This window comes from Sciurus vulgaris (genome assembly GCF_902686455.1).
Source record: "Sciurus vulgaris genome assembly, chromosome: 2".
Lineage (NCBI taxonomy): Eukaryota > Metazoa > Chordata > Mammalia > Rodentia > Sciuridae > Sciurus > Sciurus vulgaris.
The window spans coordinates 150300131-150444309 of NC_136462.1; the positions used below are offsets into that span (position 1 = coordinate 150300131).

At 37.4% G+C, this 144179-nt stretch overlaps 2 protein-coding genes and 1 long non-coding RNA gene across 7 annotated transcripts; 1 reads left to right on the forward strand and 2 right to left on the reverse strand.

Moving 5' to 3' along the window:
- Positions 1 to 16890: 16890 nt before the first annotated feature.
- Positions 16891 to 39527, reverse strand: LOC306654668. The gene is made up of 5 exons (XR_013762023.1): positions 39260 to 39527; positions 30719 to 31602; positions 27616 to 27742; positions 23127 to 23176; positions 16891 to 17784 (listed from the first exon to the last, which is right to left on the reverse strand). It is a non-coding gene; the product is annotated as an uncharacterized lncRNA (long non-coding RNA).
- TM6SF1 (transmembrane 6 superfamily member 1) lies at positions 24840 to 51367 on the forward strand. Of its 4 annotated transcripts, XM_079128477.1 has the most exons (11): positions 24845 to 25504; positions 28066 to 28152; positions 29293 to 29396; positions 31706 to 31803; positions 35062 to 35165; positions 36839 to 36921; positions 37820 to 37941; positions 39523 to 39627; positions 41581 to 41673; positions 41860 to 41979; positions 49798 to 51367. In XM_079128477.1, exons 4-11 carry the CDS (start codon positions 31783 to 31785, stop codon positions 49987 to 49989), a joined length of 840 nt encoding a protein of 279 aa, XP_078984603.1. In that variant the 5' UTR covers positions 24845 to 25504; positions 28066 to 28152; positions 29293 to 29396; positions 31706 to 31782; the 3' UTR covers positions 49990 to 51367. The 4 variants fall into 4 exon arrangements, with proteins under 4 accessions (XP_078984601.1, XP_078984602.1, XP_078984603.1 ...); XM_079128475.1 differs by lacking the exon at positions 28066 to 28152 and having other exon boundaries at positions 24840 to 25504; XM_079128478.1 differs by lacking the exon at positions 35062 to 35165 and having other exon boundaries at positions 24846 to 25504.
- Positions 51368 to 51522: 155 nt separating this feature from the next.
- Positions 51523 to 111093, reverse strand: HDGFL3 (HDGF like 3). Of its 2 annotated transcripts, none has more exons than XM_079128480.1 (6): positions 110964 to 111093; positions 70670 to 70746; positions 66489 to 66627; positions 65940 to 66098; positions 61960 to 62106; positions 51523 to 52614 (listed from the first exon to the last, which is right to left on the reverse strand). In XM_079128480.1, the coding sequence occupies exons 1-6, from the start codon at positions 111045 to 111047 to the stop codon at positions 52609 to 52611; spliced, it is 612 nt and encodes a 203-aa protein (XP_078984606.1). In that variant the 5' UTR covers positions 111048 to 111093; the 3' UTR covers positions 51523 to 52608. The 2 variants fall into 2 exon arrangements, with proteins under 2 accessions (XP_078984606.1, XP_078984605.1); XM_079128479.1 differs by lacking the exon at positions 51523 to 52614 and adding an exon at positions 57856 to 58247.
- Positions 111094 to 144179: the final 33086 nt, after the last annotated feature.

Here is a 144179-nt window from a genome sequence, read left to right on the forward strand (position 1 = left end):
CTCTATCTCATCATACAAAAATGTACTCAAAATGGATCATAGTGTTAAATGTAGGTGCTAAAACTACTAAATGCACATACACATCTAAATATGATCTTTTTAAAAATAAAAATGATATCATAGTACACATTTTTCTGAAACTTGCTTTTTCCCACTTAATATGTTGTGGAAATTCTTCTATGCCAAGCAGTTTGGTGTGGAATGCTTCCAGAGTATTCAAAGAAGAGACTCTAAAAAATCTGTTGCAAGCTTAGGTGATGAACTTCCAAATTCATATTCTGATGCTAACTCTAATATCAAAACCTGACCAAGATAGTTGACAGAAAGTAAACTATCAGCTAATCTTGCATATGAATATAATATGAAAATATCAAAATAACAGAGAGCCAAATTTAGTTCTAATTAAAAATACAATTAACCACAATTAAGTACAATTTATTCAAGTGAGTCAAAGTAGTTCAGTGCAAAAGAAATGGCAATGGCAATTATCTCAAATATAGACATCTTGACTCAGTTATCTAAAAGATATCTCCATATATTCTTTGACACAATAGTTTCCTTCTTAAGCATGTAGTCTATTCAAATATATTCATGTATTTGTGAAAATGACTAAGTACATGGATATCATTGCATTTCATTTTATTTACTTGTGATAATAAAATATTGGAATATCCATTAGGAGAGAACCGGTTAAATTGTGGTATTTTCACATAGTAGAACACTATTTGGCCAATAAAAGAATGAGGCAGTATTGTATGTACTGGTACGGATAACTCCTTAAGATGTGTTGTTTAGTGAAAAAGGCAGATTAAAGAAAACCAAATTAACAGTACCACAAAAAATTAAAATGAACTGTAAAGCTGAAATAATACAAAATATAATAGGGTATTATAGTTTATAGACTGTTTAGATTCAGCACTTCCTAACTATATGACAAGGTATTAACCAACATTGCCTTGCCCTTTATTTAATTTTCTCATCTGTAAAGTTAGTATTTTATAATAATAATAACTATATCCAGATTTTATGGGTCTGATGCTTACACAATGGGGTGCGGAGACTATCAAGAAAAAGAATGTGGGGCTGAGTATGTAACTCAGAGGTGGAGTGCTTTCTTAGCAAATGGTAAGGCTCTGGGTTCAATCCCCAGTAGCACAAAAACAGGAGAAAAAAGAAAAGAGAAGAGAAAGAATGCAAAATTAGAAAATTGAGGCATATGGGTTTTCATTGCACAATTCTTTTAGACTTTTCTGAATATTTGAAATGATTAGAAAAATTAGGAGATTATTTATAATTAGAAAACATCATAACAAATCACACCTTTTTCCAAAGTTGAAAAATAACACAGCACAAATTCAGAAAACAAAATCTATTTTTATTAAGTTACTGCCTAGAAGTATTAATTATCTTTTCATAGATAAACAATTTTGGAATGTTTTCTAGTGAAAGAATAGAAGAATTACTTATGTTTTCTCTATCATGATCAAAAAATTACTATTTATTATTTAGAGAAGTCTCTTCAGCTTTAGAACTTGATACTGATAATATTCTATTTTGTATGATTCCTGTCACAAAAGGGTGTGGATATCTATAATTATAAACAATTAATTATCAAGAATATTCCTGACAGTAGAATACTTCTTTTTGACCAAGTGTTAATAAGAACCAAATTTTCTGCTTATAAGTTTACACTGATGAATTGGAAGAATTTTCCACAGACTAGTTTCTGGTGCAATATATTTTTAACCTTGCTTTTCTCTACCACTCTCATACTCTGGGGGTGGGTCCCAAAAGATCATTTATATTATAATAAGAGTTCTGGCCCTGTATCTTCCTGTCAGGATACTATCTAAATTGACATGGTAGGTAATAGGCCATAATAATGATGCAGAAAAATTGCTATGGGAGACTTGTCAGAAACAGCAGTCTTGACCAACTGATGTTAAAATATCTTCTTTTACAAATCTTATAAAACATAACATTGTGTGAAGGTATGGTTAGGGCCCCTCTCAGAAACTTGGAAGTCTGTGCAAGTAAAAGGCCTTGAGTTTTAACTTCATTAGTTTCAACATAAATCTGCCTCTGCCTAGAGTTCATGTGAGAACTAATTGAAGTAATATATAGAAAGCATTTAGAACAACCTGGCAACACAGCATCACATGGTCAGCAAATGTCATCTATTATATATTACTAATATAGGAATAGATAGATAATCTAGGAAATCCAGAAACAGATCCCATTGTAGATAGACAGAGATAGGTATTGATAAACAAGGTGAAGATAACATTTCATAGTAATGGGGGAAATATGCAATTCTTCAGTAAAGGTACTGGTATAAAAATATTTTATTTACTAGCGTTAGATTATATTTCACTCCCTATATGCCTGAAAGAATAGGTATGTATTTTAAAAATAATGAACAAACAACAACAATAAAAGGAAACTTATGAGAACTAAAATGTGATTCAAGTGAAAATGATCTGGTTTTGAGGTAGGAAATGCTTTCTTAAATGCTACACCGAAGACTAGCATATTAAATAAAAATACTGGCAGATTTGACTACATAAAACTGTTTAAACCTCTGTCCCCTAACAACTAACAACAAAATTAAAAATAAAATAGACAAATGGGAAGAATATTAAGAATATTTGCATGATTTATGACAAAGGCATGGTATCTGTAATACATTAGAAGCCTTTGCAAATCAATAAGACAAATAAGACAAATACCCCAAAATATCCTGCCCTGCCCACTCTCAGAAACTTTGCAGTCTAAGCAAGTAAAAGGTCCACCGGCCGGCTTATTTTTCCATACCCTGAATTGAAAACATGACCTTGCACATACTTTACCACTGAGATACATTGCCAGCCCTTTTTTATTTTATTTTGAGACAGGGTCTGGCTAAGTTGCCTAGGTTTGCTATCCTTCTGCCTGTCTCTGGAGCACTCTATAATAGGTGTGTTGCCATCCAGATCCACCCCCTTTTTAATGGACAAAGGATACAAACAGAATGCACAGAAGTATTTCTGAAAATCAATTCAGAAATGCGTGTTCACAGTTTAAAACCTAATGTATCTCTTAGTTAAGCAATTCTACCTGATAATTTATCCTAAAGAAATAAGAACTGGGTGTAGAGTTTAAAACAATAAGGGCCTGATGCCATAGTAAACACCTATAATCCCAACAACTCGGGAGCCTGAAACAGGAGGATGTCAAAGTCAGCCTCAGCAACACAGTAAAGCCCAAAGCAACTTAACCAAGACCCTGTCTCAAAATAATTTTTAAAAATGTTGGGCTGGGGATATAGCTCAGGTGGTAGAGAGCCTGCCTCACATGTACAAGGCCCTGGGTTCAATCCCCAGCACCACAAAAAAAAAAAAAAAAAAAAAAAAAAAAATTATAAAGGGGATGGGAATGTAGCTGAATGCTAAAGTGCCCTGATTAAAACCCCAGTCCCTCCCAAAAGGGAAATAACTTAGACATAGCATTTATTAAATTATGTTACAATCACTCATATGATGAAGGGTTAGGGCTTAGTGGTAAAGCACTTGACTAGCATGCAGAAGTTCCCTGGGTTTGATCCCAAACATTATAAAAAAAAATAATAATAATAATATAATGGAGCAATAATCATCTATTGAAAGGAGATTCATTTACATGACAAAATGTTCTCAACCCATAATGCTCAATGAAAAGAGCAGTCTACCAAAAAGGATGATTAGCATATCATTTTGTCCTGGGGACTCAGAGTTTACCATTTTGTATTAAAGACCTGTGACTTTCCGTACATATATAACTGAAAGAATATAACCACTGTTATTTTATATATATATATATATATATCTGAGGAGTCTACAAAAAATTTGAATTACCTACCTGGTAAGCTCTAGCAGGGACATTAGACATGTCTATGCCATAAGATGCAATTTATTTATTTGACCTTCTCTGAAATGCTGTTAGGTATCACTTTTCTTTTGACTAAAAGCAGTTTAATTCAATTCAGAACTCATTGCAAGGTACTAGAGGTGAGACTACAAAGATGGCTAGAATATAGTACTTGCACTGAAGAAGTTTATAGTTCAGCAGGAGAGGGAAGCCTATTGAGGCCTGCTCAGCTAGAAATAAAACTTGTTTTGCTATCTGCTGGATTTCTTTAAAAAAATTCAGCAATTTTCCATACCCTAGACTAAATTCAGCTTTCTTATTGAGCTCTTCTTTCTGTGCTTGTCATTGCTTCCTGGAATCCAGCCTAGGAAAGTAATATATGTCACCATGTGTGCTAGTTTATAATTAGAACAAATGTGAGGACTTATAAGAAAAAGATCTATTGGCAAAAAAAAAAAAAAATTAGTAAAACTCTAGAAAAGGAAGTTAGGAGAAAGGAGGAAGAGAATATCTATTTCGAAAAATAATTTAGTGCCAAAAAAGAGAAGACATTTCAAAAGCAATTTTTAAGCCCTTATGATTTTTATATTTCAGGGAGTGCCTCAAAATATAGCCGCTATTGGATTACCCTCTCTTTGAAAGGATGAGTATTGTAGGTATAAATAGAAGCTAAGGTCAAGAAGCTAAAGGCAGAAAAAGACTCACGTGTCCTGCAGAGACAGATAAGCTTGTGAAATAATACCCTCTACTCTTAAGGCTGCACTTTTGCCTGTGACCCCAGTTGAAGCTCTGGAGAAGAAGGGAGAGGTAAAAGTGACAAGGGCCCAAGATTGCTCTTCCTTATAGATTTTAAACCAGTCCTACCCTACACCAAACTTCACCATGATAACAGAGGAGTCTTACTTCTAAGATCTTTGAGCCCATAGGGTCATTTTCTCCCACACTTCACCGTTTTCTGACAAGTAACACTTTGACCTAAGTCCTGAAAATCCACATTCCTCCATCTCCAGGGTCAAGAGTTTCTGAGAAGTCTTTCCCAGAGGCATAGCCTTGGAAATTAAAAACTCCCTGCCTCCACTACACTGACCTTCCCCATCTTGCACTCTGCTTCAGTGCTCAAAACTGAGCTGCTCCATTTCCTCTTTACCTTCCTTTCAGTTTTCACATCCCCTCAGGCCACAGACAGTTTCCCTGAGAACCTCTCAGCCACTCCTGCCTGGACCATCCCCTGGACCATACCTGGATGCTCAGTGAGTCGAGTGCTTCTTCTTTGTCCTTATCTGAGGGAGTCTCTTCTCTTCATGTAACTCCCATCATTAGATAGTCAGAAGTTTCTTCAAGAAGAGGAGAAAGAAGGACTTCTTAGTTGACCATGTCCAGTGGAATTCTCTCAGCCCATTAGCTCTTCTGAAATGTGCCTCATTTTCCTGTTAGAATCTCTCTTCTGGCTCACCTAGGAGCCACTCTTCTGGGGTTGAATGATAATTTATTTAACAACTAATAAATAATTTTTGTCTGTCACCCATCTAAGTGTTGCAAACAGATTCCTGGAACCTTTTCCCCTACACATTTAACTAGTGGGCAGGAACAGGAGGTTCAGTCTCTCTGTGCCTTTTATTTTTTTGGACTGAGGGAGCAGAAAATTCCTATCTCATAGGTTCTTTCAGGCAAAAATATTCCATCTGATCCCACTTTCTAGGGATAAATGGAGGAAGCTTCCAAACAGCCTTGGTTTCTTAACCCAAGTATCTGTTGCACTGTCTGGCTCCAAGGCCCTGGTCATGGTTTACCTTTATTTCCTTCCCACTGTTTTTCTTGCAAACTCCAGATGCTATAAAATTATCATGGGTTCCCCCAAATCTCCAACTTTCTTCTGACTCCATAAGAGTATAGATTCTTTTGGGCCAATGGAACTGAACTAAATGTTAGAATACTTAACTAGATTCAAGTATGTCCAGGGGCTTATCTAACAAACAGAAGTGTGGAGGGGAGTCAGATTTGTTAATTAAATAGAAATTAATTAGTCAGGGCACTCTGAGGACAGCTGATGATTCAGATGCCAGAATGATACCAATAAGCATAATTACTGAAGTATTGAGGTTATTATCTTTGTCTATCACTTTTCTGCTCCTTCATTCTCTTTCCTCCTCCTCCTCCTGCTCCTCCTCCTCCTCCTGCTCCCATTAACTTATTTATTTTTAACAACTTTCTCATTCAAAAATTTCATTTTAATTCACCTTCTTTTTATCCGTCAAATTGTAGAGGCAGAATAACACACAGCCCAGGATCACATGCTGTGGAGCCATTTAATTAGGTTTGCATCTTGATTCCACTCCTTATTAGTTGTGTGACTTTTGGCAAGTTGCTTGGCCTCTTAATGCCTTACTTTTCTTATCTGTAAAATACAGATTATGATATCTACTTTATGGTGCTGTTATGAAAATTAAATAAGATAATATCATAAAACCCCTAAATTAGAACAGTGTCTGCCACACAGTAAGAACTTTATCAAGGTGTTTGGTTTTTTTTTTTTAAATAGAGTATATGACTCAGAGATGTTAAAATGGGAACAAATTTACAGTTAGAATTGATGAACTATTCTACATGCAAAGCATCATCCTTACGGTAGGAGTTAAGGGATTTTTCATGTTTCACTGTATTTTTAGTTTTGCCAGGCACACAATATAATAATATAATTTGAAGGCAAATTAGAAATTTTATTGAGTAAGTTTTCTTGACTTTGCAGACCGAAAATCATCTTGGTGTGACCTTGTTCTATGGATGTCAACTTTGCTGAGACAATAGCCCTTTGCTATCAACCTCACTCTATCCCTCTTCTGCCACAAACCTTGTAGATGTTGTCCCATTGCCCCTGGGCTTCAATGGGTCCTGAGAAGAAGTAAGGGCAATTCTGATTTGAATTCTTAAGAGTAATCTGCTCTTCCTGATGGGAAACTGCAAAATGTTTGCAATTTGAAAAGACCAAGGTAATCTCTGACTTAACATTTTTTGTTTTGCTTTTGTTTGCTTTTTTTGAGACAGGGTCTCCCTATGTTGCCCAGGCTGGTCTTGGATTCCTGAACTCAAGAGGTCCTCCTGCCTCAGCCTCCTGAGTAGCTGGAATTATAGGCATGTGCCACCACTACTGGCTTGTTTATACTTTTTTTTTTTTTTTTGGCCAAAATTTAAAACTTATTTTAAGTAGGGGACGATTCCCTTTCTTAAAATTAATATAGTCTCTGTTTATAGAATCCCCCCTCAACTTTTTCATAGGGACTGTTGAAAGTTGGGATATCCTGAGACCGAGAGTTCAGAGGCAACACATATTGTATAGGATCTCTGTCTTAATGTGGTAAATGTGAAGAAGGCTGGGTTTGGATTCTAGCTTGATTATATTTTGATTATGATTTTATTCATTTCTCTTAACCTGTTTCTTCATTCTTCAAAGACAGTAATGTTCTTATTTTTAGATAATTGCGTAAGTTAAATCATTAATAGAGCTGGGGTGTGGGTCAGCAGCAGAGTGCTTGCCTCGAATATGTGAGGCACTTGGTTGGATTCTCAGCACTGCATATAAATAAAAAATATAAATATAGGTCAATCGACAACTAAATTTAAAAAAAAAATCCCAGTTAATATTGATTTCACAAAATTTAGGACACCATAATAAGATGTATCAATATTTTATGTACCTGAGTGGTATGGAACAAAAATAGACTTCCAAGTAAACTAATATACAATGCTTTTTAAAAGTGACCTAGGATTTTAATTTTATACTTACTGAAAGGATACTTTCAGATTTCTTTGTCTGTACACATTTTTTTTTTTTTTTTTTTTTTTTTTTTTTTTTTGCAGTACTGGCAGTTTAACTCAGGGACACTCTACTACTGAGCTATATGACTGGCCTTTTTATTTTTTATATTGAGATAGGATCTTGCTAAATTGCCAAGGCTGGCCTTGATTTTGGAATCCCCCTACCTCAGCCTTCCACACAGCTGGGATTACAAGCCTGTGCCACCATACCTGGCTAGAAATATATTTTCATCATCTATCATTCTTGTAGAATTTCATTATTATTTTCCATCTTACTAAACCTATAGTTTTGCTTCGTCCCCACTGAATCACACATATCAATTTTAAGATGCATTCTGACTTCAGAGATGTTAAAATGGGAACAAATACATAGTTAGAATTGATTAAATATACTATATGTAAAGCAAGTCCTTACAGTAGAAGTTACAGGATTTTTCTCCTATTTTTCTTGTTTTACCATGCATTTTTGGTAGGATTTTCTCATGTTCAGCATGTTTCTTGAGTTGAATCTGTTTTGCTGATTGATTTTCTACCATGTCAATTTTGATTTTCACTTCTTCTAGTGATGACTTTAGTTTCTTATGGAATTTTTATAATAAAATTTAAAAATCTTAAAGGCCTATTGTCCTTGTATATATGTTTCCTTTTATCTTTTTATAAGTGGTGAGCCTCACAGGAAAGAAATTCATTCCAAATATAAATGTGAAAGGTATTTTTAAAAATCTTAGAACATATTGGAGTAGGCAAAATTTTCCTTAAGAGAAAATATAAGTTTTAACTATGAAAGAAAAAATATATTTTATATATTAGGCTGTATTAAAATGAATAACCTCTGTTTATTAAAAGATGCCAACTAAGAAAAGGAAAAGGAAAACCATAGATTGGGCAAAGATAGTTGCAATACATACTTAGGACAAAGGTCTAGCAGCCAGCACTTGAAAACTGATAAAAAAGAAGCCAACCGAATAGAAAATAGACAAGACACCTTGAACAGGCACTTCATTAAAGAGATTGTGCAAATGGCCAATAAGTGCACAAAAAGAAGTTTAATGTAAAGAGTCAACAAGAAAATGCAAATTAAAACCAGAATTAGATAATACTATGCCAGAATCACAATGACTACAAATTAAATAGCTAACAATTACAAGTGCTGGCAAGGATGCAGAACAAAAAGAATGCTCATACTCTCTTGGTGGGAATGTAAATTGATGCAATCCTTTTGGAAAATTATTGTCTAAAGATGAACATACACATAATCCATGACTTGTAGATTCTACTACTAAGGATATTCCCAACAGGAATATGTACAAGTTTTCACCAAAACACATGTCTGGGAATGTTCATAGTAATACTATTTATAATAAACCAAAAAGTAGAAACGATTGAAGTGTTCATCCTCAGTAGAATAGGAATAGAAATCATTATAGATTCACTCAATGGAATATCACTCAGCCATGAAAAAGAAACTACTACTTGGAACAGCATAGTTAAATCTCACAAACATAATATTGAATAAAAGGAGCCAAATTTAAAAGAATATGCACTATATAATTCCACATATTTAAAGGTCAAAAACAGAGCTAGGAGTGTAGCTCAGTGGTACAGTGCATGTTCAGCATGGTTTCAATCCCCAGCACCAAAACAACTAACCAATCTAAACTATGTTAGAAATCAAGGCATGGAAATAATAAGAGGTGGGCATCTGAACACAGTTAATGTTCTGTTTCTGGATCTGGGTTTTGCTGCTGGGGTGATGCCTCTCTATGTTGAGCATCTCTTTGTCATACTTTCAAAAGCTACCCACTTTTTAAAAAGTTCAATGAACTATGTACTTAGGATCCATTCACCTTTCTGTGTGTATTTTAGACTATAATATAGTTCAAAATAATGTTGGAGATTTGTTCCCCAAATTCTTGCATTTCTTCTGAATGATTTAGTTAAGAGGTTTTCCTTATTGCTTTTTTACCATCATTGTCCTTAGATTACTTTTTGCTTGTTTGGGTAATGATGATAATAATTTTGTACACAATAAACTAATGAATTTTATTTCCTTCTTAATGTTCCCTTGCAGGCATCCCTCTTTAATTTAGGAGGTTTATCTTCCCAGAGCAAAAGAGAGTGGACATTGAGACTTCTTCTCAAGGTGATTGGTTTAAAATCATGGTGACCAGAGTGGCACTCACTCCTGAACCTCTTTTAGCTCCCAAGAATGCAGTTCTTGGATTCTGTTGGGTGGAGGTAAGGTGATCCCATTGCCTGAGCCCTATAGTTAGGGGCCAGATGGACAACGTGGCAATGATTCAGTGGAGCTCCTGGGGTTAGTGAAAACCAAAGTGAGGACGAGCCAGCTGGAGAGAAGCCCTCAGGCTCTGACTGAGAGAAATAAAACTGGGCTGTAGGTTAGACCAAAAACCGAGGTCATCTGTGGACATCAGAGCACTAGGAACAGGAACAGTTGCACCTCAGCCATCACCAACCTGTACATATCATGGGGCTAGTATGAGGCCAAGGGAGCCATCTATCTCCCATAATTCCTGAGGTCACATGGGCCCCTTCCAGCATACCCAGCTGCCACCTGAGAAACTTGAGAAGAAAGGTGGACTCTGAGAGATTGAGAATTTTGTCCATGTAATAGCCTTGTTCAAAGGGACCTTCCTACCTCACATTTATTGTACTAGAACAGACTAAAATACATTTTTTTTCATGTTACCTAATGAATGGGATCTGGTAGGATCCAATCACTTTAAGAAAAATAAGGGAGCTATATTTCTTCAGTATTTCTGAACATTTTGTGACTACATTTGTAGTTCTCTTTTGCTCTTTTTTTTTTTTTAACCCCTTGATTTTACCAAATGGTAGACCTTTGTTGCTGCTGAAAGTAGTTCACTTAAGGAATTTTTCTAGATATTCTAATGGAATTTGAGGAGAAAGCTCCTGGCATTGCCACTGTCCATGCTACCCTTTAATTATTAATAAAGCAATCTGATCATTTCTCTGACCTTTTCACTCTATTTCTCATCCAATCATCACCCACCCAAACAATAGCCATTTAGTTGAAACCATGTGTTAAGTATTGAGATAGAATATCAAGACATTCCTTGGCATTGTGTTTCTAATACCAAAAAAACCTGCAGGTAACAAACACTGCTCCATATTCACTATTTCACACATCCGCACAGGCTTGTTTTCACTTTCAGTGTCTAGGCATTTTAATTGTTAGACATTATTCTAGGCCCTAGGTTTTTGAGTCTTTTGACACATGACTGTGTTTGTCAGATTTCTGTCATTATAACAAATACCTGAGATAATCAACTTATAAAGAAGAAAAGTTTAATTTAGCTCACAGTTTTAAAGGTTCCAGTTCATGATCAATTAGCCCTGTTGCTTTGGGACTATGACGAAGCAGCACATCACGGCAGAAATGTGTGGTGGAACAAATTGATCACCTCACGGTTGGGAAGATAAAGAGAGGAAGAGGAAAGGGCCACAGTCCCACAATCCTCTTCAAGGATAATCCCCACCATGATCTAACCTTTTAAATCTCACCTTTTAAGTTATCCATCACCTCCCAATCACATCTCTCTGGGGAGCAATCCTGTAGCACATGGACATTTGGGAGACACTTAAGACCCAAACAATAGCATTTCTAGTCTTTGAGAGCTTCCTTGTTTTGTTCAAGAGGTACACCTTTTGTTCCAGACTTAGAATAAGCCCTTTTTCTAAGAAGCTTAGTTTCCTTATTGAGAAACGTATTTAGAATCCAGAAACTGGTCTTTAGAGAAGTAAATTTCTTCATCATTCACTATTGTTTCTAGGACTTTCCAATGGATAGAACAGATGTGAAGGACATTAGGAGAGCATATTTTTAGAAGCAAAGGAAAAACTAATTTTTCACAATCATTTTTCTACTACAACCAGTAGCAGGGTCCCTTTCTTTTCAGCATTCTGACCATTGCATCTGGTTGAGGGCAGGGAAGGTGAGTCAGGGATTCCCTTAGGCTCGCTGCTCAAGCCATGATGATGGTTGAATCGCCAAAATATTGCAACCTTCATGCCAGCACATGGTAAGTACCTAGACTGCATTTGATGGGAGGTTTGTGTCAAGAGTTATCTGCTGAATTGCAGCCATGGCACTGCCAATGTGGGGTGTGTGCCTTTGCCTCAGTTACTACAGGGATATGTATACCCAGTTCTGACCCTTCCCATGCCTATGCAAAGGCCCACACCAAGAATGGAGGGTGACAGTGATTACTGACTTTGAGCAAGATGGGAAAGGCGAGGTGAGACCCAAGGCATTGGGGTAGGCGGGCAGTAAATGGCTTGAGTTTGTCCCCGGGAGATAGGAAACAGCAGGAGTGGGATAGTTCCTGCCTTCTTGTCCCACTGGATTTTCTTACAAAACATACATTCAACGATAAAATTATTAAGAATTTCAAGATGGCAACCACGGAGCATTAAACCCCAAATATGGCTCCTCAGAGCATTGGGCCCTATGTGATCACATTTGCCACAGGTTCATGGAGCAGTTTCTGCTATATGTAGATATTTATTTATTTTATTAATGTTTTGTAGTTTTTTAAAAATGCTTTTATTAATTCATTAAAGTTATACATAATAGTGGGGTTCATTTTGACATAATCATACATTCATGGAATTTAATTTGCTTCATTTCAGGCCCCAGTGCTTCCTCTTTCTTTTCTGATTTGTAGTTTTTCAGTGTATAAATCTTATGCCTCCTTCCCTAAATTTATTCCTAAGTATTTTATTCTTTTGATGCTATTAATAAATGGAATTTTTAAAAATTTAGTTTCGGATTGCTCATTGCTAGTATAGAGAAATACAATACAATACGTTTCTGTACGTTGATCTTGTATCTTCCAATTTTGTGGAATTCATTAATTAGCTCTAATAGTTTCTTTATGTGCATTCTTTGGGATTTTTCTATATGTCGAATCATACCATCTGCCAATAAAGATAATTTTACTTCCTTCTTTTCAATTTAGATGACTGATTTTCTTTTCCTCTTTTTTTCTTTCTTTTCTTTTTCCCTCTAATTACTCTGGTCAGGAGTCCTTGCTAAGCGGTGGTGAAAGGTTTGTTTGGAGGCTTTTGCAGGGGAGTGCAGGACTCATATGTACTTGATGGAAGAATGGTCCTCTCCCTGGGAAGTCCTCTCCAGCTGAGCCTGCAGACTCCGGAGGGACCAACATGGAATGCTGAGGGAGGAAGGGGACACCAGCCTACCCAGTCATATCCTCTGAATCAATCCTGGTGATGCATGGGACCACAGATGCTGTAGCCATATCACCATGTATCTTATATTGCGTATTTCACCCTTATGTTAGCTGTGTATTTAAAAAAAATGTTCTTTTTCATGTTGAGGATAATTCCTTTCTATTTCTAGTTTGTTGAGTATTTTTATCATGAAAACACTCGGTAATTTTTAAGAATGTAAAGAATGCTAAGACCAAGCATGTTGAGGGGCCCTGAGACCAATTTGGGAACTGTCGGTAGAGTACTAGTTAAGAGAAAGGGCTTTGAAATCAGTCAGCCTGGTTTTGAATTACAACTGGGATATTAATTTGCTTCATGACCTTGACCAATTGACTTAACCTTTTCATGCTCTAGTTTCCTTATTTGGAAAATGAGGACGAGAATAATAACATGATCTATCTCAAAGGTTAAATAAAAATTAGATTAATATACTCATAAATGTAGAACAAATGCTCAATAACTATTAGCAATTACTCAAAGAACTGAACCAATTTAAATATTAACTGGCAATTTTGTACTACCATTTTCCTAAGTTCTACCATATGTGGATTTAATGTTTGATTTTGCTTTTGATTATTTCATACAGTGTCTCATTTTTCAAATTAAACACTTCTGCAATTTCTGTTGTTCAAATTTTTGTCATAATTGTGATTTTTCCTTTTTAATTTAATTTTTTCCTTTTTAAAATTTTAATTATCCAGTTGTACTTTTATTATTAGCTGTTTCATGATCTTGATGCAGTCAAAACTAAGATAATAGTTTAGTTAATTAGTTCAATTTATATCATAAGGCTGTTTTGTGTTAGTAAAAATAATATTAGGGCTCCAAGGACATTGAGGAGCTGGAATTATCTGTCCCACATGTTCTGAATCTTTTAAATAAGCCATGCAGACTGAGCACAGTTGCTGGGATTCTGCTGCAGTGATATAAATATGACCTTCCACGAAAAACATGTCATGGCCAGAAATGAAATTCAAAGCATCAGATTAGGTTTCAGAAACTACATCATTAGAATATGCAGCCTCTCTGGTTACAGGGAAGTAAATATAGACCAGGTCTGATTATGTGAACTCATTTAATTTAACTTTGTCCATCTCTACTCATTAACTAGCCAACAGGATCTATATCAGCCCAGCTATAAGTAGGTCTGCTTATCCTTTTACCGCCAGCCTAAGAAACTCCCTTTCTTTTCAAGGCTAGTTTTTCCACCTTTGCTCTGAGTTTGGTTCCCTTGTTGTCTATTTTCCTTCTAGTAATTTGTGTGTGTGTGTGTGTGTGTGGTGGTTTTGGGAATTAAATCTGGGGGTGCTCTATCACTGAGCTACAACCCAGCCCTTTTCATTTTTAAATTTTGAGACAGGGTCTCTTCAAGCTGTTTAGGGCCTAGCTAAGTTGCTAAGGCTGGCCTCCAACTTGCGATCTTCCTGCCTTAGCAGCCCAAGTCTCTGAGTTACAGGCATGTTCCACCGTACCCAGCAACATAGGAGTACAGTGATGCATGCAGGACATCACTTCCACAAAGAGATCAGGAAATACCTTTACATTACACTCCAGTAATGACTAGCTGACATTAATGCTTTCCAATGTGCTAGGTCCCTTAAATGCATACATTCCAGGTATGTTTACATTAATTATTCAAACAGACCAACTTGGTAAATGCTGTGCTTAGGTAAGGCCTGTTGGATATTTTTCTGATTATAAACACCATTAAGAATTATTTAGAAGACTGACCTGGGTCATTTCTTTTTTTCTTTTTGTCCCCCTCCTTGGATGTTCTAGAGTTTGGAAATATGACTGATAACTATCACCTGACAGTTATTTCTTCTCCTTTCTTAGTGCTTGGAACCTAATTTTATTTGGGAAGCAACATGCATAGGAAGGAGAACCTCTCCCCATTTTCAGAGGAAAGCCATGATTGGTTGCTCTTTCCTGTTTCTCTGCTAGTGATCATTTGTGGTCAATGAGATCTAAGAGTCTGGGAGTTGGCTTTAGGAAAGATTTTGTAGTCCAGTTAAAGATAAAAGCCCAGATAGGGAAAAACTTTGTGTTAACAAATTTAAGGGTGAAAAACTAACATACTGAAGTTGGGGATTAGGAAGACATAAAGAGGCTATGTTCTAATGATATCCTTGAATCACTGCAGCTAAAAAGGAAACCCTTCTCTAGGCATGTTCCTAGACAAAAATCTCTAGGATTTTTGTTATGTCAGATTTTAAAATGTCTTCTTGCTTAAACCAGCATGAGTTATGCATTTGGCTACTTGTAACTCCATGTGTTCCCAATGATGCAGCCATTACTCGACTCTGTGTGATCCCAATTGAAAAAGAACCTTGTAAAGTTGTTTGAGGATCAAGATAAACATGGAATGTAATGTGTTACGCATACAATAGATCTTTATCTTACAACTATCTCCCAACAGTTTTTTTCTCCTTTCCTTCCTAGTTTATAAAACTTGATTTTATTTGGGCAGCAGCAAGCACAAGGAAGGAGGTCCCTATCTCCAGGTCTCAGAGAAAAACCCTAATAGACTTCCATTTATCTCAGGTCTTGATCCCCTTAGTTCTGTTTCCTTTTCCTTCTCTCAACTGTCATTCCTGAATTCTCTGGTCCATGCCTTTCACATTCATTTAATAACCAAACTCTTGAATTCTGTTTCCTAACTGCCTTCTTCCACTGTCACTTAGCTGCACCAGTTCAAGAGCCCTTTGTGTTTTTGCTTAGATGACTGTTCTTCTCATCTCTGTTGTCTACTTCATACCTGCTCACTCATTTTCTGCTTATCTGCCAGAGTAAGCTACTAAAATGGCCAAGATGAGCATGACCCTCCTCTGCTTAAAATTTTTACTAGTCTCCATTCCTCAGGTGTACAGTTTGGAAGTTCCTAGCTTACATGGTATTTTAACATCTCTGCCATTTCACATGGCCCTCTGTTCTGGTCCTTCAGGGATCACCTCTGACTTGCTTGCCTCCCCAAGGGTTTAGGACATGCTATCTCCCAAATATAACATCTTGGCATTTGAGAAAACAACAGAAGCAGGAAAGTCATTCTCATCTCCCCCTCCCCCTGCGCCCCTGAAACAGGTCATAAAACCTTCATTCTAGAGGTGCCCTCCCTATAATAAGAGAAAATGAATATCCTTGTCTTTAAAGACACAGAACCACTGAGAAGAATCTGAGCAAGCAGGTCCTGTTAAGTTCCTGTCAGCTGGTTACCACTAGATCATACTCCCTTTGTCCATTCATATTTTTCCATAACTGTCCACTTAAAAAATCAAATTTAGCATAAAAATACATGGATTCCCCCCGCCTTTCTTTTTGAGTCTTCGTTTCTAAAGACTCCCGTGCCATGTAAAACCTCTATTGAATAAATCCATATGCTTTTCTCTTGTTACTCTGTCTTTTGTTTTAGATGCCTTGGCCATGAACTTAATAATGGGTGAGGATAGGTATTCCCTCCCCTGCACTCTCCTGTACACATTGAAACATATTCACACTAGTTTGTACTTTTCAAGTACAACTGTGATTGTGATCATTTATCTACATGTCTGACTCACTCCCCTGTAGATTATGAATGAGTTTGTAACTTATTCACCCTTTCCTTTTTTATATCCATCCTTCTTAGTAGAGGAGGAAGAATACTGTATTTTCTCAATAAGTAAATGTCTATGGAATGAATGAATTTTAAATTTGATAATTTGGGTGTGGATTCAGTTAGCTCTCCAGCACTTGGAGGCTGGTTAGGGTACACAGCTTATTTAATCCTCATCCTATGTCTCCTTTCCCACTTCTCTTTTCTACTTCCTACCTTTATGCTGTATTTTGCCCACACTAGAGCCAAGGAAGTGGTGAACCAGTGAGAGAGGCATGGAGGTGATAGTCAATATTCTTATATACAAAACTTTTTTTGTCCATATTTTTATTGGCACAGTATAGTTATACATAATGCTGGGTTTTGTTGTTATGTATTCATACATGCACACAATATAACAGTATAATTTGACCAACATTATTCCCCAGTATTTCCCTTTTCTCTTCCTGTCCCCATCCCCTGGTCTACTCTACTGATCTCCCTTCTATTTTCATGAGATCTCCCCACCATTCTTTTCCTTTTTCCTTTTTAGCTTCCACAAATGAAAGAAAACATACAACCATTGTCCTTCTGAGTTTGGCTCATTTCACTTCACATAATGTTCTCCAGTTCCATCCATTTTCCTGAAAATGACATAATTTCATTTCCTTATGGATGAATAAAATTCCATTGTCATACACAGAATTCTTATTTTCTGATTATTCATTATTCAAGATCTCACAGTTTACAGAAAAGTAAACTGCTAAAATATAAGCTAATAAACTGGTCATTGATGAAATTAGTCCCCTTGGATCAGGCCCAAGTCCATCCTGGCCCATGGATATTTTGATATTCAAATCTTACTCTTTGAAGCACTTATCATAACTATGTTTTCATCACTTTGCTCTTTGTTAACTAGTTTGACAATCAAATTTTTATTTTGTAAATAAGGCATTCTCTGACATCACTTTAGTCAACTTATGAAATTCTGCAATTCAACAATATAGGAAAGGCTGACAGTGAAGAAAAGAAGTCATTGACTCAATGGGGAGAGTGATTGGATCCAGAAAATATTAATAAATGTAAATGTTTATGTCATTTAAGTTGTTGGACCAATAAGATCCTTCCAGCATCTTAATAAAATGAATTCTCCTAATTTCTCATTGGCTTCTTTCACTTTGCAAGAAGGGTTGCAGTGTCTTGTATCCCATGTTGTCTTTGTTGTCCCTTTTAAAAAAGTTTTGCTGGAAAATAAATTTGAACACTTTTATTTTCTGCTGAAGAGCATGGATAATTAACATCCTGAGTTCTTGTATATCTCAAATGCCCTATTATTATAGTCACAAAAACCTGATAGTTTGGCAAGATTTAGAATTCTAGTTCCAAGATTTGTTTCCTTGCTAACTATGAAGATGTTTCTCTTAGTTTTCCAGGATCCAATGTTGGGAAACTATTCTGTTTCTTGTTTTCTTTAATAGGAAATTGGAAATATTTGAGGATTTCCTGTTTAAGACTGGAGTTACGAAATTTTGCCAGGAGTGTTTAAGTCTTAAATCAATTTGACAAATTTTTACTGATGATTACTGGGTACCAGGCACTGTTCAAAGTACTGGTTTCAGCTGGGTGCAGAGGTGAACACCTGTAATCTCAGAGACATGGGAGGCTGAGGCAGGAGAATCATAAGTTCAAGGCCAGCTTCAGCAATTTAGCAAGGCTCTAAGAAACTTAGTGAAACCCTATCTCAAAATAAAAAATAAAAGGCCTGGGGATGTAGTTCAAAGGTAAACTGCCCCTAGGTTCAATTTCAGTACCGAAAACAAAAAAAATGTACTGGGCTTCATCAGTGAACAAATGAGACAAAGATTCTTGCCCTTGTCGAGCTTACAGCACAACAGGGGTGACAGGTTATAATTCATATGCATAACACATAAGAAAGTTATTAGTATGCTAGCAGGAGAAAAATGCTATGAAATAAATTAGTAGACTAGGGCAAGGGGAACTAGGAATGCTAGGGGGCAAAGTTTGTATTTTTTTCTTTAATTTTGTTCATTGGACCCTTTCAGTCTTAAAGTTTCAAATTTCTCCAAGCTAACAAAAATATTCTATTGCTGGGCACAGTGGCACATGCCTGTAATCTCAGCAGTTTGGGAGGCTGAGGCAGGAGGATCATGAATTCAAAGCCAGGCTCAGCAATTTACTGATGCCCTAAGCAATTCAGTGAGACCTTTTTCCTAAGTATAATACAAAAAATGGCTGGAGATTTGGTTAAGTGGTTGAGTGCCCTGAGTTCAATCCCCAGTACCAAAAAAAAGATATTATTTCATTTGGTATTTTCTGTTTTTCCTAATGAGACAGATGCCAGATTTCTGAGTCTTTTATTCCCTGCTCTTTTATACTTTCTGCCTATTTATTTATTTATTTTTGTGGTACTGGGGATTGAACCCAGGGGCACTCCACCGACTGAGCTACATCCCCAGCCCTTTTTATTTTTTGAGATAGGTTCTTGCTAAGTTGCCCAGCCTGACCTCAAACTTGTGATGGTCCTGCCTCAGCCTTCTGAGTCTGTGATTACAAGGGTATGACATCAAGAAGGTGTTTATTTATTTATTTTACTTCATGTGGTGTTAAGTGTTGGGATAACTGGGAGGTTCAAAATAACCTTCTATCATGGTTGATTATTGAGCCTGGTGAATAGCTGGGAACTTCACTGAGGCTCTCAGCGAGGCTGTTCTCCATGTTTCTCTCTCTCATGGCTGCTTGAGCTTCCTCAAAGCATGGTAACTGGAATAAATCTTTATCTATGGAGCATTCCAAGAGAACAAAATGTGAGTGCACACTTACAAGCTTCTGTTTAAATTTGGTAATATCTCATTGGTAACAACACATTATATGCCAAGTCTAAAGTCAAGTTCTTGGGGGAAGTATGGCTCCTTTGTGGTCCCCAAAGTAAAACAGTTATTACAAATTCTGAGTATCCTTCAAACTTTCTGGTCTACTAAGAGTACCATTTTCTTTTCTTTTCATTTTTTTAAATTTTGCGGTGCTGGGGATTGAACCCAGGGCCTTGTGCTTGAAGCAATCTACCAAGTGAGCTATATCCCCAGCCCAACCACTTTCTTTTTCAAGAATCATATTGTTTCTTCTTTAAAAAAAAATGTGTGTGTATGTATGTGTGTAGGAAGCCCTTAATCTGTCTCCAATTCTTCTAACCAAATCTGAATATATGAAATCCCTTTTTGTAGCCTCAGGGGCAGTTTGAACATTATGGCAACCTTGGATTTTGATTTAATCCTCGTCCTTGCTCACACTTTTCATACAGAATGTCAAATTATTCTCCATCTGTCTGCTTCTCACATCATAATGTTCTGTCCTTACTTATCAACATAGAACATTTCTTCTTTCTTGTCATCTGTCATAACTTCAAATTATCTCATTTGTATTAAAACTTTCTTTCATGAAATAATATGCATAGAGCATTGCTTGAAGGATATTCATCAATTTCCTTTTATCAGAGTGGGCAGATAGGTTTAAGTTGGCATGTGAGAAGAATATTTTTAGTGTGCCCTGTTGGGAAGGACTAGAAGATGATGCCTCAACAGGAGAAGATCAGAATCGCTTGGTGATGCTGCCCTGGACTGGAAGTGATGGTATCTTCCATTCCTGTCTAGATTTAATAAAATCACTGAATAAAGCCAAATCTTCAGAGAGTTCTTTTTTCCATGAAATTGTTTTGAGCACTTGAGTTTACTGAGTGGCACTTGGCAATATGCCAGTCACCTGCATTGAGGATATACTGGAGGACAACTGTTCAGAATTTGATTCTATATTTACGTAGGAATGTTGCTGAGGAAAGACTATAGGACACAGTGTTCCCTTTAAGAGGAGCCAGAAGAGAGTTTTTCTGAGCAACTGCTCTGTTTTTAATCTTATGGACACTATAAATGTTATAACTGATTTTGTTTCCCTTCTTGCTTTGGTTGCTAGGTAACCCAGGACAAAATTGCAGACCTCCTCTGGCAACTGGACAGGACCTTTGAAAAATATTTTACACACTAACTTTACCTTTTCTTTTGTTTTATTCTCTTATTACTCTATTCCTACTGTACTCCTTCCTTCCCACTCCCTATTTTTCTTTCCCTCCTTTCTCCCTCTACATGGTTTCCTCCTCTCTCCTTTCCCCCACTGCAGTTAACATTAATTACACATATCTTCTATGCCTGGCATTGTTAGGAGCTGCACACACGCACCTTTACCCTACCTAAAATCTATGTTAATGATTGCAGCCCATTCATGGTTAGTGAAAGGAGTCAGGAAGACCCATGCATGGAGAGATTCTTCCAGTAGCATTATTATTAATTTTTTTTTGGTGGGGTGGGCTGGCCCTTCCTTGTTCCCTTCTCCAGACATGATCCTAGTGACACACCCACTAAAACATAACATCCTTGGCCTGATCACTCTCAGGTCATTTGCTTTGTCCCTATACACCCCAAAGAACAATGTGATTACCTCTTACACATTTGTCCACACCATGTAGGCTTTCATAAGAACACAGAACTTTGATCAGAAGGATAAAAAGTGGAAACAAATTATGTGAAGAGAGGAAGAGAGAAGGCCTTAGGGCTGAGGGTATTAAAGAGGAAAAAGTGGGTTGACTTCTACTTTCAGAAGAACATTCATCTGAGCTACTCTGTCCATATCCAGCAACACACTGTTAGTTCCTACTTCTCATGTGACCAAGTTTTTCAAAGTTCTGCTTTCACTTTTTTCTCCATGGCAGAAACGGGCATAGTGAGGGGGGCCTTCAATTTAATTCCTCACTAACCAGTTATTTTGAATTGATGCTACAAAAATGGTGATGGGCAGTATATAGCTCCCTATGTTTCTGATTTTGCTTTCAGGAAGCTTTAAGTTAAATTTGGTGATTGGTTATGTTACAATATTAGACTTAGTGGCTTGTGAGATAGCTATACAAAAAAAAAAAAAAAAAAAACAAAAAAAAACCAAAAAAAACAAAAAAAAAAAAAAAAGAAAAGAAAAAAACCCCAAGATCAAAAACCAAACATCTTCATTGTCTGAATACCTTTTTAAAAAAGCCACATATAAGCAGACCTGCAGACCTCCTGAGCAATGGGTTAACTAGGCGAATCTAGGACATGAACCCATGGACTTGCACACGCAAGGCAAGCTCTCTACCATCAAGCCACATCCCCAGCCCCCAACCATCATTTCCTAAAGTGCCAAGCACAGCAGCTGCTGGTCACTTTGGTACCATGAGTACAAGTGGCTCCAAGTCAGGAGACTTGGAATCAAGTTTTCCTTTCTTTTCTTAGCTCCTTGACCTTGAGCAAGTCAGTCAACTTCTTTGAGTACCAATTTCTTCATTTATTAATGGGTCAATATTCCTCAGGTGTTGTGAGGATTACAGGAGATAATGCTAATGGAATTGCTGTTTAATCTATAGAGTACTATACTGTTGCAGAAGGAGTTTATATTCACTGGATTTATGACCTACCCACACCAAGGCTTGTTCCTATGAAACACTCTTCCCAATAACTACAAGAATTCTGGCCACTTACATTTTTGGCACTAAGGGAAGCCATCCAAAACGAAAGTCATATAGCTCCAATATGTATGTCACAATATATGAAAACTTTGAGTCCCTGATGGGTTCTAAGGAAGCAAGTCTCAGTGCTGGGATGCTGGATGTTTCTGTCAGATACCCAGGGGCTACTCTGCTGATGGCAATGCTCACCGCCCCCTCTCAAGTGACTCCTGTTCTCTTTGATCTACCCATTTCTTTGACTTAAAGTCCTGCCTCTATGTTGATGACCCCAAACCCTGTATCTGCAGCCTGTGCCTCTCTTAGGACCACAGATTGACACTCCCAATTGCTTATGGAATAGCTTCTCCTTGAAAGCTTCAGGGGTACTGAAAATCCAACATGTCCAAAACCAAACTCATCTCTAGTGTCTTCCTCCCAACTTTCACTAATTCCTATCCTCTCTTCTTACTTGCTGTCATTGCTTTGGTTTAGGTCCTATCATATCTCCCAAGAACAACTGTAGTAGCTTCCTAATTTTTCTTCCTGCTTCTTTTCTCTCTTCCTTGCAAGCCATGGTACATACCAGCTGCTTTAAAAGCAGAACTTGAAAGATGCTACTCTAATCAATCAGCACCTCCTCCCACTTATAAAATCTAAAATGGTTTCCTGAACTTAAGGTTCTCTGAGATGGGATCACCTCTCCATCCTCACCTCCTGTCCCTTCCCACCCTGTATATCAGTAGTTCCAGCAAGACCAGATCACTTGTAGTTCATGATGTGATTTGCTCTCTTACATGTTTCTGCTTTGAACATGCTCTGTCTCCATTGTCTGGGAAGCTCATCTCCTCCTCGTCTGCTTGGCCAGCTTCTTAAGGCTGGTTTTAAAAAATATCACCTCCTCCTTGAAGCTTTTCTGGGCTCCTCCAGATAGAATTGGTTAATTTCCACAGATTTGTACATGTCTTTTACGTCATTGTATGGTGAATATTCACATGTCTTTCTCTCACACTAGACTGTTAGTTTCTTGGGCAATTTGTAACTCACCTTTGTGTATCCTCTTAGAACAGTGGAAACAGGATAGTCTCACAGGATGTCTGTTGAGAAAATAAATTGGTTAGTGATTTTTATCACTCCCATTATTTTTGTTTTTGTACTGGGGGTTAACCCCAGGGGCCATTTACCACTGAGCCACATCCCAGGCCCTTTTATTTTTTGTTTTGAGACAGGGTCTCTCTAAGTTGCTTAGGGCTTTGCTAAGTTGCTGAGGTTATCCTTGAACTTGTGATCCTCCTGCCTCAGTCTCCTGAGTTGTTGAGATTACAGGTGAGCACCACTGTGCCCAGCTCACACTCATTCTTATAGTAGCAGAGAGAATGACTGAAATCAGGTCAATATGATAGGAGGAAATCTGGAACTGGAATGTCTAATACAGAAGCCACTAGTCACTTGTGTTGGTTGAGTACTTGAAATGTGGCCAGTCTGAACTGAGATGCGCTATATCAAATACACAAAGGAGTTTGAAGACAGACTGAAAAAAATCTCATTAACCTCAATATATTTCATATTGATGACTTGTTGAAATGATGATCTTTTTGGATACATTGGGCATAATAAAATATACCACTAAGATGGAATTCCACTTGATTCTTTTTACCTTTTTAATATGGCTACTAGAGAATTTGAAGTATACCTGCGGTTCACATTTATGGCTTACATTATATTTTCATTAGATAATGATGATATAAGGCGATCATTCACTGAAGGTGATATCCAGGTTACAGGTGAGGATAGCTCTTGAAGAAACTGGAAATGTCATAGTTTGGGCCAAAGTTTTATCACTATGTGCTCAGAGTTGGAGAAGTCTTTAAGAAGAGCTAGGACAAGGGATCAGGAAAGCTGGCTTTTGAAAAGTTGAATAGGGGGCTGGGGAGGTAGCTCAGTTGGTAGAGTGCTTGCCTTGTAAGCACAAGGCCCTGAGTTAGTTTGATCTCCAGCACCCCCCCCCCAAAAAAAAAAAAAAAAGAAAAGAAAAGCTGAATAGTCCTGGAGTAGGTCATACCCTCTTTGTGGCTCCTTTTCCTCATGTCTAAAATGAGCCAGTGGCCTCGTGAATTTTCTCTCAATTTTAAGGACATAAGACATGCATTATATCCTTCTGTGGCTAAGATGTTCTCCCTCTAAAACTCAGTTCCTAACCCTTCTCCTGTCTTGGACCAATCCAGGGTTAGTCCCAAGAAGCTTTCTGAACTATCACCACCTGCAGAAAGCAGTCAGTCAGAACAACACTTAGTATTCATTATTCTCCATAATCAGTAAGCATATGACAATATTCTGAGGACAGATTTTGTCTTCTACTCTTTGTACCCTGTAGGGCCTAGTGAAGGCTGGCTGGTCCTAACCTAGCTTCCAGGAACACTGACTAGAATAGAAATATATGCTGCTCTGGTCTCTTAAATCAGGGCATTTCTCACAGGGACATTATTAATTCAAAAAGAAAAAGAGTGGCGGTGATGTGGAAGGGAGATTGCGGTATACAGGAGCATGTTGAGCAGTGCAGGGTTGAGCACTTTATACATGTTAACTCCATTCGTCCCCAAATCACACTATGGAGCAGGTAATCACCGTTTCACAGATTAGGAAAAAGACACAGAGTGGTTAAATAACTTGATAAAGGTCAACGGCTGATGAGTGGGCAGCCAGGATTTAAAGCAGGGATACTACTCTGCACAGGAGCTGTGCTTGCTGCTGGCTGAAAGCTGCTGGGCAGAGAAGTTCCATGATTCTAGGAGTATTTGCACCACCCGGTCTCTGGGCTGTGGGCTTCCCTGTGGACATTCTCGCGGGCCCTGCCCTCTCTGACACCCTGGGACCAGGCTCCACCCTCCCCTGGCCCCCAGCTCAGCCCAGCGTCTCTCCAACTCGTAGATGACCAGCTCCCGCTGTGCCCAGGGCTGGAGAAAGCGCCCGCCGCCTGGGCCGCTGCCTTCCGCAGAGTGCGCGGCCCCGGGGTCACCTGTCCCCAGCGGTGGGTGTCGCTGCCCCTCAGCGCGGTCCCGCACTCGCCGCTGAGCCCTGGCACCGGTGGCAGGAGCACAGCGAAGAAGCCTCCCTGGACTGCGCCGCAGCCCTGCACATCCCGGCCGGCGCTGCTGGGCGCGGGGTACACCGCTGGCCTGCCGAGGGACCGCTGAGGGAGCGGTGTGGGGGGTGCGGCGCCCGGCGCTGGGCGGGCATCTGCAAGGGCCAACGCCGAGGGGCGCGGGAGCCGCCGGAAGCCAGGGCGGGGCGCCTGGAGGGATGCGGTGAAGGGCGAGCGGCGCGGCGGCGGCGATGAGTGCCTCTGCAGCCACCGGGGTGTTTGTGCTGTCCCTCTCGGCCATCCCGGTCACCTACATCTTCAACCACCTGGCGGCCCACCACGAGTAAGTGAATGGGCGCGGCTGGGGGCGCGTAGTAGGGCGGCAGGAGCCAGGTCCTCACGTGGGAGACGTGGCAACTTTTCGGATGGCTCTTGGATCCAAGGCTGCGGGGCAGAGTTCCGCCGCTCCAGAGGTCCTGTCCTCCCGGGTAGAGCCGGGGGGGAGACTCCCAAGGGTCGCATGGGCCGGGGCCCCTGCCCAGACTGGTGCAATTCAGGGACCAAGTGCTGGGCGCCGGCTCCGTGTAACACCGTGCCGGGCTTATAGAGGTCAGTTCGGCAATTCTCCTGCCCTTAAGGAGCTCAGGGCCAGTAGTCAGCGGAACAAACACGGAAACTACCAGCTTGGCCATTTTATCTTGCGTGTGCCTTGTTCCGTTCCCATTTCACAAAGACGTTTCCATGTAAGGACTTTCACATACTTACCATTTCTTAATTTTAGAAGCTGTTGTAAATGACTAGCAGAAATAGCCCTGGTTCTAGGCCTGGCTTTGCCACTAACAGTGTAGCCTGGCCTCAGTTTTCTGGTCTGCTAAATGGACTATATTTGCATCCTGTTGTAAGGATCCAGTGAGAATTGTTTGTGAAGGGGCCTTATGAATGGAAGAGAAGATGGGGGCGGGGAGCAGAGGCAGGACAGATCAATGCTAAGGACATGGGTGGGGCTGAAGGAGGCAGCACAGGCTTTGGATCAAAGCCCTGCTTCCCACTTCTCTGAAGGGATCACTGACTAACCAACACTTTCCCCCATGGGCAGCTAAAGGCCTGGGAGGGCAATGGAAAGGTGCCAACCTTCGTGCCTGGTGATTTTGGTTGCTGTCTGGTGGTGGTGGAGCTGGGGGAGGAAGTAACCTGCTATGTTTCTTACAGCAGTTGGTGCTAAGGAAATTGCATCAGTCTCTACCCTGCAAACCCCCTCTCGACTCCAGGCTGTAGACAAGTGTCTGCACACAGGGTAGTGACTTCTCTCTCCTTCTGTGGTCACCTTATCCAGAGAGCACCTGTATTGAGCACTGGCAGTGTCTGCCTTTGGTCTGACCCAGTCTCTGGGTGCATCTTCTGGAAAAAGCAGCTCTGGGTTATGTGCCTCTCAATATAGTGCACAGAGACACTGTGCTTCTAAAATAGCATTATGGACAGTTTAGTGAATATTTATTAAGTACCTACTGTGTGCTTAGTGCTGTTCCAGGGGTTGGGGGCATAGCTATGAACAGGCCAGAAAAAGTTGGGGAGGCAAGTACTGGAAGAGACATCAACAAATATATAAACAGACAGAAACATGCTACGATGACAATAAACTAGGGTGACTAAGAAGGGGGCTGGTGGTTAGGGAAGGCTTCTTGGAAGGGGTAACACTTCAGCTACAGCAAGATCTGGTGACAAATCCTTATAGGCAGGGGAACAATGAGCAAAGTAGGGGAAGGAAGTAGATGGGTGTGGTGGAAATTCAGGGGGAGAGCTGCCTGTTGCAAAAGGGTTGCATAGCAGTAAAGAGAGGATTTGAGGATGACCCTGAGGTTTGGGCCTTTGGGAAGATGATGATGGCATTTACTGAATACAGCCTGAATTATGTACCACCGTGCCTTATTGATGACATTGTTAAGTCCTACAGTGTTTTCAATAATTAGTTCCAACCATTCTTCTTTTCTTTCCACAGGTTAAAATCTCATGGCCTATTACTCTTTCTCCAGTCCCTTTCTCCTATCTCCTTCCCCACAAGTCTAGAGCTAGTCTAGTATCCATTCCCTCCTGTCAGTTCTTGGGGCTGGCCCTCTCTTACCAGACTGTGGCAAAGACTTCCTCCCCTCTGCCTTAGCCCCCTGCACATCTCTGAACCTCAGCCCTCACCTCACTAGTGCTTCAGCCACACCACACCATCTTTGCCCCTTGAACACCCTTCTGCCTTCCTGCTTCCTTGCCCTTGCTCACAGTTCCTTCTACCTTCCTCCCTATTGTTGAATGTTGAAGCCACGCCTGGGCTCTATGGCCCCGAGTAAAATTCTGCTTCCTTTGTAGACCCTTCTTCTAACTGAAAGATTTCTCTCTGCTTTGAGCCAACCTGGCCCCTTAACTGCACCTTTCCTATAAAAGTTCTCTCCTGTGGTCAGAGCTTACCTTCCCAGGGTATAGTTCCCTAGTGTCGTCCTGCCCAGCTCAGCATCTTGTGCACAGGGGCTTTTCAGTGATGCTTGACTTTGTTAACTTGAGCTTCCTTTATTCCCACCAGACCTTTTATGAAAGTCTGAGAAACAGAAAAAGCAAATAGTGAGAGTTCAGGAAAGAATTGGGGTCTCTCTCTCACATATACACTTTACTCATTCTCATCCATATAGATATGTTCATAGACGGGTGTCAGTGACCACTCTTACCCTCAAGACTAACAATGCTTTCACCTTGGGTTAGTTGCAGTTCTTATTCATCCCCCAGAGTTCCTTTTGGACTTGTTTCTGCCTGTTTTGAGCAGAAGCTGCACTTTGCTGACAGAAAAGGGTCTCTGGGGACAGTGCTGGGAGGCAGAGATGATTTGCTGCCCCACTTTCCCTTCATTCTTTCCTCTTCCCCTAGAGGTGAAGAGCATGAAAGGATGCTGTGAACCAGTTTACACTGCTTCTTATTCTCCAGAAGAGCACCAGCCATGTGATCATGCAGGCTGTGAGTTCAGGCCCTTGGTGAGAGAAGGGAAGGGGGTTGTCTGCTATCACCTGCCTCAGGAAGCTCATCGTTAAAGCACCTTGCAGCTTGTAGAGCACATACAGACTCTTCCCTCTTCACTGGTTACTTCAACCCAGCATCATGTTCTTGACCCACATTAGCTTCCTTCTCCTTAAGCTCATCCCTTTTGGAGGAGCTTGGAGCACCCCACTGATGTGCATCATCAGAAACCTCCAGTTTTTTGTTTCTCACATGGACAATGACACAGTCATCATCTTTCTTTTCATAGAACTGATCATCCATCCATTCATCCATTCCCCTTCCCTCTCTTCATCATCCTCTTCCTCTTTCCCAGGGGCCTATGGTGAACGTTATCCAAAGGTTCCAATGTTGGGCTGTGGTGGTGTGGAGGGGTCTCAGTTGAGTGGTGCTTGTAGTAGCTATAAGAGGTTGTAAGAGGGTTCTCGTGTAGCAGGCCATTGGAGTGAGCCAGGTGGTTCTTTGTCTATAACTGAAAGCCCTGTCAGTGCTAGGGATGCAGGAGAGTGTTGCTTTAAGACTGGAGGTGACCTTGTTGGTTATAGAGCTCAGAGCCTATTTAGGTGGGTCCCTCCCCGTAGATTGGGGCTTCTCTTGTTTATCCAGTACCCTGGACATGCAGCAGTACCTGCCACATAGGGGTGCACAATATGTCTTGTCCCCCTAGAATGTGTGCGTAACCATGCCTGCATTCTCTGGAACTCAGTCTGAGGGTTTCTGGTTGGCCCTGAGGGAGGTGGCAGATTCAGTGGTTAGGCCTATCATCTGCCAGGGGAAGGGTGGGAGGAATAGGTAGGTAGCAGCAGGGCAATGGCCATCTCAGGGGGTGGAATAGGGCAGAGGCACCTCCAGATATATCCTATGAATGTGAGAGAGGTGTGGGAAGAAAGGAGAATGAGGGCCTAGGGGTTGTGTTCCCTTAAAGTCATAGGGCTTTGGCCCAGAGGCAAATAAACTCCATAGGGCCTGAGCTGTAGACAGAGGCAGAATTATGTATGAATTATGCAGTGCTGGAAGCAAATGTATTCAATGGCCAGGAAATTCCAGGCACTATTGTGTTTATTTTGATAAGTGACCACCTCCCTGTTCTGGTCATTGCAGTTCCTGGACAATTGTAGGGGTTGCTGCCCTCATCCTGCTCCTCGTAGCCCTGTTGGCTCGTGTTCTCGTCAAAAGAAAACCACCCCGGGACCCACTGTTCTATGGTATGTCTCCATTGTGTCCACTTGATAACAACAGTTTGTTCTCAGTCACATATTCTTCCTTGATTATGAATACTCTGGGCCCACTGATAACTGGCCAGAAGTGCAAGGGTGTTTCAGAACACACAGTGTGGCCTTGCCTATAAGCTATGGCCTCTCTCATAAGCTGTGGCCTCCCTGGTGGAAGGATACTGACTGCCAGGGCCAGACATGCTCTGTTCTTCACCCTCTGACCCCTCAACATGCTCCTACCTCTCTCCTTGATGGGCTTCCTGTCCTCAGCCTGGTGCTTATAGTCCCCCTTGCCTGACATGGAACTTAAATATGCAGTGCCTCAGTTTGTACATTTGTATGAAAAGGAAAATAATAATACCTATCATGGGAGGTTTGTATAAACATTAAATAAGGTAATATTTGTAAAGTGCTTAGGTCAGTGTCTGACAAACATACATGTTAAATAAACAAAAATGCTATTGGTTGAGTACCTACAGCATATCTGGGAAGGCTGAGAGTACATTAGTAGTATTATTCTATTTAATCCTCACAACAAATATTCCTCCTCTTGTAAATGAAGAAGCTAGGGTCACATAGCTAGTGAGAGTGGCACTGGCCCCAAAGCCCAGGCTCTTTCATTTTAGATGCTGCCTGCGAAGCTGTCAGTGGCCTCTGGGTGTTTCCTGTGCTGGACATTTTATTTGTTTAGTGTCTGCTTTGATATCAGACACTCCCCAAATCTCAGCATCATATAGCAACAAAACTTTTTTCTTGCTTACAGGTTTGTGGGCTGGCTGAGGCCACTACGCTTCAGCCTGTGAGTTGAATTCAGGGTTATTCCATGTGTCTCCTTGTTCTTGGATCAGCAGCTCCCTAGGCCATGCCTGCCTTGTGGCAGATATAGAGGCTGAGAGGGTCTAGTGGAAAGAAAATGATGTCCCTTAAAGCCTTGGCTTGGAGCTGATCACTGTCACTTCCATCCATACTACACTGGTCAAAGCAGGCCATATGGCTGAACCCATCATCTATAAGTGTGGGGAGCATTCTTTGCCCACAGTGGGTCTTGGCAAAGGTGTAATAGAAGAATTGAGAGTGATTAGTTTTTCCCATTTCACATATAAAAACCTCTGAAACTTAAGAGAAATTATGTTACTTGCCTAAGGTTTTATGGCTGCTTGGTAGTTGAGCTAGGCCAGTCTGACATCAAATTCATAGCCTTTCCCCTGCACTACTGCACTTGCTCTGATCTGGTCCTAGCCTATCTTCCCAGACTAGTCTCCTGATGCTGTCTCCCCTCCCTTCTTACCCCAGGGAACCCACACTTAACTTACTGATATCTCCCCCATTCTCCTGCACTCTCTGCTCTCTGTTCTTGGCTCTTTACAGCTTGCAAGTTGGAGGCCATCCTGGGCAACTAGGTGAGACCCTATTTGAAAACGAAGATGATGAGGATGTAGTTCAGTGGTAGAGCACCCCTGGATTCCATCCCTAGTACTGAGTGAGGCAGCTTTCTTGACAGACTAACACATGCTGAATTTGTCTCTTACTGTTTAAAAAAGTACTATTCCTTGGCTTATTTGTTGCTTGTAGTATTAAGCCCATTTGGGAGTTTCACACAACTCTTAATAAGATTCTCAAAGATATGACAGCGTTCCTTCTTTCATGTGCAGCTGTACTGTCTTATAAGTATTACTGTTTAAAAAGTACTATTCCTTGGCTTATTTGTTGCTTGTAGTATTAAGCCCATTTGGGAGTTTCACACAACTCTCAATAAGATTCTCTAAGATATGACAGCTTTCCTTCTTTCATGTGCAGTTGTACTGTCTTATAAGTATTAATTTTTTTTAAAACCACTGGACTATTTTCTTAAAGTTATTGTTATTTGCACATCAGCCCCCTTCCTCCTCAGTATCTTCAGTATGAAATAGGCAAACATGTGCAACACACTGTGAGTTAGCCTGTGTGGTAATCATTGAGATGATTCACCTCTTCTGTTATTATCTTAAACCTGGTAGTCACAGGTTTGCTTCTTTAGCCACTCAGTTATTGCCATTGTTCCTGCTGCAAAGGTGGGATGAGTCAGTGGTGGCTTTATCATTCTTCATCCCTGTGACACATATGCTCCCTCAGTGAGAGCCCTTGGGCGAGGATGGGGAGATCTGTGAAAACAGGCAGGTGTGGTCTGCTGGTCTGTTGATAAGTGCCCATAGATCTTCTGGAAAACATCAGAAACATTCCATTATTTTTAGCAAATGCCAAGCTCTTAGTAATTATCTTCTGTATTATTGCTTTTTAAACTGCTGCTTTCTTTGCTCTAGTGTATGCAGTTTTTGGATTTACCAGTGTGGTGAACCTCATCATAGGACTGGAACAAGATGGCATCATTGACGGGTTCATGACACATTACCTGAGAGAGGTAAAGGACTGCTTAATGATTGGGAGGCATAAACCAAATGGTTAGCAACCTGGGTCACATCATTCAGTCCTCTCATTTACCATAAACAGGTCTAATACACAACATCATTTCCTATCAGACTTAGGTTTTGCTCACATGGTAAGTGAAGCTGAAGGATAAGTTGAGATCATGGGAATTGGGAAGCAATTCTCTTCAATGTTCTGCTTTTATAACTCTTCCCTTACTCCTGACCCACCACACGACCTATCTTTTCCTTAAATGAGGAACTTCAAATGAATTTAGTATTTGCATGTTTGTTAATATATTAATCTCAGAAACCAAATTGATCTTAAATTTGCAAGGTACCAACACTGAGGCACTTAAGCTATTTGATTATGATGATTTACCCCACCTCCAACCAAATCATAGCATTTGAGGGAGCTAGTCCTATTTTATTTTGTGGTGGACTGGATCCAGCCCCAGAGAGGTTAAGTGACTTACTCAAGGTCACACAGGAAATAAGAAGCAGGGCCAAAAGCATAATCTTCATCTGTTTCAAATAATGGGGAGCTCTGTATGCCACCTAAGGTGCTTTGGGTGTTATCCTGTATGCAGGGTGAAATTTTAAATCAGGGAAGGCGGCAGCTCTGGGAAGGATGGGCTTATGGGGGAAGGGTTAGTATCATGAGCTGGAACACTAGTAAGGTTTCTTCTGAGCCAGCAAAGACATGAAAGTGGTCAGACAAAGGCAGTGCATGGGAAATAGAGAGGGGGTGAACTTCAGAGCATTTGGCTGGAATGACTAGGAATTGGTGACAAGTTTGGGGTGAAGTGGGGTAAGACCCAAGATGACTGCCTGGTTCCTGCTTTGGAATTTAGAAAAATGCTGGTGCTAGTAAATTGGAAGCATGGGAGGAACTGTAGAAATCTATTGAAGTAGACTCTGGGATCACAAGACCTACTTCCTATTGTCCAGGGGCTCACTGAGTGGTGGGGATTGTTCTAAGGGGCGGTGATGGAGGTTTACTCTAGGCACAGAGGACCTAACCCTGGAAATAGCCAGGGAAGGCCTTGTCAAGTTGGTGACAGTGTTATAGCTGCTTTTAAAATGGCCATGGGAAAGGATGAGAACCTTTTGGATGGACCAGGGAGGTGAAAAGGCATTCCAAGAAGGGACCACTTGGGCAAAGGCTTAAAGAAAAATAGCATGTGTCTTCCTCTGGGTACAGGTTTGTAGGGATGGTGCTGAATTCATTTGAGGAAATGTGGAGTTTCAGGTGCCTGAGGGGCAGCTTAGCAGAGCTTTGTAGGTCTTGAGCTCCAAGGAATGGTCCTGGCAGATTTGGGGGCTGTCTGAGTATGGTTGGTACCAGCAGGTCTGAAAAGAGAGGAACTTATCCAGATGTGGAAGGAAAGCAGTTAAAGCCAGAACATTGGAATGTGGGGCCAGAAAAGGAGGAACCTCTGAAATGAACTGTGGCAGGTAGGAAAAGAGACATAAGAGAAATCCATAAAGCCAGGTCACTGAGGCCAGAGGAGGAAGGCTTCAGGAGGAAGGTGGCTGACCAGAAGGTTAGAGGTCAAGCTGATGAGGGTAGTAAGCATAGGGGCAGATGGGACATGAGAAGAGGAACTGGGTTGTAACAGTAGTAAAGTCACAGGGCCAGACTCTGGAGACCTAGACGGTGTGTAGAGGGGATGGGGCTTGACCCTGTATGCAGTAACAAGCTTTGAACAGTTTTAGAGCAGAGTGACATGCCAAGAGTCAGGCTACATGACTTCAACTAGAAGCAGGAGTGTGTTGGCTGAGAAGGAGGTGAGAGGCAGGGAGATCATTTGGAAACACAGCAGTGGTTCAGTGAGGGACACTGAGGCTTGATCTGGGCCGAAATGAAGAGGGTAGATTGTGTGGGGTGACACCATAGAGGGAAAACTGATAGGATTTGCAAGACTGTAGGAGAGTAAGAAACAACAACAATAACAACAAAATATCCTATTGTTTTGACCTGGGAAGTTGAGTGGTATTGCTGTTAACACAGAGGCGAGGTGGGGTATGTTGGTTGAGAGGAGAAGCTGATGAATTGGAGTTCAGATGAATTTGAAGGGCCCATGAACCATCCTGCTAAAGATGTCCATCCAGCCACCAGGAGAGGCCTCCACTGTCTTTGAGAGCCAGGTGAGTAGGTGTGAATGATTGAAACCATGAAATGAAATTGTATTAGTTATCTAGTCAGGGCATGGTATAGAGAGAAATGATGTGGGCCAGGTAGTTGTACAGAAGTATAATTTTGGTGGTGTTTTCTCCTCTGCTGCTATTTTGATTTGGTTTGATTTGTGGGGCAAGATGATAAGAGCAGTGCTTGCCCCAGGGAAGCATGAAGCTTAAGAGAATGCCTCACTTGGTTAGCTGATTGATCTGCATTCTTCTTGTAGAAAGGACTAAAGGTTCAGTGCACCGCAAAAAAAAAAAAAAAAAAAAAAAAAAAAAAAAAAAAAAAGACTTAGGGCATATTATGGAAACACATGGAACAAGTTAAGAGAACATGTACATGGAAGAAGGAAAAAAAGGTGGAGGCAGAAAGACACTAAAAACCCATGCATATTTCACAGTAATATTCTTAGTAGCTACCTGGACAGGGAAATATAGTTTATCATATAATTTCATCTTTGTAAAGTTCATAAAATTAAAAAATTTCTCAGAAGTATGGCTCTTCTTGGTTGTACAATTTCTGCTTACTTATATGACTTTGGACAAGTCTTGTAACCTCTTAGAGCCTGTTTCCTCACCTGAGAAATGGAGTCAGTTGTATCCATACCATAGGGTTGATGGGAAGGTTGAATAGAAGGGTGGTGGGAAGCTGAGTTCAGTGCTTGTTTCTCTGTAAATAAGTAAGAGGGGCATGAGTGCCTCTCTCCATGACCACCCCAGCCAACCATGGGATCAGCATGATAAGACCAGCCAGTGAGCAGGGTCTTCCTTGGCCACATCTCTGGCCAAAGTTAAGCACCTCTGGCTTTAGAGTTGGCCATGCAGCCAGGTTGGCCCACGCTGCCATTTGCCTTTGTACTGATGTATGTTTGTCCATCATTGGCCTTTTTATGATTCCTTGGAAGTTCCAGAATAGTTATATTTTCATGTTCCTACCAATTAAGTAGGAATAGTTTTGTCCTAGAAGACTAATACCAAGTAGTTCTGCTTTATTTTACTTGCAATATAGGTCTGGGGTTCAACATTTAACTGAGTATTTAAAATGAACTTTTTTTTAATGCTTTCTTTAGGGTGAGCCGTATCTGAATACTGCCTATGGGCACATGATCTGCTACTGGGATGGCTCTGCTCATTATTTGATGTACCTAGTGATGGTGGCAGCCATAGCTTGGGAGTAAGTCTGTTTGCCTGCTGTGTGTGCCTTAGCAAAAATAAATAGGTATGTAAGGAACATGTATGTAGAGAGGCAAGTATACAATCAGGTACATTTGGACCTGAATATAAGTTCCACAGGTACGTGTCCAATGTGGCTTTATTTTCTTTGTACCACTGCCTTTTTAAATGTGTCCTGGGATTGCTTCCCCACCCTGGTGAAGATCAGGCAGACTGAGTCTTAGCTTTCTAATCATGTTTTCTAATAAGAACAAGTCTCTTTCAGGAATTAAAGCTCAGAACATTCTGATTCAAAACTTCAATCTCATTTTAAACCTTTTCCCTGCAGCCAGACGTAGCACCAAGACTTGGGGACCTTCACCCAGCCTTGGGAGATAAGTCTGTCACACTCCTTTTCAACTCTCTGGGGCTGGCTACTCTAGGAGTGTTATGTCCATGAGATTAAAGGAAGAGGGGAAGTCTTATGTGACAGTTGCTATTATCTGGGCACTAGTGTTCTCTGCCATGAAATGCTGTCTTGTGGCGCACCCATGGGGGCTCTCTGGAGACCCTGACAGCAGAAACCTTTGCATTGTTCCAGTCCCTGAAGTGAGCAATGTTCTCTGGCTGAATTTGATTCCCCTGTTCATGATGGTTTACCCATAGCTTCTTTTCCATATCTCAGAAGGCACACTCTGGGGAGGTTTCTTTCAAGATGACTCCAGCCAAGCTTCCTTCCCAGGCCTCCCCCTTGGCTACAGGCTAGAGAAAGTCTTGCATTTCTACCCCATCTAAAGTTGAAGTGCTGTTTGATTGACTATTCCCACTCTTTCTCCTCATGCATACAAAGATAGCTCCAGCTAATGGGTTGGGGTTGTAGCTCAGTGGTAGAGCACTTGCGTGGCATATGTAAGGCACTGGGTTCAATCCTTAGCACCACATAAACAAATAAAGGTACTGTGTCCATCTACAACTAATATATATATATTTAAAAAAGGATAGCTCCAGCTAATTCTTGTCTGTCCCTCTGTGGACAATACAAGTCATTGTGAATGGTCCTCATGGGGTTGACTACATTTGGCTTGGGACTGGAATAAGGTAGAAAGCACAATTATTCTCTACTTCTGTACCCTCCAGAGAATCTCCTTTTGAGCTTTTCATAGCCTCCTTTATAGTATGAAGTTGAGTAATTGGGTTATCAGTTGAAGGAGCATCTTAACCAATAACCCAACATTGGTGAAAATTGGGGTATCTGTCTATCACCTCCTTTAGAACATGGGATATGTGTCATGAACTATCTCTACTTTTGGGGTGTTGGCCAAAACTGTGTTGCCAGGGGAAAGCACATTTTGCATGGTTACTCATACTTACAATGATTTAAAATATCCATCCAGTTTCTTTCTTTGAAACTTCTCTTCCCTTTCATGCTGTTTTACATCTAATAGGGAGTTGTGGCAGTGATGAAAACATTGTAATTTAGCAGGAGATCAAGGTAGTAAGCATAATTTCCCACCCAAAGGGATACAAAGAGTATATCACATATGGTGATGTTTGATTGCTAGGGTACTTTGTGTTTGATTTATAACTCTTGATTCATGTACTTCACTAGTTAGAATAAAACATAATATTGAGGATCATCTTTTGTAATAGCATTCTAAGACGAGTGTGCTAAGTCAAGATATTTTTTCATTACAGGGAAAGTTATAGAACCATTGGCCTATATTGGGTAGGATCCATTATAATGAGCATTGTTGTTTTTGTTCCTGGAAACATTGTAGGTAAGAAACTTTATCTTAAAATTCACTTTTCTGCAATAATGGGGATTTTTTTTAAACAATACATAAGTTATTTTGGTTATTACAGAACTAAAAGATTTCAAGCTTATAAAAAACCTGTTTTATAAAAGTATTCCTGTTCCTATCTGTAAAGTGGCCTTTTAAGAAGTGGCTTTGGGGCTGGGGTTGTGGCTCAATAGTAGAGCGCCTTGTGAGAGGCACTGGGTTCAATTCTGAGCACCACATATAAATAAATAAACAAAGGTTCATCAACAACTAATTAAAAAAATTAAAAAAAAGAAGTGGCTTTGAGCAGTTTTCAGAAGAGTGCACTGAACAATTAAGACAGTGAAGTGGGGCTGGGGTTGTGGCTCAGTGGTAGAGCACTTGCCTAGCATGTATGAGGCCCTGGGTTTGATCCTCAGCACCGAATATAAATAAATGAATAAAAATAAAGGTCCATCAACAATCAAAAAAAAAAAAAAAAAAAAAAAAAAAAGACAGTGAAGTATCACAGATTTCCTGACTTCTTAGAAGGATACAAAGAGGCTGACTAGCATTTTTGGCAACATTTAGTGTGCAAGTATTTCTTACATTATATATAACTTGACACACAATGAGAACTCAATAAATGTATTTGGAAACTGGTAAAAAGTTATTATGCATGCAGGAAACCAGAATATTATATTACATGTACTTTTTAATACTATAGACAGGATATGCCTGTTAACATCTAATCATTTTAAATTCACTTTCTTTTCTTCTTTATTTCTTTAAATATAATGTCTGGTCAATAGAAAAATTTTAGATGATTTGAGATGGGGAGGTATCCTAATCATTACTTGTGGTTAGGTATGCTTTGGATAAACATTTGACCTTCTCTTTCTTCTCTTTTAAATAGGGAAGTATGGAACACGGATTTGCCCTGCTTTTTTCTTAAGCATACCATACACTTGTCTTCCTGTCTGGGCTGGTTTCAGAATCTATAATCAGCCATTGGAAAATTGTAATTATCCCTCAAAGGTGATTTTATTAAGTTTAGATGTAAACTGTTTTTAAATGTCCACTGGTCACTGAATTGAATTATGCCTCTGAGGCCTGGAGCATTTGAGGCATTAAATCGGTGTGACTGTGTTGATTGTGTAGCATTTGTTTACATTTCAGTTAATGTGGCCAGGCTAGTTGGCTTCTGTCTGAATTCACCAGCTTCTATCAGCCAGGCTATCCTTTTGGGAACTTTATCCGATTCTGAATTACTGTGCTAAGTAAGGTCCACATGTGTGCTTTGTCTGGGGTTATTAATGGCCTGAGTTTGAGCACCTGGAAATTTGTAAATAACACCTATGCAGGAGGCTGGACAGCTTCTGCTGTTCAAGGTAGTCCATATAGACATAGGGTCTGATTCTCAAGAAGTTCAAGCACATGGAGATTGGCTAGAGGACCTCTTCTGAGACACCTCCGTTCCATTCACAGCCAAAGTGGGCAAGCAGAGTAATTATGCCAGCAGGGTAATCATGCCATAAGACACACAGAACCATTCATTATTATTTTTAATGCTAAAGCACAGTGATGGACAAATGCATCCATCATATAGTGCTAACAGGAACATGAGTTCAGAATTGTTCTGCAAAGTAATTTAACAATTCTTCAACCTAAAAATTGCATAGTCAGTGACCCTGGATTGGAAGTTCAAGGCCAGCCTGGGCAACTTAGTGAGATTCTGCCTCAAAATAAAGAATAAAAAGGCCTGGAGGGTTATAGTTCAGTAGAAGAGCGCCCCTGGGTTCAATCCCTAGTACTGCAAGAAAAAAAGATGACAGATTCATGAACATTGTTCACCATCACCTTAAATTTAACAGCGAAAAATGTGTAAATGTCCAGCAGTGGGAGAAAAAGCTACTGTGTGTTTCCATATGGTATTAAATTTTGGAATTTTCAATAATGTGGGAAGTTACTTATCATACAGGTAGTTATTGAGTGAAAAGAGACTGCAAAATTGTTTTTACACTAAGTTCTAATTTTGTGAAAAATATAGATTTTAGCTGTGCATGTGTATTATACTGCTCACTCAAGAGGCTGAGACAAGAGGATTGAAATTTTGAGGCCAGCCTCAGAAACTTAGTGAAAACCCAGCTCAAAATAAAAAAATAAAAAAAGTGCTGGGGATGGAGCTAAGTGGTAAAATGCCCCTGGGTTAAATCCCATCTCCCCAGCCCCAAATAGGTTTTATATGGGTATGTATATGTGTATATATAAATGTAAATATATATGACTGAAAAAGTGGTATGGCTGGTTTATGGTTTATTAATATTTTCTTATTTTTCAAATGAGTGTATCTTACCTGTATAATCATAGAATGTCATTTCAAGAAAAAATTTGGACTAACAGAGATGGAAAGGTTCTTCAAGATCACCTGGTCTCATCTCTTCATTTCATAGAAGGGGTAGAGATGATTCTCCTAAAGCTTCATGGCCAGTAGTATATGATATGAATTGTGAATCTTCAAAATTCTGTCATCCATCATCATGGCATTCAGGGTTTAAGTAGATCTGAGATTCTTCTTTGGCACTCTGGGCTTTCTCTTTAGGTAAACCTCTATTTTAGGTTGTTCAAGAAGCTCAAGCAAAGGACCTGCTGAGAAGACCACTGGATTTAATGTTGGTCATGTGTCTCCTCCTGGCAACTGGCTTTTGCCTGTTCAGAGGCTTGGTAAGCATAACAGATCAAAACAATATTATTATCCTGTTAATGCTTCCAAAAATCTTGAAAATATATATTTTTTAAAAAATCAGACTTCTTAGCAAACTAATAAACTATTTTTCCTGTTAGATCCTGGAGTGCTGGCCCTACTTTGTGCTAGTCTCTCACCCTCTGCTCCCAAGGGATGACTCATCCTAGGTTGTTTCATATCACCTCTTTTAGGTCCTTAGGTCAAGCTCCATCCAAAAGTATCTTCCTTACCTTATTTTAGCACACCTGAAAAATTAGCTATTAGAATTCCATTCTTTTGATTCCTTTGATGTTTCTGATTTAAATGTAAATATCTAAGATGATATCCTAAGACTCATCTAGCTGTCACACAGAGCATCCATGTGTTCTAAAGAGAGGGGGCAATGGAACTGAGGAAGAAGTACCAAATCTATGTAGGGTCATGTGAATTTCTCACTGGTAAGAGTAGAGTTGAGCAAACCAGGCTCAGGTTCAGAGTCTGTGTATTGATGTGCCTGATAAACGTTAAGGGTATGTGGACATGTCATTTTTTTCTATTTTCCCTTTATAATTTTTATAATGTGAAGGATAAGATAAAGGCCTATAATCTTTGTAGTGTGGAATTTTGGCCATTTACTATAGTTGTGTGGCTTTGGAAAAATTTTCTCTGATCTCAAAAGTTTTTCCTCTACAATGCAACTACCTAGCTTGGTAGAGTTATGTATAAAGTAAGCACTCAATAAATTGACTGCTCTGTTTTAATTGATCAGTGATCCTTTACAATGCTTCTGTTTCATAATTTATTCTTAGCAGAAATAAATTTAAGCAGCTCAGAATTAATTATATTCAACTTAGAACAGTAAGGGAACAGAGTGGCAAGTGTAAACTGATGAAGCTTTTCCATTGTTTTGAGGTCCCTGGGCTAAAAGGGGCCTGTGTGGCCACTCAGTGTTCACAGTAAGACACTACTTTAAGAGTTGTCTCTGTCTATGGATTGTCAGAATCTTCCTGGAGGAGCTGGTTAATAAGAGGAGACACAGGGAAGGGAAACAAAGGCAAGGTCATAGGCTGTCCTCAGACCACTGAAACTTTTCTTTGGTTAGCTTGCAGTATAATTTTTAAAATAGAGACAAGAAGAAATAACATGACCCAATTGTACTCTTGCACAGCCATATCCACTTCCCTCTGCACAACAGAAAAATGCATGGATGTGTATGTGTGGTGAGTAGGGTTTTTGCAGATGGGTTTTTGGATTGGGATCCATTTTGACCAATTCTGCTGTTGGCCTGTGTTCTACACATTGGGACATTTCAGTTATGGTCAAGGACATGAGGAATGGTACCTGATGGGGAAGGTAACTTAGGGAAACAGGAGTACGCCAAAGAGACCTTTGTTCTGTGGCCTAGAGTTTACTCTGCTGGGACTAAATCTGCTCTTCTCTCTTTCAAAGTGGACACAGGAAATGGCTTCAGACAAGAGGACCCTGCTTTCAAATCATTACTCTTTACTGTCCTCAAAGGCAATATACTCTGTGAGGCACTGGAGAGAGGAGGATGCTATTTTTGAATCTTGCAAAGCATAGTAAGATGAATTTGGTATAGAAATCTACCTTTCTTCCTGTAGGGACTAGTTGGCTAGTTATTCCAACTAGTAGATGTGAAACTGGTACTCTAAAGCAAGCTGTGCTTTGGCTAGCCAAATCTACATACTTAAACTATGAATATTTGAAAGATACCCAAGAATACAGCCTTAGTTTCCATTTCCTGCTCCACTATTAACCTATGCTTAATCTCCTTAGATAAATCTGCAGAATATTTCCTTTCTTCTGATGAACCTCTACAATGCAGTTTTTGTTAAATAGCTTCTGACCAAACCTGGCACATTTAGCCTTATCAGCAAACCTACGAAACAGAAGTGATTGTATTTTTATAATAAATTCATCTTTGTTCTTAGATTGCTTTGGATTGCCCAGCTGAACTCTGCCGACTGTATGCACAATTTCAAGAGCCCTACCTAAAGGATCCTGCTGCTTATCCTAAAATTCAGGTCAAGTAGTTATAAAGCCCAAGAATTTTTAAAAGTTAAAATATTTTTTTAATAAGAAAATGTGGCCCTAAGTAGAAAATAGTATTTAGCATTTTATCCTGAAAAATGTTATTTTTTTGTACTTTTTTTTTTTTTCAGGTCAAGCTATTCATTTGCTGATGTTATTTATTTCTCCATTCAATACAGATGCTGGCATATATGTTTTATTCTGTCCCTTACTTTGTGATTGCACTTTATGGCTTAGTTGTTCCTGGGTGTTCCTGGATGCCTGACATAACACTGATTCATGCTGGAGGCCTAGCTCAGGTACTGAGAACATTTTCAACTGAGAAAGTGTACTGGTGATCTATCGTTACTGAATATATAAAAACTATCTCTGTTCAGTGTTTTAGAGTAAGAAATAGTTATGAGGCGTGTTGTCTTCTGTTTTACAATTCTTTGGAAGACATTTCTGTACATACATTTTACTTAAATTTTACAATAACTATCTGGTAGATGTATCTAATTATACAGGTGAGGAAACGGAGGTTAAGTGACATTACATGATTTGCCCAAGGTCACATACCTAGCAAGTGGTACTATTGTTTTTATAGGATTATTTCTCAATCTCTGAATATCATGGCTATTGAAAAGGAATTGAGAGCTATTATTTTCAAGATGTCTGTCTAAGTTTAAGATATCAGAATTCTCTGCTATCCTATGCTATATAGAGCCAGGGAAAGTGATCTTAAGAAAAGTTCTGCTCCTAGAAAGTTGGCCCTGTTGTTGAATTCCTCCTTCAGGCACCAAGCTAAGTCTCTCTCTGACAGTAGGTGTTCAGTAAAAGCTTACTACATTAAACTGGAAATGAAATTATTTATGTAGTTCTCCTACCAAACATTTTGACATGGGTAACAAGTAGTGAAACAAAGCGATCTTCTGAACAAGGAAGGAAATTAAGTAATTTTTCATTAACTAGAAATAAAAAAAATAAACTCAGGTTTTAAAAACTTTGTCTTGCTCTTTTCAAGCAGGCTTAAGAATGAGGTTCATCCAGAAACTCTAGGCATAAACAGTTAATTATGTACTCATGATGGCAAAGACACTGGAATTCAGAGTAAAGAACATTTAGGGTATTTATGGGGTTACAGGGTTATATCCTTCATCAGAGGTAATTATAAAATTAGGATATTCATATTAGAAAAGTCAATACGGCACCCAAAGAAATGATTCCTGTCTTGGAGGAGAACTCCATTTATCCCCACTTTGTTGGTTGCTCCTCCTTTATAGACTCTGAATACCCAACTCTTCAGGTCTTCAACTATAAGCTAATAGTTTCTTTATCCCAAATCACTCCCAGACTCCTATATTTAATTCTAACTTACTCGTTTCACCTGATTTGTCAGATTTAGAGATTAAAATAGGACATGGGTAAACTATGCTAAATGTTTTACTTACATATTTGTGTAAGTATAGCTCTGTGCTCTGCTGCAGTAACAAGTACTCAGTGGCTTAATAGTAAAATTTCATTTCTTGCTATGTATAGATTACATGGGCCAGTTCTAGTATCAACTCAGCTGCAGGGGAGTCTGGTAAATGTGATCTTCTTATGCACCTCAGAAGAGTAACATATGCAAGACATTATCTTTGCAACATTTTTTTTTTTTTTTTTAATTCCTATTTAAAGATGATGAAACTGAAGCTAGGGACAGCTGAGTCACTCGGCCAAGGTCACAGAGTTACTAAACGGCATAGAAAGGATAGAAAATCCTGTCTGACTCCAAAGCCTATCTTCTTCTTTACTATATTATCTTCCTCTGCCCCTGTGAATAGCCATGGCACAGGGTTCTGCAGAAGAAAGACTGCATGCAGCATGGAGGAGTTGGAGAATCTTTGTGGGGTGAGCATGAGGGTGGGAGGCAGTGATATCTAAGGGGGCCTTGAGGGCCAAGCAGGACTTTATTAGGTTGAGCCTCTGCAGGGAATAAGGAAGCATTTAGATGTGAGAGTATGCATCAGGTCAGGGGACAGAGTAAGTCTTGGCTTTTTTCTTGACTTGGTTCCTCTCCATTATTCTCCTGTAACTTCCAGGATATATACACATATTCATCTTACTTGTGCTAGCCTTTTCTGTTCTTCCTCTCTTTATTTATTTATTTATTTTGTAGTGGGAGTTGAACCCAGGGGCATTCTACCACTGAGATACATCCTTATCCCTTTTTTTTTTTTAATTTTTTATTTTGAGACAGGGTCTGGCTAAGTTGCTGAGGCTGGCCTGGAACTTGAGATCCTCCTGCCTCAGCCCTCCAAATTGCTGGAATTACAGGCATGTGCCAGTGTCCAACCTTGCCAGCCTTTTCTTTACAGGATTAGCTTATTCAGAGTCCAACAGCTACTCACTGCCTGTGTGCTTTGATTCACTATTGGGCCTCTTCTCCATGCCATGTGCCTTGGTCTTCCCTGTGCCACCAGTCTGAGGCAGGAATCTTAACTGTCCTCAGCTAAGAGGATGGCAGAGGAGGCCTTATGTGGGACCTGTCAAAGCTCAGGAAACTGGAGAATTAGGCAGGAAAACCTAAGCAAAGCTTCAGTCATGTGGAACAAGCCAAGAGTCAGGAGGTTGAGGAAGGTCATGGCTTTGGGGAAAACTGGATATCAGAGCCCAGAGCAATGAAACCAACCCAAGACTCTACCTGTTGATGAGGCTCATCTTGCAAATGGGCACCTGTGATTCCAGAGGGTCATTCTAGGAAGGGCAGCAGCAGTGGTAGCTTCAATCAGACTTTAGGACTTCCAGGAATCCTTGAACTTATTCATCACTACCCAGTTTGACAAGGTAGCCTGAAGTTCCTTTCTTGCTGCTAAGTGCTCAGACCCAGAGCCTGAGGCTGAGGACTAGTCCTATAAATGTCAGAAGGATGTTTCTCTCAACTAAGCAGGTAAAGAATGGCATAATTCATAAATTATGTGTCTGACGTCCTTGGACCTCTTATCTGGGCTTGAATATCTATTCATAGTGTTCAGCCTAAGGAAAAGTTAGAAATCATGCTGCAACAAAACAATGCATATGATCAGAATGTTGAATTTGTTGTTTTGCACCTAGAAAATACCTGTTTATGAAATCGCCTTTCATCTTAGGAGGGTATCAGACATATTCATCATAGAAATCACTTTATAACCTTGACCAGTACCCCTTACTTGCTAACATTGCCATGTCTAATTTAGAAGTCTTACATATTCATGATCCTACTGACAATACCAAAACCTGCTTTTACTGAAAGATCTGGTGAACTCCCAGCTCTATGCAATTTAATAAGAAAATTTAATAAGAAAAATAAATCTTTGCAAAGTTCTATATTTGTATAGGTTAATGGAAGACATGTTGGATCCTTGATTTCTGACAGTGTAGGAGTTTGCCAAATCTGTTGACTTCAGAAATCAAAAGTTCAATAGAAAAGTAGAATAAAGTAAAGTAAAACCAGGACACCTTTTAGACTAAAGAATTCTACTGGGACTTATTCACAACCAATTTATTTCTGCATACAAAATGCTTACTATAGGACTAAAACTGTAAGCCTAACTTAAAAATGCCATTAGGCCTACTGAACATGTAGACTTTCTCTTGTCATTATTCCCTAATAACTATTTACATAAAATGTATACTCTAAGATTTTTTTTTTTTTTTTTTCAGTGCTGGGGATCGAACCCAGGGCTTTGTGCTTGAAAGGCAAGCACTCTACGGACTGAGCTATCTCCCCAGCCCTTCTATAAGATATTATTAAGTAACCTAGATTTTAAACCTATAGTTTATAAAGTATGTGGGAGGTTGTGTACAGTATACTTGCAAATATATCATTTTTTATAAGGACTTGATTATGTGTGGATTTCCTGGAACCAATCCCCCTTAGTGTAAATGGATGACTGTGTATTGTTAAAATATCACTGAAAATGAAAAAAATAAAAGACTGTCCCCTCAGAGCTAATATAATTAATGGTTAAGAGCAGGAGCTCTGGAAACAGACTGATTCAGATCCAACCTGTCACTGATTAGCTCAATCACCTTGATTACCTCTCTGATCATGTTTCCTCTTCTGTAAAGTGAGGATATTAACAGTACCTTTCTCATAGTGTTGCTGTGAGGATTAAATGAGGCAATATATTTGAAGGGCTAAGAATACTCCTGCCATACAGTAGCTATGTAAACTCTTCGTTGCTATTATTGTTGGTATGATTCCCAGTAAGAATTTGGAGAAATGCCTTATTTTGAGAGATTCATCAATCTGTAGTCAGTTTAAGCAAGCTATGTGTATTGTAAACAATTACCTAAAAGTCAAAGAAAATGGGCAAAAGCTATGGGACAGATCACAATGGGCTTTCTGCTGCCCCACAACCTTATATGCAAGCTAATTTCACTCTTATCAGGTGAAATCCCCTCCCACTGGTTGCTCTCAGCTTCTCCCACTCCTGACTGTACAGGTGCCATGGACTTTCTCACAAAGGGGTCTGGAGGCTTATCTGTGGACAATCTGGTTGTAAAGAGCTGACTCTACTGAAGTGAATTTAATTTTTCCTTTATGGAAACCTTTAAGAAATATATAAAAGGGTTTAGGAAAAGCATGGATAATTGGGATACTAATGCAAATCTCACTTTACTCATTTGCTTTTGGTGTGATTCATTACTCAGACATTTTTATTTAGTATTAAAATTAGACTTCGGGTTTAACATCTTTATATTATCCTTTGATGGAGACATTTGAAAGCCAAAAGGTCAACAAGAGCCCAGGTTTTCAACAAAGCAGAGCATCAGATTATGAAAAAGAACTTAAGTTTTGAATCTGTCTACAGAACAGCCTCATGTCCCAGATATCATTGCACTGAACCTCATAACAGAGGTAGGTTCTATTATTACCCATTTCTACAGATGAGGAAGCCACAGGGTTACATACCTCACCCAAGGCCATCTTGCTGGTTTGTGGTGGAGCTGGCATTTGACTCTGGCCATCTGATTCCAGAGTAAGTGTTCTGAATCACTATACTATGCTGCTCAGAAAACCCTAAGAAAAGATAACATGGTTCCAGATTAGCTATTTGTACTGTATTGGCCAAGTAACCAGGCTATTGTCCCAATATTCACATAGTTTTTGCCTAGAACATTCATGTGAGCACATAAAACTCAGTTCTTCCTTCTGGAGCCAGGACTGATTTTTAGTTGTCTTTTCCAGGTTGTATCTATGAATATAAGAAAAGAGAGCTATTACAATTTAGCCTTTTGTTTACCTTCATTGCCTCGTTTTCCATTCCAGTCTTAGAAAAATCAAAGTAAGCTGGGCACAGTGGTACATGCCTACAATCACAGTGACTTAGGAGGCTGAGGCAGGAGGATTGCAAGTTCAACATCAGTTTCAGCAACTTAGCAAGGCCCTAAGCAACTTAGCAAGACCCTGTCTCAAAATAAAAAAAAAAAAATAAAAAGGTCTGGGGATGTGGCTCAGTGGTTAAATGGCCATGGTTCAATCCTCAGTACAAAACCCAAACAAACAAAAATCAAACTCTATCTCAATTATCTTTGTAAGTTAGAAAACAATCCAGAATGAAATAGAAAAATGATTAAGGATTTAACCTCATACCACTGCACTTTGGAGAAATTACTGGAATTTAGAACTTATACCTGTAATCCTGGGCCCCAAGTCAGCTCCACAGCACTGAGTTCACTCATTCACCTGACCCTTGCATGGCACTGGGGCTGAACTCAAGCCATCATCCTGTGTGCTGCTTCTTCTCACCTATGTGCTCAGGAAGGGAATCCTCAGGTAAGACCGAGGTTCCTCTGAAACTTAAGCACTCTAGACACTTAACACCAATGTGCCTTGGGAGGAAGTTATGGTTGGGTGCCCACTCAACTGGAGGTGTGGCTGCCATAAATGCACCCATTAGAATTATGTGCAGTAGCAGGAGCTGGCGTTAGGGTTTTTTTTTCCCCCCTCATATACAGACATCTCTTTTGATTAGGAAAGTTAAAATCTTCACCCTTATTTAATAATTCTGAATAGAATAGCTTACTATAGGTAGGTATAAAAATAGAGAAATGCTTTGTGGATCCTTTTTGTATTTTGACAGTCACAGACCATTGTTGTTGAATATTTATTGAGCTCTAACAATGCGATAGTGCCACACAAAACATTAGACATGGTACCTGCCCAGTGGGCTTACAATCTAATCTAAGGACATGAATCATTTTTTAATGTTGCCATGGGTTTGCTGTTCATGAAAATGAGGTATTAACTGCACTGATTAGTGCAGGAAAAGGGCCCACAGAAACACTGACTTTTTATGCAAGCTTCCCTATGCAAGTAAGCACAACTGCTCATATTAATTTCTCAAAGTATGATTGGCATTTTTCCAATTCTGGTGATTTAGTGATGTGTACAAGTGTCTATAAAGATAGAGCTACCAAACCCACTTTTCTGAGAAAACCAGGGTTCAAAACTGGTCTTCAGTCCAGAAGAAAAAGTTAAGTTGTATATTCAGAAAAACACTTATTCAAAGTAGGCCCTAGGAAAAACTCGTGACCGGAACCACTGTTCAGAGTTTCTAGACATGTCCACAACAGCAGCTCCTTAGAGTAGCCCCCAAAGTGCCCTTTACTTTCAAGATCTTTTGTCCTGGTAGCCTAGGGATGTTAACACACTTGCTGGATTTGGGCATCTGCCCTGGGGAAATGTGTCTCTGAGGGCACAGCCCTCTAAGTGCCTCATGGGTCACAATGCAGATAATCCACTCAATCCTTGGCAATATACCACAGTAATTTAAAAAAAAAATTACTATCTCAAGAGAGTAGCAAATATATACCAGAGTATCCAGAATATATTAGTAATTTGTAAAATTGTAACCTATTAAAGTATCTGCTGATGAGACATTCATAAGCATATTGCTTATAAAAGCTTGCCCTTTTCTTGTCATGGTAAAGTTGGGTGTTAACATTTTTATCTGTTAACCACTTATCTGAATCAACTGATTTCATATGGATGGAAATGAATAACCTAAATGTATTTGAAGCAAATTATTTAAATAGTTTGTCATTTTTATTATTTGTCTTCTCTAGATTTCACTTTGACCTGTTGACTAATAATTTACTACTTGTTATACTTCGATTCCTTTTTTCACATCTATCTTGAATTTCAGCAAAACATGAAAATAACAGACTTGAGGGCTGCATTCTAAAATGACACCAACTTCCTGAGGAAATCCTCTCTCAGGATCTTTTAATCCTGCTGTAGCCTGCATCTCCCTTTCTAATAGTTTCCCTCTGTGCTTAGGAAAAGTATTAAAAATGAGCACTGGCACATTCTGGATGTGTGTTCTGAACAAGTATATAAGTACAGAAGGAGGCCCTTGCCTTTCTGTTTTGTAAACTCAAATTATGCTGACAAGTCCCACTTCTAAGTAACTTACAGTTTGATTTTAAAAGGTTGCCTCCACATATATTTGCCATTTTATAAAGAACAATCATACTTGTACCGTTATCCAAGTTGTTAACAACCTTATCTTACAAAATAACCCTTCATATTTTTAGAGTTGCATAAAAAACAAACACAAAAAATACATAATGAAAGGGCTTTGAGCTCTTGCTCCAAAAAGTAGATGAATGACTGATAAATGAAGCTGAGGTCCTCAGTGCTTCTCTTTCAATAGTTTATGCTAAATATATGTTAGCTTTTTAAACTCTATACTTTCTTTTATTGGAATACAATTTGTAAGCCACAGCTGAATCTCTGTAGGATTTCCAGAATGCAAATTCAAAAGAAATGGAGGTTTTACTCAGATTTTTCCACTGAATTGAGCCACTAATGAATGTTTATTATGAGGCACTGAATCAGTTAAAAAACACAACTGGCATGATAAAACCACACTAAAGAAAGTATACTTTATTTGAACAGTTATATCAAGAATGACCCTAAACTTAATGAAAACTCACATATTAAAAGACTGTGGATTATTTGAAGGTATTTTGCCTGTGAATAAGACTGGTTTCAAGGGCAGAGAAACATGGTCTAAATGAGCCATCTAGAACTCATCATTCATCCAACTGAACACAAATTTCATGCTTACCCACTTATTTTTTTTTTTTTTTTTTAACTATAACAGGCTCAGTTTTCTCACATTGGTGCTTCTCTTCATGCCAGAACTGCTTATGTCTACAGAGTCCCTGAAGAAGCAAAAATCTTTTTTCTAGCAATAAACATAGCATATGGAGTTCTTCCTCAGCTCTTGGCTTATCGCTGTATCTACAAACCAGAGTTCTTCATAAAAACAAAGGCAGATGAAAAAGTGGAATAAAAATATCACTTGTTTCTCTTTTCTAGATTATTGACTGTTAGACTGGTACTGATATTTTGTCCCATCACTCTCTCATACATGAATATGTAAGAAAACAATTCTTGCTCTGTACTATACATGTGAGCTATAATATGGTACTCATCACAAATTCTTGCTCTGTATTGTATGTATGAACTACAATTATATGGTATTGTGAGTAGTAAATTTTCTTTTTTTGAAGGAAAACTGAAGTTGTTGAGATACAGCTTGTTTAAACAAACATATCAAAATTATCTGTGAATAAACCTGACCATATAGCTCAACACTGTTTGCACATACTAAATAATTCTAAGTGTGAAAAATTATAATTCAGTGCCTACAACAGTGAGCATAAAAATGTAACTATTCAGAGATGAGTATGGTCTATGCATAAAAAAATCCAAAACAGCAATTACAGGTTGGAGAAATAACTTCTGCATATAGAATGCATATGCTTCATTATCAACCTCAATATAAAATGCAGATTATCAGAATATTTTTAAATGTTGTCTGAAAAATGTTTTCAAGAAAAGTATATTACTGCTGTTTTAAAAACTGCTTTTACTAATTTTTTTTGTGTGAATCTGAATAGTGAAAGTGAGATTGATTTATCTTTACCCTTAATGAACACTTGTTTTATTGGTGGCTGGAAATATTTCTATTGCATTTCTGTGTGTATTTTTAATGACATTATTTTTGGTGTTTTATGAAGACAAATCTTGTTAAATTTGAACCATTTTATATATATTCATATGTATTTTCATGACAAGTTTTGGCTTTTTTTAGAATATCAGTTATATGTTCTAATTGAAAACGTCATCTATGTTTTAGTGCAAGCATTGAAGAGGTCTTTTAATGAACTAATTAAGTTTCATTAATTTTAAAATAAAATATTCAAAATTAAAAAGAACATTTTAAGGAAAAAGTACTGGATTGACATCCCTACTTCTTTTTTATGAACTTTGCATATTTGGAATTGTGAGTACAATAGAGACAATCAATATATGCTAAATGATAGAAAAAACCCAAAACATAGTTGCCTCCTCAGTGTGCCTGGGGTGCAAAGTGGATTGGTGCTTTCATGGCCTCAGCTACCTCATGACCACTATCATCATTAATGGCCCTGGGCTTTTAGGTTTCCTTATACCTTCTTTTCTCTTCATGTTCATTAGCTCTTCATCAAAGTAAGAAAACCAAAAGCAAATAGGATAAAGATCAATGCATGGATAATGTCAAGTGTGTGAATTTAGGGTCCACTGAGCTGATAAATATTTTCTTAGGTGTACAAATCATGTTGTCACTCCCCTTGCCCCCCAGTGTTTTCAAATAACCTAAAACACAGAGTATTAAAAAAAAGAAAAAGGAAAATCCTTGCCTGCACTCTTGATTCTACTGTTAACCTGCTATTAACATTTTTTGCTTTAATATATGAATTACATTACTACCTCACATTACATATATGAAGCCAAATTACACTACCTTAGTTGTTTACAACCTCAAAGCTTACTCCCAGTACACATTCCAATAAATTTATTCTGTAAAAACAATACATTTTTTTGTTTTTTGATTTTTTTTTTACAGTAAACTTTTCAACTACAAACCTCGAATACGCAAAAGATGTTCCAAGGACAAGCATAACAGAATTGATAAAACTCAAATTGACTAAATGTGTTTTCACAATATAAGCTGGCATAAAAATAAATAAAATTCTCTATTATCACAATAGCAACAATAATGTACACATAATAATGGTTTATGGGTGAATATTAACTATTCTAATTCTAGTTCCAAAAGAAAACAGTTCATTTTAAAATCTCTATTTAAAAGTCAATGCTTTGTCTTGTTTCCCACAGGGCTGCTGGTGATTCCAGCCTTAAAATGTAAAGTATTCACCTTGAGTGATTAGCTCAAATTGTACTGGCATTGAGAAAAAATAAATCATTGCCTTTATTTTGGAGTAACACAAAAAGACTCACTAACTTCACATATAGAAACTCAATCTGTGTACATAACAACATGAGTTTTGAGAAGTATAAGCCGTCAATCAGCTATTTCTAATACAGAATAGATATTATACAATATGGTTAAAACTTTACACAGGGCCTCAGAACAGAAGGACAATTTTAATTTCATCTTTGATATACCAACATTATGTATCTAGGAATTACTTCCTGGGTTCTGTCAAAAAGAGGAAATCCTATCCTTAAGCATTATGGAGTGGTTATCTAAAATAATGCTAATTAATATGTAACCAAGTGTTTGGTGGTGGTGGGGTAAAGGCAGGAAAATGATGAACATAACTGCCTTGGTAAAAGGATCCTAGACATGTATAAGTCTGTGCAAAAATCTTGATAATTCTTAGTGGTTAAGGGCAACTTCATGCAACCAAATAACATGAAATTAAATCAATAACCTTTAAAAAAGGTTAAAATGTCTCTTTTCCCAACAAAACAGAGAGGAATGTGAATAATGTACATACAAACTGGGGTTCTGTCAATGACAAGGACTATGTGTTGGTTCATATCAAATCCAAGAATATTAGACAACCAAACATTTAACCTTCTTGTGGTTTCTCTTAATATGCAGCATTCATTACGGTAGTTAGGTCTGTAAAAAAGAAAGAAAACAAGCCTTTAGATGATTTAGGATACTAATGATGAAAGCTATCCACACCCGTAGAGTATATAATTGGTTTTTCTGACTTTATTCTGCATTGTGGCACTAATAATACTCAGCAAGAATGACTTGAAGCTTTGTTTCATACCTATCACAAAGCTCAAGAAAATAGTATTTTATTCACTAAAAAAAAATAAAAATAAAAATAAACTTTTGCTACTGTCTGGCCAGACAGGGAGTGTAGCTGAGGGTACTCTGTACCACTTGAGGAAATGATTATTGTTGTAATGTATTTTAAGCCAATGGAGAAACGTGATTTTTCTTAGGACTGTGGTGTCAGAAATAAAGGTAAGCTGCATGAAATTTAAAAATCAGTTGGAGTATACACAAATTATTCTTTAAAACACAAATTAATTATTTGTAACATGACAAGTACAAGAGTAAACAAGATCAAGATGTACGGCCTCTGACTTCCCGCTTTTGGAAAAAAAAAAAAGGATGATTTCTTTTCTTTCTTTTTCTTTTCCTTTGGATACTGGGGATTGAACCTAGAAGCACTTTACCATTAAGCCACATCTCTAGTCCTTTTTTACTCAGAGACCGGGTCTTGGTAAATCCTTCAGGCTGGCCTTGAACTTGTGATCCTCCTGCCTCAGCCTTCTGAGTCACTAGGATTACAGGTATGTGCCACCATGCCCAGCCTAGATTTCTTTTAAAAGTTAAGATGGTATGTGTATAACAGAAATAAGATTAAAATATTTCTATGTCATGAAATAATCATGTTTCAATTTGGTTTCCACTATAAATTGTGTTAGGTTATATTTCCACAGAGATGCTATTTTTGTTTTCCTCACCATCAACCCTAATATATTATCTCCTACCCCAGTAATGTTCTCATGGGATGGATGAAAAAGGGTAATCAGGTCCCAAATATTTTTTTCTAAAAACAGCCTACTTCAGTTCTTCATTTCACTAAGCAAATGAACTTGTTTGTAAGCACAGATGGGGATGTTCTCAGTTAAGATAGCCAAAAGCTAATACTCCACTGCATATCAGTAATTATAGGACCCTCAAAGGAGGACAAGTTACCAAACCTACCATCCCTTCATGAAATACATGGCAAAAATTTCTTAGTTTTCTGTCTTGAGCAAAATGAAGTTAATCTTTAAAAAATAAAAATAAAAATCACACTTAAAGTCTGTGAATTTGGAAAATACAGTGCCAGGTGAGTTAATTTGTTACATAAAAACACTAGAAATAAGATGATACAGATACTCTGGAGGATTCTCCTCCCTTGTGAAGGAGGAAGACACTCCTTACAACAATGAAAAATGTTGATCAAAGAATCTTTAAAAATTTTGTTGTATTAATGGCAATGTGAAAGGCAATAAATTCTATGTTTACATTGGTAGAAAATTCACAGTTAGCAATTGCTCAGCCCATATTGGATGAGTATTTTGGGACAGATCCTATTTGCAGCCCCTTTTATTTTTTATTGAGGCCCCAAAATAAAGTGACCCCAACTTTAAGGACAAGCTTTTTTGTTTTTAAAGAAAGCTCTGATGGGTAGGTACTTGTAAAAGTAAATTCTAAAATCTGAGATGTTTTTAACTTTTCATACCATGATTATTCTATCCACATCTATGCCTTGAAAAATACTTCTTGCTAATTCATAATGGTATATATTCTGGACTTGGTGCTCTCAGTGTCTGCTAGACTTAAATTCTCCTCTGATAAAGTCACCAGAAGTAGTTGCTTATTCATGGGCTGCCATCCTTGGTGCTATGCACCTTTCTATTGGGTAATGGGTGGAGAATCCAATCAGAGTCTATTTTGAAATATCTGAATGGGAGGCACATTGAGAGGTTGTAGGCTGGCAGCAAAGATAAAAGGATACTCAGAGCATAGTAAATAGAAGCTAGAAGGCAGTAGAAGTCATAAGGATTCCTTTTCCTTTTTTTTCCCACAAAGCACCATTTTTTATGTGAAAAAACTAGTAATTCAAGATGGCTATGGGGTATTTGGAACTTTGTAGAACTTACTTACTTCGAGGAAACAACTGACAGTATTTGTTGCCGAAAACAAAATGTGTACATTTAGGTGAAAATAAGACTTCTGAATACTCTAGGATTGAGTTTTTCTACGTTTAAAGGCTTTTTTGAAGAGGAAGTGATATTAAAATGTGATTAAAAATATAATGAAATGGGTCAATATTTGGAAGACCCAAATAACTCAGTGAACCTGTATTTTCCAACTAGGTAAAAGGTATTCAAAGTGCCAGAGTTCAATGGATTTAATTAGCAGAATATGAAAAATTTAGATTCCACATTACAATTACCTTTTAAGACGCTATCACTGATAGAATTGCTATAATTCCAAACAAGAATATCCACAATTATCTAACAATATTATTAAAATACTTATATTTTCATTTTTCAACTCCATATCTACGTGAAGCCAGATTTTCTTCAGATACACTTCAAACTATGCATCACAAAAGACAGAATATAGAACCACATAGAAAAATACAGCTGTCTTTTATTAAAAGACATTAAAGAGATTTTTAAAGAGCCTGTGTCACAAAACATTTCTTGAATTTTTTTTTTTTTTTTTTGGTATGGGAGATTGAATCTAGAGGTGCTTTACCACTGAGCTCTATCCCCAGTCGACTTAATTTTTTTATTTCGAGACAGGTTACTAAGTTGTTTTGGGCCTTGCTAAATTGCTGAAGCTGGTCTTGAACTTGTGATCCTCCTGCCTTAGCCTTCTGAGTTGCGGGGATTATAGGTGTGCACCACTGCATTCAGCAAATAGTAGTTATTTCTAATAAAAATGTTACATGTGAAATAATGGGTTCATTATTTTAAAATGAGTTAAGTATTTTAAAAATTTCTGTTATTTCTAATTAAGTAAATATTAATAGCTGTAACACATATGAACAAAAACTATTTGGGGCCCTCAATAACTTCTAAGAATATTAAAGAGGTCCTGAGACCAAGAATAGAGAGTAAATTAGAGTAAATGGTGAGAGATGAGACTGAAAGGAAAAAGTGGAATTAGACTGTGAATGGCAATATATGGTAAAAATAAGGAGTTTATACTTGATCTTGAGGTCACAGGAGGTAGTACTATGTTGTAGAAGTAATGTAACAGCTTCAGGGGCAGAAGAATGAAGGCAAGGACACTGGTGAATGAATAGTGAATGGTGTGGTTGTCCACTTAACATTTATTCCATCCTTGACACCTCCCTCAAATATATGGCAGCCTTGAGATTTGAGGACTTGATTTCAACTTTCCAGGGGTGGGAAGAACCTGACTGATCTAAGCCAGTACTAATCCTCTTATATCTATAGTTGGTTCAAAGACGGGTAGCCTTTTGGCATGGTCTTCAATGATCCCTGCCTCCTGATATTCATGTCCATTGTGTAATGCCCCCATCTCTTGCATGTGGGCTGAATCTAGTGACTTGCTTCTAATGGACAGAATGGAGCAAAAAAGTGATGGGATATCACTTCCAAGACTGAGTTACAAAAGACTGACTTCTGTTTTGCTAGTATTCACTTGCTAGCAAGAGACTCTTACTCTGATGAAGCCAGTTGCCCGCTGCAAATTGCCTCATGGAGAGATTCATGTGTCAAGGAATCAAGGGAGGCCTCTGGTCAACAGCTTGTGAGAAACTGGAGACCTCAGTTCAACAAATGTGAGGAGCTGAATCCTGCCAGCAACAATTTGAATTTAGAGGATGGATGACCTCAGGATAACTAGGCTCCTGCTAAGACCTTGACTGAAGCTCTGAGAGGCACCCGGACAGAGGACTCAGCAAGTTGCACCTCCCTGGATTCCTGATCCATACAAGAGATGAGATGATAAATACTATTTTAAACCACTAGGTTTGGGGGTAATTTGTTAGGTGGCAATAGATAATAAAGCAAGTCTAAGTCAATCAATACATGGTGTCCTCCTGCTCAGAGATTAGTAACTTCTACTTTCTATCCAAGTAAGTTAAGAAGGAAGCTCAAAAGAGTTCTGGATAAGGGAGTCTGCCCCTTTCTGACTCATGCTTCCACTGACAAGAGGGAGGAGGCAGTCAAGAGAACCTTTTGTGGTAAAGAGGTGTCCCTTGTAAGAAATTCTCTTCTCTTACCTACCAAAATTCATAACCACCAACAACCACCTGTCTTGAGACCATCACGGCTTTTCATCCTTAATAAGCCTTTTATCCTTGCTTACTTCAGTTACCACAGATGGGCTCCAGAGCATCCATCAATTTCTGGACTCTTATCCCTAGTCAGCTGTAGCTGTGTATGTGTCCTTTTATGTCTTCATCTCTCAGAGTCTCTCTCCCACCCTGAAATTCCTCAATTTCTTCTACGGGACCCCCTGTAAATCAATAAATCACTAAAAAAAAAAAACAACAACAAAAAAAAAAAACAAAAAAAAACTATATTCCCAACATAATTTTCCAAAATATTCCACTCACAAGCGTATTCTATTTCCCCTAAAGGCAGTGCTATTTCTTCCCCTGCAAGCCTCTCACATGGCAACTCTTTCCTCTCCCAAGCTCTGGTACTTACTACTAGTCCTGGATTATTATGGGGACAGTGCTGTTCTTGCTCTTCACTACTATTTATAAACCATTTGTTCTCTTCTTTGTTCTCCCCTCCCCTGAAAAAAAATCCTCCCAGCTTTCAATCTCAATGAATGACTATAAATCACTCCTTGTTGCATCAACTACAGATTCCCTGGATTATTCATCCTACACTTTGAAGTTTTAGCTTTGGCCCACTGTCTTTCAATGTCATAACTCTTATAATTTCAATAGCCATGTAGATAATTTCTTCAATACTTTGGTCTCTCAATTTCTTAGTGACCTCTCCTTCAAAGATCTCATCTTTCACCCTATTCCAGTGACTTCCATGGTTATTTCTTAGAAAAGTGATTTGCAGCCACTGGGAATTTTTGTAAATATTCTTTTAAGCCATTGTTTTGGGAACAAAATTATAGGGGGACGTTTTAGGTTGAACTTAGGCAATTAATAAGCAGAGGTCAAGACTATAGGGGACCTATAGTGTGGTTAGTGCTCACATGATGGACTGTCCCACTCAAATATCAATAGCACCAACACTGTCACCAGGAACTACTGTAACCCTTCTATAATTTAATTCAAATATCTCACTCTTTTATTACCACCTATATTTCCAGCTCACTCCCTTTATCTGGGTACAAAAAATTCTGTTGATATTATCTCTTCTTCATGTCCATTTTCTCCTCTTAACATAGTTTGAATTCAATGATTATAATCAGTCTCCCTTGCATACACCCTTACCTCCCCTCTAACTTTCTGTACTCTAATCTCTAGGCAAACTCCAATTCTAGTTAAATTCAATGCTTTGTTCTATGATTGTATAATTGAATATGCCTGGAGAAAAACACGATTATTCTCACTGCTTTCACTTTAAATTCATGACCACTAGCCTCCAGAGGGCCTTACCTCTGTGGCAATTTGACTTCATTTCTCAAGTCCATTCACTCTTCTATTCTTCTAAGTGACTATTTTACACCTTTTCCTCTCTCTTGAATCTTCCAACACTTTTCCTTATTCTCATTTTCAAGTGCTGACCTTGCTTCCTCAGAAAATAGAAGCAATCACATCAGAACTTGAATGACCTCTCACCCTGAGTATCCATTTACCTGTATCTGTGTTCAAATACTCTGCCTTCCTTCCTCTTTCAATGGATGAACTATGGTAACCCCTCCCTAGTGTACTAGATCTTATGTCTTTTTGCCTTCTAAATAGAAGACACTACGTCAACAATTTTTTCTTACATTAACATTTTGTGGTAAATCCTCACTTCAATCATTCTTCTAGCATACGTGCTGTAAATTCTCCATTAGAAAAAAGTCCTTGTCATCCCAGACCATGACTATTAACTTTAAAAAAAATTAATATTAGGCTATGAGCCCTATAAAATATCAGGACTCATCAGGACTCTTACTATAATTAAGAGAGTGTATATTGACCAAATGAACAGAATAGAAGAGAGAGAGAATAGTTCCATGGCTATCTGACAGATGACAATGTAGATCAGAGAGAAAAGAATGATGCTGATTTAAATGGTTATGTTTAAACAAGACAGAAAAACGGTAACCATTAAAGAAAACAAAAGTTTGATACAGTTGACTACAATAAAATTAAGAAATTTTTGTAAAAGATCAGAAAGAAGTTGAATAGATAAGACACAAAGGTGGAGAAGATATCTGCAAAATATCTGCACATGACCATTCATGTTAGAATCTAGAATATGCAAGGCCCTACAAATCAATAAGAAAAAAAAATCCAATAGGCAAATGGGCAAAAACCTCAAAATGAACACTGTATAGTGAGGAAACATTGGTGAATCAACAAACATGAACCAACAAGCCCAATCTTATCACTAATCAGAAAACTACAAATTAACACTATAATGACCATTTTACAATCACAGTATTGGCAAAAAACAAAATCTGATGATGCCAAGTTAATTAGGGTGAACTCTTATATACTGCTGATGGGAGTATAAATTGGCCCAACAACTTGGGAAAGTAACTTGGTATTATCTTGTAAAGTTAAAAACCATAAAGTCAGTACTTTTAGTTCTAGTTACCCACTGTAAGGAAACTCTTATACATGTACACTAAGAGACAAAATAAAAATGCTTATATAGCAACACAGTTCTTATCTGCAAGAACCTGGAAATAACCCAACGGCAGAGTGGATAAATAAGCTGTGGCATGCCTACAAAACTAAATCTTATAAAACAATGAAAAATGAATCAACTCCTGCCACATATAACAACATGAAGGAATTTTAAAAGTACAGTGGTGAGTATATATTATCATTTTTAAAACATTCAAAACCAAGCAAAATTGATATATTTTAAAAAGAATGTATTGTTTAAAATCTGTATGTACATGGTAGGTATGGACTAAAATTTTTAAAATGACAAAAAAAAAAAAAAAAAAAAAAAAAAAAAAAGCAATAGCATTCCCTCTGGGCGACAAGAAGGGGCTGGAAAAAACATAAATAGATACAAGTTAACTCTAATGTTCTAGTTTTGGGGTTGAATGATATGGTTACTGGTATTTATTACAATAATATGCTTTATAACATCATATATAATATATACATATATACACATATAGACACACACATATATATATATTCTTTTGTATGTAACATATATTATTTAAAAAATGAGTTAAAAAATAAAAGGTTCTTTGGTTCTTACTAGTTATGCGACCCTGAACTGATTCTTTCAGCTTCAGTTTCTCCAGCTAAAAAATAGAAGACAGTACTTACACCTACCTTCTAGGGTTTGTATGAGGAATAAATGAAATAACACAAGTATAGCAGTTAGCACAGCATGTGGCACACAGGCTGCTACCACTGTCAAGTAGCAACTGGTATTTTCTGAGGTGCTTTCAAAATATTCAAGTAGAAATAGCACTTAGAAAAATGAATCTACAATGCAGTGGTTACAGAGCAGAAAGTCATCGGTAACAACTGAAATCATGTCAGTGGGTAAGATGAACATAGGAGATCTTCAGTGTACAAGGTGCTAAGATAGACAGAGGAAAGGAGCTCTAGAGAGAGACCGAGAAGGAACAGAGAGAAAGCAGAAGAGATTGGTGACCTGGAGGAAAAGTTAGGAGGAGAAAGTGCCTATTAAATGCTGCAGAGGTAAAAATGAAGATTAAAGGGGATACTAGATTTGGCAAAGAGTTCAAACCAGTAGAGACCTTTACAACAGCAGCTTTAACAAACTGGTTAAAGAAGAAACAGGAGCCAGGCATGGTGGTGCACATCTGTAATCTGTAACCCAAGTTTGAGGACAGTCTCAGCAATTTAGTGCAACACTCTTAAAAATAAAAAATAAAAAGGATTGGGTATGTAGCTCTGTGGTAAAGTACCCCTGTGTTCAATCTCAGGATCAGAAGAAGAAAAAAAAAGAAGAAGAAACAAGAGTGCAATGGGTTGTCATGAGTAAGAGGTGAGGAAATGGAGACTGGGAGAAAAAGAGAACTTTTTTGAGAAGTTTAGATATGAAAAGAGTACAATATATGGTTTGGTGGGAGCTATCTTCAAGATTAAGGGAGATCTGAGACTTTATATGCAGAGGGGAAGGAGCCAACAGAAATGAAGATAAAAGTATAGGAGAGAAAGGGGACAATGGATTTAGTATCTTGGAGGAGAGAGGAAATAATATTCTGGACCCTGGCAATAGAAAGATGTGGATTAATGTTTCTCAAACTTTAATGAGTATCTGAATCACTTGGGGGGTTTAGTTAAATGCAGATCTTAATTCAGAGTTTGGGAGAATTTTCATTTCTAAGAAGTTCTCAGGTGATGTTAATGCTAACTGTTCAGAGACCATACTCTGAATAGTAAGGAAGCCAGATAGTCAAACCCTCAGTGATTGTTAGCAGGTGCTTGTATTTGGAAAGGTTGCAGGTAAAGGTAATGACAGAACTATTTACTAGGGACATCAAGAGAAGGAAGGCAGACAGAAGACAGAAGAAGGCTGAGATAGGTGAGAGGAATAAGAGAACAATTAGAACCACAATATTTTAGGAATAATTATAGATAATTGGAATGAAAAAGGAAAGTTGAGAGGTAAACAGAATTGACATGAACAGGCAAGAATTCAACTGAAACCAGAGTTTGACAGAGTAATATTTTCTGTGGGTTACTATTTAAAAAAAAATTTGATACTGCCCAACTAGTCCACACAGAGAATATGCTCATGGAAAATCCCTAGGTACAAACTCTGCCTTTATTACCAATTTTACAAATGTGGACTTGCTTGTGATAATGAAGTTAAATATCAACATTCAAATACTGCTTGAATATTTAAATACTTAGAGTCCCTACTGATACATTCAATTACTGCTTCTAGCAAAGCAGCAGCAATATGTAAAACACTATATTGAACATGACATTGATTTAGTACAAAAAATACAACTGTCAAATTTCATAATTTCAGTAAGTTCTTTAAAAGGACTCTGGGGCGGGGGTGGGGGGGAGACAGAATTTGCTAAGATAGTTTAAAAAAAGAATAAACCTGTAAGGAATTCCAAACTGACAGGTAGGTGTAATTCCCACTTGGTTCTCTTTTGTTCTCAGACTCTAAGCATACCATCATTTATGCAAGATTTGTGAAAGGATGTATAAAACAAGCTGAAAATAGTTCTCCATTTCCTAACACAATGTTTACTAATGCTGAGATATGGACACTGATTCTGAAGCAAAATGTCTTCTAAGTTAAAAGAAAAAATTACACATGTATCTATCCTTACCCCTTCACTGGTTTTCTGCAAGTCTGAAGTTGTGTTTCTTGTGTCATTGCCAGCATCTCCACCCTCAGAGCTGCTTTTGTTTTCTTCTTCTTTGCAGTCTTTATCATCTTCATCTCCTGGAGATTTCCGGGATTGTTTAGAGGATTTCTAAATGTTTAGACAAGTTAAAAATTATAGTCAAAAGCAGAAATCCAAATGCACAAGTGTATATAAAAGACACAAAAAAAGCAGCATTGTATGCAGATACAATATGCAGGGTGCCAAGGCTTAACTAGGTGACATCAGACAAGTCATTTCATCTCAGTTAACTAGTTGGAATCGGAAGTAGAGGTGAACTAGATTATCTCTTAGTTCTTTCCAGAAATGTGATATTAAAAGCAGATTTGTGTACACACACCGTCAATGAATAAAAATTGCTGGGTGGACACTACCTTAGGAAGGCTACAGAACTGAAAGGTAGCCTAAAGGTAATCTTGTTCTGCCCATCACTTTGTAGTAGTGAAACCTGAGGTCCAGAGAAGTGAGGTGAACTTTCCAAGATAATATATGGACATTCATGTTAGAATATTTGTACCAATGGGTGATAGAAACCAATTTTAATTTTTTAAACTGTGGATAGCTATTTAAGAACCCCAGGCTGTAATGGTGAATCAGTCCTTTTTATGTATCATCTTGCATTTAAAATCAGGATGAACTCTAGAGGAAAATAAAAATATAATTATAGTTTACAGCAAGAGCTGCTTAGTAGGATAAAAAGATAAAAAAGCTGGCTCCAATTGTGTACCTTATTTAAGACAGTAAAATGTAGCATTTTTCTAATACCACTTCTTTAAGAAATTTTAAGAATTGTCAAGCACATTGCAAATAAGAGCTTAGGCAAAACTGATTTAGCCAAATCACTTTTGGTCTTCCAGAAACAAACTAGCAAATTGGAGCTTCCTCAGCAATTTTTAAAAAAGCAATTTCTAAAGAGAAAATACCTTCTAGTTATGTGACAGACTATATAATCAAATTGCTTCTATTTTACTAAACTAAAACTATCAACCAAATCCAAATGGCAGTTCAAAATGTGGTCATTTTTACTTTTTATAAAGGGAAAAAAGAGATTTAATAATCAAAGTGTGGACTGTCCAGAGTTAAAGATTAAGTATAACAACAGTCAACATGAAACACCTTTTGCTTTAGTAAATATAATATTGTTGAAATGTGGTAACTGCTACATACAATAATTCTCAACAGTCCTTGACCCGCAGTTTTTATTGATAAAAATGCAAAACTCCTTGAAATTTGTAATGCTTGCAAAGCATATTTGTGAGTAACTTAAAAAGTGAGTTTACAAGCATTATAATTTGACTGGAATAAGGGTACTACTGGACTTCCACTACTGAGTCACAATATTCAGTATTCTGCTAAGAAATATGGTTGCCAAACCAGCAAAACTTTTTGGATCCCTGGAATTCCTGAAAATTTGTTTTTCAAATCAGTGTTTATCATGTGTTTTATCATGTGTGATACTGAATTGGTCTTATGTCCAATTGTTGCTATCTTTACTTGTTAACTAAAATTATTGGTGCTTTAACCTCATCAGTTTAAGTTGTTGATAAGCCCTAATGTATGCAGTAAATCATTTATATGCAAAACATTTTTAACCTATAATTTTGTTATGGCTCACATATGAAGCACTCATATTCTTACTGCTAAAGTTTTATATAACTCTCAAATCTGCTATACTACCACTTTTGATTATAATCACTGAGATTTTTTTTTTCCCCTTTTCCCCCACAAATGAAATTAGGTGAAGTAGGCATGTGGGCCCTTTCCCTCTACTAACTGGGATGTAATAAAAAAAAAGTTTGTCAACTACTAGTTTTTAAAAAGGAACACTGTATAGCACTAAGAGATCAATGTGAAAAAACAAAACAAAACAAAAACAAATAAACAAATCATATTAACAAACATATTAAGCAAAAAGGAAACATTTGGGAAGCCAAAGAGAAAAATGAGGTTATGCCAGATAAGTGGTCCTTTAAAGTGTGGTTCCCAGATTAGCACTATCAGTCTCACCTGGAAATTTGATTCCCAGGACCTATCCTAGATTTTGCACATTAGAAATTTGGGGGTAGGGATATGTAAGATTCAATTATGTGTATTTTAAAAGTCTTACACGCAATTCTGATGTATGTGAAAGTTTGAGAATCAAACCAAAAAGTAATGGTTCTGGGCTGGAGAGGTAGTTCAGTGGGAGACCACTTTCTTAACGTGCAAAGCCCTGGGTTAGATCCCCAGAATCAAGGAAAAAAAAAGTCATGGTTCTTCAGTGATCATGGAAATTATGCTCTTGAGGCAAAGCAAATTAAATGCTCCTTTAAAACGGATAAGTCTTAGTAAGTGAAGTATGTATTTACCTCTTTGCTGTTTTAAATTGTAAATCCATTCCAAGGTTGAGCCCTATTACTTTTGGTCTTTGCAACAAGCAATTAAACAGTGGCATTTAAAAGCAATGTATTTGTGCTGTTAAAAGTCTAGACAAACTTAGGTAACTTAGAGTTGGCACAGTACAATATAAAGAGGCTCAGCAGGCAATCATAAATAAAATCAATTCAAGTGGGTGTTTAAGCCCAAAATGCTGGAAGAAATCCAGTTTAAAAATAATTGCAATGGAAGATACAGTCTGACAGGGAAAATTCTAATTATTTTGTTGTCAATTGCAAACATTACCCTCACTCAAGGCAACTGCATGTTCTTCACTAGGTACACGAGAAGTAATGCTGTACTCACACAATTTTACCTGTATGTCAATAGGGTAGATTTTAGAGACTGTCAAAATAAAATGTTAACAATCAGATAAACTCTTGGTACTTCTTTTAAGGAGTTTCCTAAGTAGAAGAATCTAAGTACAAGTAATTTCTTAAAGTATTCAGCAATGTGACTGAAACCTGAACCAATCTTGGGTCTTCAAGGATTCATTTATCTTGCTTTCAGTTTCTAAAATGTGTAGTTTTCACAATCTTGATTTTTTCAAGTGTATTTCTTAATTACTATGAAAAAAACCTAGACTTCCAATTTGTAAATCTAGTATCATGCCGCTGTTGTTTAAAACCTTCAATTATTGTTAATTTGGAATAAAATCCAAACTCCATGATATGGCTTACAAACGGGCACTCTAGCTTTTGTTCACCTTTCCCACTTGGCCATAATTGTCCAGTAGCACTGGCCTTCTTTCAGTTTAGGAACATACTGAACTCTTTCCTTCCTTAAAGTTTTGCTGCTCTGTTCCTTTCTCTCTGCCACACATGGCTCCTCTCTTTTTCCCAAACCCTTCTTTTAGGTCTCAGCATAAACTTTACCTTTACAGAGGGTACCTAGCCACTCTTCTAAAGTAGATTTCCCTACTCTGCCATTCCCTGCAACCATTCATTTCTTTCATAACCTTTCACAATTTATATTTAATATTATAAGTTACAAGAGGGCAGGGATGGAGTTGGATTTGCTCACCACTGTCCACTTAGTTCAGTGTCTGGAACAGACTAGGTGATCAGGAAATATAAGAACTGAATAAATAAAAAGTCAAAGCCCATTCTCTGAAACAGAAAGACAAGTAAGAATATATCTTTATATCTGCATATATAGTATTAAAACATAATGTGTCTCTTATATTTCTAAATTGCTCAGAGCTTGTTTGGAAGTCATTGTAGGAGCCATAGCTATTTATATACTATATCCTTATCTAAGGAACAGTTCTCTTCCAACTAATGTGGTATTTTCAGGGCCAAGTCAGCCCTGAAGAGTCAACAGCCAGATTGCCTAACATTTAAGGTTATCTGTCAGAGTCCCTTTGCTGTATGTATATTGTCTCTAAAGGGAGAGGCTCCACAGAATCTCGTATATATTTCTATGTGCCCAATAAATGAACAGAAAATAAACTAAAAACTTTTTAATGAATATGTATGTAGTAGTAACAATGGGGAGTTTCTCAGTACCTTTGATGTATATGACTTTTTCCGTTTTGAACCTCCTTTTTCATTTTTTCTTTTGCCTTTTCCATCTTCCTCTACTCTATCACCTTCTTCCTCACTGCTTGCATCTGCAGTATTTCCACCTTCTCCCTCAGTTTCTGAAGAGCTTTGTTGCTGAATTGCCTAAGGAAAAATATTAGCTAATTACATTTTGAAAAAATAGCCAGAACCACAGACTGTGACAAAAATCACTCTATTTTAATTTGAAAGGGTTCAGTTTATTCATAAGATTTTCAAAGTAAAAGACTATAAGAGCCAGGAAGATCGCTTGAACCCAGGACCTGGAGGCCAGACTGGGCAACAAAGTGAGACCCTGCCTCCATTAAGTAATCAATAAATAGCTGTCAAACTCAATTTTTCACTGATCCTTCTGGGTAGGTTGCATTTAATTCAAAATACTATTATAGTCAAAAAGAATTCTGACTTCAAATGGATAGATGTATTAAAAACATTTGAAAAGCATTAAAACCAAAGAAATGAAATAAAGCAAGTAACAATGAAGTAAACCGTTACCTGGTATCCAGTAAATTTGACTCCTGGGTTATTTTCTATTTCCCACAATCCTTCATTAAATCCTTTCCGTTTGTTTGACTTCCCAAACTTGTCTTTGTATTCCTTATATGGAAAAAGGTCTTTGGGACCTAGAAATGCACTGCAGAGACATATTAGAATCAACATGCTGACCTTCACATATAAGATAGGTTAATTATCAATATAAACTCAGCTGACAGAGCACATTATATTAAACAAATTTACAGTATACATGAACTATCAGTCAGGAATACACTACAAGATGTCTTAGACACAGTTCAAATTACAAAAAATAAACCTCTGACTATACAAGTCAACAACCCTGGATTATGCTACTTTGATTTTAATTTTAAATTACCAAAGTCTTCTTTGCTTTAACATTGATTTTTAGGTACACATCATCTCAAACTAAGATTTATCTGTGTGAATCTTACCACAGGTATTGGGTTTTGTGAGATTTACAATAAAAACAAACACTAGTTAAAAAACAGCTCCACATACCATATTAGTAAACTTATTCACTAATATTTCTTTAAATAAAAAAAATCGTATTTGTTTAATGAGGCAGTAAGTACGGAAAAAAATCTGAAGTATAAAAGTCTTCCTCAATTTAAATTTTATCCAAAATTAACCATAACCCTTAAAAAATGAGTTGGGGGTTCAATCCCCAGTACCCTCCCCCCCCCCCCCCCACACACACAAAAATGAGACGGAGGTGCCGGGGTGTGGGTCAACAGTATAGTACTTGTCTAGCATATGTGAGGCACTGGGTTTGATCATTAGCATCACATAAATAAAACAAAAACAAAAAACCCAAAACCCAACAAACAAAAAATCCCGAGTTAGAATAAATTCTGGGACTGGCTAACAGATTCAAAACAAGAGTAAAGGGCATTAGTATCTATGGTCTCACCTGGTAAATAAGACTGTGAAGGCCCAAATTTTGGTTGACACACCTGAAGCTTATATCTCAAACTAAGATTTATTTATTCACAACAAATACTGATTAAATATCTATGATATGTCAGGCACCATTCCAGAGGGGCTAGGGATTATATAAGGAACAAGAAACAACATTTCTGCCCTCATGGAGCATAAGTTCAAGTGGTAGAATAATAAAATAAAAGATAGTGTATGTGCTTTAAGAAAAAAAAAAAGGCAAAGATGGACAAGAAGGCCTGGGAATTTTCACAATTTTAGATATAAAGATCAGGGAAAGCCTTACCAAAAAGGAACATCTAAGTAAGGAACTATAGATGAAAAGTGAATGAAGGGAAAAACCCATGCAGTTACCTGGGGAAGAACAGAGAAAGCAGGTTGAAGCAAGATCAAGTACAAAGGCTCAAAAGTCGGAGAAGGCTTAGTGTAGCTGAGAAACCTAAGAGGCTAATGTGAAAAGAAGGTAGAGTGAAATGAGTGAAGACCAATGCACCGAGGTCAGAGAGGTAAGGACAGAATATGTACAGCCTTGTAGGCCCCTATAAAGGCATTCAGTGAGATAGGAAGCCAAGTCATTAAAGGTGACATTTTTTCTTCTTTTTCCTTTTGTGGTCCTGAGGATGGAACTCATGAGGGTCTTATCACTGAGCCTTTTAAATTTTTTATTGGTTGTTGAGGTGGTATTGAATTTGTGATCCTCCTGTCTGAGACTCCCAAGTAGCTGGATTATAGTTATGTGCCACTGCATCTAGTCAATTTATGTTCTAATATCATCACTTTTTCTGCTGTGCTGGAAGCAGACTGAAGGGTTAAGTACTAGGGTAGAAGGGAGACTAATTAGAAGGCTATTCTTGGTAATGATGATGACTAGGACCAATATGTAAGTAGTAAAGTTGGTAAGAAATGGCCAGATCCTGAATTCATTCAGGAAAGACCCAAGATAATTTATTGATGAGCTGGATAAGGCATGTGAGAGAAAAGACAGATCTGAGGATATTGCCAAGGTTTTAGAAGAGAAATAAAGAGAACGGGGTTAACATTTATTAAAATGTAAATATTTTTTGGAGGATAAGATTTGGAGGTGAATAAAATGTTGAGTTTGGTATTCTGGTTAGACATCCAAGGACAGATGTGATGTCAAGAAGACATCTAGATGATTCTGCAGTTCAGGGGAAAGGTCTGAGCTGGGGATAGAAATTATCAACAAAGGAATAACATTGAAAGCTTTCAGACAATGGGTTAACAACTTACTGTTGATTTTTGTAAATTTCATTTTGTGACTGGATCTTAGAAATGATCTTTCACATTGTCATCTGATCAAAAACTTCAAATTGATAAGGAGAAAGCTTTCTGACCCCAGGGCTTAGGGCTCTTAAGAAGCACTAAATCTTTCCTAACTATTCACCTTTAATTTCTCAGTCAGCATGATTCTGAGTCATTGAACTCAGTTTATATTGGGTATTTTACCAAAAACACGTTCAAGTCTTACTTAACAAACTAAACATGAACATAAGAAAGAAATAAACTTTGCATATGGCCACTTCACTTTCAGACATGCATTATTACTCTGGCTTTTGGCCTTCTCCAACTGTTCACTCTATGCATGGGGAATGACTGTGGACAAAGCTGCCTAATGTTCATATCAGCTACAGGTGCTAGCCAGAGCTTATCTCTACTTTAACAATGCCACAGGAGTCAGGGCTAATGGTTGTTATTTTTTGATGAGTTAATTTCTGGCCTTCCTTTAATTTTTACCTTTTCCCCTTAATCCCACCTTTGTTTTTATGAGATGCAAGTCTTTCTATTACCAAGAACAGGAAGCTTTCTTTTATGAATAAATAAGATATCATACTATCATTCCCCAGGAATGATTTTGACACCTGGCCATGTTAGCTGTTGCCACAAAGAGGAACCCTGAATGAAGTATTCTAAAACAAGTTCTTATTTTGATAGATAACCCTGTTTTTTTCCCAGTTTATAGATAATTTCACAAACCAACTCACATATCAATTGGTAAACTCTGTTGTATGTTATAAATATTAAAGGGTAGGGCAGGATACAAAATTCTTGAAAGCCATGTGCTTTAATTAAGGATGAGATTTTTTTCCTCGCTAAGACCTTCTTAAAAATCATCTAGGGGCTGGGGAGATAGCTCAGTTGGTAGAGTGTTTGCCTTGCAAGCACAAGGCCCTGGGTTCAATCCCCAGCACTGCAAAAAAAAAAAAAAAAAAAAAAAAAAAAAAAAAAAAAATCATCTAGACAGAAACTACTAAGGTTTTATTACATGGAGTAGAATTTGGATTTCCAGTCACCTACCTGCTGGGCATTAGACCAGATTCAAAGCCATGTTCTGGGGAAAATTCCAGCCTTACCTGGGGAATGCTTGGCTGAACTGAACACAGCCTTTTGTTAAATTCCTCATCTTTCACAAACTTTCCCCCTCATTTATTTCATTTAGTTAATGTTAATTGGTTCCACAGCTACCACAGGCCAAACAATGTGCTAAGCACTGTGTATGTAGGGTAAGCAAACTGACATGATCTTTGCCTTCACAGAGAGGGTGAATATTAGTACCTATCAAGGCAAGTATATCCTCAAGCTCAGGGATACACAATACTTAGAAACAATTCAATAGAAACAATGTTATGGCAGATTTTTGCAATTCATTCTCCTTCAGATATTTTAAAATCTGCCTCTGGATGATCAAACCAGGAAAAAAAAAAAAACATATGGACTATATTATGCTGATTCTTGGTAGAACTGTTTTTACTGAAGTGAGTCTTAGAATGATGCCACTGACTTACATTAGGACACTACAAAAGAGAGGTCTATGCAATCCTTCACACTGCTATATTCACCAGTCACATGCCAGATGGCAAGCTCAGCAGGGGCCTTTTTTATTTCCAGTGCCTTACAGAACCCCTTGAAAATACATATTTACTAATGGAAGGAAAGAAAACACACAATGTTAGTAAATGGTTGCTCTGGGTACATACAGTAGAAATGTGATGAATTGTTTATTAAATCCTACCCTGTCCCAGAAATACAACTATCACTTGGAGAAAAGTTATCGTAAAGAAAAAACAAAATTTTCACCTTAAGAAACAAACATTATTAAGCCTGATAACTTAAATAAATGACTTTAATAAAATATACGTTATAGGTCACTTATAAGCAATGTAATCTAGCAGACCTTAAAACTTTAAGTTATTTTGTTGACTTACGTTTCATGAGTGCCAAAAAAGAAGATAGGATATTTGTTTGCTGGAGGTTTCACAGCTCCCTCTGGAAGTTCATCAATCTATTAAAGATAAATTTAGTTATTAAATAGTTATCATAAACATAATATAAACATTGCTTTGATAATGTATTGCTAATTTTGAAACATAATTAATCAAAATCCCAAGTTTTTTTTTTTAAACTTTACAAAATGATTCTAAAGGTCATTATTTGGCCCACCACATGGAAGTTAAACGGTAAATTGATTATAAACATTATGATAATTCATATGCAGGAGCCAAAACTACTAAATTCCTTTAACCCAATAAAATTACTCCTGGGACTATGTCCTAGTGAAATAATTAAAAATAACATCAACAAAGAAACAAAAAGATGTATCTATCTGGAGTCATAGTGAACATGTATATATATTACATGTACTGTGTTACGTGTGTGTGTGTAACATACATGTTGCCAGACAGAATTAGAGAAAATTAACCCGATGAAATATTATGTAATATTAAAAGACATTATCTCATGTCTGAACTAATATAAGCCTCTCTTCCCAACCCTTTAAGATAGAATTAGCTTTTAAAATGCACATTTGATGTTACTTGTTTCAATCTTTCTATTGCTTTTTATTGCTTACAGCATTCCTAACTATATATGTGAATCACTTCTCAAGCTTTTAAAAATAAAAGGTATGTCGGCCTTTCCCTAGACCTACCAGTTGAGGCTGAGAACCTTAGATAGGACGGAGCCTAAACTCCTTAGAATATTATATAGTTACACATATATTATTACTTAAAATGTTTCAGAAAATGGTCTTTGACCAGTCTAAAGTCATACCACTCTTCTTTCACCATGTCATGATTCAGCAATATGCAAATACATAATATATATATATATATATATATATATATTTTTTTTTTTTTTTTTTTTGCGATGCTGAGGATTGAACCCAGGGCTATATCCTCAGCCCCAGAATATTGTTTATAAGTGTACAATTTTCTTTCATAGCCTTCTCTGATAGTTGACCTTCTCATCTTTCAGTGACATGCACTGTTCAATTATAAAAATGAGTATTTGTTCACAAAAAGAAAATAAGTTACAAGAAATAGCCAGTACATTTCTTTTGAGACTTCTTTAAAAAGGAGAGGCCCCCCCAGGGAATGTTTTCCAGTTTTAATGTGACTTCCCCTTTACACCTCCAATACTAAAACTCCCAGCATTGAAATTCTGAAGGTCCAGATTATGAAATTCTGAATGTAGGAGCCATGTCTTAATAAAAGTTCTGTCTCTAATCCCAGCGACTCAGGAGGCTGAGGTAGGAGGATTACAAGTTCAACGCCAGTCACAGCAAATTAGTGAGGCCCTAAGCAACTTAGTGAGACCCTGTCTCAAAATAAAAAAGGGCTGGGGATATAGTTCAGTGGTAAAGCGCCTCTTGGTTCAAACCCCAGTACCCAAAAAACCAAAATGAAACAAAAAAAAAATTATCCCTAATTCTATAGTTTAGATATGGTTTAAGCATGTCCCTCAACATTTCATGCCTTGGAAGCTTGGTCTCCAGGGTGATGACGTGAAGAGGTGGCAGGATTTTTAAGAGGTGGGCCTAGTGGGCGGTGGTTAGGTCACCAGAGGCATGTCCTTGGAAGGAATTAAGGTAGTTCTCATGGGGCTCATTAGTTCTTGCAAGAGTGAATAGTTATATATAAAAGCCAGAGACTGAATTTCTTTCTGGTTTCACGTCTACCATGTGATCACTTCCTCCTGCACATTCCCACCATTATGATACCAACTACTATGATGAGATGTAGCCAGAGGAGCCCTTGCCAGAACTCGCACCACACTGTCTGGCCTCCAAAATTGTGAGTTAAATAAACCTTTTAGCTTTACAAATTACCCAGCCTTAGGTATTTCATTAGTCTTAGAAAAATGACTCATATATCAACCATCTAGCATAATTTCCTACGCATAACATTCTCAATTAATCTTTGCTTTCATAATGATTGCTTTTAAAATTTCACTTATTTAAAAAGTGATAGGTTGGAAAGAGTTTTATGACATAACGTTAAGAAAAAAAATGAATACAATTTTATATACATATTTTTACAGGTAGAGACTGAACGGGGATGTGAAAAATAAAAACAAGTGTAAAGTCAGGGTTATTAAGGTAGAACATATTTATCTCTTAAATTTTCTTTTTGTTGACACAGTTATAATTTGCAGAAAACAAATTATATCAGAAGGTTACAATGACCATTCTGCAAATGCAAAACTTCTGGTATTTCTTTTCTGTTATTAGTTAATAACACCCTTTAAAGATAAAAGATATAGATCACTTCAAAAATGAAGAATTTTTGCTTCAAAATATTTCTGATAATTTAAATTGTGAGCAGAATATCTGCTCCTGACTATGATGTAACTGTAACAAACTAGCCTTCTGGCTATAAACAACCTTAGAACTAGTCAAAATATATGAACTAAGTATTTTCAGACTTTGGACAACAGGTGGCATAGACTACAATTCCCAGGAAAGGGTAAACTCCAAAGGGGAGGCTCATAATTACCCCAGATTATTCCCTCAGGATGATTTCTATACTGTGGCACAGTGAGCTAGATTCTTTTTTTTTTTTCCCGTAACACCTTTTTAAAACTTATTTTTATGTAGTGCTAAGAATTGAACCCAGTGCTTCAAATGTACTAGGCAAGTGCTTTACCACTGAGCCTCAACCCCAGCCCCCAGTGAGCTAGATTCTAAGCAGAGTTGATAAGAGCTGAAGAGGCAAATTCAGAGATTGGTGTAGCTGAACTGACTAAACTCCATAGACTGGGCTCTGGAAGGGATGAAGTTGTGCACTTAGGCATCCCAGAAGTCTATGTGGGGAGTCCTTGTGGGTTTTTGACCACAGACTGGGCATATTTATGAAGACACATACCAAAGAATACTTGCCATGGGAATTAGAATAGAGGTATTACAAATCAATTAGTTCAGAAGGCTTTCAAAGTCCAGCTAGAGTGGAGAAATTTTTTAATCACTTCTTTAAGACCTCAGGCATCTAGCTAAGACACCAGTTAAGTTTGCCTTAAGAGTAAGGTACAGATAGAGCCCTACTCCACATCTGTCTTAACAAGGTCTAATATGAGGCTTTGATGAGAGGTTGAGTTCTAACAGTTATCTGAGCTTGGGAAATACCTTGGGCTTTCCACAGATAGTTCTCTGAGGAAGTATAAAACCAATGTGGAAAGAGGTAACTTGGATCATGGTTTTTGACTACCTCTGGACTGTGGTTGTGCTGCTCTGGGAACTTTCTGTGCAAAGGTGCAGGAAACGACTGCCCAGTTGCTAGGGTGAAGCCCTGCCTGGGGAAGTTCTGTGCAAAGCACAGAACTATCAATCTTAGCCCTGAGTTCAGACACCAGTTGCCAGGGATAGAAAATTATGAGTGAAACTAGATAATTATAATTGCTTGCAAGAGCTTTCACCTTCAAGTCTGCCTGCTTTAAAGAAACTTCCACAGAAATCCCTTTTGATGAGAAAACCTATATAATAAGCATGCTGAGCTACCTCTGGGTCACTGTTCCTCCATCAGAGGATGCTGTCCCACCTGGTCCCTGCTTTCTCTAAGTGTTTGTTTGTCTTTCTTAATCCCCTATCACCCTTTGCCGGTTTCTAAGGTTTGGCTGCACAGGTTGTGGCAACCAAGTTATTCAAATTTAAGGTGATCGAAAACATGTCAGAAAACTATTTTAAAAATCCAGTATTAACAACTGATAAGCAACCATGTTCAATACAAAACAAATTACTAGACTGAAAAAAGAGGAAAATGTGATATAATTAAGAGAATAAGCAGTTTATAGAAACTTATGACAGATGTTTGATTTAGGAGATGAAGACTTGAAAGCAAGCTCTACATGAACTTAATGAGTGGATATGTAGGGATCCTGAGCAGACAAATAAAAACAATAAAAAGAACTACATGGGGGCTGGGGAGATAGCTCAGTTGGTACAGTGCTTGCCTGGCAAGCACAAGGCCCTGGGTTCAATCAATCCCCAGCACCGCAAAAAAAAAAAAAAAAAAAAAAAAAAAAAAAAAAAAAAAAAAGAACTACATGGAAAGTATAGAACTGAAAGTATAATAACTGAAGTAAAAAATGCACAGTAGGCTTGATGGCAGAAGAATGAGTTGGTGAATCTGAATATAACAGAAATTATCCAAACTGAAGACCACAGAGTAAATACATTGATAAAATTTAAAGAAAGCCTCAAGAACTTTTTGGACACTATCAAATAATCGAACGTATGAGAATGAGAATGAGGCAGAAAACATCTCTGAATAAATAATGACCTGAAATCCTCCAATTTTTTTTTTTTGGTAGTGAGGCTGAACTTAGGGGCTTAACCACTGAACCAGATCGTTTTAATATTTTATTTAGAGACGGGTTCTCACTGAATTGCTAAGTGCCTTCCTAAGTTGCTAGGCTGGATTTGAACTTGCAATATTCCTGCCTCAACCTTCTGAGCCACTGGGATTATAGGCATGAGCCACTGTGCCCAGCTAGAAATCTTCCAAATTTGGTGAAAAACATGGGCTTTCATATCAAAGAAAATCAGTAAATTCCAAGTAGATTAACTGCCAAGAAAACCATAACTAGTTGCATCATAATCAAATTGCTGAAAACCAAAAAGATGAAAAAAAATTGTGAAAGCGGCTAGGATAAAAAAGAAAATAAAGCAAGAGAAAAGGAGTAATGGTGAAAATTTTTCCAGATTACTTATCAGAAATAGAGAAGACTAAAAGGAAATGGCTATTTAAATTGTTGTAAGAAAAAAAAATTCTTTCAACACAGAACTCTGTACCAATTACCTACATTTTATAAAAATGACCATGAGGTAATGGCATTTTCAGGTAAACAAAGGCTGAAAGAATTTGTTAGAAGGAGACCTGCACCACAAGAAACATTTTTCACATTAAGGGTAAAAGATACTATAAGGAAACTTCCATTTAAAAGATGTAAAGAGGAGAATCAGTAATATTAAGTAGGTAAACTATTAGGCTTGTTCTTATTATTTCCTGAAAAGACAACTGACTGTTGAAAGTAAAAATAATAAAGGATAAAGTAAAAGGATATATAGCATAGAAGATGAGAGGGTGAGCAAATGAAATTATAGTGTTGTAGGGTTCATGGTTGCCTTATTCCATTTGGGCTTCTAGAACAAAATAATAAACTGGGTAACTTACAAATAATAAAAAAAAATTTAATCACAGTTCTGGAGGCCTGTTTAAGTCCAAGATTAGATGCCAGCATTTTGGGTGAAGGTGAAGGTCCTCTTCTGGTTTGCAGACTGCCAACTTTTTGTTTTGTCCTCACTTGGTAGAAGAGGCAAACCTCTTTCACCTCTTTTCTAATCCCATTTGGGAAGATCCATTTTCATGACCTACTTACCTCCTAAAAGCCCCACTTCTTAATGTCAGTGCAATGGGGATTAAGGTTCCACACTGAATTTTGGGGTGACACACATTCAGATCATAGACAATTGTGAAGTTGGAAATGCACAGTAGGACGCAAAAGGGAAGCATAAAGTACTAGGTGTGAAGTATAAATGGCAAAATAGTGTATCTAAATAGATAATGACATATTTAAGACATATACTGTTAACTCTTAAGCAACTACCAGCATATAATAAAAGAGCTATAGCAATCAATCAATCTACGTACACATACATATATTTATCTCTGATTATGTATCAAAAAAGATACTGGTATTAAAACTGAACATAAATATTTGGTTCAGGATGGCTAAGCAAATATTGGCTAAATTATAGTTACATTGGCTGCATGTATAAAAATGTGAAAAATTCCATCATTATGTACAACTATCATGTACCAATAAAAAAGTGGAAAGAAAAAAATGTCGAAGTCTTACATAAAATAATAACCAAGATTATGTAACCCTTTCTATAATAAACTACTCTATAGATTCATTAAGTTAGAGCAAACTCTCACCAATTTACAATCAGTTATAATAAATACAAAGTATTATATGAAGAATTTAAAAAGCAACCAGTTGTACTATAGGCACTAAATAAGTATATTTTCTATATATAACAACACAAAGTTAATGTGAATTAAATAAAGTTAAAAAGTGTTACCAAAAGGTTTGGTTGCTTTCAAGTATTTGTTAAGAGGATGGTTGAATAAATGTAAAAGTAAAATGTTCATATCTTCTTATCCCCAAAATCTTCCCTTGACTTTGTCTCCATATTAAACTATTCTTTCTTTTTTTTTAAATTTATTTTTATTGTAAACAAATGGGATACATGTTGTTTCTGTTTGTACATAGAGTAACAGCATACCATTTGCATATTCATAAATTTACATAGAGTAATGATGTTTGATTCATTCCGTTATTTTTTCCTTCCCCCCCACCCCTCCCACCTCTCTTTTCCCTCTATACAGTCCCTCCTTCCTCCATTCTTGTCCCACTCCCACCCCCCATTAAGTGTCATCATCCGCTTATCAGTGAGATCATTCCTCTTTTGGATTTTTGAGATTGGCTTATCTCACAACATGATATTCTCCAATTTCATCCATTTGCCTGCAAATGCCATAATTTTATTATTCTTTATAGCTGAGTAATATTCCATTGTATATATATACCACAGTCTTTATCCATTCATCAATTGAAGGGCATCTAGGTTGGTTCCATAGTCTGGCTATTGTGAATTGAGCCGCTATGAACATTGATGTGGCTGTATCTCTGTAGTGTGCTGATTTTAAGTCCTTTGGGTATAGGCCAAGGAGTGGGATAGCTGGGTCAAATGGTAGGGCCATTCCAAGTTTTCTAAGGAATCTCCACACTGCTTTCCAGAGTGGCTGCACTAATTTGCAACTCCACCAGCAATGTATGAGTGTACCTTTCTCCCCACATCCTCGCCAACACCTATTGTTGCTTGTGTTCTTGATAATCGCCATTCTAATTGGGGTGAGATGGAATCTTAGTGTAGTTTTGATTTGCATTTCTCTTATTACTAAAGATGTTGAACATGTTTTCATATATCTGTTGATTGCTTGTACATCTTCTGTGAAGTGTGTCTGTTCATATCCTTAGCCCATTTGTTGATTGGGTTATTTGTATTCTTGGTGTAGAGTTTTTTGAGTTCTTTATAGATTCTGGAAATTAGTGCTCTATCTGAAGTATGAGAGGCAAAGATATTCTCCCACTCTGTAGGCTCTCTCTTCGTATTGCTGATAGTTTCCTTTGCTGAGAGAAAGCTTTTTAGTTTGAATCTATCCCAGTTATTGATTCTTGCTTTTATTTCTTGTGCTATGGGAGTCCTGTTAAGGAAGTCTGATCCTAAGCCAACAAGGTGAAGATTTGGACCTACTTTTTCTTCTATAAGATGCAGGGTCTCTGGTCTGATTTCAAGGTCCTTGATCCATTTTGAGTTTTGTGCAGGGTGAGAGATAGGGGTTTAGTTTCATTCTGTTGCATATGGATTTCCAGTTTTCCCAGCACCATTTGTTGAAGAGGCTATCTTTTCACCGTTGCATATTTTTGGCACCTTTGTCTAGTATGAGAAAATTGTATTTATTTGGGTTTGTGTCCATGTCCTCTATTCTGTACCATTGATCTACCTGTCTATTTTGGTGCCAATACCATACTGTTTTTGTTACTATTGCTTTTAGTATAGTTGAAGTTCTGGTATTGTGATACCCCCTGTTTCGTTCTTCCTGCTAAGGATTGCTTTAGCTATTCTGGGTTTCTTATTCTTCCAGATGAATTTCATGATTGCTTGCTCTATTTCTGTAAGGTACGTCATTGGGATTTTAATTGGAATTGCATTGAATTTGTATAGAACTTTTCGTAGTATGGCCATTTTGACAATATTAATTCTGTCTATCCAAGAACATGGGAGATCTTTCCATCTTCTAAGGTCTTCCTTAATTTCTTTCTTCAGTGTTTTGTAGTTTTCATTGTAGAGATCTTTTACTTCTTTGGTTAGATTGATACACAAGTATTTTATTTTTTTTGAGGCTATTGCAAATGGAGTTGTTTTCCTCATTTCCCTTTCAGCTGTTTCATCGCTTGCGTATAAAAATGCTGTATATTTATGTGTGTTCATTTTATAGCCTGCTATTTTGCTGAATTCATTGATGAGGTCTAGAAGTTTTCTGGAGAAGGTTTTTGGATCCTCTAAATATAGAATCATGTCATCTGCAAATAGTGAAAGCTTAAGTTCCTCTTTTCCTATTCGTATTCCTTTAATTTCTTTAGTCTGCCTAACTGCTCTGGCTAGAGTTTTGAGGACAATGTTGAATAGAAGTGGTGAAAGAGGACATTCCTGTCTTGTTCCCGTTTTTAAAGGGAATGGTTTCAGTTTTTCTCCATTAAGAATGATGTTGGCCATGGGCTTAGCATAAATAGCCTTTACAATGTTCAGGTATGTTCCTACTATCCCTATTTTTTCTAGTGTTTTGAGCATGAAGGGGTGTTGTATATTGTCAAATGTTTTTTCTGCGTCAATTGAAATAACCATATGATTCTTATCCTTAAGTCTATTGACATGATGGATTATGTTTATTGATTTATGGATGTTAAACCATCTTGCATTCCAGGAATGAACCCCACTATTCTTTCTTATTATACAAATTTCTTAAGAAAATAAGCATAGAGATATGATGGTTTCTACTTTACCTCCCATTTTCTTCTCATCCAAGGCAATCTAACTCTATTATCACCACCACTATACTAAAGTCATTTCTCAACAGTCACCAATAATGTTCTCCTTCCCAGTCCCTATTCCTTTCCCTTCTTTATAGCCCTACTACATTTTTGATGTGGCCAAAATTTAGGTGTTGACATTGGGATAGAAGTAAGAGGTGATTAGGCCATGAGAACTTCTCCAGAGTGTAAGGGGCTAGGTGTCCTTATAAAGGAGTTTGATGGAGGGAGTTGGTTCTCTCTTGCCCTATTATTCCTGCCATGAGAGGATGCAAAAAAAGGCTCACTAGATGCTGGTGCCTTGATATTGGACTTCGTGACCACCCAAACTATGAGAGAATAATTTCTGATCTTCATAAATTACCAAGACTCAGGTATTTTGCTGTAGCAGCACAATCAGATTAAGATACGCCCTTATTATTCTCAAAAACCTCCTCTTTTTAATATTCTTCCTTCTTTGGTCTCTACAGTAGTACTCTTCCGTTCTCTTCTTTCCTAACTACTTTCACCAGTCTGTTTCTTTTGTCCTCCTTCTACTCTCCTGATAATTTTGGATGTTTCTCTAGGTCTTATTCCAAGATTTTTATCCCCTCTCGAACTCTTTTCTAAGAAATTCCATCTATTTAAATAATTTCAATTTTTGCCATTACTATGATGATCTCACAAATCTGCCAATTGCAACCCTAACCTTTCGTGTTGAACTCCAGGCATGAAATTTCAAATGTCTAATTAACCATGTCCACTTACAGGTTCTATAAGTAGGAAAGGATCCATAGGAAAAGAGACACACTTGTAGTTTAGAGTAAGGAAAAGGGTCTGGTATTCATTCTCTTGAAGAAGTCTGTAGGCCTTCTTAACTAACACATAGCAACAGCTTATGGATTACTGTGCCATCACAAATTCACCTTCGAATAGAATGAACCATGTGTCACAGAGCAAGATGCTCTGGCATACTGAGAAAAGATGGGCCTTGAGTCTAGAAAACTGTAATTAAGTCTTGCTTTTGATTTAAATTCACATAACCTCTTGGGGCCTTCACTTTCACATCTTTAAAATGAGATGATTGGCTAGGTAACCTCGAGATTCCCTTCAAGTCCTGAAATTCCATGGGTTGGCTAAAACTGAACTAATTTCCTCTTAATCTATTTTTGTTTCCTACTTTAATTATTGGCACACTCTACTACCAAGAAAGTTCCACATTCAGTTGTTCACTGAATCCTGCCAATTTAACTCCTGAAATGTCTCTCCATGTGATCACCATTCCTATTACTTAATTTACTTCTCCTGATCTTTTGAGGAGGCCATGAGAGCAACCTTTCAGAACCTCTCATTTCCTGGACTTACTGTTACCTACTGTAGAAATTCTGTAAAAACCTTGTATGTGTAACATTAAACACCATGCCACAAAAACAACTTGAAATGAGTACGACAATATATAAAATCTAGAAATTGTGCAAAAAAAAAAATTTACCATAAGTATTTTAAAATGTATAGTTCAGTATATTTTTAATTGTTATAAAATAGATCTTTAGAACATGGATATTTTAAATGGACAAAACGGAACTTAAAATGGAAATGCATATAGTTCTGTACATGGTAGGCCCTGACTGAATTACTAGTTGCTAAAACGCCACCACATCACGTACCTTTTAAAAACAACAAAAAAACTTCAAAATTTTTAAGGAGAAACAATTTCTGGTTAAATTCTCTTTTTGCTATAATGTTTTATAACTAGTATCTACAGCAGAGTTTGCAAACTGGTGGTTCTCAAGCCATTTCTGGCCTGAAGATATGTTTTATTTGGCTCACGCATTGTTTTTTAAACAAAACAATTAGTTAACCAACACTTAAAAACTAGAAGATTCATATTAAAATCCAGATCAATAGCTTCTGTGAAAAAAGCATGAAGATGAGAAAACCCAGCAACACAAAGCTGGCCTTCTGACACAGTTAGCTCTACCATCAGCATCCTGTTGTAGACCCACTTCAGATAGAGTACCTGTTCTCAAGTTTGTTCCTACCACTCTCTGTAATGTTGTAAATGCCTTCTTTTCTTACTCCTACTCCTTGCCTGGCCTCTTTGAAATTCTGAGTTTGTACCTCTTGCAATAAATATTAATAAAAAAATAAGACACTGGTCTTAGCATTATGCTGGATCCCTCATAAGTAAATTAATTAATGTTTGGACATTGGGGCTAGGTTGTAGCTAGCTCAGTGGTAGAGTGCTTGCCTAGCACCTGTGAGGCACTGGGTTTGGCTAAGGAGCACCACATAAAATAAAGAAAGGTATTGTATCCACCTACAATTTAAATTTAAAAAAAAAATGTTTGGACATCACTCACTTTATATCTTTATGAGTCTGTCAGACTGGCATTTTTTTTTTTTTTTTCCCTTGGGTTCTGGGATTGAACTCAGGGGCACAGGGCACTCAACCACTGAGCCACATTCCTAGCCCTATTTTGTATTTTATTTAGAGACAGGGTCTCACTGAGTTGCTTAGTGCCTCACCATTGCTGAGGCTGGCTTTGAACTCAAGATCTTCCTACCTCAGCCTCTTGAGCTACAGGGATTATAGGCGTGCACCACCAAGCACAGCATGAGTCTGGCTTTTAACTTACTTGAAAATATCTGACAAGTTTGGAAGTACACCACTATGTTCAAGTAGATATATTTTCCTACGCCAATTAAAGGGTACTCCAAAAGTGAACACCCAGTGGCAAAAGAACTTTTTACCTTTATTGAGCTTTTGTTTTTCTACTGTTTCTATTTTCCTGATATAGTATTTTTATTTTTGTTTTAGGTTCATAGCTGTATTTGGTTTGGTTCTTATTCTGGTTCTGCACTGTTAATAAATTATTCCCACAATGGGGACCTATTCTTTGTTGGGTGTGACATGACAGAGTCTGATACATTAGTCTTCTAGTTTGTAGAGGAATATGTCTTGCTTCTCCTGGAAAGAAGAGTCCTTTGAAATCTAGATTGATATGTGCATCCTGCTATAGACCTGACATTATTCTATGTGACTATTTGAGAAGGTCTTTACCCTTGTCTGAGTGTGAAATATCTTCCTACTTCTAGAAAGGATATTAATAAAGAACCTCTGGGATGGGGCTGTAGCTCAGCTGGTGGAGTGCTTGCCTTGCATGTGAGAGGCACTGGGGTTTGATCCTCAGCACCACATAAATAAATTAGAGGTATTGTGTCCATCTGCAATTAAATTTTTTTTAAAGGAGCTCTGTTTTTATTGGTTTGTAGATACTAACAGGATTTACAAAAATCTGATATAAAGGAATATAATCCTCAGGATATAAAAACTTAATTTCGAATACTTTAAATGTAGTGAGTTTTTTTTGTTGTTGTTGGTTGGATTGCTTTGCTCACTAGAGAGACACTCAGGAGCTATCAGTTAGAAACTAAAGCCATCATGCCCCTTAGAGTTTGCCAATCTGCAGTCCAAGGACTGAGGCCTCGAGGGATGCAGCCTCATCTTCTTTAGAAAATCTAGTCTGTTTCATCCCTGGACATTCTCTGTCAGTGTCACTGGGACTCATTAGAAATGTCAATTCTCAGTCTGGCTCAAGATCTATTGACTCAGTTAATAGCACTGTTGAGGTTAGGCCCCAAAGTCCATGTTTTAAGAAAACTTCAGATGATTTTAAGGAATATTTTAAGACATTTCAAGCTCTGGCTGTGGTTCCTATGGATGGTTGCCTGTATTTCTTGTGATTAACATGAGACTCCTTTAAATCTGCAGGATTTTTATACTGAGACTGCAAAAATGCATCAGTGCAAGTGTGTTTTCTAATACTTAAAAAAAATTTACAAAGTGTCAAAATATTTTTTTAAATTAAAGGAACACTATATTATACTAAATATGAAGGCCTTTTAGGAAAAATACCCTCAAGGCTAGGGATGTAGCTCAGTGATGGAATACTTGCCTACAATGAGCAAGGCCCTGGGTTCAATTCCCAATACCATGAAAAGAAAAAAAAAATGCTTTTAATAAAAACTGATAATCACAAGCATTTTTATATAAGAAAATTCAAGTAATAAAAGTCAATTTTTGAACAAATCAGATTTTTGATAATTTTGGCCTAAAACCAGCTTGTCTTTGGATTTGATCATTGTGGAGTACAATACAAAAAATTGTTCAGTTTTTAAAATAAGATTTGTTTTCTTGTGAAGACACTAATTACATTTGAATCTCTTAAATATCTTATACTGTTGATAGTACTTCAAAATAATGTTTAAGGTTAAGGAAAGTAAATCTGAATTACAATTCTGACAACATTTTTTGTTACCAACAATAATTATATTCTGTGGTATATTATTAAACATAATTTCCAATATTGCTAGTTAACGTTAAGCTCCTGTTCTGATGCTAAATTTAGTTAATTAATAGTAATCTTTGCATATTTAAATGAATTTGAAGTAAGAATACTGAAATGCTGGTTACCAAGAGTAGTTTTAATACATATTTTTTATTTTAATTTTTGTTATATAGTAGCTACTTTGCCATTTTATGAAAGTATAGAAAAGATGTTATTACATGATGGATATTTCTCAATTATTAAACATTTTGTGAAATGGAAGCTATTTTGGTTAAGCTATTATTAATATGGAGATTAAGACAATACTAAAAACAACATTGGCATAAAGTACCACATATGCAAAGTGTTTTATCAATGAGAAAAAGGTTAGTTTTGTCTTTAAAGTATTTGGGTTTTTCCAAAATGTAAAAGAGGATGATGAAGGACAAAACTCAGATGAACATTGAAAATTATAGGTTTGTGGAAAGGAAAATTTACTTGCTTTGTACTATAAAACTGCATAGTCTGGAAATATGCAATGAAATCTTAAAAATTTGCCAGAGCTGCCTAAATTTTGAAAGATTTTTAAAATAAGATAAAAAAGGAAAATTTCTGAATCCATTAATGTCAAATATGAGCATAAAATTAGAATTTGATTTACTGTGTTAAAATAATAAAATAACCAGTTTGGCTATAAAAGTTTATGAGTTATGGTAAACAGGTGGGGAAAGGGAGCAAACTTGTAATTTTGTTATAAATATGAACTCAGATAAAGACAAGTCTGTACATGTCAACGAATAGTGTAGGAGAAGCAGGGGAAAAGCATTCTATGGAAAAAATGAAAGGTGCACAAGAGAAAAGGGAAAGAATATTTTTTAAAGTAAGTATATTTAGTTTAAATATTAATTTAATATTTGAAAAGAACGATGTTGAAAGAATTGCAAACATGATGCTATGGAAACACCTTTCAATGTAGCATTTTGGAAAAATGTCTGGAATATCAGTCCCTAGTTGTCGTCAGTATACAAAAACCATCATCTATTAAATTTCATAAAGACATTTTTTCATTTGATGAGACCTTGAAAAACACTGACATCTTTATCTTTAAAAGATTAGTTTTGAGAGGTCATGATATACTCAGAACTCAGTGCTTTTACTCCTAGCAGACTTTATATAGGAGATAGGCCAGATGATTTACCGTCTCTCATTAGTATGTTACATGGCTACCAGTGCCCAGTTTTCTGGGCATTTCTCCTGGTGTTTTGTTATTGATCTGTAAAAGCTCATTTTGTTTATTTATATATATATAGTTGTCCTTTGGTATCCATGGGGGGGTTGGTTCTAGGACCCTACTTTGATACCAAAATCAGTGGATGATCCTGTCCTTTACATAAAATGATTTGGCAGTTGTATATAACCTACATACATTCTTCCCATATACTTTAAATCATCTCTAGGTTACTTATTATACCTAATACAAGGTAAATGTATATAGTTCTTACACCGTATTGTTTGGGGAATAATATTTGGTATAGATGCAATTATTTTTCTGAATATTTTTGGTTAAACTAGAGGATGCAGAACCCACGGACACAGAAGGATGTACATATGCATGTATGTATGTACACACACACACACACACACACACACACACACACATCAGACCATGCATTTCTTAACATGTTCTGAAAAAAGCATCTTTTGGTAATTTCATCTTTATTCCAGTATCATAGATGATACTTAAACAGACCTAGATGGTATAATCTACTACATGCCTACACTGCAAGGTGTGTGTGTATGGTATAACCTAATGCTACTAGGGCCATGATAAATAAAACAATAGATTAAATCAAGCATGAGAGAGAAATGATACAATCAAGAGATGTGCTAAACATGAAATGTAGAAGGCTGCTGTTGGTGTAACAGCATACTGTTTAATAGTACACTTCTAGTAGAAAGAGCGAAGCAGGTGGTATCGCAATACCAGATTTTCAACTCTATTACAAAGCCAAAGTAACAAAAACGGCATGGTATTGGTACCAAAATAGACAGGTAGATCAATGGTACAGAATAGAGGACACGGACACAAACCCAAATAAATACAATTTTCTCATACTAGACAAAGGGGCCAAAAATATGCAATGAAGAAAAGATAGCCTCTTCAACAAATGGTGCTGGGAAAACTGGAAAACCATATGCAACAGAATGAAATTAAACCCTTATCTCTCACCCTGCACAAAACTCAACTCACAATGGATCAAGGAACTCGGAATCAGACCAGAGACCCTGCATCTTATAGAAGAAAAAGTAGGCCCAAACCTTCAACTTGTTGGCTTAGAAGCAGACTTCCTTAACAGGACTCCCATAGCACAAGAAATAAAAGCAAGAATCAACAACTGGGATAGATTCAAACTAAAAAGCTTTCTCTCAGCAAAGGAAACAATCAGTAATGTGAAGAGAGAGCCTACAGAGTGGGAGAATATCTTTGCCAATCATACTTCAGATAGAGCGTTAATATCCCGAATCTATAAAGAACTCAAAAAACTCTACACCAAGAATACAAATAATCCAATCAACAAATGGCCTAAGGAAATGAACAGACACTTCACAGAAGAAGATGTACAAGCAATCAACAGATATATGAAAAAATGTTCAACATCTCTAGTAATAAGAGAAATGCAAATCAAAACTACCCTAAGATTTCATCTCACCCCAATTAGAATGGCGATTATCAAGAACATAAGCAACAATAGGTGTTAGTGAGGATGTGGGGAAAAAGGTACACTCATACATTGCTGGTGGGGTTGCAAACTAGTGCAGCCACTGTGAAAAGCAGTGTGGAGATTCCTCAGAAAGCTTGGAATGGAACCACCATTTGACCCAGCTATCCCACTCCTTGGCCTATACCCAAAGGAATTAAAATCAGCATACTACAGAGATACAGCCACATCAATGTTCATAGCTGCTCAATTCACTATAGCCAGATTGTGGAACCAACCCAGATGCCCTTCAGTTGATGAATGGATAAAGAAACTGTGGCATATATATACAATGGAATATTACTCCGCCATGAGGAATGACAAAATTATGGCATTTGAAGGCAAATGGATGAAATTGGAGGGTATCATGCTAAGTGAGATAAGCCAATCTCAAAAAACTAAAGGATGAATGATCTTGCTGATAAGCGGATGAGGACATACGGGGGTGGGGAGTAGGAGGGGTTAGTGTTAGGGTTAGGGTTAGGTTTAGGGTTAGGGATAAGGAGGGTGGTAAGAATGAGGAAGAAAGGAATGTACAGAGGGAAAAGAGGGGTTGGAGGGGAGGGGGGAAGGGAAAAAATAACAAAATGAATCAAACAACATTGCCCTATGTAAATTTATGATTTTTAATTAAAATTAAAAATTAAAAAAAAATAGTACACTTTTTTATAAGTAGAACACTCTAATGATAAAATTATAATACATAAACCAGTAACTGCTGTTTGTTATCAAATATTATGTACTATACATAATACTATGTGCTATACTTCTATACAACTGGCATCATCACAAATACATAATGCATTATGCCATAGTATCACTAGGTAACAGGAATTTTTCAGCTGTCTTATAATCATATGAGACCATCATTATATGTGTGGCCAGTTGTTAACTAAAACATCATATGGCATATGATGGGTGCCTTCTCTATATACATACTTACATAAAATAGACACCAGCCCCTTTTCTATCATGTTACAAATGTTTTTCAAAATTTATCATTTCATGACTTTGTTATATTTACTTTTGCTAGCAAAAATTATTTTTTATGTAGTTTTTTCCTTTATAGCTATGGGTTTGTACCTTGCTTAAAAGGCCCTTCCTAAGATTACCAAAAGAATTCTCCTGTATCTACCCTAGCAATATTTTTTTGGTTTTGATGAATTATTTTCTTAACCTAGAAATATTCCTAATATCAGGTATAGAAAATGGACACTCACAAAAAAAATTACTGGTAATATAAATTGCTACAAATATTTAAGAAGTTGATATGACTGTTTATATATAAAACTTAAAACATACCACATAGCCTAACAATTCCACTTCTACAAAACAATCTATTTTGTGAAAATAGAGCCTGAATATATGACGATAAACAAACCAAAATGTTCACTGAAACTCTCCTGCCAAAAGAAGAAATAACTAAAGGGCTATCAGTGTAGGAATAGTTAACTAAATTATGGTGTATACTATTGCATATCACATAGTCAAGATCTATTGACTTGGAAAGCTAATGATAGAGCAAGGACAAGTGAAAAGAGCAAACTTCAAAGTAAAAAATGGTAAATCATATAAGCATAGAAAAATATTAGGAATGGGATACATTGAACTATGAGCACCAGTTACCTCTGTGGCATAGGTGTGGTGGTGTTATAAAATTACATTTTCTTCTGAAATTAAAAACAATTTAAAAAAAATGCAGATCAATAAAAACACAGAAACATAGGGTCTATCCCAGAAAAAGCTAGACTCAAAAGAATTGTAGAAAGGGATTCTTATTAAAGAATGACTAATATGTCATACCCTGTTGCCTATGTTTGCTGAGGGCTTTCCTTTAAATAGGCCCTCTAAATAGCAGGTATCATTGGATAGAAAGAGCACTTTTGCTCACCTTTTGCAGAGTTTGCTGGAAGTATCCAGTTCCAAATCTGGCTTGAATTTCTAGGAACATTTTGTTCTCAGAACGTTAACCATTACTTTCCCATCTTCCCAGTAGGGATCCCTAGCTGGCCCTCCTCCAGTGAAATCTGCCTAATTACATGCAAGATTTTATATAGTACATTTTATGAGAGAATTTACAGCTTTATTCAGATCTTCCAACCCCTGCCTCCTCCCCCACCAAAAAATTTAAAGCAAAGGGATTATGTAAAGCTAATTTCTGACACACATCTTCTATTTATTTTTTGTGTTAAAAATACAATACGTTGACCTAAAGACTGCCTCCTCAGTATTTGTTTTATTCAAATCTGGTAAACACATCTTTCCATTTTGGGGTTTTATTTTGCTTTCTCTTCTATGTTAGGTCAGTGTCTTATGAACATTATATTGCTGAAGTTTATTCAAATGAAAAACATACAGGCTTATAATAAAATATCTGGCTTTTTAGTGCTTATTTTCTCTGTGTATAGTGTTTTTCTATAAATTATAACTCAAATACTTTCACTAAAATTCTAGAAGCGCTTTAAATATTTCAAAAACACTATTAAAACAATATTTATACAATAAGAAGATAATATTTACTCTAATCTGAAACAAGATATTTAATATTTTCCTCTCTTCTGCCCTTCCCTTTTTCATTCTGTATTAATCTTTTCTCCATTTTTCTTTGTTAGGTTCCATGTTTGGTTTAATAAATTAGTTAGTAACAACTTTTCTTCTTATAGTGACTTTAGGAAAGTGCCCAAGGCAAATGCCCTCAAACAGCAGGAAGAAGGCAGCCCTCAAATAGCAAGAAGAAGGCAAACAGCAGATGAAACAAGATGTCAATACAAAACTATTTCAGTGTCAATTTTAGCTGAAGATTTGAAATATATATATAATATGCTCCCAAAAGAGATAACCCCATGCCAACTAGCAAATAATGCAGTTAAAACCCTTTTAAACTAGCTCTAGTATAACAAACATGTCTGAGAGGGCAAAAGAGTTGGGAATTATTAAGAAGATTTTTGGTATGTTATGGGTCTCAGACCCCTATTCCCCAAGGACCTCAACCTATTGAAGGCAACTTCACTTTGGAGAGCTTAAGACATGTCTTCTAGAACTTGGAAGTCACAGAAGGCTGGTGTTTGACTCAACCCTGAGAAATCTTGAGAAAGAACACAGGATTTTCTGGTTAGGTGCTCTGATAGCAGAGTGAAATGGATGTTGACTGCCCTTAGTATGGCTTGCACTTTCCAGTTTCTTGTAAAGAATGTGAGTCTTCATGCAGGAGGTATCACTATACCAGACCTTAAACTCTACTATAGGTAATAATAACAAAAACGGCATAGTACGGACATCAAAACAGACAGGTAGATCAATGGTACAGGATAGAAGACACAGACATACCCACATAAGTACAGTAACCTCATACTAGACAAGGGTGCCAAAAACTTACAACGGAGAAAAGATAGCTTCTTTAACAAATGGTGCTGGGAAAACTGGAAATCCATATGCAGTAAAATAAAAATAAACCCCTATCTCTCACCCTGTACAAAACTCAACTCAAAATGGATCAAGGATCTGGTAATTAGGCCTGAGACCCTACACCAAATAGAAGAAAAAGTAGGTCCAAATCTCCATCATGTTGGCTTAGGATCAGACTTCCTTAACAAGACCCTCATAGTACAAGAAATAAAAGCAAGAATCAATAAATGGGATAGATTCAAACTAAAAAGTTTTTTTCTCAGCACAGGAAACAATCAACAATGTGAAAAGAGAGCCTACAGAGTGGGAGAAAATCTTTTCCACATACGCTTCAGAGTACTCATCTCCAAAGTTTATAAAGAACTTAAAAAACTTTACACCCAAAATACAAAGAACCCAATCAATAAATGGGCGAAGGAACTGGGCAGACACTTCACAGAAGAACATATACAGGTGATCAACAAATATATGAAAAAGTGGTCATCACCCCTAGTAATTAGAGAAATGCAAATTAAAACCACCCTAAGATTTCATCTAACTCCAATTACAATGGCTACTATCAGGAACACAAGCAATAATAAGTGTTGGTGTGGATGTGGGGAAAAAGGCACACTCATACATTGCTGGTGGAGTTGCAAATTGGTACAGCCACTCTGGAAAGCAGTATGGAGATTCCTCAGAAAGCTTGGAATGGACCCACCATTTGACCCAGCTATTCCACACCCAAAGGACTTAAAATCAGCATACTACAGTGATGCAGCCACATCAATGTTCACAGCAGCTCAATTCACAATAGCTAGATTGTGGAACCAACCTAGATGCCCTTCATCTGACGAATGGATAAACTGTGGTATATATACACAATGGAATATTACTCAGCCATAAAGAAGAATAAAATTATGGCATTTGCTGGTAAATGGATGAAGTTGGAAAATATGCTAAGTGAAATAGGCCAAGCCCAAAAAACCAAAGGCCAAATGTTTTCTCTGATAAGTGCATGACAATATATAATGAGGGGGGTGGCAGGGGGAAGAGAAGAATGAAGGAACTTTGGATGGTGTAGAGACAAAAGGGGTGGGAGGGAGTGGGGATGGAAAAACAGTAGAATGAAACAGACAGTATTACTCTCTATATATGTATGATTACATGAATGGCATGAATATACATTGTGTACAACCATAGAAATGAAAAGTTGTACCCCATTTGTGTACAATGAATCAAAATGTGTCTGTAAAAATTAAAAAAATTTAATTAAAAAAAAAAAAGAATGTGAGTTTTCATGGAGCATTAACTAGAGACAGTGTGGGGTTGTCTTAAGTCCAAGAGGGCCATTTGACGCTGTGGCAACTGCAGCAGAAAAAAGCTGAAAATGTACCAGGATAGAGTGGGGTATAAATGACCACTGAGAAGAGATGCATTTGCCTGTATTAAAAGTCAAGATGAGATAATCCCAAGAATGTTGTTTGTGGGGGTGTGGGAGGCTGTTTCTAAAATGGTTCCCCATTCCTAGCATTCATAGCTTTGTGAAAATTCCCTCTTAGTGTGGGTTGGACCTAGTTACTTACTCTTAATAAATGGAACATGGGAAAAGTGACCTTTTTTTTTTTTTTGGTACTGGGGATTGAACCCAGGGGTGCTTAACCACTAAGTCACATCTCTAGCCTTTTTTTATATTTTATTTTCAAACTAAGTGGTGGTCTATTTTAGTTTAGATGTGAGGTGTCCCCCAAAAGCTCCTATGTGAGACAATGCAGGAAGGTTCAGAGGAGAAATGATTGGGTTGTAAGAGTCTTAACACAATCAGTGAATTAATTCCTGATGGGATTAACTGAAATGATAGGGTGTGGCTGGAGGAGACTGGAATTGGGATATGTATTTTGTATCTGGAGAGTGGAGTCTCTCTCTCTCTCTCTGCTTCCTGATGGTGGGAGCTGCTTCCCTCTGCCACTCTCTTCTGTCATGATGTTCTGCCACACCCGGAGCACCGAGGAATGGAGCCGGTCTTCTGTGGACTAAGACCTCTGAAACCGTGAGTCCTGAAATAAACCTTTCCTCCTCTATAATTGTGCTGGTCAGATCATTTAGTCACAGCAGTGGAAAAAGCTGACTAAAACATGGTCTAAATTGCTTAGGTTGGTTTTGAACTCGATTACTCTTGCCTCAGCCTCCCAAGCCACTGGGATTACATGCGTGCACCCCCACACCTGGCTCTGGCTGTCATTTCTAAGGTTAGGTTTCAAAAGACCATGATTTCTCTCTTGTTGACTCTTGCTTTCTTGCTTGTTTGCTCTAAGGAGGTCAGTGGCCATGTTTTGAATTGCTCTATGCTCCATGAGGCAAGGAACCTAGGACAGGCTCTGGCTAATAGTTCATGAAGAAATGAAGTCAACAATCCATAAGGGACTAGATCCTTCTAACAACTACTTAAGTAAGCTGAAAGGTGGACTCATTCTCTCATCAAGCCTTAAGATGACTGTGCTCCTATAAAGACCCAGAGGCAAAGGATCCAGGTATTGCATGATTCTAGAACCACAGAAACAATGAATTAATAAATGTGTATTTTTTAAATCACTGTTTCAAAGTAATTTCTTATTATATATACATTTAATATGGATTAGAGTACTATAACAAATAATATTACAAAGATAATACTATAATTAATCTGGAGTAGTTTTGAAGAAACCACAAAAAGAATTAATGAGCAAAAGAACCAGCTCTAAACAGTTGCTAAGTCCAAACAGAATCAACATCAGCTCATACAGTTATTAGTCAAGTAAGGACTTTCCTGGGCTAGGGATGTAGCTCAGTGGTAGAGAGTCTCCAAGGAGACAGGAGAAAAGTTAATGTCACATAATGGGTTTGAACAGAGAGAAGAGACACAACAAAGCTTCAAAGGGGTAAAATGAGGAAAGAAAGAAGTCACAGCTCTTTCTCCCTAAAGTATAGGGAGAAAAAGGAAAGGTAGGGACAGGTCAAGATAAGAAACCAAGTTGTACATAAAGACAAAAGAAATCAGGTAGGCTAGACCTAACATTTTGTAAATGGTAGTTAGTAAACCCACACGTCCCCAAGGTGTTCCAGGAAGTTTGTGTTATTAATGACAGTTATTATGTTTACTTTCAATTAATTATAATTTAGGATTATCATTTTAGTGACAATCTTTTCACATTATATACACACATGCACATACACTTTTAACATAAATGGGATACATCACAGCTGTTTTACCATGAAATCCTTTTTCTTTTCAAAGACATGTTTGGTAATTGAGAAGTAGAGGCACACTTCCTTGTCTCCCAAGACTTGCTCACTTCAGGCAATCACTATGTATAACACAGTATGCTTTTTCTCCAAACATAATCACAACCAAATGTTTTATACACGAGCAGAGTTGGTTTTTTGGGGAGAGGAGGAGAAAGGAGAGTCCATCATGTTTCTCTCACACACAAATACACATTTTATATTTTATAAACCTCTCTGTCATGAAAAATCCTTGAAAGCAACTGGCATAAATCTAATTAATTTGTTTTTAATGGTTGCATAATAATCCAGTGATTGGATAAAATATAATTTAATCTTTCCCTGAGGGATGGGCATTTACCTTGTTTACAGTGTTTTTGCCCTTAAAAAAGGTCGCAGTAAGCATATTTATATTTTTTATGCACTGGTGCTTTAATTTCCATGAGATAGATTGCTAGGAGTAAGACTGTTGGATCACAGATTAGGGGTATTTTTCATTTTAATAGATATTACCAGGCTGCTTTCAGAAAAGGCTATAATAATTCACATTTCTACCAAGGTATGAAATGACCTCGCTTCCAATCGTTGAAAGCATTAGGTGTTACTGCTTTTTTAAATTTGCATTTCCCTGATTAATGGTGAGGTTAAGCATCTTTTCATAGGTTTATTGGCCATTTGGATATGCCCTTCAGTGAACTGCCTATTCATATCATTTAAAAATTTCTCTACAGGGGTTGCCTTTTTACTATTCATATGCAATATATTAACCTGAAATCTCTAATTTCCATTGCACATATATTTTCCCATTACACTTTATATCCACTGAAACATTTTCTTAGTTTCTAGACACCTACATTGTCCTTACATATATTTTTTTCCTATTTCACCATCCACCTCTTCTTAGAAGCCTCCTTTCATAGCTCTTCTCTACACATACTCCCTTGGTGATTTCATCTAATTCCATCATTTTAAATGCCATCTGTATGTTAACAAGTCTCATATTTTTATTCCCAAACTTCAGATCCTTCTGAGCTTCAGATGCACATAAACAGGAGTGTCTCAAAGGCATCTCAAATTTAAGAGTTCTAAAACAAACTCAATCTTGTGGCCTAACCTGCTTATCCTTTGGAATTTACCATGTAAGTAATGGCATCACTGTACACTTAACTGTTCCTACCTGGAAAAACGTGGAAGTCAGTACTGATTTTTCCTCACTGACATATCTCATCTATTACTGAATCTTTTCAATTGTTACCTCCAAATATATCACCCAATTTCTCTCACCTACTGTAGCCTTCCCTCCCTGATCCTGTCCTCATCTACAAATGCAAAATTCAACTAATGCCTAAACTTCTACAAAAGTCTCCTGAGCCCTTTGTATCCACCCCTGCCCCATTCCCAACTTACCCCCAACAATCAATTCTTTGGTCCCTAAACATAAATCTAATCATGTCATTTTCCTATCTCCAATTCTTCAAAGGCTTTCTGTCACACATTAAAAATACTAAATTCATTACTAAAGCATAAAACATGACACGGCTTTTGCCTGCCTTCCTGAACTTACCTTCTTCCCCATTTCCCCTAATGATTCTATATTAGCATCACTTGTCTTCTTGTTCTCCCTTGAATATGCCAAGCTCATTCCCATGTTTCCCTCAGATAGTTGTGGTTGACTTCCTCTCATAGAACACTAAATTCTGACAAGTTTTTAGAAAGTCCTTCCTTCATCAATCATATGCTTCCCTCTTACCTTGTTTCATCTTTTCCCACTACTCTCATGGATGCACTAAATTACATATTACTTTTCTTGCTTATTCAAACATCTCCCCCAAATTAAAATGTAAGTTTCATAAAGACGGAAAAATTTTCCATCATCTTCAAACCCCAGCTCCCAAAACAGTATCTAACGAGCAGTTAGTCAACATTTTTTTAAAAGAACAAATGTCTTATCTTTTGACAATGAACATTGCAATGTTTGCTTGATTAACTACATTAAAAGCAACCAATGCATAGCTATACATCATTCTTTTATGTGTGTAATATTCTTGTATGTCAATGTACTGCAATTTAATTTTTCATCCTCCATCCCAGGACTTGGGTTGTTTATGTTATTCTGACATTATGAATCATGTTGGTAAAAACATTTCTGTATGCATCTTCTAGTTCAGGTGTTAAATTTTTCTAGGGTGTACAACTAGAAATAGAGATGTTAAGTTAGAAAGCATGTGAAATTCAAGTTCACAACATAAATTGAAATTGTTTTCCAAAGTGGTTGGAGCAAAATATACTCTTTTAGTGGGGTTAAAGAGTGCCAACTGATCCATATCCTCTTCAACATACACTAGCAAAACATTTTGATTTTTGACAATCTCATAGTGATCTTAATTTGCATTACCCTGATTATTAATAAAGTTGAGCACCTTTACATATATTTATAGGCAGTTTGTATTTGTTCTATGAAATGACTGTTCATTCCTTTTCTATTGGGCTTTTTCTAATTGATTCTGTGTATACTAAAGCTTTATTGGTTCCACGTGTAGCAGGCATCCTCTCCTAGTCTACAGCTTATCTTTTCAATTTCATTATAGAATTTTTTTCTACTGAACAGAAGCACTTGATTTAATGTATGCAAATTTACCAATCTTTCCTTTCATGGCTAATCTTTTCTATGTTCTTGTCATGAAATTCTTCCCTACTTTCAGAACAAAAGGATGTCCCTTAGATGTTCTAAGGCCTTTCATACTTCCAAACACGTAAAAATAATTTTTGTATGTATTGTGAAATGGGGACTTAATTTTATATAGATACTATGAGTAATTAATTCATGGATATTTACCCCATATGGAAATCATGCCAATATTATTTAAAAATAGTACCTCCATCTGTAATGCTACCCTTGGCACCTACCCATGGATTCTATGTATCTGTGGATTAGATTTTGACTTCACTTTCTGTTCTACTAGTTAATACATCTCTCTCTGAACCAAATGCTATTTTAATTTACCACTTATTACTACTACTTGAACAATTCTGTTTTGATATCTTGTAGGACAAATTCCATCACCTTATTCTTTTTGTTCAGAAATGCTATGTCGAGGTCATCTGCTTTTATATGAATTTTAAATAATAGCAACAAAAATATAAAAACACATTTATAACACCAGCAAAAATATAATGTACCTAAGAATACATATAAAAATAGATGTACAGAAAATTTTAAAAGACATAAGAAGATCTAAATAAATGGAGAAGTAGACCACCTTAATGGATTTTAGAAAACTTCAATGTTACCAGATGTCAATAATTCCCAAATAATCCATTTGATACAATTCGAATCCAATCAAAATCCCAAGAGCTCACAGTGTATCTCAAAAAGTTAAGTGCCTCAGTTCTCATTGGAAACATATAGAACTGTAAGTTTAAGACATTAACAAAAATATTTATTGGAATATAAAATCTGTTAAGTGTACCTATTTCCAACCTCAATCTTTCTTTGAAAGTCTAGAACATTTTATTTTTTATACTTCTGATAATTTTGAACTATCTGCCCTGTCTTTTTCAGTTCATGTTTTTGGCATGCTGACTCTGAAATATACTTGATGTTTAATTATCATTTTTCTCCTTATTTTTGACTCTTACCACTTCTTTTGTTTTCTAGCTATATTCCTCAAAGTCTGGCTTCTATGTCCCTAATTTGTTTTCTGTAACACTGATTCTGCTTGTTATTTGGGATGTTTATATACTTGTTACTCTGACCTTTCTTATTTAACAGTCATTGTTCTCATCCTATTTTTCTTCATTTTAGGAGCACAAATATGAGTTAAATACCATAAAGAAGGGCTCTGGTTAAGCATAAGGCATAATACAAAAGACTAAAGGGCTTTGGAAGAGGAAAGAAATAGCAGAAGACTGAAAGGAAGAAATACACTGTATAGGTTCAAATTTAGGATTGGTGTAATTATCCCCAATTACTCTGAAAAGAGGGACATGTGCCCTAGATATTAGACAAAAGGCAAAAATTACTGAATTAAAGCACGATAATGCCATCAAACGCCTTAAAAATTTAAACTACATTAAACTAAATTAAATGACATTCTAAGGATTTAGAACCATCTGCTAAATGCATCCCCTTGTAATTTCTCTCTTAAGGATAAAAATGTAAAGATAGTTCTGATGTCTTTCAAAAGGGTTTAATCCAAAAATAAACAAAATAAAAATACATGCCACTTTGATGGACATGTATTCCTGATAAACTTGCTAAACAATAATGGAAAGTAAAGAGTAGCAAGGAAATACAAATACATGACCCAGATATAAGAGTGAACAATATTGGGTGCTTTGATTAGGAAGCTGTTAATTTTTAATGGTTCAATGTAATTGTCAATTAAATAAGCAGCACAATGAACCAACTGTAATAGTTCCACAACTTACCCTTCAAATAGGGGATAAGACTTGGTTCTTGGAACAAAAACGTCCAGACAGGACAGCACTTTCAGGATAATTTTCTCAGAGACTGTATCTTTTAGTTTATGTATCAGGGATAAAATACACCCCTCCAAAATATGAATAATTCTAGAGTAAATTTGGTCCACCCACTTTGGAAAACAATTTAAATTTATGTTGTGAACTTGAATTTTGCATGCTTTCTAACTTAACATCTCTATTTCTAGTTGTACACCCTAGAACAAAATTATAAGCATGCCTGTTTTTGTCAAATACAGGTAGTAGTTCAGCTAATCCATCTTGATCATCTTATAACAACTGATAATTCAATCATTTAATCACTCTTGGACATTTCTGAACCCTATCTTATTTTCCTTTTTTTAAATTTTATTTTAGTTGTCAATGGACCTTTATTTTACTTATTTATATGTGGTGCTGAGAATCGAACCCAATGCCTCACACATGCCAGGCAAGTGCTTTTACCACTGAGCCACAACCCCAGCCCTCCTTTGCTCTTAATCCTATTCAACTGATTAATTTAAGGCCATGCCTGGGCACACCTGTGAACTCTGTCTTCAGTCTTTTTTGCATCTTTTCGTCACTTCCTTTTTTGTCCTATTCCATGAATTTGGACATCTGTGAAATACTGGTAATATCACAATGTTCCACTATATGTATGTATGAATGTGTGTGTGTGTATATATATATATATATCACAGAATATTATATATATATATATCACAGAATATTATTATATATATATATATCACAGAATATTATTCAGAAAGAAAGGAAATTCTCACAGATGACAGGTGACAAAGATGAACCCTAAGGATATCATGCTAAGTGAACTAAGCCAGTCACAAAATATATTAGATAATGCCACTTACATGAGGTACTTGGAGTAGTCACATTCACTAAGGGACAGAAGGGCTGCAGTTGTAGCTCAGTGGTAGAGCCCTTGCCTAGCACGTGTGATGCATTGGGTTTGATTCTTGGCATCACATAAAATTAAATAAATAAAATAAAGGTATCCTGTTCAACTATAACCAAAAATAAAAAAAATTAAAAAATAAAGAAGACAGAAGGTACCTGCCAGGAACTAGCAGGTAGAGAATTGAGAGTTTAACAGGCACAAAGTTTCAGTTTCCCAAGATGAAAACAGTTCCGAGATAGTGGTGATGGTTCCCAAACAATGGTAAATATATACTTACATGCTATATATTACAAATTGTACACTTGGAAATGGTTAAGAGGGTAAATTTCATGTTCTATTTTACCAATATTTTTAAAAATTAAGAAAAAGAAATAATTTACAACAAATACAGTTTGTTCCAAGTCTTTAACCCTTTCCTTGTGCAAAACTTTTAAATTTTCCAAATTTTATCAGAATTTCTCTGTCAAAATGGATAGTGTAAATTCCTTATTTTCTTTTACTTCCTGGAGGTGAATACAGAGAGTAATGAATTTCAGTGCAGTTCTTTCCACTAACTCACTCTAACTCTGAGCAAGTTGGGTGGTCAAAAAGATTAACACATTTTAATTTTCTCATCCTCTCCAAAATAAGAACACTGGAAGTTATTTTAAATCTTATGTCTCAGAAGGTACTACCATTTAACTTTTCATTAAAGACTTCAAAATTGCAGGGAGGAAAGAAGCAATAGAACAAAATATAAAAGAAGCTTCACTCAGGATTTAGTGTTCTGTCTCTATGCAAATGCCATCTTATTAGAGAGTTTTTCCATGAATATTCTATAAGATAGAAGCATTCTATCTTCCCTACTCCTGCTAGCATTCCTTATTCCCCAAATACTTATTTTTCTCCTTAACACTTTCTATCACCTGAAGGCATAGATACCTACATATGTGTGTGTGTGTGTGTGCGTATTTTAAACATTCTGTACTTACAAACCCTGTCCCTACAACAGCACTTGGAGTACAGGCACTCAATAGATAGCTATCGAATAAGTGGATGCTTAAACCTCCATTACCAGAGACAAAACACGATGTACTATAATGGTTTATAGGCTTTGGAGATATTTTCCAGTTGATCAATTACTATAATTGGACAAGCTTGGAGAAGACACGTAAAATCTCTCAAAACTTCAGTTTTATTTTTTTCCGTCTGTAAAGAGGAAAATATCCATAGCATTGGGTACTGCGATGATTTATGATACAAAAATTCTCAATAATAAATGCTACAACTTTAACTGTTTTTATAAGATAAGCCAACTTAATCGGTTCCCTCTGAATTTCTATCCTTTGACTCCAGTTCCACCCATTGAACATTTACCGAAGAAGAAAAGAACCAAACTACCTATTTAACTTCAATTATGCATTAGTACTTTAAACTAAATTAACTCTTTTTGGTTTAACTAAGTTCTCCAAACACCCTAGGGTAGGTAATACTATATCTTAGAGAAGGGGAAACTGAGGCTAATGGAGAGTAAGTAACTTTGTCCAAGATCACATTTATGAGTAGCAGAGTTTAACTTAAAGAAGAATCTGCATCAGTGGAGAGAACCTTACAATATACATGAGCCAAGGGATGAGAATTTTTAAAATGCAGTATACTAAAATTCCACAGGCAAAAGTAAGGCTCTCTTAAAATCTGTTCTTTGAATTAGCAGGTCACGGTGACCTCTAGGATAGGGTGAATAAAACCCCAGTAAAGCCAGTTCTAAATGAAGCTTGCCTACTGAGGGAAGCCAAGACAGCAGTATGTGAAAGATGACAGGCAAAATAGTTGCAATCTGAAAAGAAAGAGCCAGTGAAGGTGAAGAGCTGATGACTTAAATTAGGAGAACAAAGATTAGTTTAGGTCACTTTTCTGTCCACAGCACTTATAGAACAATAGCAAGCATTCAAAAATATTTGTTTAGAATTAAATGGAAGAAGAAAGAGGAGGGGGGCCTGAGTAAGGAGGATAAGAAAGGGGGAAGGAGGAAACATTTTTTGATCATCTGTTAAACTCTAGCCTCTTTGTGTTCATAATTCTTGAAACAATCTGGAAAGGAAGACATTATTGTCTGTATTTTACTCATGAGTCCACAGAGGCTGACATCAGATAATCTGCCCAAGGTCATTTATCTACTGAGGAGTAAAGGCAATATGCAGAAATGGTTTCATCTGCCCACAAAGATTTTGCTCTTTTATTGCACCTTACTGTCTCCAGGGAGAAGAGACACAACTATGCTCCTCTGTAGCCAAAGGAAAGAGAAAGAGAAAGAAAGAGAAGTGGGGGGAGGGATTAAGGGAGAGGGGAAACAAGGAAAGAAGGGCAGGAGGACTTCAATTTCTAAGCAGACAGAAATCTGTAGTTCAAATCTGTTGGCATATATTTTCTTTATGAAGTATGAAGGTAAAATAATTTGCTGAAAATGAGGGCAAAGGAGTTGAAAGAGAGTGATAAAGGTATTTATTAATATCTGAGGAAGATGTACAAGGAACTAACCCCAGATAAGCAAAAGGACTAATGGGCAGCACTAAAGACCTAGGTGAACTTAAATTTCAAAGCAGCCCACAGTCTACATGTCTGTGCCAGAGCAGAAGTATGACCCATGAAGCGGTTAGTAGGGTGAAGATATCAAAGCAAAATAAGAGACTGGGTGACAGCTATTTGAGTTACCAAGTGGGGTATAATCTGAAGGAGTGAAGCTAGGAAGGAGCTGGTATACCAAATGAAAATGGAGAGGTCAAGGGCTCACTTGCAGCTTACAATATTAAAGGAGAGAAAACTTTAGTGGAGAGTAAAGGAGTCTTCAATCACTATCATCTGTTTCATGTCAACAAACCTCTCCAACCAAGAGCTCTCCTTAAGTTGCTCTACTTTTGTAATCTGTTTTCACAACACTAGAAAAACAAGGAACACATTTGTTCTGAGTTACCTGATCCTTTGTAGTTAAATAAATCTTTGACCTAGATAACGAACTTATTAAAAATGAAGACCATCGTATTTCATAATTCTTCATCAAAGGCTTTGTCTTCTCCCTGCCACCCCTATAGCACAAAGTGGGGCCAGTAAACAGCAATAACCACAAAAGGCTGAGCTGGAGAACAAGCAGAATTTCTGAATAACTGCCACACAGAAATTAACCTAACCTTATTAATTTTGTTCTAAGATATTTCCATTTAATATAGTGGGGCTATTTTGTAATAGTAATGTATTTATTTTGTATGTCAGTCAGCTAGAAATTGTATTTACTGTATTTTCCAGAAGTTGAAGAATGCCTTCCTATCAATACTAGTTCTATTGAAATTGCTGTATCTCATAGTAGTAAGAAAATGTCTTTTTTGTTGGGCACAAAGTAATTAAAAAGGAAATACAGACGTTTTTGAAATGTCTTAGTCCCAAAGACTTTATATCCACTTCAGAAGGTACCATAAACTTGCCTTATAGATCCATTTTTTCTGAACATAACAAAAGCTCCTTATCCTCAGTTACAGATAGCCTGCCAATTTAGTTCCACAAACCCAAGAAATCCCCAGAACCTCTATACTACTAGCCAGGGTACATTATGTAGTCAGATTATATTTAACTAGGTAGGCAGCAAATGCATGGAGCTTATTACCCTAAGAAGGCATACATATGAAACTTTAATAGCTTATAAGATAGGCATATATTTACAGCTTAAAGACTAGCATAAATATGAGGTTAGAAATGTTTGATCTGTACATTTATCCTTTTGAGGTCAAGGGAAATTCTGACCTGGATGATTAAACAATCTAACACAACATCACTTTCATTTCTTATATTCATGCAACTCTCTTATAGGATTGTGGCTATAGTAGAATAAAAAGAATGCATCATATATAGTAAGTATGATTTGGTGAATTTTTTTCTGGTGTATGTGTGCTGAGATAGGAATATTTATTCCTCGCTTATGATAAAAAATAGTCTGAAAGCTACTAGACTGCATTAGAATCAATCAACAATTACTCATTTCCAAGGTCCAAGTATTTTTTTTTTTTTGACTTAATGTAGTAGTCTGGTGAAGGAAAAAAAAAAAAAACACTTTACCTTAAAATAGTTGATTTCATTTTTAAAGTCAAAGGTCTAGAGAAAATTCATTTCAATTCATTCAACATACGCTAACTCAAAAACTTAATGGAAAATTTATAATATTTCTCCCTCTAAATATGCATTTCCTCCAAATTTAAAGATGTCTTTAGTACAAAGGTTCTACTTCAGTGTCCAAAAAAAGACAAGAGAGCTAAAGCTGAGCTTATAGACATTCCTGCTTACATAAATTTTTTTTAATCTTTTGTGAAATTCATTTTTATATGTGCTAACTACTACTTAACCTATTACTTAAAACAACTCTCAAACATATTTTGCAGTAGAAAACTGAGAAGTTACTATGTTACTGAGAACTTTCCTGCTGCTAACACTAACTCTACTGCACTATGAAAATTGGACACCTCCACTTCTGGGCAGCCTTAGAGACTATAATCAGAATCAGCAGGGAGCTTGAGTCTCAGTAATTAAAGAAGAGTGGTTTATTCATAAATCCATTTGTATGCCAATGTGGTCCAATTTATTTTGCTCCCCAGTACTGAAACCATGTGGAACCTCTAGAAATGTTCCCATCAGATTTGGGAATCTTACAATGATAAGTCCCCACAATTTCCAGAACCCAGAGTCAACCTCATTATTATAAAACCACAAGGAAATTGCTGAAAACACACCCACCAAGCCACACAAAGCATTTATAGAGACTTTACTAGGTTCCATGAATTGTGTAAATAAGGAGTTTAGTGTTCCTATGAGGTAATTATTAGGTACTTAATCAGTCAATAGTTCTCTCATGTGGATTTTAACATTGGATTCCTAGATAAAAAAGCAGGGAAAGAGAAGAATTATCATTCTCCCTGTTTTACAAAGGCTGTAAAACAGATGCCCAACCTAAAAAACCAAGACAGGTGGAATGAGGTACATGTCTCTTAAACCCTGGTCAGTTCTCTTGCTACACACATTACAAGGCTTCCTCAGAAATCTGCAGGATGTCATTCTGAAAGTTTGAGCTCATCAATCATTAGATTTTTTTTTTTTAAACTTCTGTGTGGCTTTCTGTGATTATACAGATAGTTATTTTACCAGACTAACTATGGTAGTTGGGCTGAAGGATTACCTACATGAATGGCAGCGAAACACTGAAAAATATTGTAAGGATCAGGAATGCGGTAACATGATGAAATCTATACAGGATATAGTCTTTCTTGTGATTTAGTTTCTAGGACCTACTGAATCAGTAACTCTCCTAACTACCCTATCTGAAGTTCACAGTGTATGTATACATTCTGTCACACATAAAGGTTTTGGAACCTATAACTAAGTCAATACCACGCTATTAATTTAGAATTGATTTTAGTGGTTCTCTGCTTTCTCTAATGACTTATTTTTTTTTATACACTCCCTTGCATCAGAGGGCTTTCAGAGTGATATAAAGAAAGATAATACAATCTTCTACAAGGAAATGTTCTTTGACTTAACACTGCCAGTTTCACAGCACTTGTAGGTAACATATGCATATACACATATATACATTTATGGTCTTTCTATACACTGCCAAATACTTCCTCAGTCTTTTAACCTAATCTGATGTCATATCTGTTATGTTCTTGTGGCATTCTTAATAGTTAGGGATTAAGATAGTTAATTGTGTAACCTTGGGTGGATTTCTTAAGCTAAGTCTTGGGAATAACATCTACCTCACAATAGTGTTATCATATATTTTTATTTTAATTTGTAATAAAGACATATGCAATACATGATATTCTCATATATTCAACCTAACTTGTAACTAAAGAAATTTTTATATTTATTAAATTGACAAAGATTTTTTTTTTTAAATTTGGATCACTAACTTTTAAAGAATTTGTGAGAAAATCTTTTAAATTCTACTAGTAGATGTATAAGCTAGTCAAAACTTTTCTGGAAGGCAATTTAGCAATATAAATCCAAAGCTCTAAAATGTGCACATGCCCCTTGACTCAAATATAATTTCCACATTTGTCCTGGAGAAAGTAACTATAAGTTAGCAAAAAGAATGTTTCCAAGTCTTATTTTATAGTTAAAAACTGAAGATAACCTAATTATCCTAAAATAAGGGTTATAATTTATAATAGGTTCATATCACAAATAATCAGACAGCTATTATAAATGATGTTATAGAAACACTGGTTGCCATTAAAAATCATTTAAGATATAGTATTTAAATGGGGAAAAAGGTTGTACAACTGTACAAATTACAAAAATGACATACCTACATATACAGAAGCTTATTCATGTTTCTTAAATTTTTCTTACAATTTTCTTAAATATTGTCTGTGCAACAATTAACATTTATAACCTGAAAATCAATCCATTCCTTTTTAAATAGCTGAAAATATTTCACATGATTTACAATTATGAATCAGTTGTTGCAGGTGCAAAGACCACTACTGACCTTTAAGGGTGCTTCTGGCACTTCTACTTCATCTATAGTAAAGGACTAATTTTTGGTATTTTTAAAAATATTTAATTTTGTTGCAGACTGACATTTTTTACAACATAATAAAAAATAAAAATGAATTACTAGATACAAAATTAAAAGGCATATAAAATGCAAGCTTCAGAAAATTTTAAAATTATTATTTACAAACAAAGTTACTCATCAAATTAATTTTAAAGTTTCTATACTTTCGCTTTCAATTTCTTTACTTATTTTGTCACTGACAGGTAACAGTTCACAGAGCATGCTAATTTTAAACCATTGTCCAAAAGAATAAAACAATTTCTTATAGTGGAGATTGTGTGGAGACCTGACTTCAGAGAATTAATATTTTTCAAATCATGGGGGAACAGTAGTCATTATAGCATTCCAAAGGGGATGTGCCAGGAATATATATAGATTCATCTGGTTAAAACTGGAGCACTGGAAAATGTGTATATTGGTCTTGAGAGTTTAAGTTATTTGCTCCAGTTTAAATGAAAGAAATGAAACAATCTGCAGTTCCGTGGCAAAAATTCAAGAGAGTCCCTGGGGAAAGGGCTGAGTGACTCTATGCCACTTTACTTGAAGACTGACCTTTTTGGGAATCAGGCCAAAGTAATGAAAACTATAAACATCTTACTTTACAGTGAGATTAAAAAATTTAAATTCCAAGTGACTCCCTGGAAATATGTGGTATGCGGTCCAGAAATAAAGTCTCATATTGTAGTGTCTTACTGTCAAAGGCAAAAAACAAGAACAAAACCCTGAAAATGCTATGGGCCAGAGACTGATAATTCCCAACAAATATTTATATTAATAAGGAACATAAAATATTTAGTATCATGTTTTAAAGCTGTTCCAAATTTAATCCATTGGTAGAAAAATTTAAAACTGCACCTAGTGTAAATGCTCAATAAAAGTTCAATGAGTTCAGCTCTTCAGGCTGTGTGGAATGATAGAGCTATATTTCCAACCTTAAATGAAGTTTCTAAAATAGTAAAAAGGGAAACAAACAGGAAGATGCAATTTGGACAGAGGACTTGGAAGAAAAAAAAGCTCACTGAAAACTAAAAATGGTGAAATTCAACCCACAGAGAAGCTTATAGTATTAGACCTTTTTCCCAATCTTAAATTGTTTTTATAATTAAGGCATAATTTACACAGTATAGTACACAAATCATAAATGTGCTGCTTGATAAATTTTCACAAATGTGTATACCCATATAACCACCATTCAGATCAAAATAAAGAATAGTTATAGTGCCTTCTGCCAGTCAGTAACTCCCCTATACCCACTGATTACCATTGGTCAGTTTTGCTTGTTTTCGAATGTCACAGAAAATAGAATCATATCAAATGTACTCTCTTGTATCTGACTTTTTTCACTCAACCATGTGTTTTGGGGGCATCAGTAGTATACTCCTTTTTACTGCCAAGTAGTATGTATTCCACTGAATGAATATATGACCAATTTATGTATTCATTCTCCTGATAGTGAACATTTGGATTGTTTCCAGTCTTCTATTATTATGGCAAAGTTGCTATGTATGCATGCTCTTATATAAGTCTTTTGGTGGACACAAACACTCATGTGTCTTGGGTGTATGCTAGAACAAACCATTGGGTCACAAGGTAGGTATGTGTTTAACTTCAGTAGATCAGGCCAGATTTTTAAAGTGATTATACTAATTTCCTAGTAGTAATGTCTGAGACTTCTCATATAAAATTTTTATTGTTTATTTAATTCATTTTTAAGAGACAGAGTTTCGCTATGTTGCCAGGCTGGCCTTGAACTCTTGGGCTTAAGTGATCCTCTGCTTTACCCCAGTAGCTGAGACAACAGGTGTGTGCCCAGCTATGACCATCTTTCTAAATCAGATCTCACAAGAAGCAGGCAAAAAATATTCCAAAAATTAAAGACTTTAAAGAACATGGCTATAATCTATTACTGTTAATGATATTTTGCCAATAAAAAATTAAAACATTTAAAATTACTTATGTCATGCCATTGCTTTCAGTTTCTTTTTTGGTCTAATTTATAATGTATGTAATATAGTACAAAACACAAGTGTGCACAATTTTAAAAGTAACTTTACATATATTAGGAACACATGCTCAACTTTTTTTTTTTTAACTAACTGGGTACACAATCAAGACTTCAGAGACTCATGTTTTTTGTCTAAGTATTTTTTTAGTATTAAGATAGCTAATCCTTAGACATAGACAAACTTCTAATTTTTCAATCTGTACATAATAAAGCACACTCCATAGAAATAGTCAGTTGCTATTTTAATGTTAAAATAACATATTTGGTTGCCTTGCAAGCACAAGGCCCTGGGTTCAAATCCCCAGCACCGCAAAAAAACAAAACAAAACATACTTGAACAGTGGGGGAGAAGGAGGCAAGAGAATAAGATATCACCAGGAAAGAGGCATGAGGGAACTTCCTGAATTCTGGTACTATTCTATATTGGGGTAAATATTACACCAACATGTACATTAGTCAAATTTACTAAATGGTACATTTAAGTATGCTTCATTTTATGTATATTTTACCTCAAAAAAGGACCTATAAAAAATATTAACCTCTAGTTAATTACATGCATGTTGAAGTGTCTAGGAGTAAATTATGGAGATATGAGCAACTTACTGTGAAATGTATTAAAACATAGACTTGTGCATAGACAGAGGAATGGGCATATGAATAGATGCTATAAAGCAAAGTGAAAATACTGGGGATGTAGCTCAGTTGTGGAGTAACCTGCCTGGTATGCCCAAGGTTCTGAGTTCAATCTTCAGCATCATACACACAAAAATAAATAAATAAATAAATAAATTATATGGCTATTAAAAAAAACCTTACAGAATCTAGATAACAGATCCATGGGAGCTTACTGTATAATTTTTCAACCTTTCTGTATGCTTGCAATTTTCATAATAAAATGTGGGGAATATAATCTAAGAGTTGAAAAGTGTCTATTTAAAAATAGTGTAATAATAAAAGAGTAAGTTAGAAATTCAAAAAAGAAACATTCCAGCACTGTTACTTGGTGCTTTTTGATAAAAGTAGTCCTCTCCTAACCACATGGTTTCAAGATCTCCAAGTGGATGCTTGAAACTGTGGATAGTATCAAATTCTAAATATACTGTTTTTTCTTGAACAAACATAACTATGATTAAAGTCTAATTCATAAATTAGGCATAATAAGATATTAACAACAACAATAACATAAAACAACAGTACACTGTAATAAAAGTTATTTCAATGAGATCTCTCAAAATACTTTGTGGTTCAGTACTACATTTTTACACTGTGGAAAGTGAAGCCACAGATAAGAGTGGGGGCACTACTTTACTATCTGTGTGGTGAGAATTATTCTCATTTAGACTAATAAATTGAAACTCAGAAATGATTACAGAATATTTGTGCCCAGGGTCACAAAGTATGAGGCCCAGCCAAAGACTGAATCGAATTTGCCTAAATTCTGAATCCTCTTAACCTATGTGCCTCACAAGGGGCTGTCTGGGACCAAACATCTTCCTTACAGCAGGGAAGTTGCTTTTTTATTCCTGCATGGGCCAGCTCTATTAGAAAGCTTCTTCCTTCAGCATGAACTGAAATCTGTCTCCCCATGTTTTTCCTTCCAGGTGTGATTCCTAGGGGTCATAGAGAATCTGATTCCAACATGACTGACCATATCAAGTCTTAAGCATTTGAAGTTTGAAAATGCAGGATTTTTTCCAGTTAGTATTTTATAGAATCATTTACAAAGATACAACTAAGTTAAAAAAAAAAAAAAAAAAAGATAAAACTAAGTGTAAAATGGGGATAATGCCCCATAGAATTGAGATGAAAATAAGATGAGAACATATGTGAAGCATCCTCTCTTTGGAAATTTTAACATGCCACTCATTATAAAATACCTTAAAAAAAGTCTTAAGTTCTTGAGATGGTCATGGCAAGTGTGAGGAGACACAGATTTTTCTTTCTTGTATCTATTTTATCTAAGAACTGGGTGAAGCCATGCCTGGTGGCACATGACCGTAATCCCAGTGACTCAGGTGGCTGAGGCAGGAGGATTACAAATTCAAAGCCAGCCTCAGCAACTTAGGGAGGCCTTAAGCAATTTAACATGACCCTGTCTCAAACTAAGAAATACAACCCAAAAAAACCTGATGGATTTCGGTTCCTAATTTTGCCTTGATTTGGAATTATAACTTTGAGGAATCTTATGTACTATTAGATATACAACTAGGAGCAGTTCTGTAGCACTTTTGTGTTTCACAAATTACTACAGGTGGCCAACCTGTGCAAGCATCATGTTAATGAAATTTTAAGTCTATTTTCTTTTTGACCTTCTGAAGATATTTTTTCAAAAATAAAAGAAAGCTATTCCACTACAAGGAATGACCAACGGTATTGACAGCCTTTAGTTCACTTTTCAGTATATATTTTCATAGAACATCCAATGCTGTTTATTTCTTCCCTGACAAATGTATTCAGGGATTCCCTAATGTACTCCTGTAAGTCACAAATCTTACTCCTTCTAGCAATATATTACTAAACCATATTTTTAAATCCAAGTAGCTCTACTTTCAAAACTTTGCCTTATTTAAGAACCTACAGTTCAGAGAAGTTACATCCAGAACCTAATGGAATCTGAATATGACTGTTTTATCATCTTGTTATCCCAGGTTGTTAGTGTTGGAAGGAATTCTAGAGATGATCATTTTATACTTGCAGAAATGGATATGCAGACAGTTGAAATGATTAGTACATAACAGGGCCTGAGCTAGATACCAGGTCCCCAATTCCTAGCCCAATGTTTTTTCCATTTTACAATCATGCCAAACCAAATGTTAAAAAAAAGTGATTATGTCCAACCACTGCCTCAACTTCACTACATTTCAGTGGGGCCACCCATGATGTCACTTCCTTTTGTGAATGGGTGTATTTCCACCCCCCTTGGTTTTGCTATCTTTACTTAACTACAAAACAGCATTCTAGTGCTCACACTCTAGATTTTGGTGTTTTTCTCCTTCTTCCTGAAGAATACCAATACAGTCTCCGAAATGCCTTGCTGCTTCTTTTCACTGTATTTCTTATTTCAAGTATTCAGTTGCCAACTCTTACAAAATTGTCTTTCTTCCTCAAAGGGTTTAATAAAAATGTTTAACGCTATGTAATACACGCAGACGCTTTCTAGAGAAAGCCCAGAGACAACCTTGTTACCAGGAAGAGAGATATTGTGGATTACAACGGAGGCCAAGAATAAGGTTTGGGATCCGACCTAAAACAAATATGGAGGTGAAATGGCACAAGGAGCACCAGTCAATGAAAGGCTGCAAGCTCTCTTCTATTTGATGTCAGTTTAAGAGAACGATGGGTTCCAGGGAGGCACGCACCCGGGACAATGCCAGGGCAGGCGGGCACCAGAATCGCGCTCAGGGGAAACTCAACAAGTCTGGAAGGTGCAGGATGCACCCAGATGCTTGAACGCCTGCCAAGAGGCCCCGCTGGCCTCTGGATGACCACTACCCCTTTCCAGGATTCGCCGCCACGCTCGCCGGCTGGTGGACGGCCGCTTGCTCTAGGTTTCCCTGCCCGCCCGACGTCCGCCGGACCCCGGCGTTTGCCAACCGCCCTTGCGGGGGCCGCCGCCTCTCCCGGCCCGCTCCCTAGTCCCACGGCTTTCCGGGAAGACTGCCGCGCCGGGCCTGGGGACCGGACCCGCCTTCGAAGCGGGCGGAGGGATGGCGGCAGGCGGGCGCGGCCGGGAGTCCTTGCCTCGGTTCCGTCTTCCTCAAGCAGCGTCGCTTTCCCTGGCAGCCGCCGCGGCCGGCCCTGAGCCGCAGCTCCGCCTGAGAGATGGAAGGGGCGGGCGCGCCATCATGAAGGGAAAATGGTGGGCGGCGGGCCGCGGTCACAGTACTTACCCGCGCCGGCCAATGCGGGTAGCCCTTCATCTTGGCAAAGACTAGGTCGCCTGCTTTGTACTCGCGGGGCCGCGGACGCGCCATCCCGGACGCTCCCCTCCCGGGTCGTCCTTGGTCGCCGCGAAGATGCCGGGAGGCCGCCCCCGCGGGCCGAGGGCTGCGCCGCGCTCCCGCGGGCCTCGAACCGGGCGGGCGGCCGCGCCGACGAGGGGAAGCGCGAGGCGGCGGCCGAGGCGAGTGGGCGGGGGGCTCAGCAGGCCCGCAAATCACCGCCCGGCAGCGGGGGAGGGGAGCCCCGGCCGCTTGGCGCTCGCCCGCCGCCGCCGCGCGCTGTTCACAGGCGCCGCGCCGCTAGCCTCATGCCGCCGCCGGCCTGCCTCCCGGCTCCCGGGCGCCGCGCGAGCGCCGGGCCTCGCGCCGCCTCCGAATTCCTCCTCGGGCAGCGACCGCAAACACGATCTTATTATTGTTCTCGCGCGCGCTCAGCATCCCCCCGCCCGCTCCGCTCCCTCCCGCCCGCGCCGCCGGTTAATTCCTAGGTGCACGGCCGGCTTCTGCGGAGAAACCGAGCGCGCCGGCCGGGTGCTCGGCGGGCGCGCGGGCGGTGGGCGCGTCCTCCCAGTACGAAGCCGTGCGGGCAGGCGGGAGCACTACTCCACGGACGCCCGCCGCCCGCTCTCTTTTGTTCTCGGCCCTGAGCGGCCTGCCGCAGCCCAGCCAATCGCCACCCGCCGCCCCCTCCCCGCTGTTCCCGCCGCACCCGGCGCCCGCGTCCCGCCTCCGCTCCCGCCAGCCTTTCGCTGCTTGGCCGAGTCGGCCACATCCGCGGGGCTCGCTGATGAGGGGGACAAAGGCGCTCCAGGTGGCGTGAGGACCCCGTCTGGGCGCCAAGCCGAAGGGGAGGGAGCATCGTTTGCGAGTTGGCGACCTTGTAAGGTTCTTGCTCCGGGTCTGCTCTTAACAATGCAGTGTGGGCCACCCAGGGCAAGCTGTTTCCCAAGCCTTGGGAGGTTTTCTTCCTAAGACAAATGGCATAGTCGGGTTTCGAACTTGGATCTGCATGAGTCAAAGTCCATACGGTTGTTTCTCTGTGTGGGTTTCATAGGTCAGTAGTTTTTGTGAAAAGGACTTATTCTGACAGATAAATAGTTTTCAACCCTGGTAACATTTTGGACATTGTTTTAGTTTGTCTTTCTTGTCTTGTCTTTCTTTCAATTGGCATCTGATGCTGGTAATTTCTGTATGCAGTTCATTAGGTCTAGAATATATGTGCACTTACCGTTATTTTACTATGAATACCAATAACTGCCTTCAAAGTAATTTTGGGAGCAAACTCTTCATTAACACTCCTCTTTGTAAGGAGTAAATAAGACAATTCAAGGAATATTTTTTGAGTCTGCTCAGTGAAAGAATGCCGCTGCTTTCATCATCCCAAACCTCACTTTCTTAAAGAGCTTAGCTGGTGCTGCTCCTGAGTATAACTGACTTTTTGTGGCCTTCACTTTGTCACAAGGATGGTTGTCGTTTGTAGACTACCCTCTTCTAGTCTTCCATGCCCCCCCTCTCTTTTACTGAAGATAAGTTCCCCCCCCCCCCCCCCCCCAGCATTCATCTCTTTCCCTTGCCCTGTAGAATTGTGTGTTTTACCCCTGCTCTTGGTGTTTGTCTTCCAGGATGAGCTGTAATGTGTCTAGACTTCCTGTGGATGGTTTATTTTGTTGACAGTGCTTGGGCAGTACTTTAATAATGCATTTCCTTACTACTTTCTCAAGATTTGCCCCATTTTTAGATATTTAGCCTTCTCTGCCTGTCCCACAGGTTCACCTTTTCCTTTCTTCTCTCTGTGATAGACTCTTTTGGGTTCTTTTGCCTCTTATGATGGCCTGCTAATGTGTCTTTCACTTCTAGAACCTGCCTGTGCAGCTGTCATGTTACAGCCTCCATATGAACTGGTAGGGTGGTTCCTGTATCTACTGTCAAAGCCAAATCCCTGTGACCTGCTGCCAAAGTCCTAGCTGTCCAATCCAAGTGGTCAGATCAAAGCACTGAGAGGGAAAAGATTGTCAGTTTGAAGTGATGGTGGGTGATTGTGGAACAGGGAAGTGGCATGATCATGGTTTGAGTTTAGACAAATCACTCAGGTAGCCAGTGTGGAGGTAGATTTGAGACTGGAGGCAGGACCCCAGTTGAGGGACTCTCATCAGGAAAGAGAAGTCAAGGCTGAGCCAGAGTTTGCTGATCTTTGGATGGTAGGTGGGTAGGAAGAACATGGGGTCAAATATGACTCTCTGATTTCTGGCTTAAGTAACAGGATAATGTTTTGGTATTCACCAAGGTGAGAAAATCCATGAAGAACGGATGTGTTTGGAGATTGTGACTATATTTTGGATGTACTGAGATTTCCATGGGGCTTCCAAGAAGATATTTAGTGGACTGCTCAATATGCCCCTTAGAGAAAGGGGTCAAAACACAGTGTAGAGATTTGAGTGATACCAATATACATGTGGTGATTGAAACTGTGACAGAGGATGCTCAGGAGACTGTAGAATAAGACGGCAGTGCTCAAAGTAACTCCAACATTTAAAGGTCAGGCAGGAGAAGGCAATGTTATAGGAGCCAACAAGTTAAAGAGTTTCTATAAGGAAGGAAATATCTAGGTAGATGCCATAGGGAGTTTGTGGGGAGCCATCCATGTCTATCAGAATCAGACTTGTCTGAGCCATGGGATATAGAGACCTGATTCCCAGGAACTGACAGTCATGAGACACTGAGACCACTGGGGAGTAAGTGGCCCTGTATAGAATGGCTCACCTTCTGAGGATATGCTAATTCCCTAAGCAAATGGCTTCCCTAACTCCACCCCCACCCTGTTCCTCATAGAACCCCTTCCCTTCCAGGCCCCTTTACCTATGCAACTATAAATAAAGGTGAAGGTGGGGTCCTCAGTCTTGTTGGAGGCCAGATCTGGTATGGCCTGATCTGCCACACTGCCTTCCATTTGAAAAGAGTATTGGCTCTTGTGTTTATTGAATAGATACGTTTATTAGTAATTGATTTATAGCCAGCAACATCCTCCAACAGTTATCCCTTTCCTCATCCACACTGGTCATGGCAGAAACCCCCGACAGGAGGTCAAGTAACACACTAAAGGAGCTGGATCCATTGAATATGATGATTGGGAAGTCATTGATGACCTTACTGGGAACTGTTTGACTAAACAGCAGTGGAAAGAAATCAGAGACTCAGTGACTTGAGATGTGAGACGCAAAAATGTGGAGGCAAGAAGTATAGATTGCCCATTCCCAACAGTGAAGAAAGAGTAGTCAGAAAGCATGAAGTGGGAGTTGTTCTGTTGTGATTGATTGGTTTTTGAAGATAGAAGAAATTTGAGTTTGGGATGAGGAGAAGGAACCTGTAGAGTGGTGGAAGAAAGGCTAAAATGGGATAATTGTCAGAGTTTCTTTATTTTAAGAAGGTGAAAATTTCTCCCAGTTTTGGCTTTGGTTTCATGTTTCCACTTGAGCCTCATCTGACTATTCAGCCCTTATCATTTGCCTTACTCTCATGCCTTAACCAAGTCAGATTCTATAACACAATCACTTGGGATCCCTTATGGGTTCCCTTTGGCTGATCATCAGGAATCTTCTAATGTGCCTGGCTAAGAACCCATTTGTCCCTGCAGCTAGGTTGGATGCAGATCACCTTTGTCAACACATTGCTGCTGAGGATGAAGCATTGCCCTGTGGCTTTCACTATGGATAGAGCTTTCAGACTGTTTTTATCTGTGCTTTCTGCAAAGGACTGATGCTGTGGCTATTCCAGAACAATGCTGTATTCAAATATTTAGCAGATAATGTGTAACCCTTTAGAGATATTATTAGGATTATTAAAAGAGCCTGATGTGTTTTAGTTTAGTCAGTGTGGCCCCAGGAACTGTTCTATTTGCTGTACCAAAATAGAACATGTTGATTTTCTTCCGGAAGCTTAGAAGGAAATCCATTCACAAATGGTAATAATATCAACTACCTTTGATCACTTGATCACAGCATCCTCAAATCTTTGAGAGCTAATACTTCTCTCTGTATTTTGGCTCCTTGATCTGTTTTTGTTTTGTTTTTGTTTTTTTGCCATCCTCTTCTCACTCATACATATCCATATATTTTGCTGACCTGGTCCTGTATTCACCTTCTCCTTTCATGTCTTAATGTCCTAATTAAAACTCTCTAATTGTTCCTTCAAATCCTGCCCCCAAATTCACCCATTCTGTGATTTTATTTTATTTTATTTTTTTTTTTGCCGTGCTGGGGATTGAACCCAGAGCATTGTGCCTACAAGGCAAGCACTCTACCAACTGAGCTATCTCCCCAGCCCCTCTGTGATGTTTTGATTGCTTAAAATTCCTTTGCCCAGAATTTTGTATGAGATGATACATATAAAGCCCTTCGAAGAATACTCATTAAATATCAGTCAATATTGTTATCTTTGTTGTAAACATGGTGAGGTATAAAGAATTGTGGAAAGGGAGTCAGGAAGAGCTGATGTTGATCACACACATATGTACAGCATGTTATAAGAGAGCTCCCTGGACCTTGCATCAGAATCCATTTCTACTACTTCTGCCACTTGCTGGTATGGTGACGGGGGAGTAGGGCACATAGAGAGATAGGTCCTGGAGAAAGAAGTGCTGGAGAGAGAAAGTGATAAGATAAGGGAGAAGGTCCAGATGGTTCCCAACTCTCAGTCTCCCTAGTTGAGATGCCAGACAAATGAGTGAAACTATGTTGGATTCTCAAACTGTAGTTAAATTACCCCAGACAATGCCATACAGAACAGAGGCAGGCTATCCCCACTGAACCTTACCCAAATTACAGAATCTTGAACAAGTAAATAGTGGAAGTTATTTTAGTCCACAAAATTTTGGGGTGGATTGTAATATAGCAAAAGATAACAAAAGCAGGATTTAATAGTGGATTAGATACAACTGAAGAGAGCTAGTGACCTGAAAGATCAGAAGGAAAATAATTCTGACTGAAACTCAGAGAGATAAAAGTGGGGGTTGTGGGGGGAGAATGGTATAGTCAAATCAGCATTCTTTTTGTTTTTAAGTTTTTTTTTTTTTTTTTTTGGTTGTTGATGAAACTTCATTTTATTTATATGTGGTGCTGAGAATGCTAGGCAAGTGCTCTACCACTGATTACAGCTCCAGACCCATATATCAGCATTCTTTTGGCTAATGTTTATAAGTTCTTTTTTTTTAACCTATGCAATATGTTTTTTTAAAAAACCTAATATGGTACATTAGTCAGCCTTTCATCATTGTGACCAAAATACCCAACAAGAAAAACTTAGAGAAGGAAAAGTTTACTTTGGGACTTGTGGTTTCAGAGATTTGGTCTATGGTCAGCTCATTCTGTTGCTTTAGGCTGAAGATCAGGCAGAACATCATGGTGGAAGAACGTGGTGAAGTAAAGCTATTCTTGGCAACCAGGAATCAGAGAGAAAAAGCAAGGTGCTAGGACAAAATATAAATCCCAAAGGCATGCTGCCAGTAACCAAATTCTAGCCACCCCCTATCTGCCTATAGTTATTAGCCAGTACAGTAATTCTTTCAAGTTATTAAGCCATTAAATGGATTAATTCACTGATTATATTGTGGCTCTCACAATCTAATCATTTCACTTCCTGTATTAACACTGGAGTTTTCCGGGGATACTGCATATCCAAACCATAGCAAATGGAGTCCCAAATGATGAGAAAAAGAAAATAGGGTAGAAGCAGTATTTGAAACAATTATGGCCAAGAATTTCCCAACAAATGGAAGATATTATTATGGACTGAATGTTTATGTTCCCCCCAAATGCATATGTTGAAACCTTAATCTTCAATGTGATGGGGATTTGAAGATGGGACCTCTAGGAGGTTATCTTTTTGATGGGATTAGTGCCCACATAAGGAGAGATGCAAGAGAGCTTACTTCCTCTTTTTTTCCACCATATGAGATACAATGAAAAGATGGCATCTGCAAACCAGGAAGAGGATCCTCACCAGACTCTGGATTTGCTGGTGCATAGTCTTTGAACTTCTCAGCCTCCAGAACTGTGAAATGTTTAAGTCTTCTACTCTACGGTATTTTTTGTTAGCAGCCTGAATTAACAGATATCAAGCCATAGATGAAAAAGTATTTTGAACAACAAACATGATAAATACAAAGAAAATCATACTTAAGAACATTATTGTAAAATTAATGAAACCCATAACAAAGAAAAAATGGAAAGAAAAAAATCAGTAAGAATATAGATGACTCAAAACACATTATTTTCAAACATAAAAAGGAGAGTTGATTTATCAACAGGAAGAAAAATACTAAACCAAATAAGCTGTTTTTCAAATAAAGGAGCTATAAAGCCAAATTTAGACCAAAAAAAAAGTAGACAAAAAAGTAGAAATAAAGTCATATTAGACAAACTTATAAACAGTCAACTTTCACTAAATGAAATACTAAATAGAGCTTGTTGAGCAAAAATAAAATGATCCTAGATGGAAACAGAAAGGTGCAGGAAGAAAAGAAGAACAATTGAAATAATAAATATTTGAATAAATTAAATAAAAGTAAAAATGATAGTATAAAATGGAGTAGTTTTAATTGGGTTATATATGGAGATTTAGAAATTCACAAAAGGCACACACTCTATTCATGTATTGAGATATCACAGTGTAATATGTGCAACTTTTATATACCAGTTTTATAAAAAAATCACAAAAAGATTTGGGGTAAATAAAAAGGCCTAAGTTCCTAGGATAATACAGAAGTGACAAGAGTACTTATATTTTAATAGTACATTTTAATACAGTAAAGACATAAGTTGTGATAGTCACTAAAATAATAATAAATGAACGTTAAACTAATGGGGGATTAAAAAAACAGTAAAATAATACATAATCCAAAATGGCAAGAAAAGATAAAGGACGTATAATAAGACCACACTAAAGGTAAAAGGAACAAGTACTCCAATTATAATCAAAAGACTGATTAAATTAAAAAGACAACTTTATATTTTTATAAGGGATTGTGTGTGTGTGTGTGTGTGTGTGTGTGTGTGTATGTATAAAAGTTAACAGTAAAATGATAGGAAAAGAAGAAATTTACAAGCACAAATAGAAAGTGGCTCTACTAATATAGACAAAAGGCACAAAGCATTACTATAAATCAGTGACTTGTAAACAGAAGTGATTTTGCCCCTTTCCCAGTGGACTTTTGATAAGGTCTAGGGATATTTTTGATTGTCACACTGAGGGTGAAGATACCCCATCTAGTGGGTAGAAGACAAGGATGCTGCAAAACATTCTGTAGTGCACAGGATAGTACCTCCCACTCAACAAAAAATTATCCTGCCCAATATGTCAATAGTTCACAGATGAGAAATGCTGCTATAGATACATTACATAAAAATAAAGCATCCGTTCACCAGAAATAAGTAAAATGCTTAATTTATATATACTATTAACATAACCTCAAAATATATAAAGCAAAAAAAATTGACAAATCTAAAAATAGAAGAGACAACTTCACAATTATAGTGGAAAGTTTCACTATAATTCTCTTAGGAACTGATAGAATAAGTGGAAAAAATCAGTAAGAATACAGATGATGCAAATAACACAAATAATAAATATAATATTTTGATACATTTAGAACTTTACCAAACATATACAGGATATGTTATTTTCAAATATGGACTATTTACCAAAATTGACCATATGATAGTAAGGATACTTGCTATCACTTCTAATCACGCAACTTGGCCTGTGAAATAAGGTTAAAAAAAAGTACAGGATTGGAAAATAATAACTACACTGTTATTTGATGATAACGTAATTATGTACATAGTAAGTTTTTAAAATCTATAGGTAAAATATTAGAATTAACAAGAGAATTCTGCTATAGGGTAAATACCAATAACTTCCAAAGGATTAAAATTAGGCATGCTATATTCTCTGACCACAGAGAAATTAAACTAGAAATCAATACCAAACAGAAAACTAGGAATTTTCTGAATATTTGGAAATCAATATTATTTCTATTTTAAAGGAAGAAATAACAATGGAAATTAAAATGTATTTTGAACTGAATAACATTGGAAACATGATGTATCTCGACTTGTTAGATGAAGCTAAAGTTGTTTACATTGTCTTAAATGCAGATATTAGGGGGAAAAAAGCATAAAATGCAATGATCTATGCTTCTATCTTAAAAAAGTTAGAAAAAGAATGGAAAATCAAACCCAAAAAATTGAAGGAAAGACATAAACAAAGAATAGAAATTAATAAATTATGCAAATATACCATAGGATCAACAAACTAAAGTTGTTAAAAAAGACTAATAAAAATGGATAAGCCCCTTTCAAGTCTGACCAAAAGAAATATAAAAGCACAAATAACAAATATGAGGGGTGAAAAGAGGACATCTTTTCAAATCCTATAGATATTTAAAATAATAAAAAGGACATTGTAAACTTTATGCCAATAAATCTGAAAATGCAGATGAAATGAATATCCCTGAAAAACACATCTTACTAAAATTGATACAAGAAGAATGAGAAATCTAAATAACCCTATATCTACTAGAGAAATAAATTTCATATGTAATTAAAAATCGTTCACCGAAGAAAATTCCAGTGCCAATATCATAAACTCAGAGATAGAAAAAGAGAGAACACTTCTTCACTTGTTTTCCAAGGAAGCACAATAAATCTTAATACTAAAACCCTGAAACGTACAACACAAGAAAGGAAAACTATACCGGTCTCTCTCATAACATAGATGAAGAAAATCTCGACCAAAATATCAGTGGACCAAATTGTGGTATATATAAAAAGGATAGTACACTACAACAAATTTGAATATAATCTAGAACACAGGTTAACATTCGAAAGGCAATATGTTATCAATAGATGAAAGGGGAAAAATTACATGATCTTCTCAAGAAATGCAGGGAAAGTGTTTGATTAAATTCAGCGTACATCTAAAAAAATCCCCAGCAAACTAGGAATCAATAGTAAATTTTTAAAGATAGAAAATACTAGGTATCTACCAAAAAGAAAAAAAAAAAAAAGCCTATATAAAACATCATACTTTTTTGTTTTCTTTTTGGTATTGGAATTTGTTTGAACTCAGGGGTGCTTAACCATGAAGCCACATCCCCAGTTCTTTTTATTTTTTATTTTGATACAGGGCCTTACTAAGTAACTGAGGCTGGCCTCAAACTTACAATCCTCTCGTGTCCCGAGTGCTGGGATTACAGGCATGGGCCACCATGCCCTGCCTGAAAACATCATACTTGTTGGTGAAATATTAAGAAATTTCCCTAGAATTGTGAATAAGGCAAGGATATCTGTTATTACTTTTATTCAAGACTGTACTAGCACTCTTAGCCTATGAAATAAGAAAAAAGTGTGAAATTAGGAAAAAATAAATACATTGTTATTTGCTGACATACATAATTATGTATGTAGCAAGTTTTTAAACATCTATAGGTAAACTATTAGAATTAAGAAGTAAAGTCTGCAAGGTTATAAGTCAAAATGTCAATATAAAAATCAGTTATATTTCTCTACCATTTGCAATATTATTAATTATCTAGGACTAAGTCTAATGGAAGATTATAAGGATTTTTCACAGGAAACTATAAGGTATTTAGAGATATTAAAGATGACCTAAATATAGAGAGAGCTGTGCTATTTACATAGCTTGGAAGACTCAATATTGTAAATGTTTTATTCTCCAAACTGATCTATGGATTCCAGTTAAACCACATTAAAATTCCAATGACTTTTTTTGGTGTGGAAATTAATAAGCTGAATTCTACAACTTATATGAAATGTAAAGGACCAAGAACAGACAAGATAATATAGAAAAACAAAACTGGAGAATTAACTTTACCAGGTATCAATATTTATAGAGGTATAGTGATCAAGAAAGTATGTTTTAATATGAAGATAGATGAACAGACAGATAAAATTGCAAGAGTAACACTAACACACACATATGAATATTTGACTTCTGACAAAGATTGCACTGTGGGAAAAGTATCATTTTTAAAATAAATGTCTCTGGATCAAGAAGATATCGATATGTCCCCTGTCAAATCTTGATTATATGTGTGTGTGTGTGTGTGTGTGTGTGTGTGTGTGTGTGTCCAGAGGTTGAACTCAGGGTGCTTAACCCCTGAGCCACATTCCCAGCCCTTTTTAACTTTTTATTTAGAGACAGGGCCTTGCTAAGTTGCTGAGGCTGGCTTTGAATTCACTATCCTCCTGCCTCAGTCTCTCAAGTCACCGAGATTACAGGCCTGTGTCACCGCATCCAGTGTGGAATCTTGAATTTTATATCAAAATATATGCAAAAATCAATTTCAGTTAGATTTTGATTTTAAATATGAAAAGCAGAACAAATGAGTGACCTTGAGGAAGGCGAACCTTTAAAAATAGGATCTCTCTCTCCCCATTGAAATAAAACCCACTAACCACAAAGGAAAGGATAAAGTACATTAAAATTTAGAAATTTAGACAGTGAATAAAAAGACAAACCAGAGTATGAGAAGATATTTTAAGATATATAAACAACAAGGGGCTTGTACAGACTGTACAAAAAGTTCCTACAGATCAATAAGAAAAAGCATTGACCCCAAAGAAGGATGCATAAATTTGAACAGGCACTTCACAAAAGATGTTAAATACATGGCAAGGAAACAAATGGAAAGGTTCTGAGATCATTATTATTAAAGAAATGCAAGTTAGAATCATAATAAAGTATTACTACACTTTTGCTAGAATGACTAAAATTAAAAGCCACTAATAATACCAAGTGTTGGTAAGGATGGGAAGCTATTGAAACTCTCAAATACTGTCAGCAGAAAAATAAATTGGTATAGAAGTTAACTCTTAACCTCAGGAGATACATTCCAAAACCTGCAATGGATGCCTGAAATTGTGAACAGCATCAAATGCTACATATACTGTTTTTTCCTATACATATATCTCAGTGATAAAGTTTAATTTATAAATTAAGTACAGTGAGAGATTAACAATAATACCTAATAATAGAATAGAATATTTGTAACAATATACTACAGTAAAGGTTGTTTAAAACTTGAGTTATGTATTTTAGGAATCTTCCATTTAACATTTTCAGACCACAGTAGACTATAGGAAACTAAAACGTCAGAAAGTAAAATCATGGATAAGAAAGGAGTACTACAAAAACCAAATTGAAAGTAATTTGTCAGTATTTACTAAAATTGAAGACATTATCCACTAGAGTTGAAAATAAGGTGATCCACTTATTAGGTTCACAAATGTAAACATGTGCAACAAAAATCATGCACAATGGTTTTATTAGAAGCATTATTCAAGTCAAGACCTGAAAACAATTCAGGTGTCCGTTGACACTAGAATGAATAAATTGTGAGATAATCATATAATAGAATATGGGAATGAAATGTACAAACGACTGTCACATAAAATAAGATGGATTATTATTATAAACATAATGCTAAGCAAAGGAAACTAGGCACATTGAAGAATAAATCCTGTATGATTGTGTTTACATAAAGTTCAATATTTATCTGTGGTGTAGAAGTCAGAATAGTGGTTACTTTTAGAAAGGAAGATGAAATTGGAAAGGGTATGGGGGATTTTGGGTGCTAGTAATGGATCTGGCACCAAAATTTTGGCTTAAATACTCTATTAACCACACTGGCACCCTCAACAATGACATTACTTACATTACTTATATAAAATCAAGATGTATTACTTTTAATTTTTGTTGAATCTCATTAAAATTCTTATGAAACTAAAAATATTTTCCCTTTAAGCACAAAATGTCCATCTAGTTGTCAATGCAGATAATTGATGTATACATGATACATGTAGACGTGTGTGTGTGTGTGTGTGTGTGTGTGTGTACACACATTTAAAATTAGTTTTAATTGTTTAGTGTTACAAAATGTTCTTCGGTCATGCTGGGCAACTGCTGATGGATACCTCGCCAGTTCACATTTGAAATATAAAAAAGAGGAAGGGGTAGAGATAACTTGGTCCTATCAGGAAAAGATACTTTTTATTGAAGGGCATATTGTTTTCATGCTATCTGAAAAGAAGGATTTTGACATGTTAATTTTCTTTTCTCTTACCTAAGCAGTTCTCCCACTTGAATCTTCTCCAGACTCCTAGCCTGTGCTGTTCATTCACACTGGCAACAGAGCCACTCACACGCCCTTATTGTGTTTTGACACAGTCACTTTTGGGTTTGCAGGGAAAGTGATGCAGAAGAACTTTTCTCTGGGTCCTGAAGAGTAAGTATTTGTTACATGCAGAAGGAAGGACAAAGACTCCTCTTGCCTGAGTCAGTGACTGGTATAGTAATAAGCGTCAGGCAAAATGAATGTCATAGTCAGGTAAGTTTGGGAAATGCTAAGTTAAAGCACAGTTAAGCCATCATTATTGTGGGAATTCTTATGCAAATAGGCAAATCTAACAAAATTGACTGAGAATGTTCAAAAGAGAGATGGAATATGTTACTCATTCCAAATGAATTCACCCATCCTTTATTGTTGGAAGATCTCACAGGATTAGTGTTCCAGGAAGTGGAACTGGGAAATAACTGCTGTAGCTCAGGGCACAGTGTTTCTGCTCCACAGAAGAACAGGAAAGAGAAGGAAGTCCCCGTGCAGGACTGTGCAGTGCTTGAGAGGGTCTTTCCTCCACTCACATCTTGAAAGACAAGTCAGAGAGCTCCCCAAAGAGTTGCCCCTAGAATTGAGGCAAAGCTGTGAGAAAGGGAGACTGATTTTGTCTATCTCTGATTGTGAGCTTGCCTTGCTACCCTATCCCTGTGCCATCAGAGCAAGTTAGAAGGGCATTGCAGGGATCAGGAAGACTTGACCAATCTCATTAATAGCAAAAATATTTGGAATAGAAATCCCATGTATACCCAAGGGCCCATGGGTGGGTCTGGAAAACAGATGACATAAAAAGAGTTGAGTCTTGCAGGGATCACTATAAAGGAGAGTGAAGTGGTATCTCAGGTATGCAACAACTAATGAGGATCAGCATGAAGATGTGGCTAAGTCTCTGAACTGCTAGCACCAGTGCTAGTTCCTCACCAACAGGACTGGTTGGAGATACCATAGTCTACATCATGCTAATAGACAATAAGCTAAGAGGCTTGTAACATGGAAGATCTGGTTTTGCTATCCCTTCTCCTGCCTGGGAAAGAGAAGTGGCCTCACTCAGGGAAAGGCGAGTATGGGAGCAGATCTGTTCTACTGCTTCTATTCAGTGACTCAGAACTCAAGCCATGGGGATGAGGTGGAGAGGAAGCTCTAAATCACATTCGCAATGGACACATTAAAATGAACTGGACAGCTGGGGATATAGATCAGCAGTAGAGCACTTGCTTAGCATGAAAAAGGTCCTGTATATGATCCCAGTAACACACACACACACACACACACACACACACACACACACACACACACACAGAAAATGAACTAGACAGAATTTTTTTTTACTTACTTGGGGTTTTTTGTTTGCATGTTTTTTCTTTTTTTTCTTTACTGTGGTACTTGGACCCAGGGCCTCACACTAGGCAAATGCTCTACCACTGGGCTATATCCCAAGCCATAAATAGAATCTTAAATAAAACAATGATAGAATTTAGGGAATTAGTCTTAGAAATTAAAATAGCCCTCTGCCCACTAGGAAAGAGATTTCTTTAGAGAAGAAGAAATAAAGAAAACCATTTCATACAGGTGGTAAAAAAAATAGACTTTAGACAGAGTATCTGCATTGAAATGTTAGTTCTTCCTTTTATTAGATGAGTAACTTTTAATGTGATAATTTCTGTGGGTCTCAATGACCTCATCTATAAAACAAAGAAGATAATGATACCAATTCCATATGATTATTTTGAGGATTGAATGAATTATTACTTGTAAAGCACTTAGAAACATGCCTGATATCAAGAATTTTTGTATAAATCGTTGTTAAATAAGTACCAAATTTGGGTTTCTTAATAAACTGGTTATATTAAAATGCCTAAAGGGTTAGGAAAGAAACATAAGTCATTGAAACAAACTAGATATAAGATCAGGAGTGGTGGAGACTGTGACTAACTGGGAACTTATGTCCGGTATAAAGGGGGCTACTGTGTCAGCTCCAGTGGATTGTTAACATATCTGTAGTGAGGGCCAGCCTTCTGTGTCACTTCTAATTTCTTAGAGAGCCTTGAAATTTGTATTCTTTACTTGAAATACCATTATTTTAAAATGTGACAAATAATTCAAAAATTTAAAAACCACTGTGTAGTCAAATAAACATATCCATGAACTAAACGTGGCTCATGGGTTGCAAATTGGCATTTTGTTAGTCACCCAAGCTAGGCAGAACCTGTCTAAGGCAAGGTTTTGGTGCTTAGTAGGGGCAAAACTACATGGAAATGGTTTGTGATTACTTCAAAATGAAAAAATGGGGTCTGTAAGAATTTCTTTTCAGCTAGATGTGTTAGATCTGCTCTGGGGAGAATACTGAAGGCATAGGAAGCTCAATTTTCAAATGCCAGGACTCTTCTAAGGACACTGAAGTGCTTTGATGCCAAAGCAATAAGGTATACCTGACTGAAGAACAATCTTGTCAAAAGAATATTGATTAATAATTAATTGATGAGTTCCTGGCAATGTGGGACTAGGCTCTGGTGACATGTACATTGTCTCCAATTTTGACTTTGTTTTGGTCAATAATTAAACATGATTTGAACATATGAATTAATGATCTGATGATCTTTATGGTTTTTAGATTGTATAACTAGAAGGGGTGAATACGATCAGAGTATTTTATGCCATGCTGAAACCAATTATTCTGTATAATTAAAATGTACTCATTTTAAAAAATAAAAAGCTTATTTGCAGATTGCTGCCAATTGCCCACCATTTGCTGATTTGCTTGTCTTTTGCCTGCTCCTCGCCTGCTACCCAAAATTCACCTGCAGATTCCCTGTCTTTGCCTGCAGACTGCCCACAGTTCACCCGTGGATCACCCGATGCCCACTGCTGCTTGGAGGCCCACTGTAAGGGTACCTGCAGGTTTGATTACACACAGCTGCTGCCATCTTGGGACACTGGCCAGGGCCTGGGAATTCAGGGCCAAGGGGTCTGTAGGTTTGCTGCCACCACTGCCACCATCTCAGGGTGCAGACGCCTCAGTCTGGGGACACTGGCCAGAGCTTTGAGATATATTGTAAGGGTACCTTCAGGTTTGGTTGTACCTGAGGTCATCCTTCTGGGTGTGGTAGTGGCCAGCATCTGGCTGCCTCTTTGCAGGGTGGCTCCTGTGTGTGAGTACATCTCTGATGGTCTCTCTGTAAGTTGAAATGGCATTGAGATCCTGGGACTGCAGCCAAGACAGAGCCTGGGGAATCTGAAGCCCAGATCTGTCAGATTGCAGCTGGGTCTGCATGGCCCAGTCTGGGCCTGGCAAGCTGGTGGAAAACTGGAGACTGGGGTCAGTTCTTCAGTGGGGAACACGGGTTGGAAAAACTGGAGAAAATCAGGCTCTCCAGCTCAGTGAGTCCTGAAGTGTGTGGGAACAGAAAGGGCCAGCTACAATGGGTGGGAGACTGGAAGAGGGTTTGAGGGTATCTTTGTATTAATATACCCAGCCAACCGGTCCAGCACCCACCAGACTGGTGCTGCTATCAAACTTCAGATAACCCCACCGAAAGGCTGAGAAAATATTTGAAAGCCAACAGAAGCAATCCTTCAGTTTTTCCGTTAGACTTTCCTTTTTCTAAAAATTTGCCCTCTCTCTTACATCTCTACCATCTTTGAGTCCAGATATTTTTCATTCATCAATTTATCAAGGAATAACCCAATCAATAAATGGGCTAAGGATATGAACAGATACTTCACAGAAGATCTACAAGCAATCAACAGATATATGAAAAATTGTTCAACATCTCTTATAATAAGAGAAATGCAAATCAAATCTACCCTAAGATTTCATCTCACCCCAATTAGAATGGCTATTATCAAGAATACAAGCAACAATAGGTGTTGGCGATGTCGTGGGGAAAAATGTACACTCATACATTGCTGGTGGGGTTGCAAATTGATCCAGCCACTCTGGAAAGCAGTATGGAGATTCCTTAGAAAACTTGGGATGGAACCACCATTTGACCCAGCTATCCCACGCCTTGGTCTGTACCCAAAGGACTTAAAATCAGCATACTACAGAGATGCAGTCACATCAATGTTTACAGCAGCTCAATTCACAATAGCTAGATTGTGGAACCCACCTAGATGCCCTTCAGTAGATGAATGGATAAAGAGACTGTGGTATATACGCACAAAGGAATATTATTCACCCATAAAGAATAAAATTATGGCATTTTCAGGTAAATGGATGGAGTTGGAGAATATCATGCTAAATGAGATAAGCCAATCCCCAAAACCAAAGGCCAAATGATTTCTCTGATAAGTGGATGATGATACATAATAGGCGGGGGTAAGGGAAGAATGGAAGAAGGATGAATTGTGTAGAGGGAAATGAGGGGTAGGGAGGGGCTGGGGAAGGAAAGATAATGGAATGAGACAAACATCATTACCCTATTATGTGTATGATTATGCAAATGGGGTGACTGTACTTCGTGTACAGCCAGAGAACCAGAGAAACAACAGTTGTACCCCATTTGTGTACAAGGAATCAAAATAAAAAACTTGTGGAGGAATGGGATGTCAATAGTATATTATAGTTTTGTGGTGTATTCTTATATTTTTACTTGTTAAAAAAAAATCTGTGTATATTCTTTCTTTCACTTATCTGACTCCCTGGATTCTCTTTCTCACTTCTCTCATGCTAAAAGCCAGCCTCTATTAATTCCTCCTTCACTCTTACTATAAATCTTTACCTCTATCTTTTCTCCTCCCTCATAAACATCATTCTACACTACTTTTTTCTTTTAACTAAAGTTAAGTTAAAAAAAATTTTTTTATTCTTAGTAAGTACACATAGATTTCATTTGGGAACAGTAAAAATGTGAACATTTCAGAGTAATCTTAGTAAAGTAATATGTGGTATTGAAACGTTTTTCATTATCTTTTTTTAAAAAATATATTTTAGTTGTAAATGAACACTATCGTTTTATGAGTTTATTTTTATATGGTGCTGAGGATTGAACCCACTGCCTCACACGTGTGAGGCAAGTACTCTACCACTGAGCTATAGCCCCAACCCTATTTTTTTTGACAGTGATAAATATTAAAAAAATGTTTTCATACATGTATATAGGGTAATAATGTCTGCCTCATTCTACTATCCTTCCCATCACCACTGCCCCACCCCCTCCCCTTTGCATAACCCAAAGTTCCTTTATTCTTCCCTTCCTACCCCCCACTATGGATCAGCATCTGCTTATCAGAGAAAACATTTGACCTTTGGTTTTTTGGGATTGGCTTATTTCACTTAGTATGATATTTTTCAGTTCCATCCATGTACCTGCAAATGCCATAATTTCATTTTTCTTTACGGCTGAGTAATATTTTATTGTGTATGTGCACCATATTTTCTTTATCCATATTCATCTGCTGAAGGGCATCTAGGTTGGTTCCATAGTTTAGCTATTGACATCCTACACTATTTCTGTTCCCTCTTTGTGCATCATTTGAAATGGTAAAACCTTTTAGCAAATTTACTATTTATATAGTAGACAATAATTGAATGCATCATTTCTGTTTATTGTGACAAAACTGTAGATGGCTTAATAGGAGCTATTTGGCTTAAGGTTATATATTGTTTGCATTGAGTGCTGTTAATATTGCCCCCCCCCCCCCCCCGCAAAAGGGGTGTACTGGAAGCCTTCAGGGACACTATAAGACTACAGGATAGAAACTGTACTGCCTCAGATCCATACCACTAGATGGGAAGACACACAAACAACATGAAAAAATAAGGAAACAAAGCACCTCAAACAAACCAAGATGTTCCAACAATAGAATTTGTACACAACGCAGTAGAAGAAATGTCAGAAAAGGAGTTTAGAAGGTACATAGATACAGACCGATCTTTGAAAAAAAGGATGGTATCAGAAAATACAGGAAGTGAAAGATCACTTCAATAAAAAGGCAATTAAAAGGAATCAAGCAGAAATCTTCAAAGTGAAGGAAACAATAAACCAAATTAAAAATTCAATGAAAAGTACCACCAACATACTAGACCACTTGGAATACAGAACCTCAGGCAATAAGACAAAAGTATCCTCTTGAAAATTAAGTCAGCTGTACATAGAAGATGGTAAGAAATCATGAACAGAACTTCCAGAACAGAAATATGGGATAACATGAAAAGACCAAATTTAAGATTTATCAGGATAGACAAAGACATGGAGATACAAACCAAAGGAATTGTACAATCTTTTCAATGACATAATATCAGAAAATTCCCCAAATCTAAAGAATGAAATGGAAAGTCAACTACAAGAGGCTTACAGGACTCCAAATGTACAAAATTACAGCAGACACACACCAAGGGATATTATAATGAGAATGACTAACATACAGAGTAAGGACAGAATTTTAAAGGCTGTGAGAGAAAAAAAAAAAAATCAAATTAGGTACAGGGGGAAACCAATTTGAATCTCAGCTGATTTCTCTGTCCAGACCCTCAACACATGAACTGCGTAAACAAGCAGGGGTTTCCATCTTCATATCAGAAAAAGTGGACTTCAAGCCAAAGTTACTCAGAAGGGATAAAGAAGGACATTTCATACTGCTTAAGAGACTCATACATCAACAAGACATAACAATCATGAATATTTATGCCCCCAACAATGAAGCATCGACATACATCAAAGAAACTCTTCTCAATTTCAAGAATCAAATAGGAAGGATAGTAGAGTGAAATAGACATCATTACCTCATGTACATGTATGACTACATGACTTATGTGGTCTTGCAATATGTATAATTAGAAAAATGAGAGATTACACTCCATTTATATATGATCTACAAAATGTATAAATGCATTCTACTGTCATGTATAGAACAAATTAAAAAATAGACCACAACACAGTAATACTGGGTAACTTTAACACACCTCTCTCACCACTGGATAGAGCTTCCAATCAAAAACTAAACAAACTATAGAACTAAATAATACAATTAATGATTTAGATTTAACAGACATCTATAGAATATTTCATTCATCAACGAGTGAATACACTTTCTTCTCAGCAGCACATGGATCCTCTAAAATATACCATATGTTATGCCACAAAGCAACTCTTAGCAAATGCAAACAAACAAACAAAAAAGAAAATAGAAATACTACCCTGAATTCTATCAGTTTATAATGGAATGAAACTAGAAATCAATGATAAAATAAAGATAGAAGCTACTCCAACACCTGGAGACTAAATAACATGCTATTGAATGATGAATTGATAGCAGAAGAAATCAGGGAGGAAATAAAAAGATACCTAGAGATAATACCAATACAACTTATCAAGATCTCTGGGACACTATGAAGGCAGTGCTAAGAGGAAAGTTCATTGCATTGAGCTTATTCATTAAAAGAATAAAAATCAACAAATAAATGACCTAACATTACATCTCAAAGTCCTAGAAAAAGAAGAACAAATCAACACCAAAAGCACAAGAAGACAGAAATAATTAAAATCAGAGCTGGAATCAGTGAAATTGAAACAAAAGAAATACTTTAAAAAATTGACAAAACAAAAAGTTTGTTCTTTGAAAATATAAATAAAATAGATAAACCTTTAGCTACACTACAAAAAGAGAGAAAAAAAACTCAAATTATTAAAATTTGTGATGAAAAAGGAAATATCACAACAGCCACTACTGAAATACAGAAGATAATTAGAAACTATTTTGAAAATTTATACTCTAATAAAATAGAAAATCTCAATGACATTGACAAATTTCTAGAGATATTTGATCTACCCAACTGAATCAAGAGGACATACACAAACAGATCAATTTCAAGCAATGAAATAGAAGACACCATCAAACCTGCCAACCAAGAAAAGTCCAGGACTAGACAGATTCTCAGTGGAGTTCTATCAGACCTTCAAAGAATTAATACAAACACTCCTCAAAATATTCCATGAAATAGAAAAGGAGGGAACCCTTCCAAACTCATTCTATGAGGCTATTATCACCCTGATACCAAAATCAGACAAAGACACATCAAGGAAAGAAAACTTCAGACCAATATTTCTGATGAACATAGATGTAAAAACTCGTAATAAAATACTGGCAAATTGAATACAGAAACAATTAAAAGATAGTGCACCACAATCAAGTGGGGTTTATCCCAGGGATGCAAGGAGGGTTCAACATACAAAAATCAATAAACATAATTCATCACATCAATAGATTTAAATGTAAGAATCATAGGATCATCTCAATAGATGCAGAAAAAGAATTTGACAAAATATAGCACCTCTTCATTTTCAAAACACTAGAAAAACTAGGGATACTAGAAACATACCTCAACATCATTTTAAATGGAGAAAAATTGAAAGCATTTCCTCTAAAAACTGGAACAAGACAGAGATGCCCTCTTTCATCACTTCTTTTCAATATAGTCCTGTAAACTGCAGCCAAAGCAATTAGACAGATGAAAGAAATTAAAGGGATATGAATAGGAAAAGAATTGTTCAAACTATCACTATTTGTCAACAACATGATTCTATATTTAGAAGATCCAAAAAGTTCCACCAGAAAACTTATAGAACTAATAAGTGCATTCAGCAAAGTACCTGGATAAAAAATCAATACACATAAATCAATTGCATTCCTATACACCAATGATGAATCAACTGAAAGAGAAATTAAGAAAACTGGGCACAGCACTGGGACTCGGAGCAACCACTGGGGCTCCAGCAGCTGCCCAGGGGAGGAGTGGCGAGGAGAGCTGTGTGGACTCAGGACACCGGGGCCTGCCCTGAGGACGAGGAGGAGGAGGAGCGGGTCCGCTTGGATTCGGGGTGACTACACCAGAGCTACAGGCGGTTGCCAGAGGAGGGGCTGCATGGCGAGCTGTTTGGACTCAGTCCACTTCTGAACCCTGGGGCCTGACCGGAGGAGTACGAGGAGGAGGAGGAGGAGGAGCGCGGCGGGTCGTTTGGACTCGCAGTGACTGCATTAGCACTCCAGGCAGCTGCTCAGAGGAGAAGGCGAGTGGTGAGTTGTTTGGACTTAAAGTGACAGCGCCTGAACACAGGGGGGCTGCCTGGAGGAGAAGCGTGGTGGGTCGCTTGGTCTTGAGTGGCCGCACCAGAGCTCCGGGCGGTTGCCCAGAGGACCCGTGCTGCGGGTCACGTGGATTCAGAGCCACTCAGAGCGACCGATCCTGAACACTCGGGGGGTTATCTGGAGAAGGAGGAGGAACAGGGAGGGTCACTTCGACTTGGAGTGATTGATTGCCCAGGGCTACGGGTGGTTGGTGGGAGGTGGAGGCACGCAGTGAGTTTCTTGGACTCCTAGTGACCGCACTGGAATACTGGGCGGCTGTCTGGAGGAAGAGGCGTGTGGCGGGTGTCTGGGTCTCAGAGCGCTTGTACGGGGCCCCAGGTGGCTGCTCAGAGGAGGGGCCGCATAGCCAGGCGATTAGGTAGAGAGCAGGGTCCCAGGATCTAGGAGGCTTCTGGGTGGAAGAGCCGCACAGAGACAGGCTTAGGGCGGAGCGAAGGTTCCAGGCCTGCGGGCAGATTCTCTGAGGAGGGGCAGCCTAAGGAGATTCATCTGCGAAGGGTGAGGCTCCCAGGCCCAGGAGGTAGGGCCGGGCCCCTGGGAACTTTGCAGAGGAAGGCAGCCCAGCCCAGGCAGTAGCTGTAAATTGAGGGGAACCTCTAGGAGGGAACTGACCAGCGACACCTCCCCACCGGGTGAGTCTTCCCTGCTGGGTGAGGTTTCCCCACAAGGACGGTAAAACTAGAGACTCAGGCCCAAACAGGCATTGCCTCAGCCACAGCCTAGGTCCCCTTTGGATGACCATTGGTCAACAAGTGGAGGCACCTCTGCCCACTAGCAGGGATTATACCCCACCTGAAGGCCACCACTCCTAGAGAGGCAGCTTCCTTGTGGAGCACCGCATTATCAACTTCCTCCAAGACTTCAGGCTACTGAAGGCTAAGGGGGGATATATATAGAAATCTTCAGGGACATTGTAAGTCAATAGAGGAAATCTGCAATATCTCAGCGGTCCACTGATACCTGAACAATATGAGAAAACAAGGAAAGAAAATGCTGCAAACAAATCTAGATGTTACATCAATAAAACCCAATGACAGCATGGCAGAAGAAATGACAGAAAAGGAGTTCAGAATGTACATAATTAAAATAATCAGAGAAGCAAACGATGAGATGAAAGAGCAAATGCAAGCATTGAATGATCGCACCAATCGACAGTTTAAAGAGCAAATACAGGAAGCAAAAGATCATTTCAATAAAGAGTTAGAGATATTGAAAAAAAACCAAACAGAATTCCTTGACATGAAGGAAACAATAAACCAAATTAAGAACTCCATAGAAAGCATATCCAATAGGATAGAACACCTGGAAGACAGAACCTCAGACATTGAAGACAAAATATTTAACTTTGAAAACAAAGTTGAACAAACAGAGAAGATGGTAAGAAATCATGAACAGAATCTACAAGAACTATGGGATATCATGAAAAGGCCAAATTTAAGAATTATTGGGATTGAGGAAGGCCTAGAGAAACAAGCCAAAGGAATGAACAATTTATTCAATGAAATAATATCAGAAAATTTCCCAAATCTGAAGAATGAAATGGAAAATCAAGTTCAAGAGGCTTATAGGACTCCAAATACACAAAATTACAACAGACCCACACCAAGGCACATTATAATGAAAATGCCTAACATACAAAATAAAGACAGAATTTTAAAGGCTGTGAGAGAAAAGAACCAAATTACATTCAGGGGGAAACCAATACGGATATCAGCAGACTTTTCAATCCAGACCCTAAAAGCTAGAAGGGCCTGGAACAACATTTTTCAAGCCCTGAAAGAAAATGGATGCCAACCAAGAATCTTATACCCAGCAAAACTTACCTTCAAATTTGACGATGAAATAAAATCCTTCCATGATAAACAAAAGCTAAAAGAATTTACAAAAAGAAAGCCAGCATTACAGAACATTCTCAGCAAAATATTCCATGAGGAAGAGATGAAAAACAAAGAAGCAAATCAGCAAAGGGAGGAATTATCCTAAAGGAATTGTCAAATAAAGGAGGAAACAAGTTGTGTCAAACAAATAAATAAAATTTGAAAAATGAACCAAATGACCGGGAAACCAAATCATATCTCTATAATAACCCTGAATGTTAATGGCCTGAATTCATCAATCAAAGACATAGACTGGCAGATTGGATTAAGAAGAAAGATCCAACAATGTGTTGCCTGCAAGAGACTCACCTCATAGAAAAAGATACCCATAGACTAAAGGTGAAAGGATGGGGAAAAACATACCACGCGCATGGACTCAGCAAAAAAGCTGGAGTATCCATCCTCATTTCAGACAATGTGGACTTCAAGCCAAAGTTAGTCAGAAGGGATAAAGAAGGTCATTTCATACTGCTTAAGGGAAGCATAAATCAGCAAGATATAACAATCATAAACATCTATGCCCCAAACAGTGGCTCATCTATGTATGTCAAACAAATCCTTCTCAATTTCAGAAACCAAATAGACCATAACACAATAATACTAGGTGATTTTAACACGCCTCTCTCACCACTGGACAGATCTTCCAGACAAAAATTGAACAAAGAAACCATAGATCTCAATAACACAATCAATAATTTAGACTTAACGGACATTTATAGAATATACCATCCAACCAAGGCGAATACACTTTCTTCTCAGCAGCACATGGATCCTTCTCTAAAATAGACCATATATTATGCCACAAAGCTAATGTTAGCAAATACAAGAAGATAGAGACACTAGCATGTATTCTATCAGATCATAATGGATTGAAGTTAGAAATAAATGAAAGAGTAAAACACAGAAACTATTCCAACATCTGGAGATTAAACAATATGCTATTATATGATGAATGGATAACAGAAGATATTAGGAAGGAAATTAAAAAATTCTTAGAGGTAAATGAGAACAAAGAAACATCATATCAAAATCTCTGGGACACTATGAAAGCAGTACTTAGAGGGAAATTTATTTCATGGAGCGCATTTAATAAAAGAAGTAATACTCAACAAATAAACGACCTAACACTACAGCTCAAAGCCCTAGAAAAAGAAGAACAGAACAGCACCAAAAGTAGTAGAAGACAGGAAATAGTTAAACTCAGAGCTGAAATCAATGAAATTGAAACAAAAGAAACAATACAAAAAATTGACAAAATAAATAGTTGGTTCTTCAAAAAAATAAACAAAACTGATAAACCCTTAGCCACACTAACAAAGAGAAGATGAGAGAAAACCCAAATCACTAAAATTCGGAATGAACAAGGAAATATCACAACAGACAGGATTGAAATACAAAACATAATTAGAAGCTATTTTGAAAAGCTATACTCCAACAAAATAGAAAATTTCGAAGACATCAACAGGTTTCTAGAGACATATGAATTGCCTAAACTGAACGAGGAGGACATAAACAATTTAAATAGACCAATTTCAAGTACTGAAATAGAAGAAGTCATCAAAAGCCTACCAACAAAGAAAAGTCCAGGACCAGATGGGTTCTCAGCCGAGTTCTACAAAACCTTTAAAGAAGAGCTCATTCCAATACTTCTCAAAGTATTTCATAAAATAGAAGAGGAGGGAACCCTCCCAAACTCATTCTATAAGCCAATATCACACTGATACCTAAACCAGACAGAGACTCATCCAGGAAAGAAAATTTCAGACCAATATCCTTAATGAACATCGACGCAAAAATTCTCAACAAAATTTTAGCAAATCGCATACAAAAACATATTAAAAAGATAGTGCACCATGATCAAGTGGGCTTCATCCCAGGTATGCAAGGTTGGTTCAACATCAGGAAATCAATAAACGTAATACACCATATTAATAGACTTAAAGTCAAGAATCACATGATTATTTCAATAGATGCAGAAAAAGCATTCGATAAAATACAGCATCCCTTCATGCTCAAAACGCTAGAGAAAATTGGGGTAGTGGGAACATTCCTTAACATTGTAAAGGCCATTTATGCTAAGCCCATGGCTAATATCATTCTAAATGGTGAAAAACTGAAAGCATTCCCCCTAAAAACTGGAACAAGGCAGGGATGCCCTCTTTCACCACTTCTATTCAACATCGTTCTTGAGACTCTGGCCAGAGCAATTAGACAAACCAAAGAAATTAAAGGGATACGAATTGGAAAAGAAGAACTCAAACTATCCCTGTTCGCTGATGACATGATTATATATTTAGAGGAACCTGGAAATTCCACCAGAAAACTCTTAGAACTCATAAGTGAATTCAGTAAAGTAGCAGGTTACAAGATCAATGCCCATAAATCCAACGCATTTTTATACATAAGTGATGAATCTTCAGAAAGAGAAATTAGGAAAAGTACCCCATTCACAATAGCCTCGAAAAAAATAAAATACTTGGGCATCAATCTCACAAAAGAGGTGAAAGACCTCTACAATGAGAACTATACAACTCTAATGAAAGAAATTAAAGAACACCTTAGAAAATGGAAAGATCTTCCATGTTCTTGGATAGGAAGAATTAATATTGTCAAAATGGCCATACTACCAAAAGTGCTATACAAATTCAATGCAATTCCAATTAAAATCCCAATGACGTACCTTACAGAAATAGAGCAAGCAATTATGAAATTCATCTGGAAGAATAAGAAACCCAGAATAGCTAAAGCAATCCTTAGCAGGAAGAGTGAAACGGGGTATTGCAATACCAGATCTTCAACTCTACTACAAAGCAATAGTAACAAAAACGGCATGGTATTGGTACCAAAATAGACAGGTAGATCAATGGTACAGAATAGAGGACACAGACACAAACCCAAATAAATACAATTTTCTCATACTAGACAAAGGTGCCAAAAATATGCAATGGAGAAAAGATAGCCTCTTCAACAAATGGTGCTGGGAGAATTGGAAATCCATATGCAACAGAATGAAACTAAACCCATATCTCTCACCATGCACGAAACTAAACTCAAAATGGATTAAGGACCTCGGAATCAGACCAGAGACCCTGCAGATTATAGAAGAAAAAGTAGGTCCAAATCTTCACCTTGTTGGTCTAGGATCAGACTTCCTTAACAGGACTCCCATAGCACAAGAAATAAAAGCTAGAATCAACCACTGGGATAGATTCAAACTAAAAAGCTTTCTCTCAGCAAAGGAAACTATCAGCAATGCGAAGAAAGAGCCTACAGAGTGGGAGAATATCTTTGCCAATCATACTTCAGATAGAGCACTAATCTCCAGAATCTATAAAGAACTCAAAAAACTCTACTCCAAGAATTCAAATAATCCAATCAACAAATGGGCTAAGGACATGAATAGACACTTCACAGAAGAAGATCTACAAGCAATCAACAAACATATGGAAAAATGTTCAACATCTCTAGTAATAAGAGAAATGCAAATCAAAACCACCCTAAGATTCCATCTCACCCCAATTAGAATGGCGATTATCAAGAATACGAGCAACAACAGGTGTTGGCGAGGATGTGGGGAGAAAGGTACACTCATACATTGCTGGTGGGGCTGCAAATTAGTGCAGCCACTCTGGAAAGCAGTGTGGAGATTCCTTAGAAAACTTGGAATGGACCCTCCATTTGATCCAGCTATCCCACTCCTTGGCCTATACCCAAAGGACTTAAAATCAGCATACTACAGAGATACAGCCACATCAATGTTCATAGCTGCTCAATTCACAATAGCCAGACTGTGGAACCAACCTAGATGCCCTTCAATTGATGAGTGGATAAAGAAACTGTGGTATATATATACAATGGAATATTACTCAGCCATAAAGAATGATAAAATTATGGCATTTGCACGCAAATGGATGAAATTGGAGAATATCATGCTAAGTGAGATAAGCCAATCTCAAAAAGCCAAAGGACGAGTGATATCGCTAATAAGTGGAGGATGACACATAATGGGGGGGAGGGAAGGGTTAGTGTTAGGGGTAGAGTTAGGGTTAGGGAGGGGGGCAAGTATGGAGGAAGGAAGCACTGTATAGAGAGAAAAGAGGGGTGGGAGGGGTGGGGGGAAGGGAAAAAATAACAGAATGAATCAAACAACATTACTCTATGTAAATTTATGATTACACAAATGGTACACCTTTGCGCCATTTACAAACAGAGAAACAACATGTATCCCATTTGTTTACAATAAAAAAAAAAAGAAAACTATCCCATTCACAACAGCCTCAAAAAAATGAAATACTTAGAAATCAATCTAACAAAAGAAGTGAAAGACATCTACAATGAAAACCACAGAACATTAAAGAAAGAAATTGAAGAAGCCCTTAGAAGATGTAATTCTGCTCTTGGATAGGCAGAATTAATATTGTTAAAATGGGCATACTACCAAAATAGTTATACAGATTTAATGCAATTCCTATTAAAATTCCAAGGACATTTTTCATAGAACTAGAAAAAGCAATCATGAATTCATTTGGAAAAATGAGAGGTCCAGAACAGCCAAAGCAATCCTTAGTAAGAAGAGTGAAGCAGGAGGCATCACAATACAAGACCTTAAACTATACTACAGAGCCATAGAAACAAAAACAGCATAGTATTGGCACCAAAACAGACGTGTAGACCAATGGAACAGAATAGAAGTCTCAGAGACAAACCCACATAAATACAGTTATCTCACACTAGACAAAGACGCCAAAAACATACATTGGAGAAAAGATAGCCTCTTCTACAAATGGTGCTGGGAAAACTGGAAATCCATATGTAGCAAAATGAAACTAAATTTCTATCTCTTGCCTTGCACAAAAATCAACTCAAAGTGGATCAAAGACTTAGGCATTAGAACAGAGACCCTGCACTTAACAGAAGAAAAATTAGGCCCAAATCTTCATCATGTCAGCTTAGGACTTGACTTCTTTAAAAAGACTCCTAAAGGGCAAGACATAAAATCGAGAATCAACAAATGGGATGGATTCAAACTAAAAAGCTTCATTTTCAGCAAAGGAAACAATAATGTGAATAAAGAGCCTAAAGAATGGGAGAACTTAACACCAAAAAAACAAATAACCCAATCAATAAATGGGCAAAGGAACTGAACAGACCCTTCACAGAAGAAGGAATACAATCAATCAACAAACATGAAAAGATGTTCATCATCTATAGCAATTAGAGAAATGTAAATCAAAACTACTCTAAGATTTCATCTCACTATAGTCAGAATGGCAATTATTAAGAATATAAGCAATAATAAATGTTGGTGAGGATGTGGGGAAAATATACATTCATACATTGCAGGTGGGACTGCAAATTGGTTCAACCACTCTGGAAAGCAGTATGGAGATTCCTCAGAAAACTTGAAATGGAACCATCATTTGACCCAGTCATCCCACTCCTAGGACTTAAAATCTAATCCAAAGGACTTAAAATCAGCATACTACAGTGACACAGCCAAATCAATGTTTATAGCAGCTCAATTCTCAATAGCTAACCTATGGAACCAACCTTCAACAAATGAATGGATAAAGAAAATGTGGTACATATACACAATGGAATATTACTCAGCCTTAAAGAAGAATGAAATTATGGCATTTGCTGGTAAGTGAATGGAGGTGGAGACTATCATGCTAAGTGAAATAAGCCAAACCCCCAAAACCAAAGGCCAAATGTTTTCTCTAATAAGCAGATGCTGATCTATGATGGGGTGGAAGAATGAAGAAACTTTGGATTGGACAGAGGGGAGTTAGTGGAGGGGAGGGGGCATTGGGGTGAGAAGAACAGTGGAATGAGATGAACATTATTACCATATATATATATATGATTATACTACCAGTGTGACTCTGCACCATGTACAGTCAGAGGAATGAGAAGTTGTGTTCCATTTGTGTATAATGTGTCAAAATGAATTCTGCAGTCATATATAACTAGTTAGAACAAATTTTAAAAAATAAAAATAATGGGGTTAAAAAAAAACAACCCTCATTATCCAAGATGGCAGACTAGAGGGAGGTTGTGTTCCTTGTTGCTCTAACTTGGGGTTTCAAGCACAGGAAATTTGTTTCTCTGTGATACAGTCTTTGCTGCTTATCGATCCCCTGCTGTTTACCCCATTTGTCTACCTCAATTACCCGCAGTCTGCCAGCATATTGACTACTTTTTGAGTGCAGATTGCTCACTGACTGCCATCTATCATCTGCCATTTGCCTGTTTGCCTGCCTCTTGCCTGCTCATTGTCTGCGTTTCACCTACCCATCACCCACCACCCGAGGTCCACCTGCCGGTAGCCTCCAGACTGACCACAGACCGCCAGTGGATCACCAGCTGCCTGCTGTTGCCTGGAAGTTCACTATCACAGTACCTGCAGGTTTAGTTACATGTGGCTACTGTCATTTTTTTTTTCTTTCTCAAGTGCCATATTTAGTTTGAAAATTTTAGATAACATAATGTGACAGATTATAATAGTATTTATGCATATTTAAGACTCTGAAATTACATGGCATATCAACATAGAAGAAGGGATAAAGTATAATAAAATGCAGATGATACAGGTTTCCCAGGTAAGAAAAAATTATCTCAAAGTTGGAAATGGGGTAGAAAAGCTGAATGGTGTATATTTCCTATGTACACAGGAGCATGGGCCTGCTGAAGGTTTAGGAAAATATTCCTTGTAGTTGCTACATACTTTTGATTAAATATCTCAGATTTAGTAAAGTTCAATGTTAGTTTTCTTATTTTTGTTCAGTATAGATCCAAATAATTTCCAGTTGATTAAATAAATGACTCAAGAGGTGAAATGTATTGCCCTTTTCAACACTGATCAGTTTTTTAAAACTAATCCAGCCATCTTCACCTTAGACTCTTTTAACAATAAGTACTTCATCAAGTGCCTATTGTTTGTAAATAACTTATTTCTCAAATGCTAATATTTTTCACATTTACAAATCAGTTAAATGAAATATTTTCTTTTATTCAGTTTATGTTTTAGATGACTTTTAGAATTTTGCATATGGAAAGTTGTACTTTAACAGTCCTAAATCCATACTCCAAGTCAATAATACCTCTTTATGTTCTACTCCCTAAACAGCTTTCTGTTCAAACAAATCCAATGCTTTATACACATTGTTACCGCCATAAAACTCCGTTGCCTATGGTCTCCAGCTCACACCTTTGACAGAAGAATTCTGGTCCAGGAAATTCAACCTCTGCCTGCATCACAGTGTCTGTATTCCTGTATCTGCCCTCAAGTTCCGTGGGCCAACCTCTGAGTTGTCAATCATGATTCTGAACGGTTCCAGCTTTTTCATGAAATCTTTCTGCTTTTGTGGAACATCTTTCCTCTGGATACCAGGTTCATTTCATGTCATCTTTCCAGAAATCTGATGCTCTTTATTCCACGTATCTGCTGTATTCTCTCTCCATTCCCAGTCTCTACACATCTTAAGGGAGGCTCTGTGTCTGACACAGTTTTGCGAATCAGCAGTTCTGTAGCAGACTTCTCCAATGCACAGAAAGGCCTGACGACGCTCCTGTCATTTTGAGACAACAGCCAGGACCTGCAGGACCACCAGCTTGACTGAACAAGCCCCTACCCCAGGACCCCTCAACCAGACTGACCACACCCTGCCTCCAGAACCCCAGGTCCAACCATGCCCTGAGCTGCAACTCCCCATTTGCCAACACATTTGGAAGCCAGTGTGGCCATATTGACTTATCCTGGGATCAGAAACTGCCATCTTTAGGTGGGGCAAATCCTGTCCTGAGATGCCTGCTGAAGACTGGAAATTCATTGTCAGGTACCTCTCATGCATCAGGCTACTGAAAACTGGGAGATTTGAATAATATATGGTTGTAGTGTAGATTTTTTTCTTCCTTTTTGAAAAATTTAAAGTTTTTATTTCTTTATTTTTCTTGCTCTATTTTCCTTCTGTTTACCTGTTTCCTCAGAGTCTCTTTCTCCCTTTTCTCATGCTTTCACTCTTTCTACGATCTAGAACTTCATATGCTCTTTTCTTATCCCATTAACAGTTACATCCTACACCCCTCCCCATCCTCTTTGTCCTTCATTAGAAACTGTAGACCTTATTGCAAATCTATTTGTTATACTGTCGATGATAATTGAACTCATCCTCTCTGTTTATTATGAGAATATTGTTAACATCTTCATAAGGGCTATTTGGTTTAGGGCTGCATATTGTCTGTACTGAGTGCTGCTAATATTGATCTCCCCCTTAAAGAAGAGATTTTGGAAACCTGTAGGGTCACTATAAGTATATAGGGGGGAAACTGCAATACCCCAGATCTTTATTGCTGGGGGGAAGATACATGAACAATATGAAAAAACAAGGGAAGAAAACGTTCCAAACAAACCTAGATTCTGTATTAATAGAATTCAACAACAGCATGGTAGAAGAAATGTCAGAAAAGGAGTTCAGAATATGCATAATTAAAATGATTTGTGAAGCAAAGGATGAGACAAAAGAGCAAATGCAGGCAATGAATGATCACCCCAATAAGCAGTAAAAGAGCAAATTCAGGAAGCAAAAGATCATTTCAACAATGATTTTTGAGATAGAGATTCTCAGAAAAACACAAACAGAAATCCTTGAAATGAAGGAAACAATAAACCAAATAAAAAACTCAATGGAAAGCATCACCAACAGATTAGATCACTTGGAAGACAGAACCTCAGATAATGATGACAAAATATTTAATCTTGAAAATAAAGTTGCCCAAACAGAGAGGATAGTATGAAATCATGAACAGAACCTCCAAGAACTATGGGACATCATGAAAAGATCAAATTTAAGAATTATCAGGATTAGGGAAGGCATAGAGATACAAATCAAAGAAATGAACAACCTATTCAAAGAAATAATATTAGAAAATTTCCCAAACCTGAAGAATGAAATGGAAAATCAACTACAAGAGGCTTATAGAACACCAAATGCACAAAATTACAACAGATCCACACCAAATCACATTATAATGAAAATGCCTAACATACAAAATAAAGGTAATATTTTGAAGACTGAGAGAAAAGCATCAGATTACATATGGGGGGAAATCAATACAGATATCAACATACTTCTAAGCCCAGACTCTAAAAGCTAGAAGGGTCTGGAACAATATATTTCAAGCTCTGAAAGAACATGGTTGTCAATCAAGAATCCAATACCCAGCAAAACTAACCTTCAGATTTGGAGATAAAATAAAATCCTTCCATGATAAAGGCTGAAAGAATTTACAAATAGAAAGCCTGTGCTACAGAACATTCTCAGCAAAGTATTCCATGAGGAGGAAATGGAAAACAACCATGTAGGTCAGCAAAGGGAGGAACTACCTTAAAGGAAAAACCAGTGAAAGGAGAAACCAAGTCAACTTAAAAACCAAAAATAAACCCAAATGACTGGGAAAACAAATCATATCTCGGTAATAACCCTGAATGTAATGGCTTAAACTCATCAATCAAAAGACATAGACAGGCAGATTGGATTAAAAAGAAAGACCCAACAATATGCTGCCTTCAAGAGACTCATTTCATAAAAAAGGACATCCACAGACTAAAAGTGAAAGGATGGGAAAAAATCTACCACACACATGGACTCAGTAACAAAGTGGGGATTTTCATCCTTATATCAGATAAAGTGAACTTCAAGCCAAAGTTAGTCAGAGGGCATAAAGAAAGACATTTCATACTCCTTAAGGGAACCATAAATTGGGAAGAAATAATGATTGTAAATATTTATGCCCCAAACAATGGCACATCCATGTACATTAGAAAAATCCTTCTCAATTCCAGGAATCAAATAGATCACAACACAATAATTCTGGGTGACTTTAACACACTGCTGTCACCACTAAACAAAGAAACCATAGAACCCAATAACACAATCAATAACTCAGACTTAACAGACATATATAGAATATTCAATCCATCAATGAGCAAATACACTTTCTTCTCAGCAG

Coding starts and splice junctions, on each gene's coding strand:
- TM6SF1 (XM_079128475.1), top strand. CDS start 25,413: ATGAGTGCCTCTGCAGCCACCGGGGTGTTTGTGCTGTCCCTCTCGGCC. Junction 25,505..29,292: donor CACCTGGCGGCCCACCACGA/GTAAGTGAATGG, acceptor TGGTCATTGCAG/TTCCTGGACAATTGTAGGGG. Junction 36,922..37,819: donor TGTTCCTGGAAACATTGTAG/GTAAGAAACTTT, acceptor TCTTTTAAATAG/GGAAGTATGGAACACGGATT.
- HDGFL3 (XM_079128479.1), bottom strand. CDS start 111,047: ATGGCGCGTCCGCGGCCCCGCGAGTACAAAGCAGGCGACCTAGTCTTT. Junction 66,628..70,669: donor TTTTTTGGCACTCATGAAAC/GTAAGTCAACAA, acceptor ATGTCTCTGCAG/TGCATTTCTAGGTCCCAAAG. Junction 66,099..66,488: donor TCAAATTTACTGGATACCAG/GTAACGGTTTAC, acceptor ATTTTTCCTTAG/GCAATTCAGCAACAAAGCTC.